Source organism: Antechinus flavipes, chromosome 2 (genome assembly GCF_016432865.1).
Source record: "Antechinus flavipes isolate AdamAnt ecotype Samford, QLD, Australia chromosome 2, AdamAnt_v2, whole genome shotgun sequence".
Taxonomy (NCBI): Eukaryota; Metazoa; Chordata; class Mammalia; order Dasyuromorphia; family Dasyuridae; genus Antechinus; species Antechinus flavipes.
The window spans coordinates 636104695-636248873 of NC_067399.1; the positions used below are offsets into that span (position 1 = coordinate 636104695).

At 37.8% G+C, this 144179-nt stretch overlaps 2 protein-coding genes across 4 annotated transcripts in view; one reads left to right on the plus strand and one right to left on the minus strand.

Annotated features, from left to right (window-relative positions):
• The window catches only part of AP3M1 (adaptor related protein complex 3 subunit mu 1), a 17583-nt gene extending 5469 nt beyond the window's left edge, over window positions 1–12114 (plus strand). For all 3 annotated transcript variants that reach the window (XM_051982070.1, XM_051982071.1, XM_051982072.1), the window contains exons 2-9: window positions 1232–1507; window positions 2123–2294; window positions 5873–6010; window positions 6727–6812; window positions 7207–7340; window positions 8140–8347; window positions 9560–9704; window positions 10108–12114. In XM_051982070.1, coding sequence (XP_051838030.1) covers window positions 1235–1507; window positions 2123–2294; window positions 5873–6010; window positions 6727–6812; window positions 7207–7340; window positions 8140–8347; window positions 9560–9704; window positions 10108–10208 — 1257 coding nt within the window. In that variant the 5' untranslated portion in view covers window positions 1232–1234 and the 3' untranslated portion in view covers window positions 10209–12114. The remainder of the gene's footprint in view (window positions 1–1231; window positions 1508–2122; window positions 2295–5872; window positions 6011–6726; window positions 6813–7206; window positions 7341–8139; window positions 8348–9559; window positions 9705–10107) is intronic.
• Window positions 12115–15099: 2985 nt separating this feature from the next.
• On the minus strand, window positions 15100–119717 carry VCL (vinculin). The gene is given in 23 exon segments (XM_051982069.1): window positions 15100–17445; window positions 18177–18281; window positions 18590–18793; window positions 20793–20993; window positions 23182–23367; window positions 24433–24557; window positions 25607–25909; window positions 27018–27126; window positions 28912–29061; window positions 29926–30054; window positions 31855–32054; window positions 36249–36439; window positions 39794–39969; window positions 40640–40793; window positions 43365–43440; window positions 43443–43511; window positions 45370–45460; window positions 53390–53550; window positions 57687–57809; window positions 59422–59530; window positions 60155–60305; window positions 73992–74062; window positions 119294–119717. Coding segments are annotated over 23 exon segments (3399 nt in total). The 5' UTR covers window positions 119462–119717; the 3' UTR covers window positions 15100–17298.
• Window positions 119718–144179: the final 24462 nt, after the last annotated feature.

Below are 144179 nucleotides of genomic sequence, written 5' to 3' on the forward strand. Positions count from 1 at the left end.
AAGAATTTGGACAAGAGATGGTCCAAAGTCCTTTCCAGCTTGATTCTGTGATTTAGTGTGTGTTGCATCAAATGATTTTATAAAATTTATCTTTCAAATATGTTTTTCATCAAGAATATTTGTTTTAAAGAAATAAAAAAAGTAGAATAATCTTCAGCCAAAGTTTGCACAGATTTTCCAAAAAGAAAAACAAAGTATGAACTATATATCTTTTATTCTTGATAGAAACTCTTGACTGATTAGTTCCTGCATTAAGCCCCCTTATATTTTAGAGCCTCTCTAGTATTTTGACTCCCAAACAGAAATGTGAGACTATTGAAAGTAAGTCTAAGAGACAAATCCTCTCACTGGGGATCAAGAAGAAAATTTTAGCAGGCAGTTTATATTAATATCTTCCATTTACCAAACTTTGATGAAGTCATTTTACCTATTGTTCTTAATGGCTAAATCTTCTAAACTATTAGTTGCAATTATACTTATGTGTTAATGTCCTATGATCACTGAAGTTTTGATTAATCATACTGTTGAGTGTTACTTGATTAACTATGTATACTAGGCATTTCAAGAGATGTCATTGCAAACAAGAAAACTGTTCGGTTCTGCACACATATATTGTATCTAGGATATACTGCAACCCATTCAACATGTAAAGGACTGCTTGCCATCTGGGGGAAGGAGTGGAGGGAGGGAGAGGAAAAATTGGAACAGAAGTGAATGCACGGGATAATGCTGTAAAAAATTACCCTGGCATGCGTTCTATCAATAAAAAGTTATTTTAAAAAAAAAAAGAGAGAGAGAGATGACATTGCAAAATGAATAGAATCAGAGAGTCCATGTTCTATTTCTGAAATATACTCAGTGTCCCCTCAAAAACTGAAGATGATAAGATGCAGAACTAGCCAGTCTTTAGATATAGAATATTTGCCAGCCTTCATTGGTAGAACTTTTCATGGGGAGTTCCTTCTGCAGTGTAATAATAAAGACCAACAAGAACAAAGTGATATTGTTTCAATGTTCAGTAATGCTCAGCTAAATGATTGAATTGTTAGCCCATTCCAAAGACTTCCCTGAGACTCTGGTATTATGTTTCAAGTGTTTTCCAGTGTGGATAATTTGATGTAAAATAATTGGACAAGATACGAATGTATATAATAATGGGATTTTTCAACTAGAAAAAGAAAAATGATTAAATATCATTTAATGAGAAGAATTTTAAACCTTCCTCTTCCAGAACATGATCCACAGTCTGTTCCTAATAAACTGTTCCGGGGACATCTTCCTGGAGAAGCATTGGAAAAGTGTCGTGAGTCAGTCTGTCTGTGACTATTTCTTTGAAGCCCAGGAGAAAGCTGCTGATGTTGAAAATGTGCCACCCGTCATCTCAACGCCTCACCACTACCTCATCAGCATCTATAGAGACAAACTTTTCTTTGTGTCTGTCATCCAGACAGAAGTGCCACCACTCTTTGTCATTGAGTTTCTGCATCGAGTCGCAGATACCTTTCAGGTTGGTTCTTTTAAGGATTTAAAGACACCATGTAAAAATACCTAAGTGTTGGTAGTATTCTTAACCTATTAAGCCTCTGCTCAAGGGCTTAACCCTCTTGTCTATTTAAGGCAGGGGTCCTCAAACTACAGCCCGAAGGCCAGATGAGGCAGCTGAGGACATTTATCCCCCTCACCCAGGGCTATGAAGTTTCTTTATTTAAAGGCCCACAAAACAAAGTTTTTGTTTTTACTATAGTCCAGCCCTCCAAGAGTCTGAGGGACAGTGAACTGGCCCCCTATTTAAAAAGTTTGAGTACCCCTGAATATCAAGTATGTGTGCTTTTTTTTATTCCCACTTCCCACTGCCCCCCTCAAAATCCAGGATAATTATTGTTTATGTGTTAGGCTTTGCTTATATATAAAATGTTACTTCAGTATAGTTTGTGAGATTAAGTGAAAATTATCTGGAAAATACTATTGAAATATTAATAGTGATGAGAACAGTACCAGAATCATAATTAAAGTTGTTTTTCCTGTTTTGTACTTTATATTACATGTTTTAGGATTTGTATTCACTAAAGTATGTTTGTCTAGCAGAAGTAAAAATGAATTTGTTTTTCCTCATATATTTTAGGACTACTTTGGAGAATGTTCAGAGGCTGCAATTAAAGATAATGTGGTCATAGTATATGAGCTCTTAGAAGAAATGTTAGACAATGGATTTCCTTTGGCAACTGAATCTAATATCTTGAAAGAACTGATTAAACCACCCACAATTCTGCGCTCTGTTGTTAATTCCATTACAGGTATGGCAAAATATTCTATTTTATATAATGAAAAGACTATTTTATTAAAAAAAAAAATCCAACTATTAAAAGCTAAGTCTTTTTATCGACAAAAATCATATTTTGGTATATAACAACAAATGTGAATATCTTTTTAGGGACAGTGGTTAATAGTGGTGCTGTATTGACTCAACAGATAGTTTAGTTCAGCATCAAAATAAGATATTCTGGTATTTTTTGAAAATTAGAATGCTTTTAATTCTAGTTTCTTCCAGTATTACAATACTGTTACTGTTTGTACCTTATTATAGTTCTCAGACAGGAATTTGTGTTCATTAAAATAGTTTGCATTTGCTTTCCTTGATACCAAATTATATATATTTATTTAGAACTACTTTGCAGAGACTTCAGAAACTAGATTTAAGGATAACATGGGTCATAATGTCTGACTTCTTAGAAGAAATGTTAGATAATGCATTTCTACCTAGGAAGCATAGCAATTAGGAGATCTGGACCTGGAATCTGGAAGACCTGTGTTTAAATCTTCCCTAGACAATTCACTTAACCTCTTTCTGCCTCAACTGTAAATTGGGAATAGTAACAGCACCTTCCTCTCAGAGAGACTAAATGAAATAATATTTATAAAACAGCATACTGTCTGCACATAGTAGGTTCTAAATATTTCCTTCATGGGTATAAAAAGCAGACATTCTAAGTTCATGAAACCACATTATGTACTCACTATACCAGATTACCAAATGAGCCTATTTATGACATTGTAATACACTATAGTTGGTACTCTGTGTTTTATCTGTTCAAATTATAATAAGGAATGGGTAGGAAAATCATTCTATTCCTGAGATTCCTAATATTGGAAGCTTTTACATCTGATTAGTTTAACTCTTGTTTGTGGGCAAATATTCATTTGGAATATTTTCAAAAGAGTTTTGAAACCTAGGTACCTCTAAAAGGATTTCATTAATCAGCACATGTCATATTGACTATGCTAAACAACTGTGAGAGCCCCTTTTTAAAAAAAAAAAAAAAAGTATTCTTGGCACCCTGAACTAAAATTATTTTTAAAAATCTGGGCCTGACAGTCAACAGATATTTTGCAATAACCCACGGATTTGGGTCAACAAAGGAGTTTAAGGTTTAATCTCTTCCTAAAGGCGTTTCAAATTAATAAGCAAGACATAAAAGACAAGATCTTTTAAAAATACAAAACTGCAATAGGATAAACATGAATAAGAAAAGCATTTGTTATATGCTGCTAAGCTTTATTGTTTGTCCTTTCTTGAAGAGGCCCATGACATGCAAGTGAATTGGATTTAAGGCGGGAGGGGGTTGGGAGGAGGGGGCTGGGCAAGATTCTGCAGAGCCATCTGGGTTTGGTGGCCAGATACAGATGAGGGCAAATGGAAATGGTCCTGGATGGGTCGTATATTTGAATACGTATCCATATCCATTTGTATGTGCATATGTATGTAACATAAACACAAATAAAAATTAAATTAAAAAAGGACTCTGTTACTCTGGTAACAGAATTTTTACTACATGACCAACCTACTTCCTTTCCCTAGAGTAATTTCACTAATTATCATGGAACATATGTATTAATTAGTAAGTTCTGTGATCAGCTTAATACTCTCATTGGCTATTGGAATGTCAATTATTCTGAGATTTTGTTGTTCATTTTTTATAGCATCACTAATTTTATGTAGTATGGGCAGCTAGGTGGCACAGTGGACAAAGAGCCAGGCCAGAGTCAGGAAGACTCATTTTCCTGAATTCAGACACTTAGTAGCTATATGACTGGGCAAGTCACTTTACCCTATTTCCCTCAGTTTTCTCATCTGTGAAATGAACTGTAGAACAAAATAGCAAATCACGCTGTTTCTTTGTCAAGAAAACTCCAAATGGATTCACAGAATCAGATAATAACTGGAATGAGTCAAAACAAACAACTTGGTAGAATGAACAGTTTGGAAATCATTGAAAGGGGTGGGTGGGTGTGGGTGTATTTGTATCTCTGTATTCTATATGTCATCCAGCACCATTTCTGGTGCTTCCTCAGGGAAGGCTGAGAGCTAGTGATTAGTTATGAAGCAAAAAGAGATGATACACAAGGATAGAAGTGGAAAGAAAAGGCATGAACACAAGTGATATAGAGCAAGAACGCTGAAGTGCTTTCTTTGTTCACTGTGAGGCTAAGAAAGAAATTCAGTAGCAAATTACAAATAGTTACATATTGGTTCTTGGATGTCACTTGTTTCCAAGTAACTGAACATTAAGTAATTCATATCAGAAAGGTGTGTTCTGGAGCTTGTTTTGCATAGTAACCCTTTCCTACTATTCTCTACTTATTTCTGGTTTGGCTGATTGACATTAGGTTGGATGTGAATTAGCTAGATTTATTAGCTGTAGCTACAATTTACAGCTCCTGAATATATACAGGAATCGTCACTACTCAAGAGACTACAAATCTTCATAACTTTAAAAAAAAAAAAAAAGAACAGAAAAGAAAGAAAAACATATTTCAAATTCCAAGTTACCTACTGATTAAATGTCACATAGCCAGCAATAACAATACTTCAAACTGTCCAGATTGTTGTTGGGTTTCAGTCATTTCATCATGTCCAACTCTTTCTGACCTCATTTGTGGTGTTCTTGGCAAAGATCCTGGAATGGTTTGCTATTTCCTTTTCCAGCTCATTTGATGAGGAAACTGAGGCAAATTTGCCCAGGGTATATTTGCACAGATATAAGTGTCTGAGACCAGATTTAAAGACCAGGAGTCTTTCCTGCCTCCAGGTCTGGACCGCCCAGCTTGCCAGATCACAAGGACTAAGGGCTTTAAAGCGTGTAAGGCTGAGATTGACTTAGAATGTCTGTTAGTGAAACCACTGATTTCAACTCCCGTTTTGTAGGTGAATTAATTCAGCTGAGGTGATACACTTTGTGGCACAGGGATAGATCCACTCCAGGTCTCTTGATTCCTAATCCTCTTCCCATTCCACCTCACTGTTTCTCTTGAAGGATAGCTGCATTCCCACCCTCCTGTTGTGGGATTTGGGTGGGAAGTAGGGGTGGCAAAAGAATGTTATTCCTTTTTTGACCTTGCCTAGGGGCCTTCCCTGATGGTTTTGGCCTTAATACCAAAGAACCTATTTATCACTTGATTCTCCGTGAAGATACTCTTTATAGAAAGTACTGAAACAACCAGCCCCTTCTTCTGGCCATGGCAGTAGGCTGAAGTTTTGTTTAGCTCCTGGAATCAGGTTAGGGTGCTGTTAACACTCAGGAAGCAGGAGATAAAGTAAAGAAATACAACCTAGTTTGGCAGAGAGCAGAAGACTACACGGCCTGTTTCTGCTCAAAATTCATTCTTGAATGATTTTAATGAATGTTTTTAATAATCATCCTTACCTCCCCTCATTTCTTCCCCAGCTCATAGGTGGGTGCACATACACATACATAACCGAGGATAAACATGGAAATATATATTCTAATAATAGTTTATTGTGAATTAAACTCAAGAAAGTTTTTTGGGTGACCATTTTGTGCAAGTCTTTTTAACTTTCTCCCCTGATTTCCAGGCAGCAGTAATGTTGGGGACACACTCCCCACAGGACAACTTTCCAACATCCCATGGCGTCGTGCAGGTGTGAAATACACAAATAATGAAGCTTATTTTGATGTGATTGAAGAAATAGATGCAATTATAGACAAATCTGGTAAGTGCCTCTGTTGGGAAAATAAAATAGTTTAGAAAAGTGGAATGTAGAGTTGAGCTGCCCCAGGTTACCTGGTACAAGGCATTGCCCCCTATTGTAATGATTTTTTTTAATCCATTCTTATTTTGTTAGAATTTTACTTCTATTTTATTGAACCATTAATTAAAAGCTAATTGAGTGACTACCTTATATCCTTTTTAGCTCTAATATGATCCTATTCCTCCCTATTCTCCCTGGTGTTTCCTGAGATCTCTCTTCTACATTTCTCAGATTATTTTTTTAAGGGTAATTTATTATGATACCTTTATGCGTCATGACTATTGGCTTCATGAGGTGATAGAAGAACTACAGTTCTTCTATCTAGCCCATTCTGTTAAGAGATTGGATTTGAAAAATGATTCCTAATCACTGTTATGTAGAGTATAGAACAGCTCTACAAAATTGTTTGATGTTAAATACAATGATAGGTATGGCATTCTTCAGAAATATTAGACTCCAAGACAAAGTTGGGAAGAGGCCATGGCTTTCAGGAAACCTAGGCATGTAATGGATCTTCTTTTCATTGATCCGTTTATTGAGATGTGAAGCTTTCATGGAGCCTGATACCCAGAAACAGTATCTGCAGTTACTCTACATAGAGTGACATTCCCAGCATAGACCCAAATTCAAAGGATCTTAGCAAAACTGTGCTGTTTAGTCTGTTTCCCTTGCTTTAGGTTCCACAGTCTTTGCAGAAATTCAAGGGGTCATTGATGCTTGCATTAAACTTTCTGGAATGCCTGATCTCTCCCTTTCTTTCATGGTAAGTTTTATTTTCCTTATCCAAAATGGTATCCTTGGCAAGCAGTCCTAATGTACCCAGAATGACCGTGTAAAATGAAAGATAGTGAGAATGGTTCCCTGATCCTGGTCCTGGTCCTGACAGCAGTAATTATAAATGTTACCTCACTGCATAATTCTGGAGCAGCACCTGGTTGCTAGGCCTTTAAAGAAAAGATTCTGGGAATCTTAGAAATAGTTGAAGCTGGCTATGGAGCCCCACAAAATTTTTTTAGTATCATTTCTATTATATAATAATAATTTTGCTTTATTAAAGATATTTGACATTTTGAATTTCTTAAAACTACTAAGATGTGTCCTTGTATTTTCATTTGTAAGAATTCATGAACATAAATATCTTTCTGTTTTTCTTGTAGAACCCAAGGCTTCTAGATGATGTCAGCTTTCACCCCTGCATTCGTTTTAAACGCTGGGAATCAGAAAGAGTCTTGTCATTTATTCCTCCAGATGGAAACTTCAGACTCATTTCCTACCGTGTCAGCTCACAAAAGTATGTTGTTTTAACAGGGATTATATGTATGCTGATTTGCCTGAGTTGAACTCATTTTTGTTTTAAGTCTGCTAGTTGATATTTTGTCTTAAAAGATTCCTTTGACCCATCCCCTTTGAGTAAGCAGGCTGTAAGAAAAAAAAAAAAAATCAGGCAGATGAGTTCATCAAGAGCAAAAGCAAGGGAAGATAGGCCTTTGGAAAAGTCTGTTAATGAGCATCAGCATTTCCAACTGTACAATAGGCAAAGGGAAATCTTGGGTGTTTCCTGGTACCTTAGTGTCCTTTCCCATTCTGTGGACTAAGAGCAGCATGAATGATTCTCTCAGATATCCCCAATGAGACTGTTGTGAACAAACTTCACAGCATTTTTCTCTGTGCCAAGTTTGAGATTAAATATTTTGAGATAAGGTTTATAATTTATTCAGGGATTCCTCCTCTGAAAGTAGCAGAATATACCTGAGAAATATCAGAACAGAGCTGTATTTGCAGGGATTTTCCTGTTCCATTTAGAATTCTAAAGACTAACTATGGAATTGACATGTCTTTCAACTTGGGAGTGAGGGAGAGGTCGGGCTGAATTGTCCCACTTTGCCCTTTACTCTTATTTGGCGTAGCATGATGCCTGGCAAGGCAATACAAGAGCAGTTTGCCATTCTAACAATCCCATTTCATAGATGAGGAAATCGAGGATCTGGGAGTTAACAGTCCTGCAGTGGGTTGCAGAAGAGGGTTTCATACATGTGTGTTCATGTAACTACATAATCCCTTTCCCCCATCCCCTATCTTCACACTTCTAGTTTAGTGGCAATTCCTGTATATGTGAAACACAACATCAGCTTCAAGGAGAACAGCTCTTGCGGTAGATTCGATATTACAATTGGACCAAAGCAGAACATGGGGAAGACTGTTGAAGGCATCACAGTGACTGTTCACATGCCCAAAGTGGTATTGAACATGAATTTAACTCCTACACAAGGCAGCTACACATTTGATCCTGTCACCAAGGTAAGGAGCTCCTCTTAGAATTCAGCCACAGTCAAGAGTAATTGGACAGTCAGTTATTTTCTGTGGGCAGGGTATTTTTCCAAAGTAAATTGTTCATTCATTAAGATGAGTTCTTTTGGCTACAGTGTGATCTGAGAATGCTTCTGTCCACACAAGTTCTAAGCATAAAAGTTTTTGTCTGGATTATTTGGGGGACTTGTAGGAATGCTTGCTTTGTTTATTCTGTGGGGTACTTTTGCTTGAATTTGTAACCAGTTTCAAAGTTGGTAGTATCTATTGATCTGATCATGGGGGTATAACAGAATTATTAACAGAGTGGAGAGAAAACATTGGTCATTGTTAGCAAGCTCCAACTTGAACTTTATTCTTTTACTTGTTGATGAAAACTCACTTAGTAAATGCAAAGGAGAAATAGGAATGTGATTCTGTCCTCTTCCATGAGATTCCTTATAATTTCAGTTTTTCACTAAATGATACTCAGGCTACAACAGCCATCATAACTTAGAAATACAAATAGTCCCCTTTCCAGAAAGATTTAAGGAAACAGATGTACTATTTCTCCTTTAAGGCCAGAGTATACATTGTGCTGTGTGGCTGCTTGGTAAAAAGGGCAGAGGGATAGCCAGGCTTTATCAGGAAGCAAAGCTAGTCATTAGACAGAGTGCCTGGACTATCTGGAACACCATTCAACTCCCCAGATTTCCCACATTCATTAGATTAAAATAATGAATGTGAAAGCAGCACTTATAAAGCATAAAAATCCTCTGGAAACAATAAGATGTATATCTTATTAATCTCTTGTATCAATTTCTGCAGAATGTGCTTTTCTTCCCCTGTAAAATATAAAGCCCCTTTCATGTGAGTAACAGGAAATATAGAAATGATTCACTGTTCTATGTTATTTATGAGGCATCTGGTCCTCTTCAGTAGTTTAGTCATTGAACTGCCAGGCTCAGATAAGAATGAGCTAGGAGGACCTTAAAGCTCACAGATGCCATTTCCCTCATTGTATAGAAGAGTAAAGTAGTCCACAGATCTGAGGACTTCTAGCTGCTTGGGACAGAGCCAGGCCTCGAATCCAGGTTCCCTGAGATGTAGTCCAGGTCGCCATCCCTTGTGTTGTACAGAGGAAGCTTCTGGCAAAATTACTTTTGACCTCAAAACATCTCTCACTGATGCATGACTATTGTACTTTGGTTTTTATTTAATAAGGTGTTGACATGGGATATTGGGAAAATTACCCCCCAGAAGCTCCCAAGTCTTAAAGGATTGGTGAATTTACAGTCTGGAGCCCCGAAACCAGAAGAAAACCCCAGCCTCAACATTCAGTTCAAGATTCAGCAGCTTGCTATTTCAGGTCAGGATATAACATGGAATTATCCTGTGTTTGGGGAAAGGTGAGAGGTGCTGAGATGGCTGTGTCCAGAAAGAATCACAATTCAGTTTTTCTATAAGTTAAAAAGTACACTATAATTTTTCAGGTACCACTGAAAAGCAGCAACCCTCTCTCTTCATCAGCAAGGCAGTTTTTCTTTGGAGGCTTAAGTAAACAAATGATTTCTTGACATCCTTTGTGAATGACTAGTAAATGCCCAACTGGAGCTGCATCATCTTTGTGGAGCAGGGGGCACGTGCAGTTTGTTTAGTTAAACCTCTAAAATTATGATTTGGCATTTATTATGTCTCTGCACATTTTTGCAAGGAGAAACCATGATGTGATAGCTAATTTTCTTTCCCCTCCCTTCTTCCTCTTCACACAGGCTTGAAAGTAAATCGTCTTGACATGTATGGAGAGAAATATAAGCCATTTAAAGGAGTCAAATACATCACAAAAGCTGGAAAATTTCAAGTGAGGACATGAGAAGAGGCCATAAATCCCACAAGATCAGTGTCTGTTTTCCAAGTGTCATTACAATCTGCTGCTTAGTGAGTTAGGTTGCTGTTAGGTACCAGGTGGGTGGGAAATACTCATTATTTACAGCATTTGTATAGAGCACCTTCTCTAAAAAGGTAGCTTAGTGGTTGGAATAGATTTCTTAAGTGGCTTTAAGCTAAGGAACTCTTTTCTAATGACTTAACTGATTTTTAAACTTGTCATTAAGGAATGTTTCGGAACCAACAAGCAAACAGCACTTGTTTCCATGCACAGAATAATTTGGAGGCTACGCTCAACAGAGCAAAGGCAGACAGCGGTCATCCTCGGACCTCCCTGTCTTCCGGCCCTGACCTTGACCAACAGGAGGCAGGAGAATTCCAGGGCAGTAGCCAGACTCTGTTGTCACGTGATAGCTGTAGCCAAATGTTGTCCTCACTGATCTTGATCGTCCCCAAACAGTTTACAGCAGACTGCCTCTTCAAGTGTTTGCCTTACTCAGCTTTTCACTTGTGCCATTAAGCAAGCATGGTAGCAAAGCCCCTTCCCATACAACCCTGGTGGGGAGCACAACTGCTTCATTTTCACAATACTGGGTTTTATATTTTTATAAAGGAAATTTTTATGTAAAGCTCAAAGTTTAATTTCCAGGAACCTTGCTGCAGTAAATGCCACCTGAATTATGGGCCACAGATTCAGCATTTAGCACAGTAGAAATCATTTGTATTAAAGGGGACAGATGCTTTAGTGAGAACACAAGGAAATATTACTTAAAAGCAAGCACAAAATTTTGAGCTTCTGAACTAATGACTAAAAACTAAATGGCAACAGAGAAATCATTGTCAGATTTTTCACTGGTGATATTTCATCATATCTTATCCGAACCGCCCTTTGGTCAGAGTTAACCTTGAATGCCTCATGTCCACGGAAAGCCATGTCCACCACATCAAGTTCTTTCTTAAAAGTACGGAAATTATTATGGAAGAAGTTATACTTTATCATTTATTTAGCATGTTTTGCTGAGATTAAAACCGTCTTTGTGTAATAACACACATGGGTTGATGTGGTTGACATCTCAGACTGCTAAAAGTGATACAATTTTGTCCAACAGATAAGAGTTTGAAAGACCCTACTGTAGTGGTTTTGTTTTATTAAATATGAAGGAAGAGGTTTACAGGGGTTATGGTCTCCCTGCTTGTTTTTCACATGTTGCCAGTCAAACTCACCTTGGATTCTTTCTCCTTTCAGTCCCATCAGGTACAGTCTTTTTAATAGTACTTTTGTCATTCAACAAGTAGGGATAGGAGTTGACTCAAAACTTTCTCCATCATTCAGTAACACATAGCTATTTCCCCTTGTCTTCAGGACTCTTTGGGGACACATCCATTCATATTACCAACCTGACTTTTATTGCCAAAATGCAGATAGCTAGAAAAAGAATTGGCCCACGATTGCTAGTTCAAACTTAACACACCTTTATATTTCATTTAAATTTCTAGGGTGATCACAGTACTGCCAAACCATAATTATCTGCTTGCCATGTCTAAGATTACCTCAATTCAATGGCCTCTTCAAGCTTTTCTGTCCCGTGATCCTTCAGCCCTCTTTCCATCCCTTATCAGAGTCCCAAAACTAGACCCTCTTCTTCCATTGGAATCCTCCATTCCAACATCTTCTGTAACTTGGAACTAGGCATTTTTCTTCCTCTTATGTCTCTTGCATAGAATCCTGTGGTATGCAAGCAGTTTCCTTGCTTCTAGAAGATCCTTCTGCCAGGCTTTTTCCCTGGTAAACTTTTTTTCTTTTATTCAATAATTGTATTATTTCATAGTGGATCTGATTCCTACATATCTTGCCAGCACTGGTTGTGCTGTTAATAAAGAGATGAAAGCAATGAGATGACCTTGGAGACTGATTCTATTGATTGAACTCTCACATGTTCAAGGCTTCAGGGCTGGCTTTGCTCTAAATACGATTACATTTCACATTTATTCTTCAAAGGAGCTGTCAAACTGAACTCACATCTCCTCCTGCCCCATTCTTATTAGCCAATACCAGTTCTGGACATATCAACAGCTATGCATATTACAGCTCCTGAAAACAAGTATCACCTTTCTCAACACAGATATTTGAGTAGCAGAAAGTAATTAAAGCCACTCTTTCCACAAAACAAAGCCCCTGTTCAGAACTTTGTAATAACACTTACATTTCTAAAGTGCCCAGTTCAAACCAAGACCAAAAATATTCCATTTTCTGATATTGTGAAAGAGTGTGTCCTGGGAACAAATCATAAGTTAGCTCTCTATACTTATAAAGTTAACTATAAAATTTATAGTTCTAAAATGACATTTTTTTTCCCTAACAAGGATTTCAACAGATTATACAGCTCTCCAACTTCCCAGAAAGAAGCTGTTGTCCAGGTTGTCTGGCCAGACAGCTCTGATTAGGCTGGCTTAGCAAAGCAACAAAACCACACCTCCAGCCCAAAGAAAATCGAAAGAAGTCCTTTCTACCTTCATTGAGCAGAATTAGTGACATCAAAATGACAGAATTAGAAATGAATGGAAGGTGCCTCCAAGATCTTGTCCAAGCCCCTCACCCAGAGTTTGAAAAAGGCCAGATGCAGGATCATCCTGGAAGTTCACAGTGGAGTGGCTTTCTTCTGCTGATTTAAAAAGAACTGAGAATTTCTCAAAGTAGCCCACCTATCCTAGAGGTTGTCAGAGGGCAGCCCTGCCAAGTCCAGAAGCAATGCATAATGTAGAGGCAAATTGACCTCAGATACTGCAGATTGTGTGGGAATATGCCTCTGGAGGCCAAAAGAGACAGGCTATGGGGGAGGATGGTTTGTACCAAGGGTGTACAGGTGTAGGAAAAATTACAGGAGTGGGAGAGCACAACAAAACATTAAATGGTTAAGCGAGAGGAATAAATAGGATAAAGCCAGAGGTAATATCAAATTTGCAGACAACCTAAAGCTAAAAAGGCTACCTAACACTACCAAAAACATCTTGACAGGCTAGAGTATTGGTCTAAATGTAGTAAAATAAAAGTCAATAGGGATAAATTAATCATTGAGTATAAAAAGTCAGCTTCACAACTACAATGTAAAGGAGGTATGGTTAGCGATTTGAAAGATCTGGGCAAGTATGATTGGCATCCCCAAAAAGAAAAGCAATTAGGGCTTCATTAATCAAGAAACAGTTAACTACCAGGAAAAAGGTGAGGACCCTGTGGTATTTGGTCCCTGCCATGGCTGCGGTGTCCTGTGCTCCTGCAGTTTTTCTCAGAGCATCCATTTAAGGATGCCTGGACCAGCTCAAGTCTATTTTTCCTGGAGGAGGGCAGGAGGGACAAGAAGAGACGATGACTGCCTGAGTCCCTGAGAGCTAGGGCAGGTCAGGGATCCTCGAAGGCAGGTAGTAGGTGCCAGGTATAGCCAACAACCACCTCCCCCAGATCTTGATGGAGACAGTCATACCCTTGGATGCTAACGGAAACAGCCCAAGAATCAACCCAAGAAATTCAGGAGACCAGTGTCTCCCCCGTCCCCAAACCACTAGCCCTACTTCCCTGGCCCCACAGCCAACAACAAGGAGAGTCTGGCCATACAGAAGGCAGTCCCCTTCATACAGCACCAACCCCAACAAACTCTGGAGGCCAAAAGAGACAGGCTATGGGGGAGGATGGTTTGTACCAAGGGTGTACAGGTGTAGGATATTCCCACACAATCTGCAGTATCTGAGGTCAATTTGCCTCTACATTATGCATTGCTTCTGGACTTGGCAGGGCTGCCCTCTGACAACCTCTAGGATAGGTGGGCTACTTTGAGAATTGAGAAATTGAGAAAGCAATGGGCAGGTGGCGTAAGAGCCCAAGGAATGGCAGCCAGTCCAAGATCTCACATAGGTCCTGCTTCCAGCCCAGCTCCACAACTAATGTAGAAGCAAATCCTCTCACTATATCCAACTGCCACCTACAAAGCAGGCAAGACAGTGATGTGCCAGGCAGGAAAAACAGCAGGCTCAAGAACTGTCTTGAGCACCTCCCCTGTAGATCATGATAGAAGATGGTCCAGGGCTATGAAGTCAAAGCCTTGGAAGTATATTGCTCCCCAGACCACCAGTGGCTCCTCTTTCAGGAAGGAGCCAGGTGATCCCTTGTGGGATGCTACAGAAGCGGGAGTCCCTTTGAGATATGAGTTGGACTAGATGTGTTTCCTTCCAACTCCCTGAAATCCTAGGTATGATGATTATTTCTGATTCATGGAAAACCATGTGTAACACGCAGTTTGGAAAGCTGATTCACATCTCATTCTCTTCATTTAAATCCTAGGAGTTGAATAGTACAAATATTACTCTCCCTGTTTTGTTTTACAAATAAAATAGGCTCCAACTGACCTTTGTTCACAGTTCGTAAGACAGAACTGAAGCTCTAAATCCAGATCCTCTGGAAGGAATTCAGAAGTCTTTTGCATGGAACCCGAGCCAACTGTCCATACAAACCCCTTGTAAAAACTAGCAAAAGAGTAGGATTCCAAACCACCAAGACATTTAAGTAGACTGGCTTTGCCGATTTCCCCCTGTTGCCAATCTCCATCATCTCCATTAATAATACTTTAGGATTCTAACAAATTCAAGAACTGTCCTTTTTAATCTACCAACTACCTTTTTTATGCTGGGTACTATGTATGAAATGATTATTTTTTAGCTCCAACCCTTGTTTGACATGCTGCTAGTTCCTAGACATATTGTGATAAATAAATTCAGATCTATTCCTACAATATTAATACTTAATAGATCAACTGAATATATCTCCCCAAATGTTTGACCGGAAAATAACTGCTGCTAAAATAATAATACACCATCTATTCAATCAGTTATTTATATAAATGCATTTTATTTATTTTTAAGAGAACAAAAGAGGTGGCAGAAAATATTTGCATATAACAAATCCTACTTTATAAACAGACATTTTAGTGGTAACATTTTTAACCAATGTTCAGGGGATGTTTTTGAATCTACATCACCAAATTTGGAACACTGGTGGTGAGAAAATCCCAACCGGCATAAAGTGTATTGCAGTGTAGCTAGAACCCTGCAACTGAAATGGCAAACATGATTTCTCCTATTTTCTTTAAGCAATCTTTAATAAAAACAAAAGGTGATCTTTGGCATAGATTCATTTTTAAAGGCATTAATATTGCATTTATGTCACATAAGCAACTAAAGAAATTATGGAAATGAACTAGATAAATGACTTGAGGTCTCGATTCTTAAGATTCTATTATTATCAATCGATCGATCAATAAACATTTATTAAGCGCCTACTATGTGCCAGGCACTGTGCTAAGAATACTAAGTACTCTTAGGACCTCAAGAACATTCACCATTAGTTAAAAAGCAAAAAGAGGAAGCCTAAATGTACAGGACTAACTTAAGACTGATTTTACACATTCAATATTGGATCCAACCCAAGTGAAGAAAAACCAAGGGTTAAAGCTCTCAGTCAGTCCTTTTCACCATCAGATTTTCTGTCATGTACCAGACAGGTGTTTCGAGTACTCAGCAGGGATCCCAGCAAACAAATTACATGAGTAATAAATGAAATGTTACCCACTTAGCTCCTTTCTTCAAACCACAGAGCAAGGTGGGGAGGGAGAAGGGGCTGACTCTTCATTCACACACTCACTCTCGCTATCTTCTCTGCCCTGCACTGAAGGCACCGCTTGAAGACTTATTTCAGGTTTAGTCAGAGCAGTAATTTAAGTGTCTGTCTGAGACTCGCCTCGATAATTCGTGGTCAGCCTCCTTTACTGCCAGACCAGAAAACTCTCTAGTCTGTGAGTTCTTCTCTCCTCAAGCTGGAACTGCCCCAGCAAGAGATGGCCCTCTTTTAGTAGTGAGGCAAATGACAACTGTCAGACTGGGGCTGAGTTAGAAAAGAAGGATATTTCAAAGTTCCAGAAACAAAGAAGCACCTAAATATCCTCCAGATCCATCAAGGAGGGAGAAAAATTAGTGGAAGGAATAGGATCAGGCCAAGCACTCAAATGCAGCATTTCATTAAGGCCTCAGCAAAGTCCTCCGGAGGACACGTGGCAAAGCATGCACTGTCTGGGGATGCCCACAGTGGACGACGCCCTGGCCGCTCTGCTCCCCCGACAGCAGAGACAGGAGCACCAGGACACACAGTGTTTAGTTGGGGAAACCCTACCCGAGCAAGTGAGTGGGCAGGCCGAGGCAAAAGCCCTGTGGGCTCCAAGGGCTTCCCTGGATAGCTGGGTCACTTAAGAGCATGATTCATACCATCACACGTGATTCAACGATTTACTTAGAAGAGAAAGAAATCTTCAGGTTTGTGCTTTTGGAAACTAGCCAAGGAAAGGTGGAGGAAGAAGGTAATGATAGTAAGGCCATCCACCTGGGGCACTGCAGGGGCCCAGCTTTCCCTCCTGCAGCAGAGCAAGCCCACATCCGAGGGGCCTGGAGCTCTGCAGAAGGCAGAACAAGAGCACCTTTAGGGCAGAAAATGGTCACCAGCAGTGTACAGAGCAGCAAACACATTGTCGGAGGCAGAGAGACGACTTCCTTCTTGGGGGCAGCCTGCTCAGCCCCGCAGCTCAGAGGGGAGAGCAAGTGAGTGAGGTACAGGGGTGGGGGGTGGGGGGCAGTTAGGGAAAGGTTCCTATCCAGAGACTGTCCAGGCAGGATGCAAGGGTAGTGTTCCATATGTGAATTCTGAGCTTATGTAAATAAAGTCCATGAGCCAAAGTCCTACTAGTTATAGGGAGGAGAGTGCATGAGGGTATTTGAGCAGAGAATACAGACATTTTCTAGGGAGAGACATTACATACAGACTCCCAAAGCAAAGGAGAATATCAATATGTTCTACCACGGAAAGACCAAATGCAGATACCAGCCCTTTCTGGAGGAAACAGGCTGGGGTGTGACCCTCACCCCCCGGAAGCAGCCAGGGCCTCGGACCACAGTCATTCCTGCTTAGAGGAGTCTGTGAGCCAGCGGTGGGGGTCCTGGGGTGGGAGGAGAACTGGGAGGGGTGGCAGCTGTGCTTGGAGCTACTGGTACCAGGGAGTTTTTCGAACCCAGCGCAAAGTGAAACCGGCATCTGTTCGAATCTTAATTGAAGCTGCTTCCGCTTCTCTGACGGTCTCCTTTACAGACTGCATCAGATTCTGGGCATTGTGAACCAGCATTTCTGTGGCCTGGAGGAAAAGAGACATTCTTTAATCAAGGGATACCTCTAGAGACACAGAGGCAGGCTAGCAACACAGTCCCAAGGTGTTGGAGGTGGAGATAGAGACCGGGGGCCTCACCCTGGGGCAAGGAGGCTGGTAGGGCCTGTTCCCCTGAAGCGTGGCCTCCATTCCCAGGGCTCCCCAATGCTAGCTTTAGTGGGGTTAGCTTTTTCCGACCTCCATAACCCAAGTGACCAGCATCCCCCGCCCGCCCAGACATCATCACTGCTGCCCTCCCTCTCACCACACATTAGGGGAACTCTCAGGACACCAGTAAGTCCTACGGAAGAAAGAGCCAAGACTGGCTCCAAGCCGTTTAATGAAGGCCCTTTTCTGAGCTGAGGAGCACTTGGGACTTCTCATGATCTGCCTTCCAGGACACATGAAAACCGAATTATAAGATATCTTCCCACTAAGACCATGAACTCCTTGATGACCAAGGCTCCATGCCTTCCTGTCTCCAGCACACCCAGCCCAAGGCTTAGTCAGACACCAAGCTGTCACTGCATGAGGTCCCGTGATGTAGTAATTTCTGAACATCCTTTTCCATATTAACTCCCTCACTCCCGGTCTGGGGTGGAAGCCAGAGCCGGCCCACCACTAAGCCTAGCCTCCCTGGTAGCAAAATGGCAACAGTCCGGCGCTGTCGCAGCAAAGCTCCCGGCGGCAGCTCCGAGGGAAGCCCACGTCACGCTCACCTGCTCCGACTCCTCGTCGCTGATGTTGGTTCGGCCCAGCATGGTGGCTTTGACAGTGGACAGGATTTTGAGCTGGGTGCTGATGGTTGGAATTCTCTCACACACCTGAAGAGAAAAAAGGACCACAGGCTTGAACTGTTCGGTGGGCAGCCATACTTAAAAGGAATGAGTGTAACGACAGCTCAGGACTATTCCTACGCCCTGATAACCCAACAGCAGAGGTTTTTGTCTTCTGAAATCAGAGACTCTTGTTATTACAAACTATAATGCAGAAGAGCCCAAGCTCCCCTCCCATGTCCCCTTACTCTGGGACACTTTCCATTAATGAGAAATGGGCTTCTTTTCCCCCCTTGTTTGATAAGCTCGTCCCCTCTCCACCCTGCTGGTCTCTCTCCTCTCCCCAGGCCTCTCACCTGTAAGAGATTGGTTCGGATCCGCTTGTCGGTGCACTGCTTCGCCACCTCCTTGGCCAGCCGCGTCACCTCGTCCGAGGCCTTGGCGATGTCCTTCGCGCACTGGATAAGCGCCCGCTTGGTGCCGCTGCCGCCTCTCACCAGCCGGGACATCTCGGCCATCAGCAAGGCCATCCGCTTGGCTGCTGCAATGATGTCGTTGCCCTAAGGAGAAGCACAAGCACTGAGTCGAGCGGGCGGCTGCAGGACCCGGGAAGGAGAGCGGAGGACTGGAGGAGAGACGAGTGGCCCGGGGACCAGGAGGAGAGCCACATGCACACCCCTGGGGAAATGGACCAACGAGATGAGTGAGAGTCCTCTCCCAGCAGCAGCAATGAGAGGAACCAGCTCGGCAGCTGAAAGAGAGTCCTGGGGGTGAGTGCAGTGCAAGGTCGCCCCTGGAGGTGGTGAGCAGGCACATCAGCATCCAGGTTAATCACACCAAGGAAAGAGCGGCTGATTACCCTGGGGCAAGGAGGAAGCAGGAGGGGAAAACTACTGAGCAGGGCCTCAAGCTCTATCAGCACCCCCCCACCCCCCCAGCCTGCACTGTGGACCCTCTCTTAGAGACACACTCTCCTTGAAGTGCCAGAAGTCGTCCTAAAACCTGAAAGAACTCTGCACCTTCAATGGAGGGCACCCTGTAGCAGGGAGAGGATCGCCTCCTGAACAGAGAATTACATCCCTCACCCCACCGCCTCCCATCTTTCTTGCCAGTTCGTGTCTTCAGGAGGTCAATAATCAATCCTACAATTCCTTCACAAAAGAAAAACTCAAGCTGAACAAAATCAGATGGGAAACTCATCAGGAAGGCCAAATACACGAAGGAGTGAGAGTTAAACAGGTCTTGAAATGACCTGAAAGATCACCTGCCATCTGCCCAAAAAGAAGCTACCCCACCCCCTCCACTCAACACGCAAAGGGATTCTTTAAAATCCAGTGGGACCCCAGAATAGGAAAAGGCTGGATTTCACTCAGGCATTCATTAAATGCTTTTAGATCCTCCTTAGCGATGCCCATAAATAATAGAACAGTGAAATGGAAAGGCTAACACTGAAAACCTCCTTTTAAAATGCCATGGTCTAATAATTTTCCCCTCAGTCTTCAAATTGGGTTTTTTGTACCCAAGTCGTGTCACTCCAGGGTCCTACCAGAGGAAGTACGATGTAAGAGGTCACAAGTGTTACTGACCAACCTAATCATCTAAGCTAGAAAGGGGGCCGCTTTAGACACATGACAGTGGCTAAAGAGAGTGTGCATATGCGGGGATGTGCACACACAGACACACAGACAGACAGACACACACACACACACACACACACACACACACACACACAGAAAAGATGGATTCTACACCAGGGCAATGTACCCAACAAGCACCAGAGGGCCCAACCATGATCATGTTAGCATTTTATGACTTTGGTTAGGAAATGGTGCAGCCACATGTTAGTTATCACACCCAAACACCTTGCGCCTTAAAGCAAAACAGTTCCAAAGGAAAGAAAACAAAACCAGTTGGTGAGCAGTATCTCGGATGCAGATTTACAGGGAGTCCCCCAGGTCCAAGGTTCTTCTGCTTCGGCCCTTCCCGTGGAGTGATCCACGGGCGGCCTCCACTCAAGGCCAGTATTTGCAATACAGCCAAGTGCCAGGCAGCAGACTCTGCCATACAAAGCCATTCCTGGTCCAGATTCACTCTGATCTCTGAGCCATTGATGAAAAGAGCAGAGGCACAAAGCACAAGATTTGGTCTAGTAATTTTTTCAAGAGTCCACAATGGCTCCTAATTGGAAACTCATTGAGAGAGTAGCCCATGGCTTTGCAAGTAGTTATAAAAGGCTAACTAGTGCTATAAAGTCAGCAGGGTAAAAAAATGACAAAAACAGGAGAAAGGAAGCCTTTCAAAAGTGACCCAATCTTTCCCCTTAGTCTCTCCCCAGCCCACCCCCCAGCACAAATGCAGCTTCATTAATCTGGCTCTGACAGACCTAAGAAACTTGTGAAGCCACTCTCAGTTCTGACAATGAGGTGCAAGACAGACAGATGACCACCCCATCCAGACTCCTGGGGCTCTTGCAGATCACAGGTGATGCAATGTGTCAGTGCTGAACATGGCCGGATGCAATTGGAGCGATCCCCCACTGGGAGGGACATCAATCAGTACCTTACTAGACCACTTGGTTGCTTCTCGATGTAAAGACTGAGCAGCGGCCAGAATGGGCTGGTTAACCGGCTGATTGGTCGGCATTAACAGCAGCTCAGGCTCATAATCATCTTCATTGTCAGAGGGGAGAGGAAACCCAACCTCATCAGCAACAGCCGCCTCAGCTACATCTACACCTTTCTCCGAGGCTTCTTTACCCGGCTTTTCGGGTAGCAGGAAGGATGAGAAACAGGGACAGAGTTAGTATAAGCAAGAGGACTTAAGAGACCAGGGTGAAACAGAGCCTCAGCGGGTTTAGTGACCAAACTTCCACCAAGTTGGAAAGAAAATAATATCAGAATCTCCCGGGGATGAATCAAAGAAATTGATGGAAAGGAAGTATTTCCACAGCCAACCCTATAAAACCATGCAAAAGGGAAAGACTTAAAAAAAATAAAATAAAAGTAGTTAAAGAAACAATACTGTCTTTTAGATACTTATTGCCAGAATTAAGTGGACCAAAAGGAATGACAGTCCATCCCGAGGGACAAACAATAGCAACCACTCAAAAACGACACTGGAGGAAGGAAAAGCGTACAGCCAAAAGGCTAAGATCAGTTAGCAAGTTGCTCCAAGCAGAAGCAAATGACCCCACAGACGGGTCATATGGACACCGTTCTACAGCCCAGATCAGGAAGAGGCACAGGTCAGCTCAGCGGCTGCCAGCCATGGATTGCTGTTCCCTTCAGGAATAAAGAGACAAGTTAACAGAAGCCCAGAATACAAAGAATACACACATCAGACAGCACTAAATATCCAATCCTGATGGGCAAAAAGGCAGAAAGGGAAACAAACTGGCACGTATATGTAGAGTGCTGTTCAATGGAGCCCATCCAGCAGCAAGTCCCTGGACTTCTCCCCCCTCACTCCATCCCAAGTGGGCTTCTATGGACTGCTAAGTGCCTCACTCAAGTCACACCAGAGGAGAATTTCTCTCTAAATACATCCAGTACTACTATTTGTTCTTTCTCTAGAACAGAAAGTTTAGGTGAAACTTAAATTGTTCTTGTTCAAAACAGATACATCACTCTTTCCACACCTTGTCTAGCTAGTTCACAGATAAAGCAACACATGAGTTTGACAATGGGCTACAGGAGTTTAGTTCCCAGCAGGGACCTCAGAAGAATTCAAAAAAATGGCGAAGATCCTAGCTTGTAGTAACTCCAAATTAGAATAAGCACTAACCAAAATAGTAATAGGATATCTGGGAAAAGTTGTAGGCTACAAAGGACAACCAAGGGGAAAAAAGGAAAGGAATCATTTTCAGATGAAAGCACTGACATAATGAATCAAATCTATATGACTGGTGCTCAGAGGACCTGTTCCTGAGTTAAGAATCACATCTATCCTTTTTCCCATCTATCCAGTAATCCATATGGCCTAATCACATGCACCACTCCTAGGGTTCTTCAAAGTGAACTATTCTTGCTTTCTAAACCTCTGACAATAGTCAGAACTGGGGATACCAGGTGATCAGAGTAGAGAAAGCCTGCTCCAACAATGATATCATCTCTAGGGGCATAGGAGAACAGTTAGCAAAAGAACAAAATCACTTTCTCAGCCTGGGGAAGGATAAGCTGAAGGGCCTAGGACAACTTAAGAATTAAAAAATATTCCTGAGAGGGAAGTATGTGAAAAGTAGTAAAAAATGAAAAACCTTAATGTTTGCCACTGGATTAGAAATGCATTTCACAGTAAGCCAGAAATAATACCTTGTTTTCATATTCAAAGAATTGACTCGGTTTTCACAATTTTGGGAAACAAGTAAGAATTAATAACTGGATAGTAAGAACCTCATAAAACTTGAATTTCCACATTTTGTGTGACCCTCAAGTTGATTGACTGATATATGAAAGAAGCTTGAAAAGAAAGCACCCAAGAAGTTTCATCCACCCAATGACTAGAACACCAAAGAAAATGGAACCAACTTAATAGTAACATAAGAGCCCATAAAATAGATTCATATTGCTAATAATTAGCAAAAGTGAATCCAAACATATTCTATACACATGAGGAAAATAATACTATAAATATTTGATTTCTGAAGTAACTAATTTATCTAGTATCAAGGCAAATGTCTTCTCAAGGAGACGAGTCAAATTACATGCAATCTATTCTTCAGCTCCAGATCATGAAAAAGAAATTAACCACCACCAAAACCTTTCAAATTTACTCAGCATATTTGGCCACATCTAACACTGTAAGAACCAGAGAGAAAAAAATAACTATGCAAACCAAGATGACAAAATGCTGATCCTTTTTATGATGTTCTGAAGCCTGGCTCTTTATCCTTACAGAGAAAGTACTTTTCTAACAGGAAAATTATCTGGAAAGGGCTTTCAACACTTACCTTGCTGGACCATTTTCGAGCTTCATCGTGGAGTTGCCTGGCAGCCATCATCATTGGCTGGTTAATCACCTCCCCGGCCTTCTGCTCAGGAAACTCTTCATCCTTCTCCTCTGGTGGAGGGGGCCTGGGTGGTGGAACCTCACCCTCAGGCAGAGGAGGTTTGGGAGGAGCAAGCTCATCTGTCAGCTAGACCAGAGACAATCACTCTGTTATAACTGCAGCCCCAAGGGAGAGCATTCTCCTTTCTCTCATTCCATCAGCTGGCTAAATAATCTCCCTTACCACCAAAAGAAAAAAGCACTCCACAAACACCGTTCACACTCACATCCATACATGGGACCATTTCGTACCTGCCCGTATAACCACCCATGCTGAGCCATTCATACACAAAGATGAAGCACTACCTGTTTCAGCCTGACTAAAGGCAAATTTTCTTCCACATTTTTCTTCACAAAAACCCCTGATCATTTTAGTTCAGCTTGGTTCAATAAAAGCCAGCACCAAAATCACTGATATAAGGATGTTCCCTTGAGTTGTCCAGTAGCAAGAACACCAGACTACTGAATTGCAGGGCCAGCCACATCCCTAAGGGAGCTACATAAATAAGTGCCCTCATCCCCCTGGATTTCACAAGAAAATGAGAAAGCTGGACAGGATGACCCTATACATTTGTTCTGCTCTACAAATGTATGACTGTAGGATAATCAGGTTTTTGGAGGAGCTATCACCTAGGAATACTTTTCTCTCACAGTTATTGCTGACAAAAGCTTCACTGGAAGGATACACATGGTTTATGTCTGGAGACTCGCTGCCAACGAATGAGTTTAGTCTAGCCTGATGTGACCTTTGTCAATTTACAAAATTATATTTTATTTCAAAATTAAATGCAGGGATTGTTCAGGGACCAAATTATCATTTTTGTATGACTGGGCCAAACCTAAGTAGATGATTTTTCTGAAAATGCTTTTCAGAATTTATGTATCCAAAAATAATCATTTTACTTATTACTTTATCTTACTTGAAAAGTTATTGCCTACTCAACTACTACCCATCTACGAGGGAAATCCTACATATTTTCAACCACCACCAGTCCCAAATCTGCTGCTAACTGCACTTTATGCAAAAAGAAAGCTCCTGCGCCAGTCACTCGGACTCCAGATCACACAGTCTCACAGCACACACATTCCCTGCCTTCCCCACAATCCTGATCTCTCTGCACTGACCCCGGTTCCTAACACTGGACATACTTACCCGGAGCTGTTCAAGATCTGGGGGAGGCGGAGGGAAGTCCGGCTCCTGAGGCTGGAAGGCTTCTCTGACCTTGGCCACAGCTCCCAGAATCCGATATCCTGAGTCCAGGAAGCTTTTCTGCAGGCCTAGAGACAACAAGCATCCTTACCTTCCAAACAAGTGGGTCAGCAACCTGGGCTTCTCAGCCTATCTACCAAAGAGGAACTGGTTTGTGTTACCAAAAAAACTGATTGCGGAGCACCCCTAATGACACTGGGATTAGGGACATGTGACGTCTGATTCTCGTTGGTCAGATGTGCCCTAGAACCTTTCTCACCTTTCGCTCTCTCTCTCTCTCTCTCTCTCTGCTCTACTTAGCTGCTGGCGTGCCACTTCTCCTGAGATGCCCTGGCCATACTCAGAAGTGAGAACCAGCCTTGGATGGGACAAGGGCTCGGGAAAGTAGGGGGGCTTGTGTACCAATCCCCGCCTCTTTTCCAGATATTAACCAGACTTGTTTACTGGTCATGCCTGACTAGACCATAAATGTTGCTCTCAGAATAACCCAGATAGACCTAGGCCATAATTCTAATTATGAATTTTTAAATTTTTAAAATTCATTTAGTAGTGCAGAAGGTACAATTACAAAATCCAATTTAAGGAAAAGTCACATGATTTGATGTCATGAAAATGACACCTGTGAGCACAAAGGACAATCATTATGCATCTCTGGGGAAAGTCATCTTTTATAAGACTTAAAGTCTGCCAGGTTACTCAATGAAAAGGAGTACAAAGGAGATGAAAACATTTTACTAGATAAGGAGAGTAGAAGAAATCAAATCAGTTACATAAGGTAAAGATTGGCAAATGAAATTTTTATTTATGGATCTACTGGAGATAAAATGTTGTCAAAGTTAATAATGATTGCAGAGTACTAGGAGCTACTTAAATTTGAAGGCATTCTATATTTTGAGAGTAGTGAGAACATTTTTCAATTCCATGAGAAAAGATGACCTGGGAAGGGTAAAAAGTACATGATCCTTGATACTGGACCAAGAAAGCACAATCTTTTATTTTCAAAGTGAATCTGTAACTTTTATGATATTAAGTCTGAGTTAAATAGTAATTAGCTCCAATCTAAGAATACCTGAAATTAATAAATGAAATGAGATGAGATGAATCCTTTATTGCTTACCAGGATCAGAAATGTTTCCAGCTACAGCTTTTGCATCCATCACCATGGGAGAAATGGTTTTGCTCAGTTCATCAGAAGCAGCCTTCACAGCCTCCCGGAATTTGGGGTCCTCTGAGTTTTCCACCTCCCGTTTGGCTACTAACAGGATCCTATTGGCTCGTCGAGCAATGCTGGTTGCTCCAGCAACGAGCATCTGAGGTTGGATATTAGCCATAGCTACTTTACACTTGTCAAGGTCTTTCTTAATAGCTTCCTCAGAAGCATCCAGCAGAGATTTGGTATCTATGGCTTCATCCACCAGTCCTGCCGGAGAAAGGGAAATGACATGGAGATTCTGCTCTCCCAAGAATAGAAGATCCCAAGTCTTATGGGTCACACCAATTTTTGCTGAAGTTTCAGCTCTCAGAACTCTCTCGTTCCCCTGAAGTCTTCCCAACCATCAAAAGCTTCCAGGTGAATACAGCCTTTGAAAAGGGCAGTGTGTGCCAATCCGCACTGACTTACAGTTTTTAGAAAAGCACTTGTCGATGGCCTCTGAGTCTCCATGGTGGCAGCCAAAACGTGCTGCTCTCCAGAAGCAGCAAGGGATGCATCTGAGCCTCTTACCACAACACCTTCACACTAGCTGCTAATAGCACAGTCTCTCTGTCCTTCTCACTTCCCAGCCATCTGTTGCTTCTTGGCAGCTGTCCCTGCCCAAGAGGAGCCATGGCAAGTGCTCCAATATCCCTGGGAGCCTGCTTCTTGTTTCTGTTACCTTGATTGCAACACCTTACGAGTTCTGCTTTCATCTCTGGCTACTGGGGGACCCAAGGCTTTCATGCCCACCTCTCCTCCTTTCTCTCCTCTCCCTCCCTCAGCTCAGAATGAAGAAGACTAGGAGGTGCCACTTCAATTGGGCCGGCTCAGGTTGTGACTGGTCAGTAAAACAAAATAAAAACCCAATAACCCCACTAGCGAGCAGATGAAACACTGAGATGGGTTGTACTAAATTGTTGCTATTGTAATTCCGTGAAACCTGAATCCCTTGAAAATGACAGGAGCGCTCAATGGAGCCACAAACTGCTCCCTCACATCCACTGACACCAGATCCGGGCTGAAGGCAAGCAGGGACACTATTCAAAGAGAAGACAGAAGCCTCCACAATGGACATCGCACCGTCAGGGCAGCCTGAAGGCAACAGCGCCTCAAAGGGCCTCTCTTCAGCCCCAGTTGGGAGCTTTGAATGAGGGGTGGCTGCTCAGCGGCTCTGGGCACAGCCAAGCTGAGGGCCCCGCACATGACTCCCTGCTGCTCCAGTTACAGCTGGGACACTTTTCCATTTCTGCTCAGGTTTCCAAAAGCTCACCCTCCTCCTTAGAAACTCTAGGGGACAGAGGAAAGGGCAGCCGCCACTTTCCCCAAGCTTTACCTGTCATTTTTTCGACATTATCAATCCATTGGTTCTTCATGGTTTCAAAATGTTCATAAGCAGCTTGATTCCCAGGATTTCTCAGTAAGATGCGAGCAGCCGAGACGACCTACCAACAGTAAAGCACGTTTTAGGCTCAAGCAATTGCCATGCCCAGAAACAAACCGAAGGCTACATAGCTTTACACTTTGCACAATAGAACCAAAACCTATGCACTGAGGAGAAACAACACTCATGGTTTATTTCAAACTTTTTTCCTTGTGTATACACACATTTCTACTTTACAGTCAGGCCCTAAAACTCTTGCTTTATACCAACAACTATAACGTGATTCTTGGGATAGGTTCTGGTCAATTACATAATACAAACCCCTTGAAAAGAAAAGGAAAAAGGAGAAAACTGATCCCCACTGAAATTTCAGGAGGAAGTCAGATTGCCCTCAATCATGTGTCTGATGAAAGGCACTATTCACACAAAGAAGTTGCTGGGAACTGATTTATGAAATGAACTGCTAACAAGATGTAACTTTCATTTTTCAATTTTATAGTGAGCAACTATAATCAAGAGTAGGAAAATGATCTATATTGTAGGGAAGTTCCACTCTTAAACACAGAGACAAATTTTTCTTTTCCAAATGTTCAAAAGAGCTAGAAGTAAACACAAGGTGGCAGTTTGGGACCAGGGGAGGAGGGATTAACCCTATTAAAAGGTTAAGATAGCTATTTACAAGCAGTTAGTGAGTGTACTGATCCCCTCAGTACAGTCTAAAACAAATATTCAAGACTCTGGTTTGGGGTGTGAAGGACTTTGTCTATTCCTTTTTCCCCTAAGCTTGCTAATTAAACCTTCTGACTTCTCTGGTTCTGTCTATGACATGATTAATCCATCAGGCTCCGTGGCAGAGACCTTATATTATCTTTGGAACTCTTTCTGCTTTCACTCTCATAGCTAGTAACTAGTCCTAGGAACTCTACCACTATACTAATTTGCCCTCAAATGTTCCCCTCCTCTGTCCTTGGCTGCTGCCATCACCCTAAGCCAGTATCTCATTATCACTTGCCTAGATGATTGTAGTCTCTCCTTTCCCTGTCCCTGAGATCCAGCTTTCTCCCTGTTAGTCTGATCTTCATCAAGCACAGAACAAATCATGTTTTTGCTCATCTGTGTCCTAATTCTGCTTACAGAGGGAAGATCAAACTCTTCCATTTGGTATTATGTTCCATTGAGTCTTAAACTCTTCTACTCCAAGAAGACACTTATATTTTGACCCTTTTATTTTCCTACTTCCAACAATTGGTTTACATAGTTCCTACATCAGAATGTTAATGCTGCTTACTCTCTGGCTGAATGCTTCTCTGTGCTTTAAATCTCAACTCCAGATATTTCCCACAGTCTCTTATTCAATACCTCATTAAAGGAATTTTTTATGTAAAAATTAACAATAGATGCTTGCTGATTATTGGCATCATTTATGCCTTATCTCCCACTAAACATGTTTTATGCTCAAGCAATTGCCTGAGGGTAGGGTAAGTTACCTGCATGCCATAGGTATTTATATTTTGCAGAAGTGACTTGAATTTGGTAGAATGTGAAAAAGCTCAGACCTTAAAAAAAATCTCCTTGAACTGAGACACTAAATCAAATCAACTCATGGTTCACAGATACATTTTAAGACTTTAATTCTTATCTGACTTGTTGTGTCTTCTCTAATTTTCCCCAAAGGATGAACAGTAAAGTATTACTAAAAAGGCAAGTGAATGTATGGAATACAGATTAATTTTCAGAAGGCCAACTTAATGGGTTTATACGAGGAAAAAAAGGGAAACAAGGAGACATTAAAGATTCTGAAGACTCCTCACAGACTGAATTTTTCAGTGAGTGACTCAAGCCAAACCTGGGGTGTGAGTTCCCTCGCCGTCTTCACTGATGCTTGAATGCCCTCCACAGTTGATTTATTAGCCGTCCCAACAGCCGCTGCCTTCTCTGCAGTCGCTCCCAGCCTTCCAGAATGGTTTTCAAAATTAGCTGCCCTTTCATCAAACACCTATGGAGAAAAGACTTTCTGACCCTTTGTTTCTTTAGCCCTATAAGGAGTCATTCCCAATGTAAAGTCCAGGAGAGCTGCTAAGCTTTGACGAACAAGATTCAAGGGCCAGACTTAAAGTTAATACCCACCCTACTCATTCCTTTGACTCAAACAAGTTTGGTCACATGTATTTACATGCACACACACACACACACATACGTGCACATACATATTCACAGATACACATTCACACCCTTCCATATTCACAGACACACATTATGGGTAAGATACTGATCCATAAACAGCTCTAGCCTCAGAAAGCCTATAAGTCAACTATCTAGCTCCATTCTCATGACAGTGCCCCATACTTCTTCCACAGATCCTTTTACTTAAAACTTTTGGCCTTGATTTTTCATGGAATCACACAATATTAGAGCTTAAAACCCTTATAAATCTCATGCAGGCCAATCTCATCATTTTATACAGGGAGTTTGCCCAAGATCACACAAAAGAGGGTAGGGTCTTCCTAGACTTTGGAAGAATCTAAAGTGATTTTCCTAGTAGATTCAGGACAGAAGAGAAATCATAAGTAAAGCAGAGAAGTAAAAAAACAAAAAAATGAGTATTGCCATATAATTCTTCCAAGTCCATCACCAAGACAAGGACATGCAAACATCCCTTTCCACACCTTCGTCCCAACTTCCACTTTTGCTTGCTCACGAATGCTCTTGAATGTGCATGTTAACCTCAGGGCACCTATTAGAAAGTGTTAGATGAGAAGGAAATGATCTGAAAACACAATTTCCCATTAGGCCTTCATTCCTTCGAGCTCTCACAGAACTAGCTCCTAACAAGGACAGAGAAAGCCATAGTCATACTCACCTCATCCCTGTTTGGTGCATCTGGGGGTGCAGTGGCTGCCACTGCCAACAGCTTGATGGGTGTTGTGGTATCACTAAAAACATCCGACACTTCCTGGGTCATGGCCTCTTGCATCTTTGTTTTCAGATCCTTAAAAACATTTATTTTCCAAATGAAAATAGCCCATAAATGTCCAACTGTAAGCATGTGTGTCCAACCCAAGATTCCTATACCACTCGTCCAACACAAAGGATACTTAAAAAACATGGCTCCCAACCTGTTGAAAATGACAGCCTAATAAAGCATAATGAGATGGGTTCCTAGAAGTGAACAGAAGAGCCTTATTTAACCCCTTCTAATTTGGAAGCTCACTGCAGCTCTTAACTGTATTTCCTCCAAAGTTACCAATGACTCATTAACTGCCAAAGTCAATGGTCTTAAAGAAAAAAATCCACATCCTTCTTAACCTTCCTATAACATCTGACACTGCTGACAACCCTCCAAGAGCCCTCACTCAATCTGTGAGACTGCACTCTCTCCCACCGACTTGGCTGTTGCTTCTCAGTCTTCCTTGCTAAGTCATCATCAATGGCCGCCCTTTCCAATGATGGCGTATCCAAGACGCTATCTTGGGTCTTCTTTTCTTCCCTTTCTACTGACAGTCTTAGGGATCTCCTCAACTCCCACGACAGCTATCTATGCAGAAGACTCTCAAGTCTATATATCCAGCTCAGGTCTTTTCACAGAGCTCCAGTTCCATCACCAATAGCCTATCAGAAATTTATGTTACACAAGTATTTGAAACAAAAGATCCCTCTCCCCCGCCTCCCCTTAACTCCCTTTCTTTCCAATCTCCTCTTAGTCTAGGTTAACACCATTCTTTCAATCATCAATCCCCCAGGTTCACAATCCCGGAGTTACTTCAATTCCTCACCCTGCCAGGTCTCACCAGCTCTTGCTGGGTCCATATTCACATCACCAGCAATCTGTCAACCTTCCCTCCACTGACAGGACCACCACCACTTCTGGCTGGGACCACTGCGATGGCCTTCTAACTGGTCTCCATGCTTCAAGTTTCTGCTTCCTCCAACCTGTCCTCTATAGAACTGCCAAAGTGCCATGCTAAAGCAAAGGTCTGACCACGTAATTCTGCTCAAAGACCTCCCTGTTGCTTCTAGGACCTAAAACAAATTCCACTGTTTGACAGTGAGAGCTCTTCCCAATCTGGCTCCAACCCACACGTCCAGAAAAACCTTTATCCATATGCAGATCTGTATCTATCTAAATATATCAATGTTCATAGACATATATCAACAGCTACCACTTGCCTTTATTCACCCTTTAGTCCAGTTAAGCTGGTTTTCTTTCTGTCCCTCACATACCAGGTCACTTCCCATCTCCATGTCTCTGCTCAGAGTAGGTTTCATCACGGAATGTACTCCTGCTCATCCCTGCTCAAAGAATCCCTCCTTTTCTTCAAAGCTCAGCTCAAGCCTCACCTCCTACAGAAGGCTTTTGCTGATCTTCCCATCTATTAAGGCTTACGTTCCCCCATACACATAAAAAATTATTTTAGATTTTCCTCAGTAGAAAGTAAGGTTTGGGATGCTAAGCAAGTTACTTGAGAGCCATGTTGTTCTTATTTTAGTAGCCCCAGTACCTAGGAGAGGGTCTCCCCAGAATATGTGCTTAATAATTGCTTATTCATTGACTGATCCTATCATTTCTTATAATTATCATTCTTATTTCAGTACCACCGTTTCCAAATTTCTTGCCACAGAAAGAATTTTCTGTTAGCTACAAATTTTTTATACTGGGCCATGGTCTTTTTACATCAAATACCAAAAACCATATACAATTAAATTCTATACATTACAAAATACCTACTTTTTTAGGTATCTTACTTTTTTACTATTATTTTTTAATAGAGTATTTAATCGTAAGATTTACCTTTAAGGAATCCTGTAGCTGGGAAGCAAGAGCCCTTGCCTGAGGACTCTCCCCTTCCCCTCTAGCAGCTAGGTCTGCCAGCTGGGCCGTTAGCTGGTCCACTCGGTCACATTTTGCAAGAAGATCTTGGCGATAAGGCCCCATCATAACATTAGCAAGACGATGACCTTCAGCCACAAGTCCCCGGATCGCAGCCTGACCTGGACCAAAAAAGAAGCAAATTTTCCTTTACACATGTCAAAAGCAGGTAGAGTTCAAGTGTAGCTGTAGGAAGGAAGCCCAATAAAATGTTTTTTCATTACTATCCTCAACAAGAGTTATATGTTCAAAGTAACATTGATGTTGCTCAGTAGAGTTGGGCTTCCTATTACAGTCTGAGCTTCTCAGAGGTGCCATTCCTATCCTCTAAGGCATTACCCCTAGATCTTTCCCCCATGGTCTCTCCTCTTTTCCCATTCTTTTCTTTTTTCTCTTCCAATCCTCCGTGTTTCTATTGAGGAGGTATTGCCCTCTTAGTTATCCAAGTTTATATCAGTCATCCCTGACCCTTTCCTATCTGCCATTTCTACTTTCAATCCTTCAGTTATCAAGCCTTATAGTTCCTAACCTTCATAATATCTCTTGCATGTATTTCTTTCTTTCTACTAATACAGTCCCCATATTACCTGAATTATTTAAATAATATCCTATTTAGTTTTTCTCCTTCTAAACTGCTCTCTCCAATACATTCTTTAAAGAACTGCCCAAGTAATATTCCTAAGACCGAAGTGTCATCTTATCACTCTTCTGCTCAAATGTCTTCTTTCAATCACTCCCCAATGTGTCTCCGGGAGAAGACTCAAGCTCCTCAGCCTGCTATTTAGGCCCTCCCTACCTACTTTTCCAGCCCAGCATCACTCATTTTTACACATTCTTCTTCCCAACAAAAATGAACAAGCTTTCCCTCTGTTCGACAACCAATTCCTTGCTTAGATAAATTTCTATAAATCAGTTTTTCCACGTGTGGAATGCACTGTTTCATCATATCGGCCTCTTAGGCGAGTGCTACCTCTTCCCCCATGACTTTCCTGAGCACCATCTTCTCCCCAGTTATTAAGGCTATCTCCTACCTCAAATTACTTATATGGACATATAGTCAAAGAGATATTTCCCAGGAGCAGGTTAGATCTTTGAGAGGAGGGGCTATTTCTTTGTATCTCTAGTAACTTGCTTAGCATCCTAAACACAGCAGTTGTTTAATATGTTGGGTTGGATTAAACTTAATAAAATGATAAGATTCTTTTCTTCTGTTGCTTTGAGAAAATTCAGTCACTCTTAGATATACTCTCCTTGTCTTTGCCCAGATTTTTTTTTTTAAATTTTATAATAACTTTTTATTGACAGAATCCATACCAGGGTAATTTTTTTACAACATTATCCCTTGCACTTGCTTCTGTTCCGATTTTTCCCCTCCCTCCCTCCATCCCCTCCCCTAAATGGCAATCAGTCCTATATATGTTGGATATGTTGCAGTATATCCTAGATACAATATATGTTTGCAGAACCGAACACTTCTCTTGTTGCACAGGGAGAATTGGATTCAGAAGGTAAAAATAACCCGGGAAGAAAAACAAAAATGCAAATAGTTCACATTCATTTCCCAGTGTTCTTTCTTTGGATGTAGTTGCTTCTGTCCATCATTTATCAATTGAAACTGAGTTAGAGCTTCTCTTTGTCAAAGAAATCCACTTCCATCAGAATACATCCTCATACAATATCGTTGTTGAAGTGTATAATGATCTCCTGGTTCTGCTCATTTCACTTAGCATCAGTTCATGTAAGTCTCCCCAGGCCTCTCTGTATTCATCCTGCTGGTCATTTCTTACAGAACAGTAATATTCCATAACATTCATATACCACAATTTACCCAGCCATTCTCCAATTGATGGGCATCCATTCAATTTCCAGTTTCTAGCCACTACAAACAGGGCTGCCACAAACATTTTGTTTGCCCAGATTCTTCTCTTTCATCTGCATTTATTCTACCCAAATCCTTTTGTCCAACAGGATTATATCTCAGCCCTCATCATTTCTTTTGCCATTCTGTGCTTTTATTAAATTTTTTCTGCTTTTACTGGTTTCTTTAGCTGGGTCCAATTCTTTATTTCATTTCTTCCTCTAGTTCCTTCAGAGTATTGTTATAATCTCATTTATTGCACTTAGAAAAAATTCTCCTTAGTTACTACTTGAAGCTACTATGATTCCAGAGCAGCTTCTACTAGTCTCCATTCCTTTTTCTTATAACCTCTGCTTTGCTTATTCTATCTAGAATCAAGTATTCTTTGCATTCTTGACATCTGTAATGTTGTGACACGATAACATTGTAATACATTCACGTACTACAGTTTGTTCAGCCATTTCCCAATTACTAGATATATGAGATGTTTCCAAGTTTTTGGATGGTATGATTAATGCAGTGATTTTTGTAAAGAGCCTGCCTATAAATGGGATCATTGAGGCCAAGAGTTTCAGAAGTATTATTGAATACTTTTCATCATGTTTTACAAAACAATTCACAAATTCATAAATCTTCAAAAGTTGATAGTTTGCCTATTTTGCTGCTTGTTGCAATAGCAATGAATTTTATTAACTATCTTTCCGATTTAAAGGTTATATGGTGGTTTCTCAGAAATCTTTTATGTTTTTCTGATTACAAAAGTTTGAACAATCTTTCAGATGGATATGAATAATTCATGTTTATTTTTCTAAAGAATCACCTGGTTTATATCTTTTAACTACTTATATCTACTGAATAAAGATCTTTTTCTTATACTATGTGACAATTCCTTGTGGATTTTTAAAAAATTTTAGATTTTTATGAAAAATGTTTATGGCTAATTCCCACCCCCACCCCCACCCCAATCTTTCTAGCTACATTGCTTTCTATTGTGCAAAAATACAATTTTTAGGTAATGAAACCGTAGATAACAAATGTGTTTTTCCCTTGGTGAATAGGAAAGAAATTCTACTTCAATAAAGCTATCTTTCCATTTTCTTCTTTTTAATGAGTTAAAATAAAAGACTTACAACATTTATCCATTTGGTAGACATGTCAATATCTGGCATGAGTTGTGATTATAATTCCATTTTTTTTTTTGCCATATTTCTAGCCAATTTTCCCAATACTTCTTGTTTTTTAAAAAGCAAAATTTCCAAGAGCAACAAACCACAACTGAGCCCATTAGGGTTTATAACCCAGAAAGGCTAAATCAGAAGGGTGATGATAGAACATTCTGGTCTTCAGCAACATACAAGCTCAGTTAGCAAGCAAAATTAGTTACCACAGATATCTGACAATCTGACAGTGGCTTCCTCTTCCAAGTAGCCACATCCCAGAAATGAGTTTCAGGAAGACCGTGCTCACTTGCACATGCACACTCTCTCTTTTTCTCTCTCTCCATTTTATGGCTCTTTTGTATTATTTTGCAATATTGGCCTTATAGATCCTAATACATTTTATGTTTCTGATTTTATTTTTGGATTATTTTGTACCTATGATCCACTTTATTATTTTTGTTTTTCTCCAGCATCAGACAGTTTAGATAATTATTATTTTATATGATGATCTTAGATGAGGCAGGATCAGAGATCCCTTTCTTCTTTTTTCCCCATTATTCTCCTTTGCAGTGTTATCTATTTATTCCTCTGTGAAAATGTTGTCATTTATAGGAAGTGGTAGAGTGGAAAAAAAGCAGCTTTAGAACAAAAACATAAAGTATGTGAACAAAGCAATAAACTTGGGAGAAAATACATAAAAGATAAAGTGTTCAGGTGGGACTATGGAAGCAAACAAGGATGTTTTCATTACTATCTTTTTAAAGTTAATATATGCCTTTAAAACTGTAAATGAGACAAACTTATGGAAATATATATTGCTATCTAAGGAAGTGAATATTTTTGTGTTTACTATTTAGAATAATTTTTTTTTAAACTTTTAAAAATCTGATAGTTTTGCTACTTTGACCTTGTAATTACTGTTTTTAAGGGAGATACTGAACAGGTCTTCTTCTGTTTAACTTCTTACTGCTACTTCCTGGAAGTCCAAAAACCTGCTTTGTATTTACCAAAATTATGCCTAACAGGAAGCTGTGCAAAGATACAGAGAAGATAGTAAATAGATAAAAAGCAGAATGCTCAGAACAGGGGATCAAAAATTCAAAATGGCAATTTGGAGATGAGCAGTGCTGTGATGACCAAATAATTAATCCTGAAATCCTCAAGCCAAATTTTAATGACACTGATCAAAGTTATTGCAAAAACCTCTAGAAAGACAAATGGTACCAGAATGTTGGTTAAAGTGGGCTTGTTATGATTTAATATAATGGAGTAAAAACAAAATCTACTCAACACCTTACCTACACCCCTATCGTCCACAGTGGGATTATCAATCCACCTCTGAGCTTGCTCAATCTTGCCTTCCAGATGGACAGCTGCTTTGGCAGGTCTACTATTGGCCACAGCTCTGTTGGTTTTGGTCTGCAGGTTCTGCAGGGCTGTAGCAATTTGCTTTGCCAAAGCCCGAGCCTCAGGAGAGTCTCCTTTCCCCCTAAAGATAAAAGAACAGCTGCTGAAGTAATAAATTAAGCCAAAAAACCATTCTTGAACATAGTTAAAATAATACATATATTATTGTCCCCTAAAATCAGGGGGGGTTCCCAAGAAGACTGAGAAATAAAATTCATTCTTACCATCATGGGCATCAGATAGGCCAAGACATTAAACTGTTTACACACAACCCCAGACCACTACTTAGAAAACTGCAATATGGGAATAAAAGAATATTTATAAGACAGTTAAAAGCAGATAATTATTCATGAGGCTTCTTGACTAATGACTTAACTTCATTACAAATAACTTAGTTTCGAATTACATTTGAAGATTCTGATGCACTCTGTTGCTGGTTTCTGTCCTTCGTTGTTGGAGGACCAAATGACATGACCGTGTTAGAGTGTATCCAACTGGCCAATCAGACCAATACAAGCTCCGGATATTCTGTCACAGGTCGAACACAAATAGTCCCCATGAACATTTAGGGGCTTCTCTAACTTTGCACATCTCTTATTTCTTCAAGGCTAATTCAATTCTGTTAGCCTTTATACAGCACAGCACCTTCTCTGATGAGGGCATGCCATGCTGGGCAGTCTGTATCAATGTCTCCCATGTCACACAATCAATCCTAAAGTTCTTAAGAGAGACCTTGAGAGTAAGAAAGAAACAATTTCTGCAATCGTTGTCCTCTCTGCATGATGCCTTAAAAACCTAGAGGTAGAGGGTTGGCTAAAGGCCCTGTTAAGATCAGTCACTAAGACTTATTCCATAGCTTTCTTCACTGGAAGCCTAGAAAATACTTAAGTTATTCATTTTTCTCTCAGAAACCCTCCAAATCGGCTCCTAAGTATTTGGCTGTATTTGTATTCTCAGCTTTCAGTGGAGAAGGACTACACATAAATGATCATAAAGAGATGACATACTCTCACCAACATTACCTTTAATGCTACCTGCAGCAGCAAATATTTAATGAATGACCCCTATATATAAGAAATTATGCTGAGCACTTAGAGGAGATAAGTCTTTACCTTCAAAGGAACTTCTAATCTAGTGGAAGACAAAGAATATAAACATAAAAAATAAGTAACACTGCAGTATAATCTGTTAAGTGTCACAATAGAGTACATAGAGTGATAGCTTTGTGAATTTTTGTGAATACAAAAGAGGAAGAGAATCCAGGGGGCTGATGGGATGCTATTTGAATTCAGCCTTCAGAGTGAAGATGTCTCTAAATGGCCAGAAAGTGAGAAGGACATTTCAGGCAGGGGAAAGCAGAGAAAGTGTGCACATGATGAGCAGAGGTGTAAAGTACATTCTGTAAAGGAATACTGGGATATAAAGCTGATCCACATCAGATCCCAGAGGGTAAAACAAAAACAGAACACCACACTGTGCTGTATGTAACCACGTGTGCTTACATTATGGCAGTCAAAGCTGACAACCTCCAAGTGATGGCATTAATACGGAGAACTTTTGTTTTTAAGTCGGGGATGGAGAAGCCACATTGCACAGCAGATCAAAGACCTGGGTTAAGTCTTGTCCGGACAAAAGGTATTGCCTCCAGCACTGATATGAAGCTACAGGTCAAGTCAAACCAGAAAAAAGAGAAGCAAAACAAAATACAAGCGAACAACAACAAAAAGAATGAGAATGCTGTGTTGTGCTCCACACTCATTCCCTATAGTCCTCTCTCTGGGTGCAAATAGCTCTTTTCATCACAAGATCACTGGAACTGGCCTCAAAATGATGATTTTTTAAAGAAGGAAAATTACAATTGCTGAAGTGGTACCGGAAAACAGGCACATCAGTGCACCACTGGGGGAGCTGTGAACTCATCCAGTCATTCTGGAAAGTAATTCCAACCAGGCCCCAAAACATCAAACTCCACATATCCTTTGTTTGACTCAGTTATAACATCTCTAGCCCTATACTCCAAAGACTTCAAAGAAATAAGAGGTAACCCATTTGTATAAAAATATTTATCAGCTCTTGGTGGTATCAAAGAACTAAAAACAAAGTACTCACATATTAAGGAATAGCTAGAAAAATTATCATCTATGAATGTAATGAAATATGTAAAAAATGATGAAAAGAATAATTTTAGAGAAACCTGAATTGATGTACAGTGAAATGAGAACAGGTGAACAATTCATACAAAAAACAATAACATTTTAAGAACAAAATAACTCTGAAAAACTTGAACACTATTCAAAGCAAAGACCAACTACCATTCCAGAGGACTTCTTGATAAGACTTGGGAATGGATTTAAGAGGCAGAATTACTAGACACAGTCAATGTGGGAAACCATTTGATTAACTATGCCTGTTTCTTTTAAGGGCTTTTAAAATTTTATTTCCTCAACTTGGTGGGGAGACATTGAATAGGGAAGAAAGGCTAACAGCCAAAAAACTAAAACCAAACCAAACCAAAAAAACAAACAAACAAACCCAGAAAGAAAGCAAGGAATATTTTATTATTTTTTGTTATAAGAAGGAAAAGCAGCTTTGAAAGCTACAGATTGAATTTATTAGAATTAAAGTATATGCACTAGAGATCTGCAGTTTCATGTAAAAATGCTTTCTGTTTGAGTAGGAATGGACAAAATGATGTTTGTTAAGGTCAGTCAAAAAATGAATTATATAAAAGGAAGAGAACTTGCCTAAGAATCAGCTGTCCTGAGTTCTAAAGGCAGGCCACAGTTCCACTCTATGGCTAAGTTAACTGTGACCCAGGGTCTGGCCCCTTACAAAGTGGGAGTGGTGATGATAATAACAGAAGCTGACACAAAGTGCTTTATCTTTAGTCAGATTTGGAGGCAATGGAGATTTTTGAGACCATCAAATCCAGTATTTTCATTTTACAGATGAGGAAACTGAAGCTCAGAAAAGGAAGTGACTTCTGCAGGATCACACAGCTAAGAAGTATCTGAGCTGGGAGAAAAGAATGGGTCTTTCTGCATATAAGTCCACCTCTCTACCTCTTAGCCTTAGAACAGAGAACAATTTGATCACTTCCCAGAGCTCCTGAGAGGAGCAAATGAAATAAAACTGCCCCTACCCTGTTAAAGTTACTGCATGGGGTCTTCACTTACCAAAGAATAAATAACAGAAGGGTAGAGCCGCATGTATGTAATCATTACAACCATTTTCCCAAGGTGTTTTGCTAAACTGTTTATAGGATCTGGGGATATTTGCATATAATTTTACTTTGTTAATTGAGTAATTGGTTTGGAAAGATGAAAACTTAAGAAGATTAATTTGAACAATTGAAGTTCAAATTAGTTTTGAAAAAGCTTGGCATACATGTTAATTAAATGTTAAATTCTTTCTCAAATGAAAAATCATTACTTACTGTCTCCGTAGATCTGACAACTTAGAAGTCAGAGCAGAGATTTCTCCAAGAGAACGCAAAATGTCATCTCTTTCCTTAGGATCATCACATAACTCTGCAATTTTCCGAGCTTCAGCCAAAGCACCTCGAATCTGTTCTTCTCCTTCAGGGCCCCCATTTGGATCTGCAAGCCAATTCTTCATATAAAGAAATGGCAAAAAACCAAAACCAAAAACCAACAAATGAATGAATGAATGACACTGATAGTGAACTATTGAACGAATCTCAAGAACTAATTATTGCACCTTTCTTGCAAAGCTACTGGACCTATTTCCATAAGATTACAAGCATAGTCATTTTTTTAAAGACTGACCAGTTTTTACACAATGTTACAAGGATACTCAGAGAGAATAAAGTATTTCCACAAGAGGTAACATGACTTTGGGTCAGTTGAACCTGATTAAATTTGAAGTCACATAAATTTTACATTCCCTATTAAGTGCTTCTTTAAAATTCACTTACTCTGAACAAATAGAGATTTAGTTCCTGGAATGAAAGATCAGGCATCTCCTCTATTCAACATCAAAACTGTATTCCTTCTGTACCCATTACAGTGCTTAATGGCAACTGTTCAAAATAACAATCCTGATTTTAAAATATCAAAGCATTAGTGTAAAGCTGTGTGCTTCTCAAAGTGAAGCCTCAGAATCTAAGAATCAGTTAATGGACAGGAACACACCCGTCAGCTGTGACTGACAAGAACAACCATTCCCTCGTGATTGTCTCTGTTGAAAAGAGAAGGGACAACCTCGGGTGTTTGCGGAGCGCATGTCCATGCCCGCCCCCACCTCAAAGCACCATTCCCACCTGGGCAGCATCAATCTTCTTGGCGATGCTTTGTTTTGAATTTGTCATGGCCTCCAGTTTGCGCGCTGCATTCTCCACCTTTGCTGTGAGCATGTCCAGGCCCTGGGCCACCTGCTGGGCTTTCTGCATGGCCATGGGTGCAGCTCCTTGTCCCCTATTCCAGAGAGACATATGCTGTTAGTGGGCCCCCGCAAATACGCAGGAGCAAAATGTTCCATCCAACAGGAAAGTACAAATCCGCTTGGTTCATGTATTTGTATCGTTTCCCTTGTTCAACAAATCTGGGAGAGCACACAGGCATCTGCTTTCTCTGCTGATTTTAAGAATACATCATCAGTTCGGCCTTGAGGCAAAACTACTTGGAAAAAATTGGGGCTGCAAAGGAATAACCTCAAGAGACCCTGAAACATTAGGAAATAATTTCTCTTGGTGATTTTTTTTTTTTTTTGCTGAGGCAATTGGGGTTAAATGACTTGCCCAGGGTCACACAGCTAGGAAGTGTTAAGTGTCTGAAATTAGATTTGAACTCAGGTCCTCCTGACTTCAGGGCTGATGCTCTATCCATTGCACCATCCATTGCTGCCCCCACTCTTGGTGATTTTTACATAAACTACCCTAAACTCCAAAGAAAATGTGTTCCACTGGTCTTTGTTACCAGAGCAGCACATCCTTGAGCAATGTCTACTTTCAAATATTATTAGCAAGTGTACATTTCCAGAGTCCCTCAGTTTTCTGATATATAGAATAGCTGATAGTTTCATTTAGAAATCTCCACTTTCTGGTTCTATGCAACCTATTCATGCCAAACAAGTCCAACAGGAGACACAGAGTTAAAGAAACCTGAGCATGTCTGTGAGAAACACTGAACAGATTTTAGGCTATTCCACTAAGATTAGCTGCCTCCTAAAGAACCAATTACTCAACCTTTATTTTCTCCCAACTCAGGGGTGCTCCTGTCATAGGAACTCACATTTATTTTTCAATCATACAGTGAAATGCCCAAAGACCTCTCACTCATTTCAATAAGGCCAGGACAAAGAATAGTCAGAAGAACTATCATCCTGCTTCAGATGTTTGGTTGATACAGTCTCATCTTCTACAACAAGATGTTTTCACTTCACAATTTAGTATGAATCTGTTATTCAGGAAATGATCAAACCTTTTTTAGAACCTTTCTATATTCTGTTGTATTAGTTTCTAAGTGGTGTGTCCTAAACATTATTCACTATGTAAAACAGTACTTTTTTTTCCATTCAAATCTTGAGGATGTATAAGATTTGTTCTAGTATTCCAAGATTTGGGAAATGGTCTTTATAATGTAAAATTCAATCCTTCAAATCAGTCTTCTTAAGTTTTCATCTTTCTAAATTAAAGAACCTTGATATTTTCAGTTTTCCTCCTCTGATAGTTATTAGATCACTTGATATTCGTAGTCTCTCTCTGTTTATTGAGAAAAAGCAAAATATACATTTAACCACAAAAAAAAAAAAGTATCTTTGAGAATTTCACATCAAAATCTTCTTTTAGGGAGATGAAAGGCCCGTGAAGATCAGATATTAGCAAAAAGAAAGAAAGGGGAGACCATAATTCTTCCAGCCCTCTTCAGCAATTTTCAGGACTGAAAAAAGGACTTGCTTTTGTCTTTTCTACAAAATTCCATTTAAATTTATGATACATAAGTAATTTTTTAAGGACCTGATAAGATTTATGAGGTTACATTTTTGTTCTATGTCCTTTATTCCTTTTAAGACACAGAACAACTGGTTCTAGTGTATAAATGAAATAGGCAATGTCTTGTGATGGCTATATTTCCATTACATAGGATGGGCCCTATGCCCCGTTTGGGGGGTGAAGGGAGAGCATTCTACATTGTCTTTCATGACACTCTGATAACAAAATTAGTGCTTAAACTTGCCCTACACTAGAGGCCTTCACCCTAAGCTACTGCCTGATGAATGAAAATGTCTTCTAAGGAGAATCTATCCTTACTTTAGTAGCTATATATTCCCTTGGATGTGATCCACAACAGAACTGCTTAATATCCAAGTTTATACTTTTTTTTCTTAAATGCCAAGAGTTATAGAGATACAGAAAGGGACAGGCACACAATCAAAAGAAAACTGACAAGATGTGATTGAGAAAAGTGTCTGAGAATCAATGAATTAAAAAATGCCAACCCAGGTCACCAAGGCACTGGTTTAGAAAGAAACTATCAGGGAAGTAATTCTAATGTCATTTCTCTTCATGGTTCCTTTCCTTTTTTATTAGAAATCTCACAACTCCCATTCCCTGGCTTTTACAGTTTTTCCTTTTTATGAAAGTTCTTTTAAATCTACATCCAGAAACAGAAAAAGTCCTAACAAATGTCAATTCACTTTCAAGATGCATTCAGAGGTCAAGAAGTCAGAGCTGCGTATTAACTTCATTACAGAACACTGATAGGCTAAGATACTTTTTTTACGCAAGAAGGTCAGCTACAATCACATTAACTTTAAAGTATGTACATTCTAAGACAACTGTTTTAACTATGGAATGTGTCTACAAGGTACAAGAGAGCCAGCACACATTGGTTAAGAGCTAATGTGTTAACTGGTCTATAGAAAGTTATCTCTTTCTAATAAGCAATCTTGCTGAAATCCACTTTACCTCTAACTATGCTGAAAAGCCTGAAACTGAACAAGGCGTCCTCCATGAAGCTTCTCACTGAAAGCAGATAAAGGCTTACCTGGCTCGATGTTCAGCCACCTGGTCGGTCATCTGCCCTAACATTTTGCAGGTTCCCAAGATCTCCCTGCGTTCTTCCCCGCACAGAGTTCACCAACTTTGCCAGCTTCATCCAAGATCTGCCTGATGGCTTGCTCTCCAGCATCACCTATAGACAATTACAATATATTCAGTATATATGTGTTGATGTCATGAGTCACTTCATTCACTCAAGAGACAAAAATGTTGCTTGTATTTTTAAACATTGACATAGGGGATGGAGAACAATCAGTCTAATAGTGAATAGGGAATGGTATCTTTGTACTACAGAAATTCCTGCAAGGAGTTCTTAGAATTAAACACATTTAGAGATATAAAAAAGCCTGTACTAATGATATGGTATTGATATGATAATATCAAAGTAATGACTTAACCATTTAAACCTCCTTTATAAATATTGGTTTAAGGAATCTGTCAAATCCAGCTCAATGGCTTTATAGAAAATAGAACTAGCTCTTCCTAATTCTCACTGACATCAACTACTCTGTTTAAGAACTTTGTTGACATACTAGAATTCTTATTTCACTCTCACCACAGGAAAGCTAGATGAGGTCTTTTAAACCAAACTAATTACCTCTTTGTTCAGGGAACCAACAAGTGTAAAAAGTCCTGCTCTACAGTCTTTTCTATGTCTGAGAGGTGGAATGATCTATTCCCTAAAAGGAATAGGTTTAAAAAAAAAAAAAAAGGGAGGAATGGGAGAACTGGGTGGAAAAGCTAATGGGATTTCAATATTTTGTTTGAAGAAGTCACATTTCATTTTTCTGGAATCGTCAGGCAATCAGATGCTCTGAATAAATTAATCCCCCAGATAATTGAAGCAACAAAAGTATTTACTGGAACATTTTCTAAAATACACATTTCCCTGCCTCAGTAAACAGAGTATATCGAATATTTTCTTCATGACTCCATGGCATCATCATAAACATAAATTACATTACTGAACTATATAACACAATGATACCCTCAGAAGCTCTTTGGATCTGTAGGGTAGTTTGCTCTTACATCAGAAATATCACACTATTGGGCCTGTCTAGCTGGCATATCTCCTGTTTCCTTGCTCAATGGCTGCCATCCCGCGCTTGCTTCTAAGAGTCCCTTCATCCTCTTATTTGGCTATCCATCCAGGAAGACTAAAAGTTGTTGGGGAATAAGATTATCAAATCAGTAATCTTAATTTTATAAACAATACAAATTCAGTCAACAGACTCGGGCATAAGACTGGTTAGATGTCATTCCTGTGGTAGAGGGTACGTGGACTGATTCTCTCTGGATCAGGATCTGTGAGGGAAACTGAAAAAGGATAAAACTCAGCCTCAGGTGAATGAGAGACAGCCAGTCTCAGGGGAGAGAACCCTGAGCTGCCGCCCACTCGCCCCTCACTGGCCGGCCACACCTAAGAGGACAATTCATTGGGGGGATGGGTAGAGGGGGGACGGACTGGGGGACGGACAGGGCGGGACCGTCCTGGACTCTCGCGGCATCTCCGGACCACGTTCTCGCGGACGGAGACCACCAGTTTAGGGCTTCCAAAACGCCCAGACTCCGGAGTACCGGCCTCATTAGGCGCCGCGGCTGTCACTGGGGAACCAGCCCGGGAAGGTGGACAGCCACTGGCTTGCGTGGAATGGCTCTTTCAGACCCAGCTGCTCTCCTGCCAGGCATCTGGAGGAGCCAGAGCTCAGGTACTTCAAGACTTAGAAAGCACTTTACAGTTATCATCAAAAGCCCACTGGGAGGTTGAGGAAATAGAGCCCCCAGGCGGTGTCTGAGGCAGGATCTGAACTCAGCTCTTCCTGGCCCCAGGCCAGGAGTTGTAGTCGCTGCGCCCCCTAGCTGCCAGAGTGCTACACAGCACACTCTCTATCTCAGTGGGAAGTCTCCGACTGAATGTCTGAGTCTGAGAACTCTTTTTTAAACCCAGGGGCGCCAAAGGCACAACTCCCCCCCCCTCCCCCCAGTCTTACCTGGTGCGGCAGTGGGATCCCGGAGCCAGCCTTTAGCCTGATTCAGTTTAGAATCGATGGAGGCCAAGGCTCTCTTCATCGCCTCAGTGTCCTTGAAAGAGAAATCCTAGTCATTTTCTTGCCAAAATTGGGCCAGCACAATCCACAGCAGACAGAGGCAGCGGGAACAGAACACAGCAAGGAGCCTCCTGCATTAGCGCTACTCTTTAGGAGATACTGTCACACGACAACTCTGACTTCAGTCCTCAAAATGCAGCATCCTTTGCATGCAAACCTTCTGTTAATTACATTCCATTTCCTACTGCCCTTATTGCTAAACTCCCCGGAGCCCAAAGAATTCTCGGTTCCATGTCAAAAAGAGAAGGAGCTGACACAGTCCTCATTAACAGTCTTTCTGCCCAACATAGTCATCTTGGACCGGCCTCGGGGTGGAAGCCCTTCCACTCACAGGGAGACTCAATAATATGTTGGATCAAGGACACTTACTTGTCCTTTATATTTTGCCTTTCGAAATACATCAAAACTGACAATAATCCTTCACTGTGCTTTAGTGAAACCACAAGAACTCTGAATGAAGATTAAATGTATTAATTGCACAGTTTATTTAGAATTCTACAAAAGAAAATGCTGAACCATAGTGGAAAGTAATTGTAGAAGAATGTAAGAGAAAGGGTATTCAAGATCCATTTTTTTTTTTACATATCTCTCCTTGTCTCCACATCCTCTAACCCCCATCTACCACTGGTTCCTTATCCCTCACCCCAAGAATGGGAAAGAATAAAATGGGTTTCAATTTACTGATCAAAACTAGAATTCACATTACATAATAAGAGTATTACATGTACAGTGGAGTAGGGCAAAATGCCGGGACTAATCAATAAGAGTCAAGATCCAAACCAGTATAATTTACTAGTTATGTACTTCTGGTCAAGTGACAACTTCTATTTGCCTCAGTTTCTTCAACTATTAATTTGGAATAATAGCACTGAGCTCCCAGGATTGTTGAGGATTAAATGAGATAATAATTGTGAAGCACTTAGCTCATAGAATGCTAGGTAAAATTAATTGATAATAATTATTAATGATTCTCAGACATAGACATATGTCTGGATCAGAGACATATGGCAGGATTTGAAGTAAGTCTTCCATGTTAGTGTCTAATGGCCTGGATACTGTACCTCAGCTAAAATCTAATGAATAGAAGGAGTACCCACACAGACATGATCAGCGATGCCTAAAGTATTGAAATAATATCCATCTGTGTGGGAACTGTTAGGTTGAATGTACAAATATTTGACTTTTTTAAAAAACCAATTATAACAACAACTTCACCTCATTTCATAAGAATATTGACAAATCACCTTTTAAAGCTACCATCAGTACCTCTAAAAGCATTGTTCCCCATTTAAGATCCACCTTCTTTTCTGTAGGAGGCCTGCCTATCAGAGCTCCATAAGAGCAACCAAGGAGTCTTTGACACTCCAGAGAAATGTGAAAAGTCCTCAATCATATGTGTGCTTTCCCTGTTCCTGAGGTTCTCACCACACGGGGGCACTGTCCAACAGAGGCCATCATGCCATACAGTATCCTGTCTGAGCCTGCAGCCAGACTCTGTCCATCTCAATTAGGCACAGGGGATCAGCACCTCAGCAGGCTTTTCCAAATTAACAGCTCAAGCCCACTATCCCCAAACAGTGTGCCCTCCTCCTACATTACACAACATAAGGGGTAAACTTACTTCTCCCTGTAATCATCCCTAGAAAAGTCTCACTTATTAAGGACTGATTGCAGAGGACAAAATTGTCTAAACTGGTAATATCACAAGTGAATTAAACAATTTTTAAAATAGCCATTACATTACCCCAACAAATTCAATTGGGCAGAAATCTAAGGTTGAATAGAGACTTACTTAACAGACTAATTAGTAATTAATTACTATATTACTGGGAAGTAAATAAATGCTAGTAAAATGCTTTAAACCTTGTTTTATTAAATAATTTAAATGTCAGTCTTTTAATCTTGTTTTGACCATTCATTCATACAGCAAGCTCTCTCTTTCATTTCTAGTAAAAAGGTAAACTGTATCTCAATTCTGTAATAAATTCATGATCTAAGGAGCATTTGTGGTAGTGATATGAGCTACTTTGAAAGTCCTTTCTTTCCAGATTGGGAATACAGAAGGCAGTGAAAAGAGCACAACCTACTGGTTGGAAGAGGTCTTCGTCTTAATTTACCATGTAATCATTCAGTAGTGGCCTCAGTTTCCCCATCATAAAAAAAGAGGGTTGGCTTAAACCATCCCTAAAATTCCTTCACAGCTAAGTGGCTCAAGAGACAGCACTCTGGGCCTCAAACACTTACTAGCTGTGTGATCCTGGGCAAGTCACTTAGTCCCACTTGCTTTAATCCCCTGGAGAAGGAAATGGCAAACCACTCCAGTACCTTTGCCAAGAAAACCTCATAGACAGTATTGATGTGCTATGGTCTGTGGGGTCATGAAAAGTTGGGCACAGCTATTGAACCACAAAGGTTGTTTCCAGCTCAGAAATTCAACTGTTCCGACTTTATTAAAGGCAAATATAAGCCAATTAATAAAGTTCCCTTTATAAAACTTACCTACTTGGCAAAATGTCTGCCTCACAGAAGCCAAGTGAGGTAGGTAATGAAATGTGGAAGAAAATAAAAAGTTAAAATAACTATCATACTCATTTTCCAGATGAGGAAACTGAGGCCCACAAAATATCAATGACTTGCTTCCAGCTCCTAATCATGGCAAGACTGGGATTTGAGCTAAGTCTCTCGATTTTTCCACCACCAACAGTTTCACAACAGTCTATTTGGAAACTACTCTCCCTAGAGAAGGGGAGTGCTGTAAATGTAAAAACACATTTATTCACTAAAATAAATATATATATTCAGGAAGAAACCTATGGGTATTTAAATATATTTGTGAACTTGAAACAACATTTTGAAAATTAAGTCAATTATTCAGTGCCCAATCTCACAGGATATCATATATTATATTCTACATTGAAGGTCTCTAGGCCATCAGGACTTAGGGATATGTATATTTTTAGGAATAAAGGGCAGGAAATTCTTGGAGCTTACATTGATTATTGTGTAGTCAACAACAATTTTCTATAGGGCAGATTTCAGCTTCAAATATACTTACATAAGAACATTGCCTTGAATTATTCATCTCTAAAAGTCAAATTTCCATCACCTCATCATCAATGACCTAGATAAATGACTATTTTCTGTAGCCATTGTTTTTAAAAAATAAAAACTGAACCCCAAAGGAACAACTAGAGAGCTATTTAGGCCCACTTTTCTTCCTAATAAAGTAGGATAGTGAATGTGTTGGGAGAAGAAAAGGAAGAATGTGTATAGTCATGAAATGAGTAATTTAAAACTGAGTGGGAGAGATGGCAGCATCAAGATGTTCAAATTAAGGGACTTGTTTTTCCTCACATAAATATGTGGCAAATTTGGAAGGAGATTACTTTGAAGCTGAGAATTTCACTTAGTTAACAAAGCTTCTAAAGGGGCAGATGTTTGGAGATTACATAGTTTTCACCACAGTTATTTGAAAAGAACAAACTTTCAAAAATTAATTTCTATGAAAAATAAAAGTTTCTATAGATCTTGATATTTTAATCTCCCAAGAACCCCCAAGTTCCATTTATAGTGTATTACAGTGTGACATTTGTTACAGTAGCATTGCATATAGTTATATTTAGAGATAATATAAAAATTCAGATACAGTGGAAGAAAAGCAATATTAGAAGAGGATAATTATTATATGGCCTCAAGAAGGTGGATCTGGGTACAAGCTAGCTGGATCTCTAATTAAGTAAAGTAAAAAGCTACACCTGCATCCAATTACTTTCCACCTACATCTTTCAGCTTCCTGTCAGTACCTTCTCAAAGGAAAGCTGAAATAAAGTGGGAAATGAAGGGTCCCTTCAGCAGGTTTTTCTTCCCTTTATCAAAATTCCTTACATGAATATAGAAGACGTATTAAAAAAAAGGAAAGTCTGTGGTGATTTGGCATTGTTCCCACTTAGCAAAAGATAGAAAACATAAACAAATCTTTTCAAATACCTTTCCAATGGCAATGAAATTGACTTTCAGCACAGCACTATTTTTAAATAGAAATGCCTTCACCCAAAAGAACAAAGACAGAGACAGTACTGGGATCCCCAAGGTGCCTGACAATTTGACAAAGGGGCAAAAGGAGAATGCCCTGTTGCCACTCTACCTCCCCATGCCACCTACTACCATCCACCTTAGCCCTGAACCAATAACTCCCATTCAGCTTTACTCAAAAAAAAAAAAAAATCAGACTTAAAAAAAGAAAGAGACTTGATGAAAAGAATATTCTTATGCTAGAACAAACTATTTCAATAGTCAACATGTAAATAATAAGTCCTTAAAATTAGATGTTCAGAGTTCATTCAGATCTGTGGGAGGAAAGCTAATTTTTCTAACATGAACCATTTCTCTTCTTTTAGTGATAAAATACAACAAATCAAGTGGATCGTTAACCCAAATTCCTACTAGCAAATCTTCCATAATATTACATTTCTAATAAAAAATACTCAATAGTTTGTAGAAATCTGGCCCTCGGATCTTTCTCTTCAACAAGGATAAGCCTTCCAGAGACACAGTTTGTAGGTGATATTTCTACTTTTGGTAACATGCAGTGAAGCCTGGCAGGACCTCTGGCTTCATCATCACTTTTAGTCACTATATGACAAAGTATTGCAGCAGAAGATTCTACATAACTGCCACAAGAGTCTTGAGGAAGTAAGCCCTACAGAAGAAACAACCTGTGGGGGTGAGCACTCCTGGGTATGGAGCGCCTGCCTCTTCTTTCCCAATCCCAACATGAGTTAAACTGATCACAATGATGACTGACAGCGCTCAGATGGCTCCTTATGAACATGCACTCCCCTCAGTGCAGGGAGACTTCAAAGAGCAGGATTCAACTAGTGTTCCTACAATTTTACTAACTACAGTGTTCAACAAGAAGCTATCAATAAACAAACGCTAGAATTTCAGAGTGACTGATCACTTTTAGTAAAGCTGATAGTATAAGCTAGGGAAATCATTTGAAAATTCTTAGCATGATCGCTGGAATTCAGATTCAAAGGCACAATGAGTAACCTTAGTAGTCCCCCTAAAAGTGGATTTATCAGACAAGACATACTTTTACCTTCAATCATTTTTTCCACTTTCTGGAGAAACCATCAATGTCCGGGAAAAGCTTACACTAATGGAGAAGCAGGCAATATGTTTGGCAAGAGAAAGTTAATTATTTTTTGTCTGGGAGGAAAAACGAGAGATACCAAATGTACTAAATGTGCATTTATTATTCACCACTTTCTACTTAAAAGAACTACATCAAGGTGAAAAATACTGTTAAAAATGACTACAGATAATTTTTGTCCTCGATCATTTTTTATCATTCCACCACACTTAGCTTTGGCAATTTCAATGATTTTTTCCATGTCAACATAAGGTCAGACCATCATTATGCATGGGCAATGTGTTATTCCTTTCTCTTATTAGTTAGAAAAAAAGGAAAGCTAGAAATTGAAAGATCAGCTTCCTCCTACCATATCTGCTACCTATAAGAAGCAAAGAAGAATTAACAATGAGGAATAATAGAGGGACAGAGCTTGGGTATATCAAGAATAGTTAGATTCCTCCTTGAGTAGAGAGATACAGGATGTTCACAGTTCAATTAAAGTTTGGAAATAACCATTCTTTGATATTATTGCAATTACCATTAAGTTTTGAAGCCCAGGGCTAATACTAAAAATAGAGCTTTATATCCTCATCTGATAATCACCAGTTAGATTCTTCAAAACATAAATTCATTAAGTCTCTACAACTATTTCAATGGAGACAACTCTGGGTATAGGATTTTTACTCAGCAGTATTCCAACCCTAAGTCATAGGAAATTGCCTTAAATTAAGTGACTTGTCCAAGATCACTCAGCAAATAAGTCTGAGTTGACATCTGAAGCCAGGATTGCTGATTCCATGCCCAGTATTCTAAATCCTCAACCATGCTACTTCTAGTATCCATTAATCACTTTTTAAAACTCTGAAGACAGACCTTGAACAAAGCAACAATCCAGACCTTCCAGATGAGAATAATGGGGGAGGAATTAAAAGAAAGAAGTAGCATATATGACCAAGGGGAATGTTTTCCTTCCACAATCCCCAGATCAGGGAAATGTCACCCTGCTCTCCCAAACAGGCCTGTACTCTCAGAACGAATGAGCCCAAATAGGAAGTTGGAACCTTCTCCAAACACGTCCACCAAACCCAGAAAGTGATTGGCCACAGTGACGCTTTGTTTTTTAAGTAAGTGACTTGAAATGAACACACAGATTAGAACTGCCTAATTTTCACAGCCTCGAGATCCTCATTAAATGGCATTTAAAAGCATACTCGAGCACAGTGTCACACACACTGGCACACGGAAGGGGGCACTGCACACAGCCAGCACAAGACACAAACCCTTAGACATGCTTTTTTCTCTTTTAGCCAAAAAAAAAAGTGCAAAATAGACTAGATGGCAGGAGAAAGCTTACCTTCTAAACGTGAGAAAAGAATAAAACAAACACAAGAACAAAAACAAAAGGCAGAAAGAAGTCATAACAGCGAAGTCAGAGTGGTGAAGTACTTCGTTAAACAATCTAATTAAGACTTGTGCAAACACCTCCCTTGACAAATCTTCAGGTAAAATTAGACTTGTCTGTTCAGTTTCATGCAGCCAACCACCAAACAGGGGTGGGAATGGGGGGCAGGAGGGTGGAGAACAGCAGCAATCCATTTCAGACCCTTGCTTAGCAGAGGAAAGAACTGGAACCAATAGAATAAAGATCAGAAATTCCACCTAGGAATCGAGCCATATCTCAATTCAGTTCTGCTACTGGGGAGCTACAGCAAAGCTTCTGAAACTGTGATTCATGACCCCATATAGGGGGTGGAGGTCGCAAAATTATGTTTTATTATCAGGAAATGTTTGACTTGTATGTTTATTTTATATGCCTACATATACAAAATTATGTAAAAATTTCATGGGTGAAAAGGGGTGATGAATGGAAAAAGTTTAAGAAGCCTTGGGCTATGAAGACCCTAGTCAAAAGCGTCTGTTATGCAGTAAGCGTTGGGAAGAAGACCCTGGGAGTGCAAAGTGCTACTCCCCAGTCCAGATGCTTCTGTTATAGTCACTACAAGAAAAAAAGGGACAATCTGCAGCCCAAGGCCACAGTGGCCAGAGACAGAAACAAACCTATTTACAGCCAAAGAAACAGGCTGAAAACAAGAGGAAAAAAAGACAACTCTGGGAAACTTCTAAAATTAGAGTTTGTATGAAAATAAATTCCCCAGTTGGGTTTTAAGTCTTTTCTTCTAGGATCAAAGGATATGTGCCAAAATTTTTCCATTATTATCTCAAGATCAAAAGTGAGTGAAGGAAAGTTTTCCATGAGACTTCTGAATGGGATGAATTCTGATATAACTTATTATACTGGTTCAAATAAAAGCTGGACTTTCCCCACAAATCTAGCTTCCATAAAGCCCCAGTGAGGCTATCATTAAGCTTTCTTTCAGTGCATGTAAAAAGTTATACATTCAAAGTTGACCTTTACCCACACCAGCATGGTGACTTCCCAGCAGTAAGAGCTACCAGTAAAAAGAGGTATAAAAACCACTGCCAAGATGATTCCTTCATCCATCCTTCCCTAAAGGAGGTACCCATTCTCCCATCCAAGACACCAGAGAGTCCTGACCTGAAGTCTTGAGGTAAATGGAACATTCTATCTTGGTCAACAAAAAATACCTGGTCCCCGAAGCCAAAAAGTTACTTAAAGAGCTTAATATATCTTGTGCTACACATGAAAATACTTCAAGATTATAAATAAGAAATTACAAATGAAGTAACCCTCCCTCTCTTGTTACTCAGGACTGGTTCACAGTTTTCTCTCAAATTCCTACTTACCTTGCTAGCCCAAGCATCTTCATCCCAGGAAGTAAGCTGTAACACTCGGATGATCTCATTAATCTCTGCACTCATCTTTTCCACTGTAAAGTTGCGGTTTTTCAAAGCTTCTTCAATACCTTGGTTCTTTGAATTTTTAGTAGTTACAAAAATCTTCATAGCTGTTAAAAACACACTAGAAGTTAGGAAATTATGTTTGAAAGTCAAGTTCATTGTATAAGATTAACTTCACCATGTACAAAAGACACTAAACATATGCAATCATCAGTTGGAAAGGGAGTACAAGTAGGGTAAATGAAAATTTCTAGCCCAGAAATCCCTCATCACAGGAAGACTACGCTATAATCACTTATAAATTAAGGAAATAATTCAGTATATACAACCCTAAAACTCAGTCAATTAGTACTCAGGCCACCTCAGAGAGCCAGAGGACCCCAACTAAAATTTAGCTTCAAATAGAATGAAGAAGGAGATGAGGTAGCAGAGATCATAAATTTAGGATCTCTCCTCCATTTCCTATTTCTGGCTTCCTCAACTACCTTAAGAACAATAAAACCCAAAAAATAATGCAGAATAATAGGGTAAACAAAATTTATCCCACAAGAACTTTATTATTTTAAAATAAAAAAAAATAACAATTAGTACTCCATTATAATAATAACAGAAAGCATCTTTCCTCAAACCCCTGTGCCAGGTTTCTACTGTGAAAACTTTTAGAACGAGATGTAATCAGACTCAGAAACTATTTGGGACAACCCATATCTAACCAAGAGCCTCTACCTCTACAGCCTTTGCTTAAAAAGCCCACTAATTAGGGGGGAATCTCACCATCTCCTACAGGAGCTCAATTCATTCTCAGAGAGCTCTCAATATTAGCAAGTTTTTTGGCCTTACAAATTAAGCCTAAACTGAGTCCTTGGCAACTTCTACCTTCTGCTCTTTTGGGCCAAGCAAAACAATTTTATTTCCTCTTCCACAGCAGCTCATCAAAAATCTTAAAAATCATTACTATTTCCCCCTAGACAAGTGTTATCTTCTCCAGTCTATACACATCCTTGTTCCTCTATGCCCAAAGGACTTTGATCCAGCAGAGTTATTAATGGGCTTGTATCCCAAAGAAATCATACAAAAGGGGAAAGGATCTACATGGCAAGGATGTTCGTAGCCGTCCTTTTTGTAGTGGCAAAAAAATTGGAAACTGGGTAGATGCCCATCAGTTGGAGAATGGCTGAATAAGTTATGGTATATTAATGTTATAAAATATTATTGTTCTATAAGAAATGATAAAGAGGCCGATTTCAGAAAAGCATGGAAAGATTTTGATGAGCTGATGCTGAGTGAATTGAAAGAATCAGAACTTTGTACATAGTAATAGCAAAATTATGTGAAGATCAACTATGATAGACTTAGTTCTTAGCAATACAGTGATACAAAACAATTACAATAGACTTGGGATTGAAAATGTCATGTGCATTGAGAAGGAGAACTTTGGAGACTGAATGCAGAGTGATGGATATTATTTTCACTTTTCTTGTACAATTGTGCAAGGGTTTCATAATCCTCTTTTCTATGAATCCATATGGCCTCCAGTTAAACCTCCCATGATCATCTTTTCCTTCACACCAGAATCTTCCCTTTGGACATCCTGAAAAGTTACTTCTTGGAAGGTAGCACAGTGATACAATGAAAACAGTCCTAGACTTAAAGTTCAGGTCTCAGTGTGGCCATTTATTACTGAAATGACCTTGGATATGTGACTTAACCTCTCCTAGACCTCATTTATCTCATTTGTAAAATGAGAGGGTAGAAGAAATGGTTTTCATGTCCTTTCCAGCTCTAAATCTATACTTCTATGATCTCTTCTGAGTGAATGACTTCCATGTAGAATTGTAATCTGTGGGACTCTGTTTATACAATGATCTCTTTGAATACTTTCAATATCTAAGGGGTATGACATATAACTCCTGGTTTTCCTTTTGCAGTTTATAATGAACATTAATACAGAATGATCTCTTTCTTCCAAGATTGTTGTTGATGATGATGAGAAAAAAAATCTTCAAATTTTCCTTTGTTAGTTTCTATACTCCATGTCCAGATGATCTAGTTTGCTCCAATAACAATATCATTTCCATTTCTGTCTCTTTTAGCCTCATCTCACCCTGCTCTGGTTCTTTGTAATCCTGACAATGTTAACACCATTTTTCACAACTTTGCTTTAGGTCCTTCTCTTCCTCCATTTCTCCCTCTCTGAGGGTCTCTTCTTCAATTCAAGCCCTTTTCTCTGAGTCCTTTGGTTCTTCCTTAAGTCACCTGCTCAACTTCTTCTCCTCTTTCTCTTCTCAAATCTCTTCTCTTTTCCCCAAATTAGATCACAATTCCAAAGCCCTTCAGATCATTTTACTGCATTTTGTTCAACAAAGCAAGCCACTGATTTTGAATTTCTAGGATCTACCTCAATAAGGAGGCTGACCTAGCTGGAAGTTTTATATTAAATCTGTTTTGAATCTAGCCTAGGAACAAATGTTTTCAATAGATGTGGATTAACTCCACATTTAAAATAATTTTTTGCAAAAAAGAGTGTCACTGAAGTGTCATTAAAATCAACCCACTCCATATAGAGTAAATGACAAGACGCTGTGCCTCCTTTTCTTGGCCAGGTGAGAACATTTCTGTAGAAACTATCAGTCTATCAAAGACATTTTAAGCACTGTGAAAAATTCTTGATCAATTTAGAAGTCCTGCAAAGGTCAATGGATCAAGTGAAATTATGCCACACAGGAGTGTGTTCAGATTGTTTTGAGAAGACTGGTTATATCCTGTGTTTTTTTATTTTTAAAATAAATAGGAAGGCAATTTGAAACTCAGGGTATCTGAGCATCTGGCACTAAGCTAGGAGTGGGAAGCTCTCCAGCCAGGTCATTGTAGAAGGAACTGATTGGAGGGAGAGGTTCAGAACAGAGGATAAATCTCCCCTCATCTCAACCCCTGATTTTTTTCACCCTGCCCCACTTTGACCAAAGAGAGTCTTCATGATCCTAGAGGACCCAAGATCAGTATCCTGTCAGTGAATGCCAATATCATCTGAATCAAGAGTTGAGGAAAGACTGCTTCACAGTCCTACAAGGAGTCCAACAAGGAAGCTTTATCACACCTCCTGGGAGTTGCATGACTCATGTACTCCCATGTAAGAGGTAGAAAAGGACTTACAGAAGTAATTGCCCTTCACCCCTTTTAATACTCCTAGATTAAGAATAGATAAGAAAAAGTCATGCAAGCTTGACTCAACCTGCCAGTGCAAATATGAGTCTGGACAGTGATTATCCGGAGCACATGCTACAGAAACTTTTTTTTTTTAATGTACAAAGAAAACAGAAGGAAAGCCAAAAGAAGACATAGACAAGTGGGAGAGAAACATACATGCTGAATTTAAAGGATTTAAAGAATTTAAAAGATTTAAAGGAAAAAGAAAGCAGCATTTGATTTCATAAGAGATGCACTGGGGCAGCTAAGTGGCTTGAGTTCAAATCTGATCTCAGACACTTACTAGGTGCATGACCCAGGGCAAATCACTTAACCCCAATTATTTCAACTAGGAAAGAATGAGAGAGACAGAGATTATATACAATGTTTTTCAGTTCTATTGTGTATATGGGTATTACTTTTATTTATAAATTCAGAATTTTTTTAATTGGAAAATTTTTAAAATGAGAATTTATTTTTTAAATTGGAATAATTAGCATATATAACTCAATAAGTTTTTGATCTAGCTCTCTAATAAAACTGTATGAAAAATTCAAGAAGGAAAGATATTAAGCTGTAAACTGAGCCTAGAGTATCTGATATTTACTAGTTAATCTGGGAGATATCACCTGCCTGAGGCAGAATTTTTAGGGAGGGTAGGAAAATATAGCAGGACCAAAGAATAAGGGAAATGCATGGCAATAGTTGGGGGTGGGGGGTGGGAAGAGGGAGGTATAGGAGAAAACCAGCAGCCAACAAAATCTATATATACTAGTAGTCAACTGATTCTCCAATTAGTGGCCAAATGAATCTCCATACATACTAGTAGCCAAACAATCTATAGCCACTTGGCTGGAAATAACATCTAATTACGTAAAATCAATCATTCCTTGTTTTTGTACAAATGGACAGATGAGAAAACTGTAAGTAATGTAAGTAATATGCAGTTAAAAGAGAAATCTAAAATCCATCATACACATACACAAAAAAGAATGAACTTAAGGGTTCAGATCATACACTTAACATCTACTCTAATGAAAATATAGAAAGTAAATACCTGAAATGAGGACTGGCAATAACTCTTTCACAGTGTTCATTGAATTCACCAACATCACTCTGTGTTCCTGGTGAGTCAATTCCTGTTGCCTTTCATCAATCATTTTGGCCATTTTTGTCATTCCTAGCTCATAAAAAACAAACCATATGTTATGAGTAATAGTAAGAATCCTAAATTCATATTATTGGTTCAGGTAACAATGAGAATCAGACAATCTCTCTACAGGTACAGATACATGTACATATGTATGAACATAATTAAATATTGTGTAAATATAAACATAATATACAAACACATAAATACTACAAACACCAACTCAATATAAGAAAATTTTTGTACATTAAAGAATTTAGAATATCCTTTAAAGCTTGATGTATATAAGTTTAGCTACTTTAAGGTCTAGGTAGGAATTTTGTACTAATATGGTCCCAGAAATAGTTATTAAATACTTAAATAATAATATCAATGTGGGCCCTATAGAGTACTTATAGTTAAAAGTTGGATATACCCAGTCCACATGATGCATTGTGGGTATAACTCTGTCCATACTATTTTAGAATATCACAACAATCTAATATCAAACAATACTTGGAAGCTTACATAAAGGTATTAAGAATTAAATAATAACACCAGGAGACTCCTAGTATCTTTTCATCTGTATGCTAACATTTTACATTCTGGTGGCATAAGTCCAAAGAATGCCTTGATTCTCTAAATTACTAAGAAACTTAAAGAAAGTTATGTCTGCCGGGATCTCTTCCAGGATGATTCAAATTAAAAGTACTTTTTATGATAATCTATCATAGACACAAATTTCCATAATTACAACACTTTAACTTCAATGTAACATTGTTAACAAGCATATTCAGTCTAGAATATATCTATCTGCACAAAGGGAAGTTTAGTTATTTAGGTCTCAAAAGGACTCATTACATCATGACATGAATCCCAAGAGCAAAGTTATGCTGAAAAGACAATGTTTGTAGACAATGTCACATAGTCATCTCCAGTTTTCAAGATTTGGAGTTTGTGATGTAAATGAATGGTTCTATATAACGGAACTGACCTCAGCAGGCAGGGTCTCTCCTCTAGACTATAATCACTGTCATTAAGTAAAACTGCATTCATATTATGAGTTTTTAATCTGTAATTTTAAAGTAATTTCCTCCTCCTTGGCTTGATTATTACTCTAAAATTAAAATTTTATTTGTATAAGGAATTTTTTTTTTTTTAACAAAGACAACCACAATATAAAATCTCATTAGATTATTCAATCTTGGGCTACCAAAAATCCATTGGTGGTAGGAGGCCTCATTAGTAAGCTTAGAATCATGAAGGGAAAGGGGCCAGCTGGCAAACAATGAAGGAATGCTGTGTAATGTAGAGTGAGAGGTCAAAATTCAGGGTGGCCTGCAGCATTACAGCAATGGAAAACTATTTCCTACATTCTCAGGCTACATTTGCCATATCTGGCTTAATGTAACTTCACCAAACAGGAACAGGACTTAAAAAATATATATTTAACATTTATACACAGTGAACCATCTTTAACGATGCTATCATCAAAACAGGAAGATATGGAAACCCAGGAGAATACAAATGCATTTCAACTATCGCAACCATTGCTTTCTACTTTTTTACATTTTCACATTCTTCACAAATAGGTTGAGAAGGAAGGAAAGAGCTCTATCTTCTCAATCAGAGATAATGTGGAGAAAATTATTTGAGTTCAAACCTGGTCCCAAATTCTTAGTGTAAGTGACCAGATCCTCCATTGTCTCAACAACTTCTGCTACTGTGAGATACTCCAAAATGCCTTTGCACACACGGATAATTTTGCGAACCTAAAAAGAACCACAGAATGTTCAGAAATCGACCTAATTCAATGTGAACTTGGACACAGATTTGCAAAATTCCAAATAAGGGGTCATTGAGTTTTCACTTGAAAATTCTAAAGCGGGCAATGAATTACCTCTCAAGTGCATGTTTAGATACCTGGAACTATAAGGAAGTTTCAGCAACATACATAGCAAACCTATATGCCTTTCTTAAACATCTTTCTTTAAAGAAATTTCAGTATGTTCATTTAAGCAAAGAAATAGTAGGTTAAACAGGTGAAGATATTAATATGGAGATATTAACATTTCATCACCATGGTAAATAAATCTAATTTCCCTAACAAGGAAGCCAATAACATTAAGATCAAGCTTGGAGTGGGTATGTATAATTGGCTCATTTTCACAGCACCTCAGAAAGTGGGTGACAAACATAATCCTGGCTTTGTTAGAAAATCAGAAGTCAAAAACAAAAGGGATCTGCCCCTCCCTCATTACCTAATTAGGGGAGCTGGGAAGAGGATCTAAGCAATTCTAATTGGGGTACTGAGTCCTGGCTATGGAGAGTCATAATTCACCCTTTCTGTTAGCAAGGAAGAACACATGCAACGTTCTCAAGAATAAGATACCCACCTCAGCCTCATCAAAGGTGAGGAGCAAGTCAGATGTCCCAGAAAGTATACCCCTTGACCCATCAATCAGATAATCTCGTGCTGGCACAGAGTAAGGATCTGCCTGAAGCATCTGGGCTGCCTGGACAAGCTTGGTGCAAGCATTTTCAACCCTGTATATAGAAAAATGGTACTTAATAATACTCTCTGACTGGCTACTTCAAGAGGAAGAACATGTGCAAATGCAAAATCATTCATTCTTTAATGTATACTCAAAAAAAAAAGTTCAACAGTCAAATCTTTGCTCTTTTATTCATTCAACTAATATTTACTCATGTGCCATATATTATGGCATACTGCTGTGCTAAGACCTGGTTCAATTAGTGTTACTTAACTGCAAAAAAAAAAAAAAATGAAATCAACAAACTGAATTTTCAGTTTTGTTTTTATACCCCTACATACATACAACATGGTTAAGATATAGCACAAATGAGTCATGTCCTTGTAATGACCAAGAGTTTTTAAATAAGGAAATTTGAAGGAGGTGATCAAAACATAGTGATATTTAATATTTATATGTAGGAAGAAAAAAATAAGTGTAGCTACTAAGGGGAAAGTAAGAGGTTAGAACCATAAATTTCTAACTAATCTACTAAATGGACATTTTAGAAAAGTCCTTTATGTCTGCCTTATTAATGCAACTATTATTATCATGAGTAGCTAAACAAGTTAGGCAAAATATACAAATAATAGAGAACAAAAACAAGTTAATTCAACTGAGGAATTCAAAACATTTTAACTGAAAATCAATTTTTTGGTATTCTTTTATTTAACATAACTGTCTTTATGTAAAGTCAGTGTGCATATTCTTTTATTTCTGCTTTTTTTTTCCTCTGCATCATTTCACACCAATCTTCCCACATTTCTTTGATTTTCTAATTTTCATCACTTGGTATGGAAAAATAATATTACTTTATATCAGAATCCCATAATAGCTCAATTAAAAGCACAAACTGGGGAAGGGTCTTGGCAAGACTGGAACAAAGGAGGATAGAATAAGGGATAATGTTGGAAGGATTTGAGGTAAAAAATTGGGGAAAAGAAGCTCATAAGTGACAGTTTATTTTCTGTCCAATTATATTATGATATCATTAAAATATTTATAAAAGACAAAAGGACTACTGAGAAGAATGCTATAAAAACCCAACTCCATGGAAGTCAAATATCAGCAAGCACATAAGGTATTCATATTTTGGGACCTCTTCTCTACAAAGATTCTGTCAGGGTACACACTTATGTTTTTACACTACCACACCAATCATGATTACTCATCTAAATAGTGCTTTGAATTAAAAGTAAGGCTAATTTGGAACTATGCCCAAAGGGCCATAAAACTGCATACCCTTTGATCCAGAAATACCATTACTAGATTTATATCTCAAAAACATCCCCCAAAAGGGAAAAGGAACCAAATATACAAAAATATTATAGAACCTCTTTTTGTGACGAGAAAAAATTGGAAATTGAGGGGATGCCCATCAACTGGGGAGTGGCTAAATAAGTTATGGTATATGAACATAATAGAATACTATTGTTTCATAAGAAAAGCAAGCAGATTTCAGAAAAATATGGAAAGATTTACATGACCTGATGCTACGTGAATTGAGCAGAGCCAGAACATTGTACACAGTAACAACATTGTGAGATGATCAACTATGATAGACTTGGCTCTTCTCAGCAAAGACGTGAGATAGAAAATGTCATTCACGTCCAGAGAAAGAACTATGTCGTCTGAAATCAGATTAAATTCACTACTTTTTTCTTTCTTGTGGTTTTTCCCTTATATTTTGATTCTTCTTTCACAACATGACTAATGTGGAAACTTGTTTAACATGATTGTATATGTATAATCTATATCAGATTGTTTGCTATCTTGGATAAGGGGATAAGGGGAAAGAGGAAGAAAAATTTGGAACTCAAAATAGTACAAAACTGAATATTGAAAACTATCTTCACATATAATTGGAAAAAAATAAGTACCCTCCAAAAAGAAGAAAATTCTAGAAAGAAAGAAAGCAAGAAAGAACACTAATTAAAAGCTAGGGAATTAAATTAAATTACAGTACAAAAGAGAAGAGAGGAAAGAAAAAGAAAAGAAGAAATAGGTATAAGAGAACACTTCTTGCTGAAATTACTCTGATTACTTCCCCTATAGCAGAACTATTCTTGACAAAACTGTGAAGTGAATGAAAACTGTCTTGGGAGCCTCCCTACCTCTTCTTTTAGAATACTCTTTTCACTTGTAGCCTTCTCCTCCCTGCTCTGGAAACAAAAGTTTCCATTCTCTTTTTTATCAAAACCTGAGTCCAAGTTTTGAAAAGGATCCGATAAATTCATTCATACAAAAATATCTATCTGTAACTTAACTAAGAAGGAGTAATGTGTCATCCTTTCAAGTACTGGGAATGGAGTTCAGATGGATTTTGAGACCTTCATACCTCGTAAGCAGATCTTTAAATCTTTCCACTCATGAGTGGCCCCCTATTTATTAGCCTGTTCTTACTCAGAAAGATCCTATAACCACAGGATCACAGAACTGAATTGGAAGAAACTTTAGAGATCATCTATTTCGATATATTCATTTTACAAATAAGGAAAGTGAGACTCAAACATTGTACCCAGTTTTTACAGGCAGTAAAAAATAGAATCCAAATAGGAACCAAACCCTGGGACTCAAGAGCCAGAATTCTTTACACTGTATCAATCTTTACTTCATATGTGATTCTTAATCAATCGATGAGCATTAATTAAGCATCTTCTAAGGCAATGGGTTTATAGAGACAGAAATGAAACTGTTTCTGCCATCCATGAGATCATATTCTTTCAAGGGAATTGTTACTAAAAAATATGCCCCCCAAAATTACAATGTAACTTAGAAGAGAAAACCACCAGCAGTTTAGAGGAACGAGAAAGCTTTCATGGAAATCGTGGCACTGAAGCTGAGTTTGAGGGAAGAAAAAAAAAAACTGAAAACACACCAAGGGATTCTAAAAAGTTGATATGGAGAGAAAACTTTTCCCACATGGTAGATAACCAGTGAAAATCACATAGAAAAAAGAGAGTTGTTTCTTGCATGGGGAACAGCAGGAAGGTCAGTTTAGTGGCAATGAAAAGTACATGAAGGGGAATCATTGACAATAAAGTCAGAGATGTAGACAGGAGCTAAGTTGAAAAAGGATTTCAAGAGGTAAGTGGATACCAGTGACATTCATAGGGAAGCAACATGGTCAGATCTGTGCTTTAGCAGATGAATAGAGAATATCTTATGAAGGGAAAAGATGAGGCAGGGAGACTAATTATGCCTACCTTAAATTTAAAGAAAATAAATAATACTGATAAATATCTTTTCCTTATTAAAGCCTTTTCTTTTCAAAACATATGCATGGATAATTTTTCAACACTGACCCTTATAAAAGCTTGTATACCAAATTTTTCCCACCCTTTCCCCTAGATGGCAAGTAATCCAATATATGTTAAACATGTGCAATTCTTCTATACATATTTCTACAATTATATTGATAAATAGCTTAAATAAAAAAATCTAAAGTTAGGAGTTTGAACATAAAATTATATTCTCTCATTGAGAAGCAGCACAAAATTTGAAAAATCACTGGTGTTTAAATCAATCTGAGTTCTAAATATTATACTAAGTGTCAGACCCAGGATATGACCCTTAACCTCACAGAATCTTGGTTTCTACAGTTGTAAAATGGGGATAACAGTACTTCTATTTTCTAGCTCAGAGGTGTCAAACTCAAGGCCCAGGGCAAAAGCAGCTTGTGAGTGACCCAGACAGTTAAATTTTAACTGGAAAATGACTAACAAAATTAAAGTTGTTATCTGTCTTTCCTTTTTGAAGAGACCAATGACATCATGGATGATGTCTTGACTTGTATATGAATTTGATTTAAGTGAGACAGATCTGGGAAAAGTCATCAGTCTCATTTTTCTTCCCAAATCATCAAAGTCCAGTGGGGAGGACAAGAATCAAGACAAAACTAAACATACAATATAATGTTAATATGGTTTTCTAAGTCAATATGCTGTTGAAAGAAATATTTATGAACAGTTTAATGACCTCTTTTCTATTTGAATTTGAGACCCCTGATCTAGCTCATAGGACTGCTGTGAACAAATAATATATAAATTACTTCTCATCCTCTGGCACTGTATTCTTTCCATTTAGTATTTCTTATTTTAAAAGAAATATTTAAATCATTCTGTTAGTATCCATAGTACCAATCAACATACTTGACTCCAGAAGAAGATATTATTTCTGAGAAAGGTCAAAGATCCTGGCCTATTAGTCATCTGGAAATCTGAGCTAGAGCCACCCCCACAGTTGTGATTCATAGAAGTAGTGGCTGGCAAGTTAGTCTCTAATACATTTAAAATTTATAGAAATGAGGCACCCATGTATTTGGGAACATGGTGAGTGTACACTAGATAGGCTCTGAGTGAGTTCACCACGTAGCAAGTATATAACACGATCAACAGGACAGAGAGCAACAGTAAAACAAATAAAACACAATGTCCCAGCCTGCTTGCTCTCAAATTTAAAAGATACCACTGGCTTCCTCAGTGAATAGCTTCCTGATCTATTCAAGCTGTATGGTACACTGCAAAGAGACCTTCTCATTCTATGAATGTCAAACAGTGATAGTGGAAAGACCTGTATGTGTACACTTAGAAATAGAATTAAAAAACCAGTGAGTCATACTGAAAGCATCCCAAACCACATAAGGGCACAACTCATTCCTCCTTGCCAAGGCATGTATGTGGTGATAGAGACCTAATAAAAAACAAAATCAAAATTCACCAAAAAAAAAAAAAAAAAAAAAAAAAAAACACCCACCAAAAAGCAAAACCCAAAATGCTAATTGATTTATTTTAAATTGGTGAATATAAAGGATCTAGTTTAGAAGTCTATTTAAGGTAAGGAAAGCACAGGAAGGGCAGGAAACAATGTTTCTAAGGAGAGAGTCACTAAATGGTAAATTATTGGACTATATCAATCTATGAAACAAAACACAAAATGAGTTTCCATCTTTTGTGACCCCCTTCAGTGTTAGAAGAGAGGAGACAGAAGGTGCTAAGAATCACACCATTTTTAGACTATGAATGAACGTTTGCTTGCTTTACTGAGGGAGCTCTCAATGTGAAATCCCAATCTAGTGACTAACCTACCTACTAGTGAAGGAAATGAATTCTATCAATTTTGATATTTTAACTATTAATGAAACCCAGAATATAAAAGAAAGCTGCAGTTAAATGGAAGGAGGACCAAACAAAGAAACTGGCAAAAATGATTTTCTTGAGCTTCCACAGACAATAGAACACAGGAAGCACTTGATCATCACATAGTACAAGATTCCAGATAACAGCAAAAAAGGCCAGCATGAAGATAATTGTAGCTCCTGCACAAACATCTTTTGCAAAGGCTAGAGAAATAATTCTAGAAAGAACTTCATCCTAACCTCCAAAATTAAATCACAATGTTTTTGAATAATCAATTACTTCATTGCAAAGAGAAAAGTTGAAAAATATATTTGATGAAAGTATAGTTCAGGAGTAAAAAAAAAAAGAGAGAGAGAGAGTGGCAAAAGACCTGTAGTCTATATAGAAATCTCCTTCCCATATTCTTAAAATGCTCACTTAAATAAAGTTGAGGAATAAGGAAAAGGAAGAGCTGGAACACACTGGACTCAATGAATAAATCACAAAAAAAAAAAAAAAAAACAAGTCAATCTTATTCTAATATACAAGAAATGACTAGCTGATATTGTGATATAACTCAATAGTTATAATAAAAGACAAAACAACCTAGAAACTGCTTTAACCAGGGAAGACATTTGATCTTGATAAGCTCAAAGAGATGGCAACAAAAAGAAATGCCAGTCTATAGTATAAACTCATCTGCAAAATCAGTAGATAAAATACTGGATTTAATCAAAAAACCTATATTCAAATTCTAGCTCTGCCATTTAAAACTGAGTGAGCATAAGATTGTCACTGAGCTTGTCAGTGTCTCAGTTTGCTCATCTGCAAAATGAAAACAATGGACCAGCCACAAAATCTACCTTAAAGAGTTATGAAGATGAAAATGGTGTGTATATATATCCTATGTAGCTATATATACATATATGTATATTACATATGTATGCACATGCACACGCTCATGTACACACATACACACAGTGTTTTGCCAACTGTTATCAAATAAGCCATTATCATGAAGTAACGTTTTTGTCTTAAATACATATGGCTCTTTATAGTTTTTATATTTAGAGAATTATGTGGTCATTTGTATCTTTTTGCAAATACTCTGAGATCTGGAGAATAATCTCTATTCTTCACTTAATTTTGCATGTGCAGAAACAATCCAAGAATTTCAAAACTCTCAAATAAGTTGCTAAATGATCTGATAGGTGAGGCAGCAGAGCCTCCTGGGAAAAACCCTGGCTTGAGCACAGAGAAGCAGGACCTGCATCTGGTTCTGGGTCCTTACCAAAATGGGTGATCTTGCACAAGCCCCATCGTCTCTCTGGGTTTCATTTTCTGCATTTGTAAAAGAAAGGGGATGGATGTGATTTCTGCTGGTCCCTTCTGACTCTAAATACCATCATCATCATTCTTTGAAAATATTTAAGGAAAAAGTCAACAATGATCTGCAAGATCAGTAGTGTTGAAAGCAGAGAGGTGGATCTACGTGACTTCAAATCATCTACATCAGAAATGTCAAACATGTGGCCAAATACTCCCAACTGCAGCCTGGACTGTATTAAAATGTAACTTGGCAATATTGAATAAAAAATAAAACTATGTTAGAATACAGATAATGTTAATATGCAGTTTTCTAAGGCAATATGCCGCCAGCAGAGGCCCTGACTTGTGGTTTAGTGGTCCTATTTCTATTTGAGTTTGACACCACTGTTCTACATGATCCAAGAGATTTTTTTTTTTATTAAAGCTGCTTTTTATTTTTCAAAACATATGCATGGACAATTCTTCAACATTAGCCCTTGCAAAACCTTGTATTCCAATTTTCCTTCCTTTCCCTGATGCCCTCCCCTAGGGGGCAAGTAGTCCAATATATGTTAAACAAGGTAGAAATGTTAAATCCAATATATGCATACATAATTATACAATTATTGTGCTGCACAAGAAAAATCAAATCAAATCTGTTAAAAAAAGAGAGAGAGAGAGAGAGAGAGAGAGAGAGAGAAGCAAAATAAAATGCAAGCAAACAAAAAAAAGTGAAAATACTATGTTATGAACCACATTCAATTCCCACAGTCCTCTCTCAGATGTAGATAGCGCTCTTCAGCACTGAACAATTGAAACTGGTTTGAATCATCTCATTGTTGAAGAGAGCCAAGTCCATCAGAATTGATCATTGTATAATATTGATGTTATTGTGTATAATGATCTCCTGGTTTTGCTCATTTCACTTAGCATCAGTTCATGTAAACAAGAGATAAGATTTTAACTACCCTAGGCTACAGAACTTTAAATATATCAATACATTTCAATGGCTTGATGAACAAGGACTTGGCCATTTATTCTCAACACAACAATGGGTTTTGTGGATTCTTGTGTAGGTTTTCCCATAGAGCCTCCATTGAAAATTTACGCAACATTCTGGAGGCTTTCCTCTATATCCTTTTAAGTTACATAGGAACCAATTTTCTCCAACTTTTCTTTTTTTGCATTATCAACCAAATGATGAGTTTAAAAGTCTTCCTCCAAATCCTTCTGCATTTCATAGGAATCAACTGTCTCTAGGGTTTTTTTGCTCTAGAAACTCAATTAATAAGTTTAAAAATTGTCACCAAAGTTTCTTTTTTAAAATGAAGGGTAAAAGAAATAAGCCAGGAATGATTTCAACATCAAGTTGCTTAGACATGTTCTCCAAGTTGTAAAGATTACTCAGAGTTCACCAGAGGGAAGATCCTGTTTAAAATTTCACAAATTGTTTGATTTGGGGAAGTTTGTGAAAAGCAATGGCATCCAACTGGGCTCAAAGTGGAAAGCTCAAAGGTGAGCTATTTAAAGCCGGAAAGCTTGCTCCAGGTCAAAAAATGCAGAGAAGCAGCTGTCAAACATGAATGAATATTTAAGAAAAACTTGGCCATAAATATTTGAGAACAGTATCTTTTATTATGCCAGTAACAGAAAAGGTCATAGATTCACATAAAACACACACACACACACACACACACACACGCACACACGCACACACACACACACACATGCACTTCTTTCTGTACACAGTTAAGTTCCAGTGCTTATGGCAGCCATGATAATGAATTCTAAATAAAGATACTCCCTTGTCTTTTATAAAAACCTACAAGAGAATTTTAAAATGTGAATTTTGCTGCAAACAATTTCAAGTATTTAGGGGATTTGTTTATTCATTGAGAACCTATGATTTCATTGAAAGAAGAAAAAGATAATTACAGGAGCTGAAGACTTAAGAAATATAAAAACTGGCTATTATTTCAAGTCCAATTAAAGCCAAAACAAGTATGCTTACAAGGTTCTCTTAACAAGAGATTAAGAATGGATGTATTATAGTTCAAGATTTTTGTGTTAAGATATAAACAAAAACTAAAATCTGAAATAGGCCTGTCACCTGGAAATGTGATCAATGTATGGCATCATTCAATAATAACATACTACATAAATGTAAACATTCAGTAATATTCTTTATCAAACCAGCAGAACAATCCAAGGCAGAATGGACTCAAACTGTTTAAGAGGAATAGCAAGGCTAAAAATGAAAGCATTTTACAGTCTAAAATAGTAATATAATTTGCTAGACAAACAGTATTTTGAGCTGGATCTACTGCATTTTAATAGGAGTGGTATTTCAGGCCCAGAGAATAACATGAGCAAAGGTGGAGAAGTAAAAGGCATGCTTGGGGAAGAACAAATCTGTGAAAGAAAGTAGTTGGAAATAAACTGGAACTGCAAGTTCCAACTAGAGGCAAGGCAGGAAGCTACTTGGGCCCAACACACAAGGGGGTGTGGGATTCTTCCTCAGATTATTTTTACTTTTAATGCCACAAAACCTTTTTCTGTGTGGCATTTAATTTATGATAGTCAAAGTATTTATTTTACAATAAGGTAAGTTGCATAGATAGGGCAATGCGAAATTTCAAAGCCTTCAGTGGAAAAACAAAGAGGGAGCACAATAGTAAAGTCTTATCTGAGACACACAAATGGTGGATCTGGTGGAAGCCAAACTGGAAAATCTTGAAAGCCGAACTACTTATACTTTATTCTACAGTTAATGGAAGCCATTGAACAGATCTGAATATGGAGTACTTCGATTGTAACTCTTTGTTACACTGGCAGAGATGTGCAAGGTGGATGGATGGATGGAAGGATGGAGGGAGAAGGAACAAAAAGCCAGATTGAGAGAGGAAAACCTGAACAAACAAACAAACCATGACAACTGGAATGAAAAGAAAAGTGAAAAAAGATGTGAAAGAAATTACAGATAGAATTAATAAGACTTGATTACTGGTTATATCAAGGGAATATAAGGCAATTCAGCAGATGGGAAGATGGGAGGAGGTCCATGAAGGCAGAATCAAAGGAAAAAGGTAAAAAGAGGTGAAAGATATGATAGACAGACCCATAGATAGATTTCTGCTTGATACCCTCAGGATTGTCGATAGTAACTGGCAAAGATGACAAAGAAAAAAGAAAAATGACAAATAATGGAAGGGTTGTGGGGAAACAAGAAAATTAATGCACTATAAGAGCAATAAGTTGATCTAGCCATTCTGAAAAGCAATTTGAAACTACATCCAAATAGAAAGCAAACTGCTCAATACCCGTTGATCTAGCAATACCAGTACTAGGTCCATGTCAAAAAGGGACCAAAGAAAGAAAAAAAGACCCCTTTTTGTACAACAACAATTATGTAACAGCTTTTTCCATGGAAACTAAAGGGTTGCTCTCCTGTTGGGAAATGGATAAATAATGATATGTAAGAAGATATAATTTAATTATAAGAATTTATGAAACAAGTAATATCAGAGGAAACTGGGGAAAATGTCTATATAAACTGATGTAGAATGAAGTGAACACAACCGGAAGGATAATTTTTAAAACTTTAAAATTTTGAAAAATAACAATGATAAACCATAACTCCAGGAGGCAAGCCTACTCACCTCTTGCTAGAAATGTGACAGATTTAAAATGAAGAATAAGCCACACATTTTTTGGATATGGCCAATGTGTATTTTGTTTTGCTGAACTATATTCATTATGAAAGTTTTCTTTTTCTTTCTTTCGTTCTTGCTTTTTTTTTTGGTTTGGCGGGAAGCTGGTAGAAAAAGATAATAAATTCTTATAAAAATTACAAGAGCTGATGACAGCTTTTGTCTGAATAAGAGCTTTAGCAGAATCTATTAATTACTGATCTAATGCAGCTGAACAAGCTAGAGCCATACTCTGAAAAAAAAAAAAAACTATTAAAAAAACTAAAACAACTTTGCTAGTGAGGCCCAATGCAAACAGTTTACTAAGACAGGTCTTAGTAAAGATTGCAGTTTATAGAAGTCAGACCTGTGCCTTACAGTGCCTTATTTATTAGCAATTAAGTGAAAGATGCAATGGAGAGGGAAGGGACTAAGGGTAGAAAAACCAATTGGGAGTCTCTCACAAAATACTAGAGGGAAGTTTATAACAATCTGACCAATGGCGGCAGACACAAGGGAACTAAAGAGCAATATTATGGAAGTAGAATTGAAAAGACTTACAACTATTTGGATGTTGGGAGAAGGGGTGCCAAAGGCCAGGAAAAGAGTCAAGAAGGCTGTCCATCAGAATGACTTAAGAGAATGGTAGTGCTCCTAAAAGAGGTCAAGAAGTCTGGAGGAAAGATGGGGGTAGGGCAAAAGAGAATGTGTTCTGGTTTTGACATGTTAAGCTTGAGATGACTATAGAATATCAAGCAAAACAGTCCAATATGCAAAATATGTAGATAAGGAGAGAGAGCAGGAAGATCAGATGATGACTGAACCAATGAGATTTGATGGGATCATCAAGAAGAGAATGCAGAAAGAAAACAGTAGAGAAACTAAGAGTATCACTGAAGAAGAGATGATGATTCAGTAAAGGAAAGTAAAAAGAAGCAGAGCACTCAGAAAAGAGGGCCAAGAAAAAGCCATTGGGGAGGAAGAGGAAACGCCAATGAGCAAGTTACAAAGTATTTATTAAGTGTTTACAATGTGCCAGGCACAATGTTAAGGACTGGGAATACAAAGAAAGGAAAAATAATTCCTGAGTTCAAGGAGCTTCCATTCTAATAGGGAGAGAAGTCAAGAAGGATGAGACCTTTGGTTCGGCAATCAAGAGATTATTTCTAACCTTGAAGAGCATTGTTTTAGCTTATCATTTGCCTAATAAGCAAGAAAGTTGAGGTAGTGGTACTTATTATCTCCATTTGTTCACCTCTCCTAACAACCCTCTGCAAACTGGTTTCTGACCTCATTCCAAATTACCAATGATCTCTTAATTTCCAAATCCAATGGTCTCATCTTCCCAGCCCTCTCTGCTGCACTGGGCACCTGATCATGTCTCTTCCTCCAGTCTGTCCCCTTATTATGGATGTACTTAAGGTCTCTGCCCTGGGCCATCTCTTTTCTCTCTCCACTCTCTCAATGACTTCGTCAGCTCTTCTAGATTGACACATCATCTACTTGCAGATAAAACCCAGAGAAGTGAGCAGCAGTGCAATGTGGCAGATGAAGAGCTAGCTTCCAAGCCAGGAACATTTGGGTTCAAGTCTTATCTCTGACCTATGAATTTAGGTTAAATCTATTTTTTCTAAAGTAAGAGAATAATAGTCATAGTTTGGAGTCTAATTTTAAGATACAAGTATATCTTTCAGGGTTTCTTTGCATCCATCTCTCTCTCTCTCTCTCTCTCTCTCTCTCTCTCTCTCAATTAACAAGGATTTACCTTCTCTCCTCCCAAACTCCCCCTCCTAAAAAAAATTAAAAACAAAACCATTTCAACAATTAGCAAAAGAAAATCCCACAATAGTCATGTTCAAAAATTGCGTCTCATTCTGCATCTTGAGTCCTTCACTTCTTTGTCAGGAGGTCAGTAGCATTCTTCATCATCAACATCTTCTTTATGACCAGTCCCCTGGAATTATGGTTTCAGTGTTTTGCATATACATGGCTCATCATTGCACTGATCAAAGTTCTTAACTCTTTCTAAGTTGTTATTCTTTACACTTGCTATTGCAATTGCACACATTGTTCCTGGGGTTCTGCTCACTTCACTCTGCATCAGTTCATACATGACTTTCCAGGTCTCTGAAACAATCCCTTCTATTATTTCTCTGGCATATATATATATATACACATCTGACAGCCTCAAAGGGATACTTTCATGTCCAGTCTTTGCGATCATTACCATTTTCCTGGAGGTATTTATTAGGTTGGAAATAACACAGTAAGCTTTCAATGCCATCTGAAATTTTTAACTCAATGAATGATACAGAGACACACATACTTAAGGATTTTGCAGAGCATTTTTAGGGTACAAAACAATTTTAAAACTCTGCAAAAAGGTCTGCAAATGGTCAATGACCCTGGACATGCAGTTTACTGAAGAGTTTCTTCATTTGTAATATTTTGGTCAAAAAATGCAAGTCTCTTACACAAGTTTTTGCTATATAAATAAAAACATGTTCATTGTGAGGTAAGATAAAAAGGCAGACTGATGCAAGATGAATTATATCTTCTTCATGAAGCTTTCTCTGATCTTCCACCTTGCTCCCTTCCAAGCCAAAAGTAAGCCATTCCCCTTACTTTCATCTTTTATTACACTTCCAACTTCTCCTGTGGGAAAATCACATTCTGCTTTGTATTGTGACTCTGAACATTATCTTTCCCACTAGATCATAAACTCCTTGAGAAGAACTATCTTATTCATCTTTACCTCCTCCAGGACCCCCTCTCCCCCCCAGGACCAATCAATACTTGTTCAGCTGAATTAAATTGTACAATATATTAGATTTCAAGAGTCATTTTTTTTAATACTAAGCTGTCAGTACAGCACATTAAAAAAAAATGGAATCACAGAATTTTAGAACACAAGAGTTCTCTTAAGAAAGACCAACTAAGGAACTTCAAAGATACGTCAAAAGAATTCAGTGAAAACCAAAAATTAAGAATAAAACTTTTTGCAAAAATGAAATAGCCTGAGTATGATATAGCAGAAGCATCCATTCAAGATAAAAAATAAAATGAAATTCCAACTTATTATCAAAAAATTATACATTATCTCCTCAGCCCATGGAAATTAGGACTAAAGTCCAGAATGTAGAAGATGATACATACATTCTTGATTTTAAGTCCTAACTCCAATGGGACAATAGAAAATCTGAATGCTACAAACTAGAGTCAAAGGGTAAATTTAACCAACATAAAGCTCTCATGCAGTCTCCAAAGCTTCAGTCAGTTTTGCTAGTTATGTCTAAAACAAAGCAGACTTTCTGCAAAAGCATTTATTGTAGGATTCATGTTCACTCAAGACGCCAAGTGGGATTTTGGAAGTGTCGGATATGAAAAGCAAAACTCAGAGATAATTATGAATGGTAAAAATGTTAATGACGGAAATCAAACCTGAGAATCAAAAGGAGACGTTATGACTCCTATTTTTGACACAACACTGACTAATGGGAATTTTTACCTCCCAAGAATGCCATGAATAAAGCTTCTTAGTAAAAAGTATTTATTTACCCCATAGTAGAATTTTGATTCACTCACTTAATAAATGCTGGTGGCATGTCTCTCTTTAAAATTTGATCCTCAGTTGTCTGAACAGTCTCCTTTCCAACCTAAAAGAGGGGAAGAATGATAATTAACTCTTTAGCTCTAGAATTCTAAATGCTCAGAAAATCTGACTATCACATACATATTCCATGTGCAACATAAACATTTCTATCATCAAAATGTCTCTTGACTCAAATAAAACTTCTACAAAATTGGTTAAATTTGTTAAACCTCCTCATAAAAGCAATTCCCATATAAACTTGACAGGGAAGTGGGGGAAGAAGAGGGAAGGGCATAATAAGCAATGATACCATCATTTCTTTGGTTAACTATATGGAACATTTAAGTCCAATAAGCAAATATCATAATGTGCCTCTAAATTAGTGAGTCAATGATATTCAATAATGTTTCTTGATTAGTCACATTAACCAAATTTTTATACGGATATTTAATTTTAAAATTATGCTGTTATTCCTTATAAGCTAAGTACAACTACCAAACAAGATGACAACATGAATTTTAAAGCCACTGATTCCATAAACAATAAATCCAGATAATAACACAAACTATTAGAAATCACAATAACCCAACTACGTTATGTATTAAACATATGATATCTAGAAGTTCACTATTCAAGAATATAATGACATAATATCCATGTAGGATTTGGATTCTACACCTTATTATAAAGCACTGTACAATAATAATAAAATATTACAAAACATAAATATCTTAATAAATAATCGAGTTAAAACATACCTAATGTAAAGTAAAACAATTTTTTTAAATGCAGATTTACGTTATTTTTAATCCCTGAACCAAATATTCCTTAAATCTGCCATTTAAACTAAATGGCCTAGTAAGGACTTTAAAGAGAAAAACAAAAGAAAGAAAAGAAACAGAAAATGTTTAACTATGAAAGCATTCATTTTAAAAACATCTTAAAATCACAATCAACAATTTTAGGGCACCAGAAGTAAATTAATGTAAATTAATGAATCCAAACCGTTCTCTTTTAAGTTAACTGCTCAGGAATTTGGAACTATGCTCAAAAAGTTATCAAACTGTGTATACCCTTTCATCCAGCAGTGTTTCTACTGGGTTTATACCCCAAAGAGATACTAAAGAAGGGAAAGGGACCTGTATGTGCCAAAATCTTTGTGGCAGCTCTGTTTGTAGTGGCTAGAAGTTGGAAAATGAATGGATGCCCATCAATTGGAGAATGGTTGAGTAAATTGTGGTATATGAAAGTTATGGAATATTATTGTTCTGTAAGGAATGACCAGCAGGATGACTACAGAGAGGACGAGACTTACATGAACTGATGCTAAGTGAAATGAGCAGAACCAGGAGATCATTATATACCTCAACAACGATGCTGTTTAAGGATATATTCTGATGGAAGTAGATCTCTTCGAAAAAAAGAGCTAATTCAGTTCCAATTGATCAAGGATGGCCAGAAGCAGCTACACCCAAAGAAAGAACACTGGGAAATGAATATAAACTGCTTGCATTTTTGTTTTTCTTCCCGGGTGATTTCTATCTTCTGAATCAATTCTCCCTGTGCAACAAGAAAACTGTTCGGTTCTGCACACATATATTGTATCTAGGATATACTGTAACCTAGTCAACATGTAAAGGACTGCTTGCCATCTGAGGGAGGGGATAGAGGGAGGGAGGGGAAAAATCGGAACAGAAGTGAGCGCAAGGGATAATGTTGTAAAAAATTACCCTGGCATGGGTTCTGTCAACAAAAAGTTATTTAAAAAAAAAAAAAAAGTTAACTGCTCAGGAATAGATGGGGAAAACACATATATTCCACTGTGTAATATCCATTGCTTCTATATACAATAGAGCTTTTGTGTCACAATAAAAGCCTTTCAAGTCAACAGCTGGTTCTCCAGAGTTGCCCAGACCAAAAGATGACACAATATTTCCCAATGTATTGTTCACTCTATTTTGTTGAAATAAACCACTCAAGAAGACGAGGGCATTGACTTCATACACAAGGTACACACAACTAGACCAATCACTGATTAAACATAAGCAGAGTAAATCAAGAAAGACCTGTATATATATATAATCCTTTACATGAAAGAATACAGATATAGATATATATGAATATATATATACATATATCACAAATTCCTCCCAAAATAGTCACTCAAATATTTGTTGACCTATTAAAAAAGTGATAAAACTCAAATATAAGAAAGATTAAAATTTTAACAAATTATAAAAGAATTGAAAAGCAAAATGGTCTAGTGGGAAGGGGGCAGACTTGGAAGTCAAGACTTGAGATCATATTGTGCCTCTGAATCACTGGTTATGTGACCAGGAACACCCAATCAATTCTCTAAAATTGAATGTTATAGACAAGCTGCCCATTCAATGTAAGCTTCCAGGTTAGGAATTCCCTATAGTAATGAACTCACAGGTATGGACTTTAAAAAAAAAAAAAAAAGAAAGAAAGAAAGAAAGAAAGAAAAGAAAAGGAAAAAAAAAACTAACATTGAAATAAATTCTTTTACAAGTTTTCCAAAGGGCTACTGGCCCAACATGAGGAAGAAATGCATGATTTGATGGATCCATTATTACAGTGGAATCGGTGCTCCCTCTACTAGGGCACATCTCCATTTTTCCATGCTCTCTCATCCTATGTGATTCTTATCCATGTTTTCTCATAAATCCTCCATGGAGAAGCTAGCTGACCACCTTGTTCTTCCAATACTACTTACCCATGTACGCCTTGGGGTATCCATTATGCTCTCTCTCATTCTCACTGACCAATCTGCCTTCTTTTTCAGGTCTGATTTTCAGTATTCAACAGTGTGATTTCTCACACAGATTATTGTTGATATATTTCAGCCTACTCAAGCACAGGTATCTTCCCATTATCCTTTACCTATCTGTAATTTTTAATTCCTGATTATTATAGTATATAGTTCCTTCATGGAGTTGCTGTAAGGAAAATCCTTTTAAAAATTTAAAGCACTATACAAATGTGAATTATTATTATGATACTTTTACTTTATTATTTATCTATCTTTGGGAATGGAGTATAGTGGGAAAGAAGAAAGAATAAAGACTTATATTTTGAGATTATTTTACTTAGAGTACTTATTTAGAAGGCTATTTAAAAAACAAGTTAAGTGCTAAACACTAAATTTGAGATAAATATTGTAGAATCCATTAGTACCTAATAAGTCTAAGAATGTCTAAGATAAAAAAGAGCACTCTGTCTATTCTTAATGGATTTGGTCTAGTGGTACATTAAATATAATGAATGAAACTATCAAACACTACATTTTAAATGGGAATATTTTGAGGAGGAGAATGTTTTATTAGGACAGGAGTTTGGTACAAGCGAAGGAAGAAAAATAAATCCTGTGAGTCCTAAATCTGCATTCTATAATAAAACTCTAAAATCTTAAAATGGGAAATCATAAAATAGTGTGTCTAATTTAAGCAAACACAATATTGTTTTAGGTAAACCAACTTTCTGTTTCATTTTCTTCTATACTAAAATGATTCTATTCTTCCCCCAAAAAAATCAATTTCTCTCTCTTTCCCTCTCTCCCTCCCTCTCCATTTCCAGCATTTATAAACTTTCTATTTGGCCCTCAGATGGAAATCAAGCCTATCAAATGTAGTTACTCAAGAGAACCAGGAAGGAGACATGAAGACCATCAAGTTTATGCTCCCAGTTTCAACAAGGACAAATCTAAAGAAATTTGAAGTTAGTATATTGGCAACTCATTCCACTTGAGACAATTTAGACTATTAGGAAATTATTCTTGATTTCTAACTGGCATTGTCCCTCTCAGTATGTTTTAAAATTTTTTTCTTAATAATCAGTCTAAAGTAGAAATGTAAAAAAGTGATGTCTGTGCAAATGCCCTTGGGATGCTCATTCCTCTTCTTTTGACTTAAAAGTTTTAAATGATGCCAAACCCTTTAATTTTTCCTTTTTTTTTTTTTTTATTTTAATCTAGAGATGTACATCTGTGATTTTGTTGGTTCAGGAAACTGTTAATGAAACTCTCTCAACCAATTCAGATTAACAACTCTTGTTTCATAAAGTGTCAAAGTGATGCCTGAATAGAGAAGCTTGCCCAGGCCATGCAGCATGTATTAAGAGGTAAAACAAGAACCCAGGTCTTTCTGCTCCAACTCCAGCTCTCTCTCTACTATCCCACTGCTATCTTGCAATATTTCCTGACCTATTTTTTAACTCTCTATTCAACTTTGTCATATTTTTTATGATTTTTTTCTTTAGTTATTTTTATTTCAACTTTTCAATTAACAATCAGTCAGTCAATCTTGAGTAAGTGCCTTCTCCATCCTAAGTACTCTGCCAAGCATTTGGGTTACAAAGAGGCAAAAAACAGTCCTACTTTCACAGGGCTGACAATCTAATAGGAAATAAAAAGTATTTATCTTCTCTTCTTCCTTCTCTCTCCAGCCTCAATATAAAAGAAAAACAAAAACTTTGAGAATAATCCTAATAAGTGACTTGTACATAAGGCAAAGCCTACTAATCATAGGCCTTATCCCTCAAAATCTCAGTAATACTTCAGTAATAATACACAATAAAAAGTACCTACTTGCACTGGGATTTCTAGCCCATTTGGGTACCATCTTTGGCCATGAGTTTTTGTCATGGGCTTCATTCTTATAGTTTTCATTCTATGAATGTCTAGACATCTCTACCACCATTCCTTCTATACTGTATAATGTGATGACCAAGTTAGCACTCTGGATACCTTAGAATCAGCCAGAGTCAGGATAAGCAGAAGTCCTTGGTCTTTAGAAGTAGGATTGAATCTCCGTGACCTTCCTTCTTCATCTCCCGCCCAGAAGTGACCCTGGCTAGTACCTCCTACAATTTTCCAAACGTATGCTAATAGAGTATTGTCCAATCAGTAGATGGCCTTAAATGCTTGGTTGTCTGACCTCAGTGTATGAACTCAAGAGTTTCAGCCCTTTACAATATAAGGCTTTAGCTTGACATTAGCTACTCACACTCTTTTTTCTCACCCTCCTTTCTCTTTCTAGCCATATGACATTGGCCATGGCTTTTCTAATCACAGCCTCTACCTCAAAAACTCCCAGTCATCCTCCAAAAAAAACCTGTGAATCTCCCCAATCCAGTCACCCAAAAATGTCACCTGTGAGTAGAAAATTTATAGCATTCGTTTACTTTGATTGCTTTGGTAAAGAACAAAACAAACAAAAAAGTAAAAACTTATTATACTTTCCTAGTTACTTATTTTCTCAATATTTACTTATTTTGGTTATTATTCTATACCATTAACATGTATTATTTGCTATAAAACTATAAATTCTGCTTTATTACCACATTTTATATGCATTATTACTTTCTAAACTTTTGTGAGTAGTCTTTATTCAGGAAACCAATGCATAAACCCTGGACTAAAGTATGGGGAGGGTGACCTGCCTGAGATGACAGTGACGCAATGACAACTCCCTACCTCTGATATCCTGACTCCCAGACCAGGGTACCATCACCAACGCTGCTTCTGTTGATTCCTAAGTTTATCCTACGTGTGATCAAAAAGACCTTTTTGAATATACCTGAAATTTGAAGTAGTAATTGCAAGAGTCAGAGTTGTCAAGGAAGTGTTTACTGGATAGAAATTTATCCATTTATAAGATAATGTATGTGATTGGCTAACTTGCTTCAAGAACCAGCAATCTAAGAAATATAGATCTTGTCTAATAAATAAAGCTCCAAGTCTCAAAGAAGCAAGTTTAGAAGATCTACAAAACAGTCTAGAAGACCTGTTACTGACTGGCAAAAAAAGGTGTCTTAAGACACCCAAAGTGGGACTTCATCCTTCTAATCCAATTGGTTATTAGCAGTGAGGAAACATATCATATGCCCATTCGAAAACTATCAAAACAGATACTATTTCTATAGCACCCTTCTTTTCCAAACAAAAATGGTTGCATGGCAAACAACTAAAAGAAATTCATTCTCTGAATATTCTGTTTTAATCCTGATAACTAAATTAACAAGCATAGGGCATCATAGTTGACAAGTGGGAAAAATATTTTATTAGATAAGTATCATAAGGTATTGGAGGAAATATGATTTGTAATATGAAATAGCGGTCTATGGTGAAATAGGTCTGCAGTAATTCTCACAAATATTATCACTGTGCAGGCCTCCAGATCAAGTCCTTGAGTTGCTTAAATTAAATTTTATTATGTACTATTCCTGAAGAGTATTTCATTTCCACTATATCCTTCCTCCCTTCATTCATTCATTTAACAAGTAAATAATTAGGAATGTCTAAAAATGGCTTCTCTGATTTGTTAATTTCCTCATCTGAAAATTGAAACTACACTAAGTGATTGAAAAGGTCCCTTCCAGGGCTATGAATCTGTGACCCAAAAATCCACTTAGAAGAGTGGATAACCTAAAGAGCTTTCGATTGAAATGTTAATCCCATATTCAGTTATAACTTACTTCCTGTATATTTCCTCTGTATCCTGTCATTATGTAAATCAACTACAAATTGGATATTTAATTCTTCAACTTTAAAATAGAGATAAAAAGCATTTTCATTCCCACAGGCAGAAGGGCCTAGGAGCTAAGAAGGAAATGGGCCCATGAGAAAAAAGGAAATAAGCTAGATTTATAATAACATAAGTTCTGATCAAGGGAAACAATAGAGACATCATAATAAGTAAAAAGAAATCTTTTATGAAGGATTCAATCAATTGTAATGCAAATGTGCATTTAAATTTTGCTCTAGTGCCAAGAGAAATCTGGCATTACTGGTTCTGCACACTTCTAAATAAAAAATACATTGTTGTGGCTTCTTCCTTTTCTCCAAAGAACTGCCTTCATGATTCCTGAAATCTAAAAAAGTGATTAATGTAGGAAACAAAGATGTCTATAGCTTGCAGAGTTCCTTTTGGTGCTGGTAAAGAATTGTTTAAAATGGCCAGAAGGTGATTAAGAGGTTTGGAGGCATCTTGGCAAGAACCCAGTTTCTCTGGCTTGGCTGAGTAGTTCATTTAAATCTTTTTTGTTCAAGATGTGACTTTAGGTCAAAATCCAGTGTGAGAGGCCTTTTGTCTTCCATGGCTGTTATCACTTCTCCCAACACAATCCTTACCTCTAACTATTGAATTTGATTCAGTAATAAAAGAGTGACTTGGTTTCTTTCCAACAAACAGAGTCTGGCAATATTTAAGCCTCTGCCCAGAGTTAAAAAAAAAAAAAAAAGCTAATGTAGATGTCTTCCTAAGTCAGAGAATATAGAAAACAGTAACACAAAATGCATTAGTGGCAGCTCAAATTACAGACCTGCACAATAATGATTATCATCAGAAAAGTACACAAACAAAATGAGCTATGATGAGCAAAAAAGATACAGCAAGGTCAGGAGGCAGGAGGGGATGCCTAGAGTTTTTTCTACTGGGAGCCTTCTTGACATAATCAGATGACAGAATTGGATTCTATCCACAAGCCTTCAATCTCTTTTGGTTATTCTGGCACTACCCACCAAGCACAATCACTACCAAGTTATAAGTCCATCAGAGTCTGGCTACAGGAACCTGCAAATCACCTTGTCTGTTTTGGGCTCAAGAATTATACATCAAAAACTGAATGAGTCAATTACAGACAATTACAATGATCAATGAAACCTCTGGCCCTAAATCAAATACTCTAAAAAACAAACTGTTCCGTATGTAGCAGAGATTGATTTGAGAATAGGAATGCATGCTTTTTTCATGTATGAAGATGGTACTACTCCCCATCAGCAACAGAACTAGCACTTGAGTTATCAGCCAGCAGCGGTGATGTAACAGATTGATTTTCTCCACCTCTATTTTCCCTGGGCCGTCTCTGCTCCCAGAGCATACATTTACAAGGCAGCTGGCCAGATTTAGGTGTGAAGAATGTGACCATGGAAAGTGCAAAGCTAACTAAGTGGCCTACAAAAGACTGAACCAACCATGGCCTCATTAATTCCCTGCTATGGTCTCTCATTACATAAACTAACAGCAAATAGCATGGATTAAATTTAAGCTAATGATTCCCAAGCCTTCTAGAAATAACGACTTATAATTTTGACTATCATCAGAATTCAATACAAAAAGCCTTTTATCTTCTGTGGTTGACAGTATTTCTAATACAATCCTCTCCTCTATTTTTTCAGATTTGATTTAATAAGGAAGAGTGATTTAGTTTTTTTCCAACAAAGATCTGTATTCTAGTTCTGACTCCATATCTCATTATCTATCTCTAAGAACCTTATTTTCCTCATTTATAAAATTAGAAAATTGGGTGATAGAATTCTTATATAATTTTAACCTAACAACCTATGATTCTAAAACCTGAAATATTGTCTCTCATTCTCACATGACAAGACAGATTGCTGAGCTATCAGTCTCATACATTTATCATCTACCATCAGCTTTAAGCTCTCCAAAAGAATCAGTTTGTGATTATTGCCAATAGAATGTAAAAACCAACCAGATTCTTACAACACCATGAAAGCCTAAAGGCTACTACTGCTCCTCTGGGTCAGTATCACTTAACATCCTAAGTTTACTGAAGAGCTGTGGAGTGGGACAGGAAGAAGAGAATGGAATTAATCATCAGGAACCCAAGTCCCCTCTGTACCCGAGGATGCAGAGTCCTTTGTCAGAAAGGATCATCACCCATAGCGACATGGAGATGGCTACTCTCTCTCTGGCTCCTTGCTGGATGAGTCCTCTTAATTGTGGGACCTGTGGCAGAGATGAGGGACCAGAAGGGTCAGAAGGAGAGACTTATCAGATTCTGAGAACTGTGGGAATGGCTTTGCTCCCTCTTTTGGACACTCTGCTATGGACTTCCAGTGAGAGGGAGAGAAAAGAGTTCTCTTGAGCACATATGGTGATGATAGCTCGTAGCCCAAATCCAGGTGAACAGGAAGATGTGCCTGCCTAGAGAAGGCCAAATCCCTGGCCACCTGCTTCTCCTTTTTTGGTCCCTTCCCTAAGCAGAGGTCAGCAATAAGCAACCCTGAAAAAATGGACCTTTCCAAGCCTGACAGCTTCTTTGTTAGATGAAGGGTTCCTGAATCAGGTGCCAGCTTCCCGGGCAGGGGGTGAATAAAGAGAGGGGGTGTAAATCTCCACAACAACACTCTTCTCATAAGAACACAAGCAATGCCCTAGCTGCCAGGCCTTGTGACTTGCTTGGCAGATGAAACCTGGTGGATGCAAAATCTCTACTCAGTCATCCCACAAACTCATCCTTTTCCAATAGGAGCATAAGGGCCAGGAGTTATTTCGGTGTTTTGTATAATCTGTAGTTATTTCTGTGTACCCCAAATTTGATATGATTTCTATGGAGAGGAAATAAAACAGCTAACTTAAATCTGTTCTTTGGAGAAGAGCACAGACAAGAGCCATACCTACACTTCGAGAGATTTTCTCTGAATTTCCTAGGGCCATCAGCAGAGCCAGATCCCTGACAGTGGGAGTCAAGAGGATTCAAATGTATTAAAGAAACTTTGGAATCATCTAGCTCAGCTTCCTTCTTTGACAGAAGGTCAGAGAATTTTTGCTTTAAACTTCAGGGAAGGGAAGGGGAACAAAAAAAATGAATAAGCATTTATAGAGCACCTACTATGTGCTAGTGAACTGTGCTAAGTGCTTTACAAACAGTATCTCATCTGATCCCCAGAACCTGGCAAGGTGGATGCTCTTACTATCCCCATTTTACAGCTGAAGAAACTAAAATAAACTGGAATTAAATGGTCTGCCCAGGGCCACACGGCTAGGAAGTGAATGAGGTCATATCTGAACTTGGATCCTCATGGTTCCAGACCCACGGCACTATCCACTGGACAGCCCACCTAGGAGTATCAAATGCTTGTTAAGGCCACCAGTTAAGTGGTTTTTTCCCACACTAAAACTAAATCTGTCTCTACAACTTCTGCCTATAAGAGATCAATGGGACAACTCTTAAATTAAAGGCAGCCAGAACATGTTCTTTCTTGCCACACTCTTTAAATCTTCTTTTCTCCAACCTAAACATCTCCAGTTTCATCATGTGGTTTTCATGTGGCCCGAAGGGAAGACCCTTCACCACGCACTCTTTGTTCTTCTTCCTAAAAGATGATTTCCAGAACAGAACAAAGTATTCCAGATGGGTAAGATAATATTTGAAAAGCAGCCCAGACCTCACCAGGATCATGAGCTACTTCCCCACAGGACCAAAGAATCATAATTATGGAGTGAGAAAGACCCTGAAGGGTCACCCTAGAGCCATGGGATGGGCACAATCAGCCCATAGGCATTCATTCACTTTCCCAGCTGCCCTTCAATCACATTTTTCACTATAACCCAGCAGCTGGTGCTGCTGCCTAAACGAACCTACACTGTCTTGACTAAATTCCACAAACTAAACTAAAAGGTGAGTAAGACACTATGTTAAACCTCCATTAAACTTCATCTCAGATTCAGCTCAATAAGCACTTATGAAATATCCCTATGCCCAACATCATGCTAGGCCCTGGAAATACAAAGATGGAAATAGTCCCCAGTCTCAAGGCAAGCTTATTAATTTAGCCTTCAGGATTTTTTTGAACTCTGCTGATCCAGAGTGATAACTTTTCTTCCCATCTTCAAGTCATCTGTAAAGTAGATAAGCATGCCATCTTAAGATTACATAACTCAATTAATAAAAATGGTAAACAGCAAAGGGCTACAGATCACTAGTAACTCTGTGCTAAAGATTACTTTCCAGACTGACTTCAAATCATTAATGACTCTTCCCATGAACCAATTCCAAATCTGCCCAACTAGACTATCTTCTAGTCCACATCTCTTCATCTTTTCCAGAAGAATCCAATGACTTTGTCAAATGCTTTGCTAAGATCTAATTAAATGTTACTTGCAACAGTGATGTCTGACTCGAACAGAAAACAGTGCCATTGAATACACATACATACACACATGGGAATTCATTATATTCAATTGTATTTTTATTTATTTTGTTAAATATTTCCTGATTACACTTTAATTTGATTGATATGCATTCTTCTTGGGGGCTACAATCTGTGTCCTATAGCTCTGATCTATAGCATTGCCCTGATGGAAAAGGTAATTAGAAAAGCAAATAAGGGGAGTCTGGCAGGACTTGTTTATGATACTATGCTAGCTGTTTGTAATGAGCACTTTTTCTAGATGTCACTAACCCAAGCTACTAGAATTTTTTTTTTTTTTTTGGGTTTAAGAATCAATGTCATTCTATGTGCAAAAATGTTTGTGGCAACCCTTTTCATAGTGGATAGAAACTGGAAATTGAATGGATGCCCATCAATTGGAGAATGGCTGAATAAATTGTATTACATGAATGTTTTGGAATATTATTGCTCTGTAAGAAATGACCAGCAGGATGATTTCAGAAAGGCCTGAAGAGACTTACATGAACTGATGCTGAGTGAAATGAGCAGAGCCAGGAGATCATTGTACACTTCAACAACAATACTATATGAAGATCAATTCTGACGGTAGTGGTTCTCTTCAACAATGAGAGGATCCAAATTAGTTCCAATTGATCAGTAATGAACAGAACCAGCTACACCCAGCAAAAGAACACTGGGAAAAGAGTGTGGACCACAATATAGCATTTACACTTTTCTGTTGTTTGCTTGCTTTTTGTTTTTCTTCCCAGGTTATTTTTACCTTCTTTCTAAATCCAATTTTTCTTGTGCAACAAGATAACTAAAAGTCTGTGTGTGTGTATATGTATATGTATATATATATATGTATATATATATATATACACACATATATGTATATATGTACACATACACACACACTTATACAGTAATCTATCTATCTGTCTAGAATTTAACATATACTTTAACATATTTAACATCTAAGGGAGGGAGTGGAGGGAAGGAGGGAAAAAGTTGGAACAGAAGTTTTTGCAAGGGCCAATGTTGAAAACTTACCTATGCATATGTTTTGTCAATAAAAATCTCTCTCTCTCTCTCTCTCTCTCTCTCTCTCTCTCTCTCTCTCTCTCTATATATATATATATATATATATATATATATATATATATAAAAAAGAATCAATGTCATGTTGATTGCCCTATGATTTATAGACTCTAGTTTCATGGTACAATGAAAAAGAAGCCGGAGGACCTAGATTCAAATTCTGCTTCTTTTCCTTGCTACTGGTGTGCCTTTGGACAAGCCACTTCACCTCCTTGGGCCTTTATTTCTTTAAAAAATGAAGGGGCTGAACTAGAAGGCTTTTAATGTCTAACTTTAAATCTACAATCCCCCTTTTTAAAAAAATCAGGACATTTGGCCTTTTGCAATTCTGAGGTATCTCCCCTGTTGTTTACCATCTTTCAGAGCTCACTGACTGTAACAGCTCAGTCATCACATCTGCTATATCCAAGGATGTGGTTCATTTAAGTCAGGTGCTTTGAACTCACCAAAGAAAAGGAAAGTGAGTCTTTTACAAATCTCCTTATTTATCCAGGGTACAAACTCCCTAGACCACTAGGTAGTATAGGGAACAGAATGTAGAACCTGAAGTCAGGAAAACTCATTTTCCTGAGTTCAAATCTGGCCTCAAATACTAGCTGTGTGAACCTGGGCAAGTCACTTAACCCTGTTTACCTCAGTTTCCTCAACTATCAAATGAGCAGAAAAAGGAAATGACAAATCAGTCCAATATCTTTGGCCAAGAAAACTCCCATCTGAGGTCACAAACAGTGAAACATGACTGAAACAACTGAACAATGAAGCCCAAAGGTTGAGCAGGCTGCCTTTCTCTATCATCAAGTACAGCATCATCTCCTGGTTCCATATTGACACTGTTTATAGCTGAAGAATCAAGTGCCAAAATTTATGAAATTCACATGAGGAAAATGTCTTCAGAAGCATTCCAAAATCAAGGGCAAGGCTCTGGGCTTCTGGCAGGAACTTGTCAAAAGTATCTAACTAAATACTTAAAACAAGTTCCCTCTGCCACTCGCTTGGAAGTTGAAATAAATTGTGTTTAGACAGCCTACAAATAAGTTGATGAACTGTTACAAAACAGCCCATCTTACAGAAATTCTTGAAATTGGACCTTAATAGGAATCTTACAGTGAAGAACCAGATTTCATTAAGGATGTGAAGCTTGAAACTTAGCAAGGAAATTAACACTGGTGTTTTTAAACTTGCGGAAGATACATATGAAACTGATATGTTATAGTTGAATACATTATTAGAACTAAATGATTCTCTGAAACCTCAAAGCTAAAATACAAATATGAAACTCAAAAATATAAAGAGAAGAATGAAAAATGGAGAATTTACATCTGCATTCAGTTAAGTATATAGATTTTAGGTGATTCTGAAGGCAAAATCTGACTTGATACTAGATAATGTTCAATATGATTTGATTTGGAATGCATGTTTCCTTCAAAGCAGATCAACTTCAGAAAGAGAGAATGATCTACTTTAGTATAAAGTTGATGTCATGAGTCATTAAAATAAACTACCTTATTAAACCCTATAACTCTATATCATTCAATGATGATTACAAGTTATTTTAGTTGAACACATGACATTTACATTTTTTGGTAACATCCTATAAAAGGTCTTAATTAATCTGTTCAACTTAAGTGTTCCTCAAATATTATCCTAGGAAATAAGATTTTCATCAATGTCAGGATAACAAAGAATAACAAACAGGATATGTGGAATAATTCATATAGTCTCTATCTAGCCCCTTTAAAAAAAATCCACATTGCATGCAGTGATTCAAGGCAATTCCAATAGGCTTAGGATGGAAAATTCCATCCACATCCAGAGAGAGAACTATGGCGATTGAAACATAATATTTTTACTTTTTTGGCCTGCCTTTTCTTTCTTTCTTGTGTTTTTTCCCTTTTGGCTTGATTTTTCTCGCATAACATGACAAATATGGAAATATATTTAAAAGAATTGCACATATTTAACCTATATCAGAGGTTGCTTACTGTTTTGGGGAAGGGGGATAAGGGAGAGAGGGAGAAAAATATGGAATACAAAGTCTTACAGAAATGAATGTTGAAAACTATCTTTATATGTTTTTTGGAAAAATAAAATACTATTGAAATTTTTTAAATTAAAATTTCTGCTCAAGAAGCAAATGCTAATATTATAGTAGAGCTTTTATAAAAGGATTACTATTGGATATGAAACAAGCTTTCAATTTGGAGTTTTACATTCTTTTAAAGGAATACAGATGGGGTATGTTATCCCATATTAATGTTGCTATACCAAAAAACAACCTAAGGCAACTGAAGTGGATGTTATTTTCCTGAATTCAAATAAAGGATAACTTAAAAACTTACTGATTCTGTGAAGAGAACATAAGGTCTTCAAAAATAAGAAATGTTTCATTTGTGGTTTTATACCACCAGCACCCAAGACATAATAACGATCAATAAATGTTTGCTGATTGACTGTTAATGAAGATGAGCCTTGAGTGGAAAATCTTAGGACAGGGGTGAGAGAGTTACAAATGGTTCATTAGAGCAATGTGCAACTTAACTTCTGAAATGACTACAATAAAGCTAAATGAAAGTGTGTAAAGTGCTCTACAAAACATCCAGCGCTATTTAAATACTGGCTATTAAGCAGGTCAAATATCCCTTTAAAGAAAATGTTGCCTTTAATGATAAGCTAAAGGACATGTTTTACAGTCAAACTCTTTTATTATTCTCAAATAGTTAATTCATTAAAGAATTTCTTTTCCAATTCATTAATATCTACTTCTTGTTAGAGAAGAAATGGAATAAAGTATACTAGTTTAAAGGAATTTGTTTTTTGAAACACAACAATAAAATAAATAAGTAGCAAAGGAAGGCCTCAGATCTTCTGACATCAACTACAATGCTCTATTATACCAAGCTCAGCAAAAATGTCTGTGTAATGTGAGTTGAACTGGAGCTCTGAAGTCTCTTATCCATAAGTCAATCAACTTGACACAAGAAGGCAGAACATATGTCCGTTTCAAATACAAGTACGATGGGGAAAAAAAATTAACTGCCTGAGGAGATCAAATTCCTATTTAATTTAACTCATGTTACTAATTTTAGAAACACCTTAATTGCTAATTAGAGGCTATTCAGTGCCATTCTGACAATATGGTAAATAATCTTGGCTCCAGGCTTTAACAAGTAGCCTGCTCTATTGCTTAGGTCCATGCCAATAAAAATACATAACTAGTACCGGTTTCCTGATTCACGACAGTCTGTCATGAAATTAGGTCCTGTTATATTACATCAACATGTCAATGGCTCCAGGCCACATTTTCTCCTATACTCCCATACCTACTCTCCCCCAAAAAATGCTCCTGGAAATACTTTAAATGTTTACATGTTTCCTTCTGTATAAAAATCATTAATCACAGAATTAGAGATTTAGGATGACCCTTCACAGACTATTCCTCAGAAAATAAAGATTTCTGTTAAACTAATGCTAAGTCAAGAATATGGCTTTTAATTATCCTGTTTAGAAAGAAGAGGAAGATGAGAACAATTTTTAAGACCTTTACTGTTTCCTTTTCAACTAGTGCATGCACAAATGCATTGTGTCTACCACTAGACTGAAAGCAGACCCACTTCTAAACCTGATGGAAAGTGAAATCAGAGAACAGCTGCGACATTTATAGCCTAAATCAGCAGAGAGATACAAATAAAGAGCAAGCCCAGCCAAAACAACTTGTGTCTGAGTCCGACACTGACTAAACAGTATCACTGCTTTATAGTGAAATAGTCTGAGTATTAAACTCAGCCTTAACCTAAAAGGAGAAGAAACAATGGGGAGGGGGGGGAAGAGTTTCCCCTTCTATTTCACTTATTATCAAAAATATCAAGGATCAAAGATTGAAGGATGGACAGATACTACCAACTACAGCTCAATGCATTAGTGAAGGCCAACAAATGATCAATTCTCAGCTAGGCAAAAGGAAAAACACTTAGCCAAAACTCACAATCCATTAAAGCCTTTAGTAAGCGAAAAATTTTGAAAAGGCTAATACCAGCAAAACACTTATTCACCAGGCTAAATTCCTTTTTATCTTTACTCCAGATGGTTAATTATCTCAAGAGAGGCGATATAACTAGTTCACATATGGAAAAACTTTCCTAAGATGGGAACTCAGATGAAGGATACAACAATGGAGAATCCTTGGAGACTCATAAAGAATATAAAATTTCATTGTCAGTGGCTGCTTCATAAGTTTTAAGTTCAAACCCATTCTTTAACACATGCTTTTCTATGAATCCCTTTCAATAAGAAGAGTATTTAGAGTTTTTGTTGGGTTTTTTATAATCACATAATTAAGCAACCTTCATTAGAAAATACAAGTATATTCTCTCCTTAAGACTTGGGTATTTTCCCGGATACTGGGCAAATGTAAAGAAATGCAATTATGCATATCAAATTGAAGAGAGAAACAGAATATAACATAGAAAAAACTGGGAAATGGAATTCAATTTCTCTGACAAATTGTAGCATATGAATATAATGGAATATTCCTGTGGTGTGAGAAATGATGTGTGTGATGAATACAAAGCAGCAAAGAACTCTATGAACTGATGCAGAGAAAAGTGAGCAGAGCCAAGAAAACAATATACACAGTAATTACAACAACATAAAAATAGAGACTGACAGGCCAAACCAAACCAAAACAAAAGTAAATGTAATAAGATTAAAAAGATCTAGCAGGACTCAAATGAAGAGGTATAAAAGACACTCCCCTAGCCAATTCATTAGTGGAGGTGGGGAGTCCACAGGTGCTACACGTTGCAATATTTTTAGATCTTTCTACTGTACTGAGCAGCTGTGCTGAATTTTTTTCCATTCTCAAAATATATTACCTGACAGAGGGAGAAGAAGGATACTTGGGATAACTATGATGATTGTAAGAAACAAGACAATATGAACAAAAACTTGTTTTAAAAAAATTTAAAAGGGACAAGAAAAATCTATAGGGAAAAATTAACACTTAATAACCACATAAAAAGCTGTTCAAATTATCTAATAGTCAGAAAAATGCAAAAACAACCTCAAAATATCACTTTCATACACAAAAATAGAAATGCAAGATAAACTCTATGTTTGGCAGGGGCTATAGAAAAAAGGGCCATGTTATTTTTGGTGGGGGTTGCAGACTGGTGCAAATAGTTTAAAGAATACGCTAATATATAACAATATTATTATAATAAGACTTATAAAAGTGAATTTTCTCTGACCCAGATATTCTATTACTAGGATTATATCTGAAAAATATCACTTAGGGGAAAAAAAGAACTTATGTATACAAAACCAGATGCAATCATGTAAGCTATAAGACTGGACCCAAAGAAAGAGGAGAAAGGAATGGAAATCTACCTAAAAGAAGCCCAAAGCATCCGTATGCCCCTTACTTCTGCTACATGTTAGCTATCTTCCATGACAGTCCTCTTCCATGAGACAATGTGATGTCAATCATCAGTTAGCTGTGCTCTGCTTACTCACAACAAATAAAAGAGCAATGACCATGTTTTACTTATGAGCAATTTGCTTCTCCAAGAGGAGAAAAAACAGCATTCAAACATTTGGAAGTGATATCAATTTAATGTATGCACATGCTTTTGAGAGCTGTGAAAGCTGATCATTGGCACATCCAAGTCTGTAAAACTGAATCCCAAAACCTAAGAATGAGAATCTTCAATAGATGGTGAGAAACTATAAAGAGCTGCAATGTGATCAATGAGCGCTCAGTAACCACGGGACTGCAGGCAAGGCCCCTCAAGAGTCTCAGTCCCAGTCTCTTCATTTGTAAAAAGAAAATTATGATATTTGCACTATTTATGCCATCGGGCTGTTTGGAAGAGAAATGAAATGATGTTGATGAAAGCACAGTGTGATCATAAACTGATATGCAAACATAAACTACCATTTTATTCTAGCTATACAGCCTACTTCTCTATAGATTGTCAAGAAAATCCAGCAAGGCAGCCAGGTACTGGGGGGGGAGGGGAGGAAGGGAGGAGGGAGAGAGACGAGAGAGAGACACACACACACACACAGAGAGAGAGACAGAGACAGAGAGACAGAGAGAGAGAGAGAGAGAGAGAGAGAGAGAGAGAGAGAGAGAGAGAGAGAGATGGCCTCAGGGCCAGGAATCCCTAGACACAAGGGCTACCTATGACATTGGCCTAATATTGGCTATGTGATTGGATACATCCCTTGTCAGTGCCCAAAGCGTTCCTTAAGATTATAAATTGTAAAGAGTACCAGTAAATGGAATTTTCTTACATGGGAATTCCTTATGCCTAAAATATTCATAGATCTTTTCCTTATCCTTTGACAGGCTTCAAATTAAATCTATAAAACAATCTAATTACTATAAGGAAAAAAAAAAAAAAAAGCCAAGGCTTCTACAGTAAATCCTCTCTTGCTTTATTATAAAAGCATGCGCAAGAATTGCACAAAATCTAAAAGGTGTGATTATGCTGCTATAGTGTTTAAAAAAGATAAAAATAATGTCACCATTTTAATAAAAGGATGGTCACTTGGCCTCTGTCTCTTAAACAATAGAAAGTCACCTGGAGCAAGCTCAAGGCTTTTATGTCCACTGGAAGAGAGGTGTTTCCAAGGATGGCAATCAACTCTGACTGGTTAATAATTAATGAAAATGGATATTACAATGAGGGGCTGCACCCAAATTTTGATTATATTATTTACTTCTAAATCATTCCCAGCTTTGAACAGTCTATTCAAAAAATTTATCCCCATGCAAACTTGAGGAGAGCACAATGGTTTCCCTACCTCGGAGGGATCTGGACTGAGGAGAAGGTTGGCTCAATTTTCAAAGACTAAGGTCTTGAAATGAGGATAAAAGAAAAAGGGGGAAATATGAATTTCCCTAAATCACTGGTTATTAATAATCATTTCTCTCATTGTGATCTCTGCCAGTGACATAAGCATTCAAATCAGTGAGATGGCAGATCCTTCAAGGCACTAACAATTTAACATAGGACAGAAAAAAATATCATTCATAATAGTGACAAAAATACTGTTATAACACAAAAGAGAAATATATAAATATAAATATATATAAAGACAATGTCTAAATGACCAACAGAATTAAAGAATTGAAATCACGGGACTTTTAGAATTGGAAAGGAACATGGAGATCATCTAGTTCTTATTTTGTTGATAAAGAATGGAGATAGAGCTAAACTCAGGTTTTCCAAATTCAAATTTGATTCATTCTCTCTCTCTGTCTGTCTCTCTTTCTCTCTCTGTCTCTCTGTGTATCTCTCTCTCTCTCTCTCTCTCTCTCTCTCTCTCTCTCTCTCTCTCTCTCTCTCTCTCTCTCTCTTCTCTCTAAGATTTTATACTTTGGGGGCAGCTAGATGGCACACATTGGTCCTGGAGTCAGGAGGATCTGAGTTCAAATGCAGCCTCAGACACTTAAAAATTTCCTAGCCACGTGATCCTGAGCAAGTTACTTAACCACAACTGCGTCGCAAAAAAAAAAAAAAAAAACACCTCAAATTCTACTTTGGCCATAAGTGTCAATACATTAAGTGTTGATCACCCCCAGATGTCCTATTCCATGGGTACCTGCTCCATGGATCATTCAGATACTGCTGAGAAAGACTCTGGACTCAGGTTCAGAATCCCACAGTTAAAAGAAACAGAAGGTCATCTGGTTCAACATCTAGACAAGAATTTCTGTTATAAAATCCCAGGCAATTAGCCATCTAACTTTCACTTAAAGATCTGATGTTAAGGGGAATTGACTATTTCCTGAGGCAGCCCAAGTCACTGTTGGAAAGCTCTAAGTATTAGAAATCTTTTCCTTAAATTGAGCCAAAATTGGTTCTTGCAATTTCCACCTACTGCTTAAGTTTGGCTTTCTGGGAGCCAAGATGAACAAATCTAATCCCTCTTCCATGACAACTCTTCAAATACTTAAAGATAGTCAGCATTTCTCCCTTAAATATCTTCTCCAAGTTAAATATCCATCCCTAGTTCTCGCAACTGATCATGTGGCAAGTCTCCAATCCCTTCTTCAAACTGGTCATTCTCTCTTGGACATGTTCCAATGTGACAATGGTCTAACTAAAATGTGACACCTAAAATGAACACAATACCCCACATCTTACAGAACCAAAGCAGAGGACCATCCTCACTCTGGACATTGGGTCTATTTCAATGCCATCTAAGTTCACATTAGCTTTTTGGGGCTGCCATGTCACAATGTTGATCACTACTCAGCCTGTGTCTCTACATGATCCTTAGTTCTTTTCTAAGAACCCAGACATGTCTTACACATTAGGCACTTGATTTTTGTGAAGCTAAGTGCAGCACAGTGGATAGAGTGAAATCCAGAGAGAATCCACAGAGGCCAGAGTTCAAATCTGGTCTCAAATATTTACTAGTTGTGTGAGACTCCAGACAAGTCTACCTCAGTTTCTTCCCCTGTAAAATGAACAAACCAATTCAATATCTTTGCCAAGAGAACGCCACATGGCATCACAAAGTCAGACATGATTCAAACAACTGAATAACCACAAAATAGATTTTACCCTTAGCTCTTAATTAATAGATGTGATCCATTTATGTAGCCTATTGACTCTTTTTTAGATTGTGATTCTATTGTCCAATATAGTTCTCAAACCCACCTTCATGCCATTCGTTGAACTGATAAAATATGCCAGTCATTTCTTCGTCTACATCACTGACAAAAACATTGATCAGAATAGAGTCCTGTAGTACTTTCCTTTGGGATTATATCAATCAACATTCCTTGGGTTCAAATGTCCAATCAATCTTGACTTCACTGAAATATAGCCCAGAATTTGACATCTACACTTTCTCTCTTCATTTGATTCACAATATCAAGTTCCTTGCTAAATGCCAGTTTTGCCAAAGTATTCGATAGTTCTGTGTTAATCTGTCACAATCCATTAAGCCTACAAAACTGTACAATGTTTCCTGTAAGTAAATTTCCTAACAGTGGAAAAGATTTGAAACACTGTAATAACTAAAGAAGGATATGAAATTTCTATCCTACCGGTTTAAACAGAGTCCAGTCTAAATGCAAAAGGACATATTAAACTATTTCTCATAATCCCATCTATGTTTATAATTTACAAGTGAAATTTTATTATCACTAATGATGTAAACAAAATGTAGAAAATGTAGAATAAACTTTGGGTTAGCTCCATTTTTCTCTAACTAAAAATTTAATTTGAAATTTTCAACTATAGTACAGTGTTAAATTATTCATGCTAACAGAAAAGGCAGAGAATAATTTTCATATGAATAATACATTTCTGGATTATTTAAGTTTTGAAATAAAGACAGTTCACACACTTATACTCTTTAATCACTTTAGTGCCCAGTACAATTCAACAAGTAGCCTTTAAAAAGGACAGTGTAGATAATCAAGAGTTGACTATAGTTTAAATTATTCAATTTTACTGATGTAAATATTGGCACCACAAGTACAAATACCACTTACTGTTAGCCAACAGTCTTGAGAGTGAGTGGAACCAAATGTGGCCAATCTGATGATGAGCTTCTTTGAGCTTCACCAAGCAGTCTGGAAATCCTCAGACCACAGACAAGATACAACCTTTGATAATCAACTTCTTCTGTAAGATGGAGATAAAAAGCTAGGTCGTGCCTCACAAAACTATTGCAAGAATTAAATAATATAACCTATGGTACTATAAAAATGAATATTATTATCATCAACAGCTAGGCTGGTCCTCAGACAACCAATAAATGTAGTTCGTCAGTCACCAAAGAGATTAAATTACTCAGGTATTTCCTAAGGATATACAGTTAGTGGATTTAAAACAAGGACCCGATTGTTATCTAGGTAGGAACTTACCTTAAGTCTAAAAGACCACTTCCTGCCCTTGAATCCTATAGCTATGGGTAGCCCCAAGATGGCCCTTTTTCTCTTAGAGACTGACTGTATCCAGTCCAGTAAGCTGATTAAACAAAGAAAATCAACTTCATCTATGATTCCTATTTACCACTCTCTAGCTATGCTTTTATATAACCCCAAAGAGGGATTGTTTTACTGAGAACATAGGCAACAGAGAAACTATTTAAAAGAAATTAACTCCATATTCAACAAAGTATATATAGCAGCACTTTTTGTGTTATCAAAAAAATGGAAACAAAGCAGATGTCCATCAATTGGAGAATGGCTAAACAAATGGTGGCACTTGACCATGACATAATATCACCAGGCTATACAAAATGACAAGCATGGATCAACTTTCATTAATTAATGCAAAGTAAAATAAGCAGAGCCAGGAAAATACCCAATTATTACTACAACAAAGTACAGGTAGGTCCAATTTAGTGCAAACAATGAATCCTGTTAAGTGGTTGCATTATTCCAATTCATATTGTGCATTTCCATTGGGCTGGAACTCATTACCATATTTTACATAATGTAAATAGACAAAAACAACCACAAATCAAAACCTAATGTTGCAAATTTGTAAAGAACAGAACAACAAGCTTAGTCTCCAAGAAGACATATAAGAAATGACATCTCCTCCCTCCCTCCCCGTCTCCCTCCTCCCTCCCTCCCTCCCCCTCTTTCTCTCCCCCCCCCTCATATCTTTGCAGAAATTGGGTTCATGGTGGCAAACATTATAATATCTGATTTTTCCAACATATTCATCAGCTTCACTTAATCTTTTTCTCTTCCTTTCTTTTCTTCAAAATTCTTTTTCTTAAGAGATAAGTCTCTGGAAGGGAAGAAGAATTCAAAGAGAAATCTAGGCAATATAAGAACAAGTGATATTAACAAAACCTTATTTTTAAAAACAAAAAGGCAAAGGATAGTAATGGGGAAAGTTTTGCATCATTTACTCTTCAGCTAACCAGGCAGATTGGGGACTGGGAGAGCTCAAGAATATCTTCCATATCTACTCCAATAAGATTTACTTTGTATAAGTTTCTCTTTAATATCTTCTAGAACTAAGCTTTATTCACACATTACTTTAATTATACATTCTCCTAACACCAGCTCTGGACTGGGGAGGGGGTATAAGACAAGGACGACTGAAATAGAAATAAGAAAAAAAAAAAAAGGTTCCCAGAAATATATAGGAAAATGACAACAATTTACCACAGCCATATTTATATTTCAATTAGGAGAAGAAATGAAGATTGTTTTAGAAAGTCAGATGCCTGGACTCTCCCTTACAAATCTAGAATACAGGACTTGGAGCTCGAAGAGACCTTTGATGTCATCTAGGAAATGGATTCTTAACCTCTTTTTGGGTCACAGACCCTCTGGCAGAGTCTCATGAAGCCTATGGATACCTTTTCAGAATAATGTTAAATGCATAGAATAAAATACATAAGGTTGCAAAGGAAGTTAGTTCCATTGGAATAAAGATGCCTCTCTTTTTTTTTTCATCCAAGTTCATGCAATCTGGTCATAGACCTTTGATAGATTATTTTACAAATGCAGAAATTGAGGCATAGAGAAAAGAAGTAACTGTCCCCAAGGATGCCGACACAGTGCCAGAGGTAGCAGAGACTGTAAAAAGCATCACACTTTCCACTATCTCACTGCTGCCACCTATTTAGCCCTATCTCTATCCTGATGGGAAAAGAGAAAAAAGGTCAAGAAAAATAAGGACATAAAAGAAAATATTTGTAGACCTGTTTTGTCTCTTCCATCTTCTTCATTAAAAAAGTATTTGAGGGATTTCACCATTCCTGGAACTTCTAGGACCTAATGCCCTAGTTCATCAAGAATCAAGCATAATTTACCCAATGTTTTTGACTGACTAAAGAAAGAATGAGAATAGGGCTTTTCTGGAGCATGGGAAGGCCAGGTCTCCACACAGTGTGGCAAGAAGAGCATTAGAGATATCCAGAAAACAGTCAGCTAACACTAGGATTCTGGAGGGCAAGAGAACAGAGCATAAAACAAAGTGAGAAGGTTTCCAGAATTCATAATTGTACCTAACCCAGGCCCCTTCTCCAAAAGTCCAAGCCAGGTGCCATTTCAATTTTAAAATCCATGCAAATAAAAAATCAGTGTGCTATCAAAGGCTTTGGTTCTGATTCTGCTGTTTCCTACCAGTTTTATCCTGGGCAAGTCATCATGTTTCTGGGCCTCTATTTCAACATTTGCACAATGAAAGATGTGATTTAGGATGTATCGAAGTTCCCCTGATAGTTCTAAATCAATGACAATTCTTGGTTTCATCTTTCTTGGCTCCCCCAAATCCCTACAATTATAGATTGGAGCTGACTGACAAACATCCTCAGGAAGGGTCAAATGACAATGGGGTAGTTTCTAGTCGTTCACAGATAGACCGTAGGAAAATAATTTTGACAGAAATTTCAGATGAAGCAGAGGCACGAATTTACATCTGGCCTCAAACATTTACTAGCTATATGGCCCTGGACAAGTCATTTCACCCAGTTTGCCTCACTTTTCTCATCTGTAAGATGAGCTGGAAAAAACGACTCCAGTATCGCTGAAAGAAAACTCCAAAAGGGGTCAAAAAGACTTGAACACAACCAAATAATAAAGGAACAAACAGGCCTTTTCCTTACACTGTAAAATGGAATCCTATATGTGGGGCAAGTAAACACTGGGCTAAGAAAGGGGAAAGAAGAGTTGATGGCCTTTAAAGCTAGGTCTCAAAGACTTAGATTCAAATCCCATCATCTGACAATAACAGATTTCAGTGAAGCATGTCGCCATTTCTCAGTCTCAATGGTTTCAAAGTATGATCCAGGGATCTTGGGTGCTCCTGAGACCTTTCACGGGGTCTGAAAAATCAAAACTATTTTCATAAAAATATAAAGATGCTTCCATTTCTAATACCATAAAGATCAAGAGATATAATCCAGCTAAACAAAAGCTTTTTCTAGGGGTCTTCAACAATTTTTAAGAGTGTAAAATTAAAGAATCTTGAGATTAAAAACTTTGAGCTGCTGATCTGTATTTTATATTGTATATTACAGAGAATTGCCTTCAGTGAAATCAGATTGTCTACAGGCTACCTAGCAACACAAAGACAAAAAACAAATCAGTCTCAGCTCTCAAGAATTATTATACAGGGATGAAGATAGCATTCACACATTTCAGTATTACACAAGCTAATTCCTAAAAGAAAAACACTAACAATCAGATGGGTCAGAAAAGATTTCAAGAAGAGACTGAGAGCTGAGCCTCAAAGGAAGATAAAGATTCTAAAATGAGAAGGATCCATGAAATGCAAAGGGAATGAAGAGATGGAGAAATGGTGTGTTGAGTTCCAGAGCCCAACTAATTTGGCTGAAATTTACAATAATTCAATTCAGCAAGTATTAAGTGCCCATTATGTCCCAAAGCAATGACCAAATACTAGCAATTAGAAATACAGCCTCTTTCCTGAGGGATGGAAGACTACTGGGAGAGACAATAATAGTTACACAGAGAATTAAATACTAAGTAATTTCAGAAGCCAGAGAGAGAACTTGCCACTAGGCATACAAGGTTAAGGAAAAGCCTTATATGGGAGGTGAGCTTTAGAGGGAGTCAGGAATTCCATAAGATGTAAATGGAGGAAAGAGAACATTTTAAGAAAGGAGAACAGCCCTGAGCAAAATCATTGAATTCAAAGTTTCTGAAGAATGGTAAAAGGAACACTGATCAGTTATTTTGGAAATATGAATCCAAGGACTTAGTCTTCCAATATCTCTGTTAAGTAAAATGAATTCACTTAAAATCAATTTCTTAATATCCATTACATGGTATTTATGCTTCTGCTGAAGACACATAAAAGACACTGGCTATTTTTGACCATGCCCCCCCCCCCTTTTTTTTTAACCTTGGAAGTTTTCAGTAGCCATTCCAAATGAGCAAAAAATATTTATCTGAAGACAGAGAGGTCAGTGCCTTCTCTGGCAGCAGCACATATACTAAAATTAGAAACATGTATCATTCCTTAGAATTTGAAAATCCTAAGCTGATGAGTTAGAATATATACCTAACATTTTCTGTCTTGCCAGATTACTACTGTTAGAAGAAATCGAGGGGTTTGTAAATTGCCACTAGGATATTGCAATTCTAAAGAGTGTTTGGATACAGAAATCAAGTGTAAGGTTAGTCTACCACCTAAAAGAGAAGGTAGACAGGTTAGAGGAATACTTCTTCATTCTTCAGATTAGGGAAAATTCCTTGTAGTATTCTTTGTTTTAAAAATGGGAGGAGCAGAGGGGTATTGACCTATATCAGGAGGTTGGAGGATGAAACAAAAATGTAACATTGAAGAGGAAAGGAAAGAAGAGGAAGCATTAAACATTTGGAGAGAGAAATGGAAACAAGGACGCTCCTCCCAATGGGGAAAGAACTAGAACTTCAGGGAAAGAAGCAACTGCCTGTGTTCCAAGGAATAATATTATGGATTCACAGATACCCTCAAGAGAAAAATTATTCAGGAAGGGCCAGAGGAAAGAGAGCAGCAGGGGTCAGTATATGTGCTGAACAGCAAGCTTGCTATCCATTCCCTTAATAATAATACAGAGAATGGCTGTCTATCTTCCAGGGACACCTCTCCAGAATCTGACAAACTCAAGAACTACTATCCATTTCTCGTGATTCAAATGATATTTCAAGAAGGAATCAAGTCAGAGTTCCTAGAATAACAAAGGCTGAAAAAGAGGAATTTAAACAATCAAAGATCTATCTCAACTGATGCAGTTCAGATGCAGCGACAATATTCTGATGTAGAATAAAATAAGCAAAACATATTCGATTACTTCATCATAAAATTGAAACACATTTATAGGAAACCAAACTCTGTAAACTACCATTTTCAAGAACAAATATTATACATGTCCTTCTGCTGAGCAGAGATGAGAATTATGGGCAGTATATTTTGTATATTATGGGCAACTAGATGGTAGAACAGACATCAGGCCTGGAGTCATGGAGAGCCAAGTTCAAGTCCATACTTACTAGCTCTATGACCCTGGGGAAGTCACTTCATCTCTCTTTTTGCTGCAGTTTCTTCATCTGTAAAATGGGGATAACAGCACCTATCTCTCAGGGTTATTGTGAGATCGGATAACAGTAAATCATTTAGTACAGTGCCTGGCATACAGTAAGCAATCATCAGTAAATATTTATTAAGCTCCCACTACATATCAAATACTGTGCTAAGTGCCAGGGTCTCAAAAAGAAGCAAAGGACAGTCCCTACCCTCAAGATGCTTACATGGAGCAACATGCAAACAAATAAATACAAAGCAAGCTTTATACAGAAAAGATGGGAAATGATTAGCAAGAGGAAGCCCTAGAATTAAGATGGCTTCTACTCATAGTGATTCAAATATTTTAAGAAGTAATCAACTCTGAAAAAGAAGAATTTAAAGAAACAATGAAAGATCTATCTAGCCAATTACACTGCTTGAAACAGTTATCTTAGATCACTGTCTGCCTCAGTTTCCTCAGCTATAGGGATAATAACAGCACCTCCCTTGGAGTTGTTATGAGGATTATCTGTCTAACACATAGTAAGCGCCACATAAAGGCTAATTATTTGATTTTTATTGGATTCCATGGGCTAACATTCTTCCGGGATGTCAGCCCAAGATATGAGAAGCTCTCATAAATGAAATTCTGAGGACTCAAGGAGAAACAGTTCTGAATAGGAAGAACAGGGGAAGCTAGGCCAATAGACAAATATGGATACACTTGTATTTTAACCATTATAATAAAATGAAAGGAAAGGTAAGTAAGTACTGAAGATGAACACAAAAGTATAGCATAGTTCTAATACAGCCAGAGTCAGGATCATTAAAACTACAGTTGCTGAGTCATGTTAAAAAAAAAAAAAAAAAAAAGGCAGTTTAGTTCTATTAGACAAAAGAAGACCAAATAAGGGAAAGATAGGACCACTGCTTGAGATGAACAGCCTTGTGATAATAAATGAGAGAACAAAAGCAGAATTCACCTCATTTTGTTTCTTTTTTCTCTTTCAGAGAGAATGATCTTTGAACCTGAAAAGACACATATGACTTAGGGAGATAATAAGAAAACACCTAATTTCCCAGAGGAGTTCATGTAATCAGACCCAAACATTCATCTCAGGGAAATAAAAGAATTGAGTGAATTTTACTACTAAACCACTACCAGTGATTTCTGAAAGAAATGATGACAGGAGAGGGGCAAGAGGAATTAAGAAGGAAAATAGGTCTAACTCTCAAAAATAGGGAGGAAAGTGAAGTATTTGTACCAGAAGCTGGTGAATTCAATTTTGATTCATGGGGGGCAAAAAAGTCTTAATATTAAAGAGATAGCAGCAGTCACTAAGAGCTAGCTTAGCTTCCAGACCAAGCCAAGCCTGTCTAGTCCCATTTGTTCTCTTAACATTTACAAGATGGGCTGATCAGAAGAATGACCAAAGGTTTACCTAGATTTATCGAAGTTTTTTTTTCCCAATTTTTAAAAACATTTTTATTTAAAGTTTTGAATAACAATGCTCAAAGGGCTATAAAACTATGCATGCCCATTGATCCAGCAGTCTCACTACCAGTCTGTATTCCAATAAGATCATAAAAGAGAGAAAAGGACTCACCTGTGAAAAATTATTTGTAGCAGCCTTTTTTACAGTGGCAAGGAATTGGAAATTAAGTAGTGCCCATCAGTTAGGGAACAGCTTAATAAGTTATGTTTTATAAGCATAATGGAATATTATTGTTCTTTAAGAAATGATGAGCAGATTGATTTCAGGAAAGTCTGGAAAGACATGAACTGATGCTGAGTGAAGTCAACAGAACAAGACAATATTGTATATAAAGTAACAAATGTGTGTGTGTGTGTGATGATCATCTGTGAAGGACTTCATGTAGTGATTCAAGGTGATACCAAAAGTCTTGGGATGAAAAATGCCATCCACATCCAGAGAGAACTATGGAGACTGACTATGGATTGAAGCATAGTATTTTCACTTTTTATTGTTTCTTTTCTTTCTCATGTTTTTTTCCCTTTTGATCTGATTTTTCTTAAACCACATGACAAATACGGAAATATGTCTAAAAGAAGTGAACATATTTGACCTATATCAAATTACTTATTGTCTTGGGGAGGGAGGAAGTAAGGGAGAAGGGAGAAAAATCTAAAATATGTGAAGTCTTGCAAAAACAAATGTTGAAAACTATCTTTAAAAAAAAATAAAATAAAATAAAAAGATAAAAAAAAATAAAAAAAGAAAACTATCTTTACATGTACTTGGAAAATAAAATACTGTTGAAAAAAAATTTTTAAGTACTTCAAGAAAAAATATAAAGTTTTGAGTTCCAAATTCTATCTCCTTTCCCTCCTCTATAAGAGTAAGCAATTAGATAGATATAATTATATATGTTCAATTATGTAAAATATTTCCACATTAGTCATTTTGAACAAGATTCAAATTTAAAAAACCAAAAAAATGAAAAAGAGCATGCTTCTGTCTGTATTTAATTAATATCGTTTCTTTCTCTGGAGACTAATAGTATCCTTCATCATTAATCCTTTGGGATTATCTTGGATCAGTGTATATTGCCAAGAACAGCTAAGTCACTCACAGTTCATCAATTGATAATGCTATTATGTACAATGTTCTATTGGTTCTGTTCATTTCACTTTGCATCAGTTCTACTCATTATGTCTTACAGCACAATAATATTTCATTATAATTGTACACTACAGCTTATTGAGCCATTCCCCAGTTAATAGACATTCCTTTAATTTCCAATTCTTAGCCACTATAAAAAGAGCTGCTATCATTCTTCCCCTTCTTCTTCTTTTTTTTTTTTTTTTTTTTTTTTTTTTTTTTTTTTTTTTTGGTGAGGGGGGCGGGGAGGGAATGTCTTTGGGATAAAGACTTAGCAGTAGTACCGTTAGATAAAAAGATATATCGTTTTATAGCTGTTTGGGCAGAATTCCATATTGCTCTCCAGAATGATTGGATTAGTTCCCAATTCCTTAGCTGGTATCCCAGTTTTGCCATATCCCCTCCACTATGCAACATTTTCCTTTTTTGTCATATTAGTCATTTTGATAGAAGTGAGATAGTATGACAGAGTTCTATTAATTTTTAGTAAAGCTTTTCACAAAGCCTCTCATGGTAGCTTCATAGAGGAAAAAAGCAAGTGATATAGTTTAAGTAGTTAAATAGCTTAAGTATATGTATTCAGAATAGCATGACCGGAAGAATCCAGAGTTAGCAAAGAATTAATGTCAACTGGAAAGATGGATGGAAGCGTGCCTCAGGAACCTTCCCTTTGCTCTGTACCATTTAACAATCTGTCACTAAACTTGGATAAATGAATAATTGGGATGCTTATACAATTTGCAGAAGGTACAGAGCTATAAAGGATAGCTAACACTGGCATATCACACAATCAGTATATGACAGACTTAAAAAAAAATACAAGGAGAAACTGGCTTCAGTCCTGGGTAACACTTTTAAGGAAGGACTGTAATAAATTGGAGAACATCTAAAAAAGGGCAACCAGAATGTCAAAGGGACTTGACACCATGTCATCTGAGGATCCCTCCAAAGAACTTGGAGATGTTTCACTTCAGGGAAAAAAAGATCTTAATGAGGAAATACAACAGCTATCTTGATGTTTGTAACTTGAACTCAGAAGAACAAAAAACAATGAGTCACCATCACATAGAGGCACATTTGTGCTTGAAAGACAAATTGTCTTAGATGTATCTAAAGATGGCAAGGGCTATCTTGGGAGCTGGTAGATTCCTCGAACTGGAGACTCTTGAAGCAAAGGGCTGATGGTAGGGAATTGTAGAAAGAATTCTTGCTCCAGTGAAGGCTGAATTAGATGACCTCAGAGGTCATTTCTAATTTTCTGATTTTCTAATTCCATGAACCTATAAATAGATACCAAGAAGACAAGGTTCTAGGGAGTCCAATATAAACTAAGGAGAAATACCAAATTTTCTGGAAGAATTTGCACCACCTAGAGCTAACTTTTTTCTAACACAGTAGGGTCCCACCTTATGTGGAGATTAAGTCCTAGGTAAGTAGGAGAAAATTCTGTGTAGTACAATTGACTCTTTAAGATCCCTTAAATCAGGAATGTGGAACCTCATTTGTTAAGGCAACCACAAGGGATGATGAGCTGAAAACTAGGTACAACAACCTCCCACTGCTTGAGTTCTGTAAGTTGATGATTTTGTATGACCCACAAATAATGTTATAAATGGCCGTTAGCAGAAAAAGATTCCCCATTCCTGCCTTAAATCATCTATCAGATAAAGGCTCTTTAAATAGCTGCAGCTGGAAAAAGGTGAAGAGTGCTTTAAAAGACAATAATCTGTATAAATGTGAAATATTTGCTATGAAAACAACTGAAGGAGTGAATCTGGAATTCAAAGTTGAAAAAAGAATGTAAGAATTGGTTTCATGTTAAAAAAAAAAATTAAGGGGGCAGTTAGGTGGCACAGTACCAGCTCTGAAGTCAGGAGGAACTGAATTCAAATCTAGTCTCAGAACTTAACACTTCCTAGCTGTGTGACCCTGGACAAGTCACTTAACCCTAACTGCCTCAGCAAAAAATAAAATAAAATTGTTTCATGTGTAACTGGGAAAAATAAAATATTAAATACATTTTTTTTAAAAATTGAAGATAAATTTTAAGTCACTAATCCAGAGAAAGGCAGGAACCATATCTTCTATTCAAATAGATAAATATTTTCAAAACAGGTCAAGTCCGATGATTAAGGGGGAAAAATATTCTTCAAAGAGTTTCATTAAAGTGTGGTTTCCAGTAGAGGATGATTATATCATGACACAACGGTTCCTTTTCTTGCTTCTCTATAAGGAAAGAGGGGAAGTAAAGATATCAAAGGGAACAAAGAGGAATCTTTTTAGATCAGTTGTTCTTATACTTTTGTTCTTAGTATCTTTATACTATTAAAAATTGAGGATCTGTCCAAAAAGTTGTTTATATGAGTTATATTTAATTTTGAATTTGCAGATCTAGTGAAAGGATTTCAGAGACCCTCCAGAATTCTCTGGACCACTGTTCTAGATGATCAGGAATTCTGATCTGGGAAGGCCAGCTAAGGTCAAGGCTCTCATTAACTCCCACAGCCTACAGATAATGATGAGATTGATCAAATGGTAAAGAAATTAGAGAATCGCACTCAACTCCAAGGACTGACAAATTCTCATCTTCCATCTCATGATTATTCTAGTGTATATTCTCACTGAACAAAATGCAAGAAAAGTTCTCTTCTTCCTTTCCCTTTTCTGCCTTCTCTCTCTGTGTGTTACATGAGTGTATGTGTCTCCATTGTAACTTGCTACCTTACCTCACTTGAAATTATCCATTCCTTCCTCTATCCATTCGCCACTTTAAAGCACTTAGGCACCTAGGAGCTCAGAGGACAGAGTGTTGTATTTGGAGTCAGGAAGACCTGAGTTCAGATCCAGTCTCAGATACTCATTAGCTGGGTACCCTAGATAAGTCACTTCCATTTGTCTTCATATACCAGATAAGAAATGGTAAACCATTTCATAGCTTTGGCAAGAAATCTCCTAAAGAGGTCACAAAGAGTCAGACATAAGCGAACAGCAAAATCAGAACTTTTTTCTGACTTGTTTTCCAAATATTCTTCATTCAGGATACTCTTCAGATGTAGCCACAGTAGTATTTGCCACAATTTGACTACATTTTGAATTTTACCCTGAATTTTATATAACCAAAAAGTTGTAGATATGACTTATAAATAAGTGTTCAATAAGATGTCAAATACTTCTATACTTTTTACTTCCTCATTTTGACATAACACATAATTTTGTACAGGTAACACTTATAGTTTCATATTTTAATTGATCTACTTTTAAGATGCTGGACTCCCTATTGATCCTTGTGTTAGACATGAGTCTATAATATGAAGCAGAAATAAATTACATTTAAGATTAGTTAAAATGGGACAGCTAGGTGGTACAGTGAATAGAGCATCAGCCCTGAAGTCAGGAGGACCTGAGTTCAAATCTGGTCTCAAACACTTAACACTTCCTAGCTGGGTAACCCTGGGCAAGTCGCTTAACCCCAATTGCCTCAGCAAAAAAAGAAAAAAATTACTTAAAATCTTAAGCCTGCCTCAACCCCAGCCCCACAACCTAGAAAAAAAAAATCACCTTTTTTTTCCCCTTCACAGGCTTTTGGGGAGAATTATTTCTTACAACTGCTCCAAAAGAAGGAGTCACTAAGTAACAATTTTATGAAATTAATTTACTGTGAAAAACCAGCACTCCAATGGGGTTACACTGTTCCTAGCATGGACAGTCTCCACTGGTCCATGAAGAAAAGGAGTAATGCTAAAAAGGCTGAATGGTGTTTTTTTACACTGTGATCCCACAGCATATGTCACTTCACTGAAAATTTTCTCTGGCAATCTGCTTTACTGAATAAAAGTTAAAAAACCTGGCTTAGGCATATGAAAAATGTTTGAAGAAACATTAGATATTTGAGCTGAAAAAGGGACGATCTGGGAGGAACAGTGTAATTATATTCAACTATTGGATGAGCTGTGTCTCAAATGAACTAGAGAATATATTATAGTGATCCAACAGGCAGAATTATAACCAGTGGGTAAGTCTTTGTCAAATTATGGTTCAAGTTTCCTAACAATCAGAGCTAGGCAACAACAGGAGATCATTTCATCAGTGCTTCACAAAGGCAAGATTGTAGAGGGAGGGATGATAGTCAGGTGAATCCTTCTAATGCATAGTTAGTTGGACTTCATGATTAAATGACCACATTGGACAATTTTAGTTAAGTTAAATAATATATCCCTGGATAGGAGATCATCCTTTCATTGGTACAGGGAATTCCCAGGTGAGCAAATTCCCTCCACCAACGTGGGTTAGCTCCTTTTTCTGTCTGAAAGAGTTGCCTAGTACAGTGATATCACAATGACATTCTCTATGTTCTGCTATATTTGCATTTGCTTTGTTAAATATTTCCCATTTACATTTTAATTTGGTTTGGGGGGGCTTGCCTATTGTGTTTAATAATTCTGGTCTCCAGAAGAGTCTGGATAAGTGACTAAAGTTACAATTAAACAAATATATTTCATTTCATTTTAAAACAAGAGACAGTGGGGAAAGCCACATGAACTAGCAGATAGGAGGCCTGGATCTGTCTTGACTCCTTGACTAATTAAAATGGCTAATTTCTGGCAAATTACTTAAATCTTCTGATTTACATTATTAAAATGTAGATGAAAATGAGAGAGATCAAAAATTCATTTTTTAAAATACTGTCTTTGGCTAAGACTACCTGAAATATCCATTACAGAGTCCAACCTTCCAGTGAAAGAGTTCCCTCAAATGAAAGGGGAGGCTAGTAATGAAGGAAAGCCAGAGAACAGAGGTCCTCCGTTTTTAGAAATGATGTAGCCCATCTCCCCTCTTCCATGTAAATCTTATTCATAAGAACAACTGACGTTTACTTCAAGAGGATACAGCTTTGACTTGGATTATGGCAGCTGGGCATAGTAAACACCAGGGCAGAGTTTAGACACTTTCCCACTGAGTCATTCAGTGGAAAACTACAATGGTGAAAAATCCTCAATGCAGCTGACTATGAATTCCATTCCCTGCAACTCGATGATATTTATAAAATATTTAAGTTCTAAGATTTTTTCCTCCTTTCCACTGCCCTGCAGGTCACACTTTGTCAGTTTGCAATTGCTACAGACGATTGGGGGCACATTTAAAACTTTTAAAGTCTAAAAAAAACAAAATGAAAGGATTTCATTGAAAGAAATGTTTTCTACATAGCAGGAGTTTAGTAAAACTAATGACTATGGAACTTTCCCCCCTTTGTAGAATATTAAGAATGGACATTAGAATCTCAGAATCTTTGAGCTGGGAAAACCTCAAAGATATTTCATGCAATAACCTCATTCTGATTACAAGGAAACAAACCCAGAGAGGTCAAGTGCTTTGCTGGAGATGATTAGAATCGAGATTGTGGAAGAGCTGAAACTAAAAATCAGATTTATAGCAAAAGGTAACCAGGTGGTGCAATGAAAAGAGTGCTGGGCCTAGAGTCAAGAAGTCCCAAGTTCAAATCCAATCTCAGTCATTCACTAGCTATTCGACTATAAGCTTAACCTGTCTGCCTCATCTTCCCAATCTATAAAATGGGGATAATAACAGTCTCTAGCTCCAAGGTTATCATAAGGACAAAATTATATTTGTAAACCACTTTGTGAATCACTTTTGTGAATAGTATAAAAACATTATATAAATGCTATTATGACCATCTTTTTTCTATTATTCTCTACTATCAATATTTGAAAGCCATAGCAGGAGAGTAAACATTCTAAGGTATGCTACTGTAATCTTTGATAAATAATTCCAAATCTATACTCAATTATATAATGGCTAGTTATTTGACCATAGACAGCTAGATGGCTAAGTGGATAAAGCACCAAGCCTGGGGTCAGAAAGGCCTAAATTCAAATCTAGCCTAAGACATTTACTGGCCATATGACTCTGGACAAGTCACTAACCCAGTTTGACTCAGTTTCCTGCTCTGTAAAATGAACTGGAGAAAGAAATGACAAATCATCCTATTATCTTTGCCGAGTAAACTCTACCTATGGTCATAGAAGAATCAGACATGATTGAAACTACTCCATAACAACAAAACTACTTGACTGAGTAGCTCAGAAACATGGTGCAGATGGTCCAGAAACTTCAGCCAAATTTTTTTTATGTTGGCCCAAGTGTCCTATTAGCATACATTATTCGTTATGGTTTGCAGCTTCAGAATGTAAGGGTGTTATTATTGTAATCATAACTGACCAGATTCCAAAATATTTCTACTTTAAATAGCCAGATAACTTATCTGAGAAAGTGCACACCCAGAATTTTTCAGTCTGGTATTTCTGGGAAAGTCAACCTATTCCATGAAGTAATCTCCAAATAACTGAAAATGAAGTGACAATTTGTTCCCAGTTTCAACTGGTCAAGATCTAAGCACTCATTTGGATCCTCAAGAATGAAGGACAAACACTATCACCAACTATTTCTATTAAGAGATACTATCCATTGCACTAGCTTATGGTTACTCAAGATGGATTGGATTGATAACATGTCTATCTTAGACCAGAAAAATGGGTTAGGAGCTCTAGGAGAACCTAGATGTGTCTTTAATTCACTCTGTATGGAAGTAACCCATTGGTGTTTCACTCAGGTACAGCACTGGCTCTCCAGCATGCAGCATAAAAATAACCTCAATGTGGAGCAACGGCCTACACATGGGTTTCTCCATTCTTCTTTGTCAATTCCTGACCAAGTCAATGAAATAGTTTTGGTTTGGAGGCTTTCTTTTTTTTTTTAATTTATTTATTAATATTTTATTTTATTTTATAATAATTTTATATTGACAGAATCCATGCCAGGGTAATTTTTTTACAACATTATCCCTTGCACTCGTTTCTGTTCTGATTTTTCCCCTCCCTCCCTTCACCCCCTCCCCTAGATGGCAAGCAGTCCTATATATGTTAGATATGTTGCAGTATATCCTAGATACAATATATGTCTGCAGAACTGAACAGTTCTCTTGTTGCACAGGGAGAATTGGATTCAGAAGGTAAAAATAACCTGGGAAGAAAAATTAAAATGCAGATAGTTCGCATTCGTTTCCCAGTGTTCTTTCTTTGGGTGTAGCTGCTTCTGTCCATCATTTATCAATTGAAGTTCAGTTAGGTCTCTTTGTCAAAGAAATCCACTTCCATCAGAATATATCCTCATACAATATCGTTGTCGAAGTGTATAATGATCTCCTGGTTCTGCTCATTTCACTTAGCATCAGTTCATGTAAATCTCTCCAAGACTCTCTGTAGTCATCCTGCTGGTCATTTCTTACAGAACAATAATATTCCATAACATTCATATACCACAATTTACCCAGCCATTCTCCAATTGATGGGCATCCATTCAATTTCCAGTTTCTAGCCTCTATAAACAGAGATGCCACAAACATTTTGGCACATACAGGTCCCTTTCCCTTCTTTAGTATCTCTTTGGGATATAAGCCCAATAAAAACATTGCTGAATCAAAGATTATGCACAATTTGATAACTTTTTGGGCATAATTCCAGATTGCTCTCCAGAATGGTTGGATTCATTCACAACTCCCCCAACAATGCATCAGTGTCCCAAGTTTTCCCACATCCCCTCCAATATTCATCATTATTTTTTCCTGTCATCTTAGCCAATCTGACAGGTGTGTAGTGATATCTCAGAGCTGTCTTAATTTGAATTTCTCTGATCAATAATGATTTGGAACACTCATATGAGTGGTAATAGTTTCAATTTCATCCTCTGAAAAATTGTCTGTTCATATCAATTATCATTGATCATTGACCATTTATCAATTGGAGAATGGCTTGATTTCTTATAAATTTGAGTCAGTTTGGAGGCTTTCTTTTTTGAGATTCTAAATGGAAAAAGGTTGGTGTGTGTTAATGGTTTGTGTGTGTATATTTATTTTCATACTTATAAACTTTATGATTGGAAGTCCAAAGGGAAAGGAAAGTAATATTCTATCTGCTCTCACAGTAAACTCACATCCTGAGAATGGCTACTACTAAGTTAAAACAGTGCCAATGAGGGCAAAAAGTTAAGGCCTATTCACCATAGCTTTACTAAGAGAGTAACTCCACATCCAGATTCTCTTCATCCAAACACAAGTCCAGTTAAGAATATATGATGGTTATCACTCTTAGAAAAATAACACATGCCCTCCTAACAGAAGATGAATATTGCTATTTGAAATGTATACAAGTTATATACTACACTTGACTGAGTTTTTAAAAGTTTTATAAATATACTATTTTGAAGGATCTTGAGAGAAGATTGGATGAGATAATTTCAGATGAAGAAACTAACAGCACTGGAGAAGAAATGCCTTACCCAAGGGCATAAAGCAGTATAGGAAAGAAATGAACCTATTAGTCATTCCACATCTAGTTCTCTTTTCACTCTTAGCTTTAATTGTCTTCTAAAACTGTAAAGAAGAAAGCAATAGCCTTTCTTTGCCTTCCCACTCTCAATGGAATAGACATGCTCTATTCCAATGACCATTTGCACTGAAAACAACCAAAGGAAAGGCAATTCTGATAAAGTTTTTGCATCCCTGTATGAGCAAGAGTTGCTTGGCACACCCAAGAGTCCTAGTGATTGGAAGATACAGACTTAAAACAAAGTAGCTCTTTCCTCCTCAACCTCCTTTTTAAAAAAGGCATCTGAGTTAATGTTCTCATGCTGTACTTTTTGCCTGCCTACGATGAAGGATTGGAACTAAATGCCAAGTGAATTTCCTAACAGTGGATGTAGGTTGGTTGAACACGAGGATGGACTGGCAAGAAAATTTGTGCTATCTTTCTCTCTAAAGATCTTTCTGCAAGAGAGGCACAGTGGAATAATGGGAAGAAGGCTCCATTGCTCATCAGGCTAGATCTGAATCTGAATCCCACCCTAACTAGTTGTTTGATCATGAAAAAGTCAGTTTCCTCAACTGAAAAAAAGGATATATTATCCTTTGTGGAGAGAATCCAATTAACAGATTTATATTAACAAACCACAAGGGGTCCAAAAGGTTTATTACAAAGAAATTGCCATTATGATGTAAGGAGAGAATTCTCTCTGTATGAGTACGTGTATATATGCAAACATAAACTACTATATAAATGTTAGCTAGTATGATTACTATAGTTTGTGGGGACCCTTACCTAAATGTTGATCAAAGCTTCTTAAAGTGAGGGTTGCAGTCCAATATGGGGTCATGCAACTGAATATAGAGGGTCACAAAATTATGATTTATTATCAGTAAATGTTTAACTTATATATCTATTTTACATACTTATATACCCAGGATGACATAAAATTTTTTAAGGATGAGAAGAGGTTGCGAGTGAAAAAAGTTTAAAGACCCCTGGCCTAAATGACTTTTCCAGGTTCCTTCCTGCCCCTAAACTTGGCTTCTGAGTAGATGTTAATATGCTAGGGACAAACCTGGGTACACAGCCAGCTCAAACCCTGTATTTGCTTTAACATTACTGAGTCTTTTAAATTGCTTTAATATTAATGAGAGCTTGTCACACAGAAATTCATGCCACTATCATTCTCTTGACAGAGATTAATGAACAAGTTTGGCCACGTTTGGCTAGAATACCCTAGCTGTATAAAAACCCAATCTTTCTATTTATCTCCTGACACAAAATTCAAAGAATCCAAGATCTTTATTAAGAGTTATTCATTAGTCGTATCAAAACAGGTTGACTTCCCAAATGTTTTTTTTTTTTAATCAAAACTTGACTCACATTTCTTTACACTTAAAAGAGACATTACTAAGTAAGATGTGAAATCCTGCATTTTCAAATACTCTCCAGTTGTTAATTTAGCAAGTGGCCCTCAGAATCAGAATGAAATGGAGATGAAGAACTCCAAATGGCCCCTCTTTTTAATCCTCAATATTGGGCAGCCAACCCTCAACCATTGGGTGTATGTGTGTGTGTGTGTGTGTGTGTGTGTTTATATCAACCCTGATCAAATCCAAAATCTTTTAGTTGTGCTACAATGTGGTTGCAGAATGTTTGGGCTCTAAAAGGTTTAGTGTAAAAAAAAATTGCCATGTTGATTTAAGGGGGAAAGACATATATGGGTACATGTATACAAGCGACAACACTAATGCGACATGTTGGCAACAGCTTTGCCTCCTCCAGCTTACTGGCTCTGTTCCATAGCACCAAGCTTTTCATCTTTTCAAAACTGTGCTTCCTAGCTCCCTGGGGTATTTCATACAACAAAAAGGGGACTTTGTGAAAAAATGTCAAGTAAGTGATTTTTTCCTACAACAATATGAATTTGTGATATCAAAAATACAAGAAATCATTCTTGGGACTGAAAATAGACTTCATTTATTCTTTTGTACCAGAGTTTTCCCAATTCCTATTTTTGCTAGGGGCAAGCAATTTACAGCTGGGGCATAAGGTAAAGGTTCTGTGGATATTAAGAGTCCACAATTATTCTGGGCCCAAATTCATTTGAGAAATGCCCATCTATGAAATAGCTTTAAGAGAGCATAGCACTATAATTGTGTAAAATCAATATGAACAAACTTTTAAATTCACATTTGATGAAAACTTTTAAATGAACCTAATTCTCACAAGTATCCACATAAATGAATTTTGGCTAGAAGAATGTAGGAAACACATCTAGTTCTAACATCTCTCTTGGCCGTGAGCCAAATGTTTCCAAGTGAAACTTCCCTGGATTGTAAAGTTATAACACATCTAACAAAAGTGTTACAAAGTTTTAAAAGGCATCAAATTCAGCAACCAAATATCGCTTAAGATGTCTGTGTGGAAAGGAAAAAAGGGAGAGAGGGAGGGAGGGAAGGAGGAAGAAAGAAGAACAAATGGAAGGAAGGAAGGGAGGGAGAGAGGGCAAGAGCAAGAGAAGGAGAGAAGAAAGGGAGGGAGAGAAGAAAGCAAAGAGGGAAAGAAAGGAGGAAGAGAAGGCAAAAAGGGAAGAAGCAAGGAAGGGAGGGAGGAACAAACAGGGAAGGAAGGAAGTAATGGAAGGAAAGAGGAAGGGAAGGAGGGAAGAAGCAAGGAGGGAAGGGAGGGAGGAATAAATAGAGGGAGGGAGGAAAATAAGGACTAAGGAAGGAAAGGAGGGAAGAGAGGGGAGGAAAGAAGGAAACCCTTATGTACAAAGGAAAATGCTTATAACATAGAATACTACATTAGTATAATTCCTTTCATATATACCTCACCAAAACTTGACTCAACAGGTAAACCAGTCATAATCAGAACAATAATAAATATGATTAAACTAGCAATATATTTTTTCACTTCAAATCCATTAAAAAAAAAAAACCTCATAACTTTGGAATGGGCATAAATTTCCATATTTCCTCATTAAGAAAACAAACCTTAAAAACTAAAATAACTTCGGATTTTACAAGCAGTAAGAAAGCGACTTGGCTTTTCTTATCAATGAGCATTCTTTCCCTAAAGGTCTTAAGGAAATGTAGCTATTTATTCCAGAGTGTTTGTTTTATTAGAAAACTAGATATTTTGGGTGTGGTTCAAAAGTTATAATCGGAAGAGAAAAGTAAATAAAATTAAAATGTTATGGTTCTAGAGAGAGGGGTAATTAAAACCTATTATCAGATACCGGGATGTAAAGTAAAATGTCTAAAACTAATGAAAACCATACACAATTTGGAGTCCGAATGGAATGGAATGGAAATCTCAAGGCTAAGTAGAAAAGCAAGATAGTCCCTGCCCTCAGGGAACCTGACCCTCTCAGTTTACTCAAGGGCCTTGGAGAAGTCACTTGTATTCCCAGAGCCTTCCTTAGCTGTAGCTTGGGAGAAGCACTGCAATAAGATTTAGAGGACCAGGATTCAAACCCACTTACTATCTGTGGTCTTAAGGAAAAAGTTACCTGGCCTCTCTGGGCCTCAGTTTCTTAATCTATCAAATGAAGTAGATGACTGGTTTGAAATTTAAGGTCCAATGACTTAGAATCAACAAGGCTGAAGTAACAATAACAATGAACATTTATACTGCAATTACTCTGTGCCAAGCAATGTGCTAAGTACATTAAAATTATTATTCCATTTGATTCTCACAACAACCCTGGAAAGTAGTACTATTATTATTCCCACTTTACAGATGAGTTCTGAAGTGAGTGGTTCAGGATTTGAGACTGGATTTGAACTCAGGGTGTTCCATACTTCAGACAGAGTTTTTACCCACAGCACCACTTAGCTGCCACTGAAGGCCTCATCTAGCTCAAAATGATCAAAATTATGGAACAAAACTGTCAAAACAGAGATTAATGGCTAAGAGTTCCCTCCCTTCCCCCCAGGAAAAGGAAAAAAAAAATGTAACATAGTAGTAAATTATCAACTGAACTCTCTGACTGTAGACATTGCTGCCCCTCCCTATGTGTCTGCAGCCATTCTTTGTGCCCAATCTTCTCTAAACATTCTTACCTCCCCCAGCTATTTTTTACTGCTCCATTAGAAATACTATTGAAATTAAAACTGCACAGGGATTGAGGAAAAAGACAAGAAAATAAATATTCCTCCTCCACCTCTTCCCAGAGCATTGGAGTAAAGAATCAAAGAGAAATAACAAGAGGCCTCCTCAAGCAGAATCACAACAAAAGATACATCCTTTACTATGTGACTTATTTTTTAAATAGACATACCAGAAGCTTAAATATACGAGCACTAATTCAGTTAGAGGACTCTGTATCCTTTGAGAGTGGATGTGATTTCTATAAACAGCCAAAAAGTCTTTTAAATCCAATTCTGGTTAATTAGCAGAGTGATCAAGCTAAGTTATGTCCTTTGGGATAAAAAAAAAAAAATTGGTTTAACTATAAAAGAATGAGACTAATTTTTTATATGGTTCTTAAGTTGATTCAAAGACAATTAAAAATAAAAAAACCCAAAAATTTTTTGCAGCATTTACATATTTATACTCCCAAAGTGAATTCTTAACAACAACAAAAAGAAAAAGCACCATTTGCATAAGGGAGCTGTGGTGTATTTGAGTTTTTAAAAAGCTGGCTGTGGAATCAGGAGGAACTGAGTTCAAATCCAGCCTCAGACCCTTTAATATCTGTGTGAATCTCACCAAGTCAATCTTGTTTGCCTCAGTTTTTTCATCTATAAAATAAGGCTGAGAAAGAAATGTCAAACCACTCAGCATCTTTGCCAAAAATTAAAAAAACCCACATGAGATCACAAAGAATAGGATGTGACTGAAATGACTGAATAACCACAAGGAACAAGTCTCACTACTTTTTAAGTAATCATCTGCATTTCATTCCTTAAAAACCTTAAGTATTCCTCCTCCCCATTCAAATCACCAAATCTTGCTAATTCTTCCTCAACATCTTATGATCCAATCCCTTCCATTTCCCCATCACTATCCTTATTTAGACCCTCATAGTGTCAGTCTCCTTACAAAACTTCTAGAGGGGTCCTCCCTGCCTCTTCATTCTGTAATTAAATACTCATTGAACTCCTACCATGTGCAAGGCATGGCAGAGGTGCTGAGGGAAAGACAAATTTGCATAAAGTACACACAGTCCCTTCCATCCAAAAGTTTATAATCCAACCTGGGAAGATAGGTCATGTACAGAAATACATGGTTAAGAGTGGAAGAACACCTAGAGATCCTCTACTCTCTCTCTATATACATTACTGTAATGTAAATGGCTAAAAATTATAGGCTTACAGAAGCACTTATGCTCATTATCTGACCTTCGCCTAACACCAAGCAATTCAATGTTTGCAAACTCCTAGACACTTTAACTTTCACATGAGATTTTTTTCTAAGTGGTTTTACCACAGCTAAATTTGGAACTTATTTAACTCTATTGCAAATAACTTACTTTAACACTATATATTCTAAAATAATACACTCTTTTTAGCTAGTTTACATTCTTTCACACTATTGCAAAATGTAGCCCTGGAATAATGAAATGTATCAATTTAAACTTAGCTATCCTATAAAATTCCAGTAACTACCCAAGAATGAATTCATTTGTGTCCTTAAATTATAATCAATATTGCCTCCATGAAGTATACATATAACCATAAAGCTAAGTAGTTTGTTTAAAAAAAAAAAAATGCTGCGACTCATTTTCTCCATATACTAAGAGTTTATGGCCTAAATAAGATCTTTATCTCGGGAACTCTGGCTAAATACACATATGGAACTATTTAAGGCTTTCGATTTTGTTATGTAGAATGGTTTAAATTCAGGGATCACTACTGAACTGCCTTGCATGTAGTAGGGACTTAATATTTGCTGACCTGATTAGACAGAGGAGGATATCCAACAGCTAAAAAGACAGTACTGCTCTAACTAAACCAGCATCAGGGACTATGGGGTAGTCTTGTCACACTGTAGCTAAGTATCCCCCCAATAGATAAGTAACCAAAGTCCCACCCAGGTCCCAGGATTCTTCTGCATTTGTAGGACTGTTCACAAACATATCCCTCTATAGAGGGGCTTATTGATTTTTGTCCAGATTGGGTTTTCAAAGGAGGCAACAGCTCAAGCTTCCCTTTCTGGCCCAAAAGAAACACCAAAGTACGAAACTGGCTATGGAACCCTGGTCCTATCAGTCACTAGTGCTAGTGTGTCATCCAGTCGACAGTTCTCCCCCTTCTCTCTCTAAGTGGGCTCAGCCTTTCACAGTGATTACTTTGGGAATTAGTCATAGCATCTGGAAAAAACAAATCGCTATTTAGGAGGGTGGGCTATCCCCATCCCCCATCCAGAAAGGCTGCTAGAACCCAAGGGACCCCTCCTTCCTGCTCTCAGGGCTCCAGCTGGTCATCCCCACAGGCCTTTCCAGGCAGCTCCATCTTGCTTCCTGCCAGGAGGAGGAGGAGGAACAGTGGGAGGGACCCGAGTCTGGGAAAGGCCAGTGGGGGGAGGAAGCGGTGTGACAGCAGGTAAAAGGGAACCTGCACAAGAAGGTTTAAAATACAATGGGAGGAAGAATCTCGGAACCGGGACTGACTTCCATACTCAGCACTGACTCAATACTGACTGGGACCTGCATATGCCCAAAGTGGGGAGAGAGGTGAAACTGGCTCAGGGATGTTGGGGGAAGGGGAGGAGGAGAAAGAGGGAGAGAAGAGAAGCGGAAAGGGGAGAAGCGGGGAGAGAAGAAAAAGGGAAGAAGACCGAAGGAAAGGGGGATTGAGGGAAGGGGGTAAACGGAGGGGAGAGAAAGAGGAGGGAAAGAGAGGAGGGGAAAGGAAGAAGGGGGAAGGGAAAAGTGGGGAGGAAGGGGGAGAGGAGAAAGGGAGGGAGAGAAGGGCGAGCCTGGAGTGAAAGGAGAAGCAGTGAAGTCCAGGCATGGGCCGGGAGGATGGCTTAGCATAAAGGGGAAAGTGAGGCAGGCAGGACAAAGGTCCGGAAAAACGGGCGGTCCTGCCGAGATGGGTGCAGTGCGGCCATGGGGCCTCCAGGGAAGTTTGGGGGGGCAGTATGGAAGCGGGGGTCGGGTAGGGGCCCGGGAGGGAGAGGTCGGGGCGCGATCGCGGCGGAGGCGGCTGGGCAGGGCAGGGGGCCGAGGACGGGCCGGGGTCTCGGCGCTGCGGGGCACGAAAGGGGATTCCCGTTCCCTCCCTCCCCGTCTCTCACCCGGACGAGGTTGCTGACGGCCGCCTGCACGGCGGCCACGGGCGCGGTGAGGTCCGGGATGGCTTTGCCGTCCACCTCGCCCTCCTCGTGCATGATCACCAGGTGCGAGATCTGCTGCGCCACCGGCTCCAGGATGCTCTCGATCGTGCGCGTGTGGAACACCGGCATGGTGGCTGCGAACGGGGCGGCGAGCCGCGGACTAGGGGCGACGGAGACCGGCCGGCGAGGAGCCACAGAGCGAGGCAGGAGCGCTGCGGGAAGCTACGAGCTAGGCTGCGACTGCCGACTCGGGGCTTCCCTCGGCGTAACCGACCTCGAGGCCGCCCCGCCCCCGGCGTCACCGCGCCCAATCGCCACTCCGCTCAGACCGGGGTGGCCGCTCTCATTGGACCTCCTCCAAGCAACTCCGCCCTCCCTCCCGCCGCGGCCGCGACCGCAGCCCCGGTCCTCGGCCCCGCCCCGCCCCCATTCCCGAGGGCGGGGCCGAGGATTGGGGCTGCGCCGCAGGGATTGAGGCCGGATTCCCGAGCTCCGGCGAGGGGGCGCGCCTTATAAGGGCATAGTGGGAGCGGAGCGCCCAAGGAGACTGTTGGCCCCGCCCCTAGGGGTCCCGCCCCCGCCCCCCTCCCTACAAGGAGCGCTAAGGAGCTGCAGCAGCTCCAGCCCCGGGAGCTTTTCCGCGCTGCGACTACGCCCTCTCCCACTATGTGGAGTCCATACCGCCCGGTCCTCCCCGTAGACGCGGGTCACAACTTGCAAATCTGTAAAATATGGTCACTGGTCGATTGGTGGGGTGCACAGAATGCTGGACCTGGAGTCTGGGGGACTCCTGGGTTTGAATGCCCCCTCAGATCCCCTCCCCTTTTAAACCTGTGACCAGTCACTTGCCTCAGTTTCTTTGCCTGTAAAACAGGGAGAATACCTGCAGTAAAAATCAGCTCGTGTTGTAGTGGACGGAGTTCGGAATACTTAAATACGCTTATTACCTGAGTAAAGCACTTAACCTCCACCTGCCTCAGTTTCTTCCTCTATAAATGGGGTAATAATAACACTTATCTCTCAGGCTTGTTGGGAGAATCAAATGAGTTAATACGCATAAAGCATTTTTAACCCTTTAACTGTCAAATATTAATATTTAAAGCCTCTTCTAACTCTAATGACCTCAAACTAAACATGGCAAAAGGAGCTTCCCATCTCCCTTTACTTTTCCCGTTCACTCAGGCTTCTCCATCACAATGGACAGGACTCATCCACTCGATTATTCCCGTATGAATGATGAAGTCACACTCTTGGGTGTCGATAGTTCGTTTTTAGAAGACCCTGCAAGAATCAAGAATGCTCTCTCTGCAAACAATTTGCAGTTCTATAGGAAATCCCTTCTCGAGCCCGACTCTGAGATGGACACCTTCCATGACCTGAGTGAGCACAGATGTCCTTGTGTTTTGTCCTGGTCCCTCTCGACATTAATCACTGGAAAGAAAGTGATGACACCAAATTATCTCCGTTGCTACATGTAAGGAATACCTGCAGTAACAACACTTTATAAAAATGTGATATGTAGACTGCTGTAGTAATGGACAGTATTTGAAATCAGAGTAATCAAGCTGAAGTCTTGTCTCTCTGTACTTTTTACTTTTTTGATCTTGGACTTAAGATCTGCTTTCGCATTCAAAACATAAACAAGTTGAATCAGATACTTCTAACGTCCCTCCCAACTCTAAATCTAAATCTATAGTTATGTAAAAAATGAATCTTATGCAAAAGCCTCCCCATTCTCTTATTAAAGGGATTTTCATAGAAATAGGGAAGTGGGCACATGGGAAAGAGGTACTGATATTCTCCCACCTGTTTACATGAGCATCTTTTGGCAAGCTTCTTTTTTCAAAAATGGAAGCAGACGTTGAACCAAAGTCTCTTCTAAACTTCTCCCTAAGGAGCTCTGGTATTGCCACCCCCCTCCCCTCTCCCCTGACAGTTTGTGGTTGTGCAATTGAATGTCATGCCAGATATATTTCTGGCATACAGATATCTGTATGCCGGATATACTTCCAGGGACTCCTCCACAACCTGTCAACATAAACACCTCTAGCCATGGGAGCACATTTCTTGCCCCTCTTAGGTAAACCTCCAACATACAAAAGTATTTTCTCTCTCCCCAGGCCATCAGATTTCCTTTTTCTGACAACCTTCCCCATCTCAAAGGGCTTTTCTCCCCACTGGCAAACGCTGACACATTCTCCCCTTTCCCCACCCTAGGAAACCACACCATTTGCCCGGGGTGTGGCTACAAGAGTAACCACTTCCCCTTCCACTTTAAAGACAATTTTTAACCTGAGAGACGAGGTCAACTTTGCTCTTCTTCTAATCTTATGCCTCCTTTTACTAAGTGGAGTTTTCTTGCGCCTTCTATGAAAATAATTTGTAACTACAACTATACATTTTGACGTGCCTTTATGATCCTTTAAAATAGATAAGGAAGAAAAACGTTCAGAGTTTGATGTCCTGGAAATGTTGGTGGTTCCTTTTTCATTTCAACAGAGAATAAACACTTCGTGATTTCTTAATTCCCACAGGTTCATCCTAAGAGGTCAGATGAACTTCTTAATCTTCCCTGACCATTTTAAGAATGACTTTGGAGATCCCCGATTGAGTTAGAAGAAAGGAAAATTTTAAAACAGATTAGTCTCCTACATTTTTCTAAGGCTCTTGACCCTATCAACAATTACCAGACCAGTGAGTAATAGCTTAAGGTCAAACTGAGAGAAACTAAGTTAAATAAATTGCATAATTAATATATTAATTGAATCATTATTTTTATTAATACAATTAATTGCAGATAAATAGTCAAAGATATGAATAGACAATTTTCAGATGAAAAAATTAAAGCCATTTCTAGGCATATGAAAAATGCATGCATGAATGAAAAAAATTTGTTAGAGAAATGAAAATCCTATGCTCAAAAAATTATCAAACTGTGCATACCCTTTGATCCAGCAGTGTTTCTACTGGGCTTATACCCTAAAGAGATACTAAAGAAGGGAAAGGGACCTGTATGTGCCAAAATGTTGGTGGCAGCCCTGTTTGTAGTGACTAGAAGCTGGAAAATAAATGGATGCCCATCAATTGGAGAATGGTTGAGTAAATTGTGGTATATGAATGTTATGGAATATTATTGTTCTGTAAGAAATGACCAGCAGGATGAATACAGAAAGGACTGGCGAGACTTACATGAACTGATGCTAAGTGAAATGAGCAGAACCAGGAGATCATTATATACCTCAACAATGATACTATTTGAGGATGTATTCTGATGGAAGTGGATCTCTTTGATAAAGAGAGCTAATTCAGTTTCAGTTGATCAAGGATGGACAGAAGCAGCTACACTGGGAAGAAAGAATACTGGGAAATGAATATAAATTGCTTGCAATTCTGTTTTTCTTCTCGGGTTATTTATACCTTATGAATCCAATTCTCCCTGTGCAACAAGAGAAGTTCGGTTCTGCACACATATATTGTACTTAGGATACACTGTAACCTATTTACCATATAAAGGACTGCTTGTCATCTGAGGGAAGGGATAAAGGGAGGGAGGGGAAAAATCGGAACAGAAGTGAGTGCAAGGGATAATGCTGTAAAAAAAAAAATTATCCTGGCATGGGTTCTGTCAATAAAAAGTTTAAGAAAAGAGAGAGAAATGAAAATCAATATAACTCTGAGGTACCACTTCACACCTCTCAGCTGGGCTCAGATGGTAGGAAAAAATAATGATAAATATTGAGAAGGGCTATGGGAAAACTGGGACACTAATACATTGTTAGTGGAGTTGTGAACTGATTCAACCATTCTGGACAGCAATTTGGAACTATGCCCAAAGGGTTATAAACTATGTATACTCTGATCCAGTAGTGTCTCTCCTGGATTTGTATTCCAAAAATAACATAAAAAGGAGAAAGAGACCCACATGTGCAAAGATGTTTATAGCAGCTCCTTCTATGGTAGCAAGGAACTGGAAATTGAGTGGATACTCATCAGTTGGGGAATAGCTGAATAAGTTATAGTATATAAATATAATGCAATATTATTGTTCTGTAAGAAACAATCAGCAGACTGTTTTCAGAAAGGCCTAGAAAGACTTACATGAACTGATGGTAAATGAAGTGAATAGTACCAAGAGAACACTGTATACAACAACAAGATTATGTGATGATCAACTGTAATGGACTTGACTCTTTCCAACAATGAAGTGATTCAGGCCCATTCCAATAGACTTGGGATGGAGAAAATCTCTGCATCCAGAGAGAGGACCATGGGGACTAAATGTGGATCAGAACATAGTATTTTCACCATTTTTGTTGTTATTTGCTTGCTTGTTTTTTTTTCTTTCTCATTTTTTTCCTTTTTGATCTGATTTTTCTTATGCAGCATGATAAATGTGGAAATATGCTTAGAAGAACTGCACATGTTTAACCTATGCTGTCTAGAAAAGAGAAAAGGTGGGAAGGAAGAAAGAAAAATTGGGAACACAAAGTTTTACAAAGGTGAATGTTGAAAACAATCTTTGTATGTATTTTGAAAAATAAAAAGTTATTTTAAAATTTAAAAATACAATTAATTGAATGATCAATAAATTAATTGCAGTTTAAATACATTTTGATCTGATAAAACTTTGATATGCTATTCCTTCTTCCCTTCCCTCCTAGACAACATTTTCAATATAATATTGGTCTTAAATGTGAAATTCTAATGAGGAAATAATGTTGGAATTTCAAGCCCTTTGGCAGAACAAGAGAAATATTTTAATGGGCTTGGAGTCTTTTATTTTCCCCAAATCATATCCCTTGAGTTGGTGGCTGCCTCATCCATCAGTGAATAAAATCAAAGCTGCTTCCAATAATCATAAGGAAGAAAAATAACAGAATGTTCATTAGATGAGATTCTCAAGGCTGGGGTCTGAGTTCTGGGCATGATTAGGGAAAAGTTGCTCAATAAAAATAATACTTGCTTACAATTGTATAAATTTTTCACATTTTACAAATTGTCTTCACAAACATTACCTCCTTTCAGTCTAACACTGCCTTAGCATGCATAGGGGACTCAATAAATGTTTTGTCAAAATATATTAACTATCACAACAACCTGGGGAAGTTAGGCAAGATGACTATTTTCATTATCTCCATTTCACAGATAAAGAAAATGAGACTTGCTAAATGTTCCAGCAAATGTTAGAGAAACAAGAGAGACAAGTTAAGAAGGGAAGAAATAGTATTGTCTTGTGGAGAAAGATCTCTTCAGTTCTAACCCTATGATTCTGTGTTCCTGCAAAAGCCTGTTATAGCCAGCATATTTATGAAGGGAAAAAACAGCCAAAATGCTGATATTGATCCTTATTCCAGCCCTTAAACTACCAGAAAAATAGAATCACTGGGAGCAAAAAAAAAAAAAACAAATAAAAGGTAAGGATTTGGAGGGAAGTGAACCAAGTGGCTATCGTCATCTGAAGCACCCAGGGTGCCTGTTCTTGCATTTTGCTGTAAATTCTTTCCTCTGGAAAAGTATTTAGGGACAGGTCAATTCTCCGAGAGCCTCCTCAGCTGTGGATCATAACATGTGAAGTAGTTGCAAAGCAGCCTTTGCTGACAGAGGGGTTGCAGACTGAGAATGAGATAAATTGGAGGCAGAGGGAAGAGGAGGAAGGTCAGACAAGTCACCGGCCTCTCAGTCAGAGAGGTCAGAGAAACAACAATGGCCTCTCAGTCTTCTTGTGTTATCCTCTCACAAGAGGAGATCCATTCTGCAGGTCTGGGTTGGATCTCCAGCAGCCACTGTCAGGTGGCTCCTGTGTATTTCAACAAAAAAGGAAACCAGTAAATCACTTCCCATCTATCCAAGAGACAGCTAGGTGCTATAGTGGGTAGAGAGTGCTGGGCTTGGGACTTGAGTTCAAAGTTGGTTTCAGATACTTACTTGTTAAGCACCATGCCTAGGTGAAGGGACAGGTCAATTCTCTGAGAGCCTCCACAACTATGAATCATAACACTCGAAGGACTTGCAAAGCAACCTTTACTTATGAAGATGTTCCTTGTGCATTGGGAATGAAACAAATTGGAGGCAAGAGGGAAGAGGGGAGAGGTCAGACAAGGCAACTGCCTCTCAGTCTCCTTCTATTATCATCATCCTCTCATATGAAGAGATCCATTCTACAGGCCTGAGTTAGACCTCCAACAGCTACTGGTAGGTGGCTCCTATATCACAACACTTAATAGTTTTGTGATGCTGATCAAGTCACTATCTGCCTCAATTTCCTCAACTGCAAAATGGTGGTCATAATAGCACCTACCTCTCTGGAAGGATCAAATCAGATGATATTTGTAAAGCACTTAGCACACTGCCTGGAATAAATATAGCAGAAGCTTCATGAATGCATGTTTCCTTCCATTTGAGTTCTTTTAAAATAAATTATGAATCATTTATCTTGTATATGGCTTGTTTGTATTTTTTTTGTTTTCATGTTGTCTATCCCCTTAGAGTGTAAGGTTCTTGGGGGATTGTCTTTGCCTCTTTTTGTTTCCCCAGGATTTAGCACAGTACCTGGCACTTAGTAGATATTTAATACAAGTTTATTGACTGAATTTGTAAAAAGTCTAGGCATACGTAACACGCTAGGGCTGGGGTTCATAGAGCAAAAGAATCTTTGGATAACTACCAGTTGGTATATGGATTTATAGAGGCAGCAAGGTGGAATAGTGGATAGAAGGCTGGGACTGAAGTCAGGAAAACTCTTCTTCCTGGGTTCAAATCTGCCTTGAGACACTTATAAACTTTGAGAGCCTGAGCAAGTCACTCAATCCTATTTGCCTCCATTCCTTATCTGTAAAATGAGTTGGAGAAGGAAATGGCAAACCACTCCAGTATCTCTGCCAAGAAGCCCCAAATTTGGTCAAGAAGATACAACTGAAAAACAACAACATGAATTTTTTTTCCCAACATGAACTTAGATGGGAAAAAGCTATCTTTATTTCAAAATAATTAGTTTCCTTTTTAATTCAATGTATTTTATTTCTGCATTTTAAAAAATCACTCTGAGAAAAGTCTATAGGTTTCATCAAACCATCAAAAGTTGCATATCCTATCGTTAACTTTTAAAAGAAAAGTATTCACTTATTTGGTTTTTTTTTTCTCATTTTCTTGGTTTTTTTCTGGTTATACATGTATATTAACTTTTTAAATATACATTTCTTTATGAATCATGTTGGGTGAAAAAAATCAGAACAAAAGGGAAAAACCATGAGAGAGAAAAAAGAGGAACAGACATGTGTTGATTTATAGTCAATGTCCACAGTACTCTTTCTGGATGCAGATGGCGTTTCCTATCTTAAATTCATTGAGATTGCCCTGGGTCACTGAACCATTCAGAAGAACCATGTCTTTCATAGTTGATCAGTGTACAGCCTTGCTGTTATCATGCATAATATATTCCGGTTCTGCTTGTTTCACTCAGCATCAATTCATGTAAATCTTTCCAGGCTTTTCTAAAATCATCTTGCTCATCGATTTTTTATACAACAATAATATTCCATTACTTTAACATATCGTAACTTATTCAACCATTCCCCAACTAATAGGCCTTTATTAATTTTCCAATTCTTTGCCACAACAAAAAGAGCTGCTACAAATGTTTTTGCACATGTGGGTCCTTTTCCCTCCTTTATGATTTCCTTGGGATGCAGCCATACATTTTGTTTTAGCTCAACAGTTACTTCCCAACAAGTATCTAAATAAAGATCCTTACAAAGTACATCTCTCTCTCTCTCTCTCTCTCTCTCTCTCTCTCTCTCTCTCTCTCTCTCTCTCTCACACACACACACACACACACACACACACACACACACACACACACACACATTCCATAGTTTGCCTATCATTATCAGAAAGAAGGGATATATCCTTTAACTTTTGTCACTAACATAATTATGTTTATAAGTACAGAAGAATATATTACCCTTAAGGTTGATTTATATCATTATAGGCATTGTGTATGTCATGTGTGGCTCTACTCCCTTCATTCTTTATCATGTCATATAAGTCTTCCAATATTATTCTGAATTCATCATATTTTTTCTTTCCTTGTGGCACAATAATATTCCACTCCATTAACAATTTATTCTGACATTTCCCAATGGTTGAGTGTATGCTTTGTTTTTAGTTTTTTGTCTTTATTCAGGACCCTTTGAAGTAACTTCTTGCTTTAGAAGAGTGTTGTTGTTCAGTTCTGTTCCCCTCTCTCATGATCCCATCTGGGGTTTTTTGGGCAAAGATTCTGGAGTGGTTTGCCTTTTTCTTCTCCAGTTCATTTTACAGATGAGGAACTGAGGCAAAAAAGGTTAAGTGATTTGCACAGACACAAAGCTAAAAAGTATTTAAGGCCAGATTTGAAATCAGGTTTTCCCATGTATACATATATTGTATTTAACTTATACTTTAACATATTTAACATGTTTTGGTCAACTGGCCATCTGGGAGAAGGGGTGGGGTTAGGAGGGGAAAAGTTGGAACAAAAGATTTTGCAATTGTCAATGCTGAAAAATTACCCATGCATATATCTTGTAAATAAAAAGCTATAATAAAAGAAGAAGAAGAAGAAGAAGAAGAAGAAGAAGAAGAAGAAGAAGAAGAAGAAGAAGAAGAAGAAGAAGAAGAAGAAGAAGAAGAAGAAGAAGAAGAAGAAGAAGAAGAAGAGAAGAAGAAGAAGAAGAAGAAGAAGAAGAAGAAGAAGAGAAGAAGAAGAAGAAGAAAAGAAGAAGAAGAAGAAGAAGAAGAAGAAGAAGAAGAAGAAGAAGAAGAAGAAGAAGAAGAAGAAGAAGAAGAAAAGAAATCAGGTCTTCCTCACTCCAAACCAGCATTTGATCCACTGAAATATCTAGCTAATTCAGAAAGAGTGCTGCTAGGGGCCGATTAATATATGACACAGGGAGAGAAATTAGCCTAGATACACTAACTCCCAAGTCCAGAGTTCTTTCTATTGAACTATACATTATGATTTACTCATCTTTATGTAAGCAAAGGACTAAGATCCCCATCCCTCCAAAGACTCTGGGCTCATAGAGATCAAGGCTAGTTTTGGGAACTGACCTAGGAAGGATCATTTTCTCTCTTTGGCATATATAGTTTAGGTATAGCTCAGGTCAAGATTTCCCCAGACTAGGTAAAAGAAGTCCCCAGCTCCCATACAAGCACTCAAGGTAACAAATGAAAACCATGTATGGGATAGCTTTTATTTTATTCTGCTATAAATGTAGAAGACAGAAAGGACTTACAGAAGCTCATAAATAGATTTGTGTGTATGTGTGTGTGTGTATTAGCAAACAACTAAGGGAAACTAGGTGGCACAGTTGATAAAGCATCAAGTCTGGAGTCAAAAAAGACCTGAGTCTTAGACACTAACTATGTGACCATGGGCAAATCACTGCACCCTGTTTGCCTTAGTTTTCTCATCTGTAAAATGAGCTGGAAAAGGAAATGTCAAACCACTTCAGTATCTTTGACAAGAAAACTCCAAAAGGGGTCACTAAAAGTTGGAGAAATAGCATAGTTTCTCATTGAACCTTCACTGTGTGAATTGTTATTGGGAGGTAAAAAAAAAAGTTTTGGGCTTCCTTAGATCACAAGTCTCCATTCTGACTTCAGAAGGTTATGTTAATTACCCTCTTTTTTCTCCAAGGATAATGTTCAGGAATGAATGTTGATGATCCTCAAATTTCTCTATTGATGGCAAGGTTCAGAAAATATAGTCAATCCTCTCTTTTTTCCCCAAGATGTCCTTGCCAACAAATTTACCACTTGGCCAAACATATAAGCACATATTTGCTTCTGCAGTGTATTTCTACAGGAATTCAAGTCTGTTTTTGACCATGTTCAGAAAGCTGTGGATAAACATGGGACTCCCATGGGCTCCTGCCACAAGGCAATATTTACTGGTTCCTGGGAATGAGATATAGTGTACATGTGCAGTCTCTCTGACTCCAGGCCCTGGAAGTGCTCTGTTATACTGCAATTCATCCTCTGAGGAGGGAAAAGTCAGATGGCAAATGGGCTGGGAGTAGTATTTTGTTCTCTTTTATAGTTATATATTTTTCTATATTTCATAGAGGGAAATTGATTAAGGGAACCCCCAGATTAAATACAGATTACCATCCTTTAGAGCCCAAACTCTTAAACTATGGTTTAAGATCCCATGTAGGATCTTGTAACTAAATGTGGGAATCATAAAATTATTTATTAGCAGCATGTGTGTGTGTGTGTATATATGTATATATCTGGGATCATGTAAAAATTTCTTGGGGTAGCAAATAGAAAAAAGTTTAAGAAACCTTGCCTTAGAGAAATTATTATATATATATATATATATGATATATAGCCAAAAGTTTCATTAATCTTGAGGGACTTCTGTAGAGAAGTGATGGCCAGGAGAGACTGATGGGAAATCATAATTGAGGACTCTTTGGGTCCATTCTAGATCTTGGGGAATTTGGAGCAGTCTGATGACCTAGAAGGCTATTGTTCCCCTGACAGCTGTAAACACAGGCCATGAAGATGAGTTGTTAACTTGATGCAAGTGGAAGATAGATAAGCTGAAACCAACTAGAGGAAGAAACAGTCTATCAGGCCAAAAGAGCAAATTATAACTATTGAGATGACTTGAGACCAGTTCATAACTCTATTCACCACTCTCTGTCTCTGGAGTGGGGAGCCATTTTCATTTATTTGCCCAACTAACAGTCTCTTCCTGTTTTTCTTCTCATGTAGGAGTGTGACTGAGAGAAAGTCACTTTTCTCCCCTTCTTGGCGCCCAACCAAAGCATCCAAGCCTGCAGTATGCAAGTTTTATTCATTTAATTGCTGATTTTCATTTCTATACTATTTGCACTAATTATTAAAAATTTGATGGCCAGTGATCATCAGTCTTATTTGTTATGAATGAGTAAAGCAGGATTTAAAAGGTAGAATTTTAGCCAAAAAGGAAAAGAGATATTTGCTTCAACTCAAGCTAATGTAGGAGCAAAATCAATTAAGAGAAAGTATAGCTTAATCATTTTCGAGAACATGTATGTATAAATATACTTACGTGACATAACCTTGGACTTTTCCCTTTTGAACCTGGAAAGACAGAGACTGAGAAAAAAAAGACAAAAAGCTATTTGGAGTAGGCAAGGGAATGTAATTGGTGTAGTTTTCTATCTGAGGGGATCTTGCCATGGAGACAATTATGGCTTGAAGTCATTGCAAATCTTGCTTGGTATTGAACTTGAATGTAATCAAGGTTTGCTGTCACTACTACTACACTTTGCAGGCAATGAGTTCCCTTGGCAAATACATATATATCCAAAACTCCAGTTCTTATGGGTCCAATCTCACTCAATATCAGATAAAGGTAGGGAATTTGGTTTGTGCTCAATGGTTTCTAAGTTCTTTCCAATTATAATAAGGAATCATAGAGTAACAGTCTCTTATCCTATCATACATATCTATACCCCTGTGTTTTCAGATTAAAAATAGTTATTTCTTGCATGTCTTGGCGGTTAGCACCCCTATGATCTGGAAAATCGAGACAAAAATTTTGGCCTTCCCTTCATACTAGAGAAGTCTGAATTTTTTCCTTTTCTTTTATCGATTTTTTTCAGTATCTTATTGTAAAATTTAGGTTGATATACAATACCATACACAAATTTTATGTATTTCTGAGTTTTAAAACTTTTTCCTGTGTCTTCTGCTGGTCATTATGTGTCATCTGCATCTTTCACAAAACTCCCAAGAAATTCCCATTTAATGTGGATATATAGAAACTTCAATGGGGAAAGTCTCAATGTGGAAGGGATAACTGTAATACTTATGTGGATAGTGTGGATTTTCTATTACTCTATAGGACAGTTGTTAAGGACCATGCCTAAGTGAAAGGGCAGGTCAATTCTCCGAGATTCCCCACAGCTGTGAATCATAGAAGGAGCTGCAAAGCAGCCTTTAGTAATGCAGATGGTCCTTGTAGATTGAGAATGAAATAAATTGGAGGCAAGAGGGAAGAGGAGAGAGGTCAGACAACGCTACTGCCTTTCAGTGGAGAGGTCAGAGAACAGCAACTGCCTCTCACTCTCCTTGTGTCATCATCATCATCCTCTCACATGAAGAATCCATTCTACAGGTCTAAGTTAGACCTCTACGAGCCACTGGCTCCCATATCACAACAGTTATTCCTTATTTAACCAAAATTCACTTAACCCAATTCTCTGAACTTAAAGAATTCATGAATCATTTTAAAGAGCAGCACCTTAGGGTAATTTGGGGGCATGTATTGTCATCTCAAGCCTGCCAAGTTATCCTGTTTCTACCATCTACTAGTGTGTTGTTTATACTATAAACTATTGTTACACCCAAACTTTGTCTAACATCTGTCAACTCAGCAGTTTGCCAAACTCCACAGACACCATTTAGATGTGCTAATAGCAACTAATGAAAACATCGGTAATCTGTCCAATAAACATACCATTAGTTTGAAAACAGAAGCACAATCTAGGTTAACACAGGTACAATGCACTAGTTTGTTCTTCATTGTCAGACAACAACATGTCTTAATAGACTCTGGGACAGATTTTCATTGCTAAACAAAGGTTTTGGTCTAAAGTGCTATTATTCCTATCTCAAGGACAAGTGAATCAAATTGAAAAGGTGTCTTTGGGCAATAGTATCTGAAAAGGAACTAGGAGGTTCAAGTTCTGTGATAAGCAGGGGATGAGGGGAGGAGGGGGAGAGGAGAAAGGGGAGGAAAGAGAAAGAGAGACAGAAAGAGAGAGACAGAGAGACAGACAGAGACAGAGAAAGACAGAAGAGAGAAGGAAAGGGAGAGGGAAAGGGAGAAAGAGAAGGAGAGGGAGAGAGAGGAAGAGAAGGAAGAAGAGGGAGGAAGGGAAAAAGGAAAAAGGAGGAGAGAGGGGGAAAGGGAGAGAAGAAGCGAGAGGGAGGGGAGAGGGTTATTACATTGTATTCATTAAAGTATTAAGAGTCCAGAAGGTCTAACTTCAAATCCTGACCTTGGGCAACTCATGTAACCTCTCCCACCCTGTTTCCTCATCTGTAAAATGGGAATAATAGGACCTATTTCATAGAATCAAGGATTAAATGAGATACACTATATAATATTTCACATTGTTGTTGTTTTAGCCTCTCATTCATGCTAGCCATAACTTCACTGTTTTGGTCACCTTAGTCTTGAAAACCTCTAGTTCTCCAGCTTGATTTCCTTCACCATTTAGAAGATAGGGAACACTGAAAAAGAAAGGGGGAGGGAAAGTTCTCTAGAATGATTTATATCAGCTCAAAATCAACTTTAAAAAAGAGAAATACTGCTTCTATTTATGTCAACTCCACTTCCAATATTAGGTGCTCCTACTTTCAATTTTTACATTTTTTACTTTATGAATTACTTGGAGAAGAGGATGACAAGTGATACTATGGAGAGAGTGCTGGATTTGGAGTTCGATGACCTAGACTGGAATCCTAGATGTTACTTTTAAACCATGGGATAGGGAGGGAATGAGGAAGAAATAAGTCGATTCTCTCTGGGCCTCACTTTCCCTTCTGGGAGTGTATGAACAATATGATGTCTAAATTCCCTTCCAGTTCTAAATCTATAATCCTATTATAATTATTGCAAATAATAGGAGTGTTTCTCTTTTAAGATTTTTATTGATGCATTTTGTTTTTATATCATCTAAATTTCTCCCAGTATTTTTCCCTTCTCCCACAGAGCCAGGCATAAATTATGCCATAGAATAAAAAATATTTTTATTTAAAAAAAAGGAAGAAAAGGAATATATAGAAAGAGTCTGGAAATATATGTAGGTGAGCACTACATATATTGTAGTGCTGGACTTTCAGTACTACAAAGGAGTTGGAGGAATATCTTCTCATATCTCTTGTTTAAGACTATGCCTGTGCTTTGTAAATAGTGGGAATTACACAGTTTTTACACTATTTACTTTCAATTATTGTGTAGTGGTTTTTGTATTTACATTGTTGTAGTCATTGTGTATCTTGTTTTGCTGTCTTTCCTTATTTTATTCTGCAACAATTTCTTTCTTTCCATGCTTCTCTGTATTCCTTATATTCATCATTTCTGATAGCACGGTAAAAGTCCATTGCCTTTATGTCATAATTTATTTAGCCACTCCTCAATCTATAAGCATCTATTTTGTTTCAAGTTCTTGACTACAAGTTCACTGCAAAAAATGTTGCTTTAACTATTATGATGTATCATTATCCTTCTTGGGAAAGAACCCCTTAGTGGAATTCCTGAATGTATATATAAAAGTGTGTGTGTGTATACAAAGACACAGGGGACATTTCTAGACTTATTTGTATTATGTTGCTCCATGTACTTTATATGTCAGCCAAACTGTATTCATTGTATATATATTTCTATAATGTATCTATATATCTTGGATGCCAAATTTTTTTCTGAGAAATTTGATACAAAGTTTTTCTCTTATTCAACTACTTCCCTTCTTATCTCAAATGCATTCACTTTATGCAAACCTTTTTTAATTTCTTGTAATCAAAGTTCTATATTCTAGCTTTTTAAATTTATTTCTATCCCTAGTGTGGTCAAGAAAGCCTTATGAAGAAAGCCATCTATACCCAGAGAGAGGACAGTGGGAACTGAATGGGGACCACAGCATAGTATTTTCACTTTTTATTGTTGTTTGCTTGCATTTTGTTTGCTCATTTTTTCCTTTTTTTTCTGATTTTTCTTGTGCAACATGACAATTGTGGAAATATGTATAGAGGAATTGCACCTATTTAACATATATTGGCCAATTGGGGGAGGGGAGGGTGGAAGAAAGGGAAAAATTAAAACAGAGTTTTGTATGCATGAATGTCAAAAATTATCCATGTATATATTTTGAAAATAATAAGCTTTAATTTAAATATATATATATATATATATCTTATTGGACATTGAAGAAATGGCTATGAATTGGGGGAATGGCCAAATAAGTTGTTGAATATGGTTGTGATGGAATACTACTGTGCTTTAAGAAATGATGAACAGGATGGTCTCAGAAAAAACATGGAAAAAACTTACATGAACTGATGCAAAGTGAAATGAACAGAATCAGGAGAACATTGTACACAATGATAGAAATATTGTATGGTGATCTACTATGAATAACTTAGCTATTCTCAGCAATACGATGATCTAAGACAATTCTGAAATACTTACAATGAAAAGCTATCCATCTCCAGAGAAATATATTTTGAAAGAGAAAGAGCACACATAACTAGGGAGGTCACAAAGCATATCCTTGACAAAAGTAGATCTTGACAACCAAGTTGAACCTTAAAGAAAACGAAGGATTCTAAAAGAAAAAGGTGAAAAGAGACCAAATTTCTTTTTAAAAAATTTTTATTATAGCTTTTTATTTACACGATATATGCATGGGTAATTTTTCAGCATCGACAGTTGCAAAACCTTTTGTTCCAATTTTTCCCCTCCTTCCCTCCCACCTCCTCCCCCAGATGGCAGGTAGACCAATACATGTCCATAGTTATTTTGCTGCACAAGAAGAATTGGACTTTGAAATAGTGTACAATTAACCTGTGAAGGAAATCAAAAATACAGGCGAACAAAAATAGAAGGATTGGGAATTCTATGTAATGGTTCACACTCATTTCCCAGAGTTCTTTTGTTGGGTGTAGCTGGTTCAATTCATTACTGAAGAGACCATATTTCAAGAGAAAAAAAAAAAAGGCAGCCTATGGACATAGAGATCAGAAATGGAATGCTTAAATCTGGAAGTAGGTCAGTTTGGCTGACTACAGACGTAGAGCAGCATAAGACAAATAAATCTAGAAATAACTCATATGTTTTTGTACAGTCTAGAATGTACTTCCTTTTCATTTTTATCTCTTTGAAATTCTAATTCCTAGGGCACGTAGGTAGCATAGTGGCTAGAGCACCAGCCCTGAAGTCAGGAGGACCTGAGTTCAAATCTAATCTCAGATACTTAATACTTTCTAGTTGTGTGACCCTGGGCAAGTCACTTAACTCCAATTGCCTCAGCAAAAAGAAAAGAAAAGAAAAGAAATTCTAATTCCTTATGAAGCTCAGTTTAATTGTTACCTCCTTCAAGAAGCCTTTCCTAATTTCTCTAGTTATTAATACTTTTATCACTTTTTAATCACTGTTAATGCTAATACCACTCTCTCAACCTGAGGCTCCTTGTCCCCAGAGGTATGGCTGCAACTTAATCTCTTACATTTCTTGAGGTAATCCTGAGGAGCTAAGCATATGTATTTACTGAACCCCCACCAGTACACTCCTCACTAACAATCAACTAGTAGCCTCAATTAAGTTTTTAAAAAGGTACTAATATAATAAGAACAGTTAATACAAAACTACTCAAGTTTTGAGGCAGTTTGGGGCATCACATTTTCTCACAAACTAAGAATTCATGGCAGTGAGACACACTTGCAAAAAACACACATAACAAAAGAGTAACTCATAAATTCTGCCCTAAAAGTTCCTTTCTCACAAAACTGTTTGGTCATTCTGCAACCCAAGGATGAAATGGGAATACTGGGGAGTAGGGGAAAAGAAAGGAGTTGCCTCCTGGGTAGACTATGTGAATTCTCTTTTGAACATTGTTGTTGATATATACATTGCTTTTCCCCTATACTTAACTCCTCTTTCAGCTGTTTACTGATAGATGAGGCTATTTATAGAGGAGGGACCCTCTTATTCATCACAGCCACAAATATGTGGCTATTCCCTGTGGAGTTTTATTATTCTCTTCCAAATGGAGAGAAATTCTAAACCTTAAACCTACACAAAAGCAGGAGATGCCTTAGTCTTATTACAATAATAATGAATTCCTAAAAGGGGAAAAATCATTCTAGAACATCATCTTTTCTACAGAGGCTTGGAACCTAATAGTAAATAGCTTACAGAACCAAAGTCTGACTTGCTAAAAATCTCATTTGGGAAGAACATATGGAACTGGAAAATAGCTTTGCTTGTGCTCTTTGCCACTTAATGAATGGCCTGTTCTATCTGGTTAAAGTAGCTATTTGCTGTATGTGTTCATAGTTGCCAACTGAAGTCTCTGTTTAGAATGATTTAAAATCATTAAGAAGAAAAAACAACTATCCTACCACCGACCAATTCCCTTTTCTCCTTTTCATAAAGGTATTGTTATATTTTAAAATATTATAAAATAATTAATTTAAAAAGTCAAATATGGATCAAGATAAAATGGATGAAAGCTTTCCTTTAAAAAAAAATGCTATAGATCTTAATTTTTCTCTCCCAAGAATGGCCAGCAAGTGATATTACAGTCATTTCTTGTGGTTATTCAAACATGTTTTCTCTATTTGTTGTCATAAATTGTATTTGGATCTCCAACTCAGTGCTTTGGCAGCAATACTTTGCTGACTTTTAAAATGTCTAGTACTACTTGAAATAAATGGATGAGTTTTGGTAATAAGGTTCTTTTAGTATCATAAGTTAACATTTACCTGACACTGAGCAAAGAATGTAGTTGTAGCACCTGGGGACTGTCCTCATTTGTGCATCCCTGGAAAGTTCTCCCAGATTTTAGCAATCTTGTGGGAAAGCATCTTCTAGAAACCATAGCTTGTAAGCCCCTCCTTAACTTATTAACTTTTAATTAATAATGTTATATTTTATATAATTTATATATATCATATATATAATATTATATATATAATCATTAAAGTTAATAATTAGCTTTAAATACTATATCATCTATTAGACACATTAAGCCAAAAACAAAGATAATTCATCATGTAACATGATGCCATGCACACAGTAAAAACTTCATAAATGTTTGTGGATTTGTTTGTTAATGTAGCATAGCAGAATAAAGGGAATGAACAAGTCCCATCCCCATGTATACAATATACAGAGAAAGTATACTTTTCCAAAAATTAGCATGCCATTGATGGAGGAAGGAGGAACATAGTCATCATAGGATCAGAAATTGTAAGCTAGAAGGGACTTTAGAGGCTATGAAATCTACCACCTCTCAGTTTAGATGAGAAAACTGAGGCTGAGAGAGGTTAAGAGACTTGCCTAATTTCACACAACTAGTAAGTATCTGAAGCAACATTTCAACTTTGGTCTCCCTGATTCTAAACCCTACTGCATATCTATTTAACTCTAAGGAAATAGTATATAGAATACACATAGAGGGGTAGTCAAGTAAGAAACACATATGACTAGGGCAAACACATGGCCAAGGCAACTTGTACCTCCAGGGAAGTGGCCCCCGTTGCATTTTGGTCAAAGAAAATAAAGCTACTTGCTGTTGAGCTGGCATTTTTTGCTAACCTATTCTCTCTGCTGCCCTGTTCTCTGCTGGTTACTTCCACTGAGCTGCTGTCTGCTACTATCTGATGATCTTCAGTTGCTCTCTGCTGCTCTCTGCTGGATTTCATCTGTTTATTTATTGCTATTTAGCAACCGAATAGCTATCATTTGATTTTTTTCTGATAGATATTCTAGATAGTTACACTGAGCCAGAGAAACCTTTGCTGTGGTTCAGTGGTTTCAGCTGTGTACAATCTCCATGACACCATTTGGAGTTTGTTTGTTTGTGGGTTTTTTGGCAAAGATAGAATGGGTTGCTATCCTTCTGCAGCTCAGTCTTACAAATGAGGAAGTGAGGCAAACAGGATTAAGTGACTGGTCCAGGTTCACACACCTAGTAAATATCTGAGGGCAGATTTGAACCCAGGTTGATGAGTCTTCCTGATTCCATTCCTAACCCTCCATCCAAGAAGATTGGTTCTTTAAACATCTCTTACTCCTGTCACTGCCCACATGGTCTTCCAGTCTAAAATCTTATCTTAGCTATTGTCCAAAATTACTTGTAACTCCTATTGTGAGTCTGAAGCTTGAGTCCTTTTCAAGACTTCCTGGGAACTTCACTTAGTAAAATTGCAAAGAAACTGGATAGCATTCTAGAGTGTGGGCATTCTTAACAACTTGTTTGCCATGTAAATCAACTTTGGGAGTGAAGCTAAAAAAGAACCAGATGAGGGTGGTGGAGCTGGCAACATTGCCCTACAGCAATAAAATCACTGCACTCCTACATAGTTATTCAAATCTGATGGACTTTTGACCCTCATTCTGGGTGCATATCAATTTAAGTTCATTATATTTAAATTGGTATTGTAGTGATAATCCATCAAATCACTGTTAAAGTGACACAACAGCAATTTGCTGTCTGAATTTTCAGAGCCATGTTTGCCAAAGGACCTGGCATTATCAACACATTAGTCTAAATAAAGTGTACTGTTATCATTTTTCATTTCAACAAATTGACAAATTTTTCAGACAAGATTTTAGAACATGGTGACAGTGTTATTTTTTTTTTCAGGCTTTGTTCTTGAAACAAATGCTGACATTTAAAAAAAACAACAACAATAACTTCTCAGCTCTTCCTTAAATTAATTTGCCCTCCTTATTTTATTGATCATTCTCTGCTTAGGAAGTTCAGTCTTTGGGATAAAACAATTATATACCTATTTTTGAATGGTGGAGGGGGTGTGAAGGTCCGAGTTTGTTCCCTAGAGGCCTCAGAATCAGCTGGAGTCAGGATAAGCAAAAGTCTTTAGGGAGAGAAGTGAAGGGGATGGACAAGACTGCCACAAGCTCTCCACAACTTCCCTTCTCTTCCTCCACCTCCAAAGTGACTCTGGCTCATCTCACTCCACTCCCTAATCCCTCCTTACAATTCTCTTAACCCTAAGCATTGAGCTAGCATTAACTGTGAGAAGAGAAATTCCAAACATGCTAATAGTTATTGTCCAATAGGTAATTAGCTTTAAGTGCTTGGTTGTCTGATTCAAGTGCACCTATTCAGAGTTTCAGCCCTCTACAGAGCGGGGGAAAACAGCACACTGTATTTGGAGTCCAGATCTTAGTCTGAGTTTCATCTCTACTACTTATTACAACCTTAAGCTCTCCTGTGACCTCTAATGTCACATATCCCCTACTTCTTAGACATGTCAAACTGGATGTTCGTTAGACATCTTAACCCAACATATCCAAAACTAGATTCATTATCTTCCCTCCTCCTCCTTCTTTCTCCCTAACTTCCCAATACTGCCAAGAATATTATTATCCTATGATGGTATACTGTTATGGGCCAGAACTCTGAAACAAGGATTCTTACATGATGTTAAGTCAGTGGAATTGATGAGACAATGGTTATCTAGTTTAGCATGGTACTTAATAGTTCTCTAAGTTCAGTATGATTGATTTAATTTTACAACAAATAATGGTTTCCTAGTGATATAATAATTGGTTTATACTCAATGTAGAACATATAAGCTGGGAGCTCAAGCTCTCGGGCTGAAGGAGAGAGAGATTCATTTCCATCTTCATCAGCCTTGTGGTGTCTGGCCTGTCCTCCTGCATTTTCTGCACTGAAACCAAGTACCCTCTGAAGGCCACGAGAAAGCTAACTGAGCACCAGGAGAAGGAGACAATAAAGACTTTGGACTTTAGCACCTGGCTATTCTTGTGGTAATTAATCTACTGAAAAGAAGGCTGCCCTAAAAACCCCCAGAAAAACCGAACCAAGTATACTTAGTGAATCCTAGAGAATCAATTTTAAAAATTCCAGAAACAATTAACAACTTAAAGTTGCAGGATATAAAATAAATCCACTTAAATCATTAGCATTTCTATATGTTACCAATAAAATCCAGGAGCAAGACATACAAAGATAAATATGTTTAAAATAACTGTAGATAATATAAAATATTTTGGAGTCTACCCGCCAATACAAAGGCAGGACCTATATGAGCACAATTACACAACACTTTTCAGACAATAAATTAGATCTAAACAATTCAATGAATATCAAGTGCTCATGAGGAGGCTAAGCTAATATAATAAAAATGAAAAAAAAGACAATTATGCTGAAATTAATCTACTTATTCAGTGTTATATTTATCAAATTGCTAAGAAATTATTTTATAGAGCTAGAAAAATTAATAACAAAATGTCAAGAATTTCAAGGAGATTAATGAAAAAATGTAAATGAAGGTGGCCTACTTCTACCAGACATGAAACTACACTACAAAGCAACAGCCATGAAAACCATTTGGAACTGGCTAAGAAGCAGAAAAAATAGTGGATCAGTAGAATAGGTTAGATTCATAAGTCACAATAGTTAATGACTATATTAATCTAGTGTTTGATAAATCCAAAGACTATAAATTCTGAGATAAGAACTCATTATTTGATAAAAATTTGTGGGAATACTGGAAACTGTCATGGCAGAAACTAGGTATTGAGCAATACCTAGCGTCTTAAACCAAGAGAAGGTCAAAATGGGTTCATATTTAGACATAAAAGGTGATACTATAAGCAAATCTGTGAAGAAGGGAAGAATTTATGGCTAAAGAAGAACTAGAAAACATTATGAAATACCAAATGGATAATTTTGATTGTATGAAGTTAAAAGGTTTTTGCATAAACAAAACCAATGCAGCCAAGATTAGAAGGGAAGCAGAAAACTGAGGGAAATTTTTTACATCCAATGTTTCTGATAATGGCCTCATTTCTAAAATATATAGAGAATTGACTCAAAATTATAAGAATACAAGCCATTCCTCAATTGATAAATGGTCAAAAGATATGAACAGACAATTTTCAGATGAAGAAATTAAAGCCATTTGTAGTCATATGAAACAAATGCTCTAAATCATTATTGATTAGAGGAATACAAATTAAGAGAACTCTGAGATACCACGTCATACGTCTCAAACTGGTTAATATGACAGGAAAACATAATGATAAATATTGAAGGGAGTGTAGGAAAACTGGAATGTTAATACAATGTTGGTAGAATTATGAACTGATCCAGCCATTCTAAGGAGCAATGTGGAACTATTCCCCAAAAGCTATCAAATTGCATACCTTTTGATCCAGCAATATCTTTACTGGGTCTGCATCCCAAAGATTGTATAAAAGAGAAAAGAACCCATCTGTGCAAAAGTGTTTGTGGCCGCCCTTTTTGTAGTGGCAAGGAATTGGAAACTGAGTAGATGCCCATCAGTTGGGAAATGACTAAATAGGTTATGGTATATGAAGGTAATGGAATATTGTTGTTCTATAAGAAGTGATGAGCAGGCTGATTTCAGAAAAGGCTGGAAAGACTTATATGAACTGATGCTAAGTGAAGTAAGTAGAACAAAAGAATATTATATGCAGCAATAACAAAATTATGTGATGATCAACTGTAATGGCTCTTTTCAATAATGAGGTGATTCAAGGCAATTGCAATAGACTTGCAATAGAGCCATTTGCATCCAGAGAGATAGACTGAATGTGGATAGTATTTTCATCTTTTAAAAAATTTGTTGTTGTTTGTTTGCTTGTTTCTTTTCTCTTTTGATCTGATTTTTCTTGTGCAGCATGATGAATATGGAAATATGTTGGAAGAATTGCAATGTTTAAGCTATATTGGATTGCTTGCTTTTGGGGGGAGGGAGAAAAGGAGAGAAGGAGAAAATTTTGGAACACAGGGTTTTGCAGTGGTGAATGTTGAGGAATGTTGCATGTATTTAGAAAAATAGAGAGTTATTATTTTTAAAAAGTAAATTATGTTAAAGGTATAAAAAAATACCATTATCCCCTTTTCAGGAAAACTTGGGAAGACTTAAATGAACTCATATACAGTTAAATGAGCAGAACCAGGAAAACATTGCACAAAGTAATCGCAGCATTATAAGAATAATCATCTGTGAAAGATTTAGCTACTTTGATCAAGACAATAGTCCAAGATAATTCCTAAAGACCTATGATGAAAGATGCTATCTACCTCCAGAGAACTGATGAAATTGAAATATAGTTGAAGTATACTTTTAAAATTTTTCATTTTTATTGTAATATTTTGTTTGCATTTTTCTGCAACATGGCTAATATGTAGTATTGTAGTATTTTATATGACCCCACATAGATAATTGAAATCAAATTGCTAGCCTTATCAAGGAATGGGGAGTGGCAGAAGGAAGACAGAGAATTTGAAACTCAAAATTTTAAAAAATGATTATTTTAAAAATGTACATGTAATTGGCAAATATTTAATCATAAATTTTAAATTTTTTTAAAAGAATATTTTCCATTCTCCTTATCCCCCAGGCTCACAACTCTCTCTTCTTTTATATCTAATCAGTTGCTAAGTCTTGTTTCTACCTCCATGCCAATATCTGTCAAATATATCCTTTTCCTCCCACACTGCAATCACCCTGGTTCAGATCTTCATCACCTCACACCTGGATTATTGCAATAGACCACCAAAAGTCTCTTTCCACTTCACTCCAATCTCCACTCAACTGTCATATTGATCTTTCTATATGAATCTGGCCAAATCATATCCCTACTCAATAAACCCCAGTGGCTCTCCATTAGTATTACTTCCAGGATCAAATATAAAATGCTCTATTTAGCTTTTCAAATTCTCTTTAATCCAATGACACTGTCCTCCTTGCTACAGAGCAAGACCCTGCATCTCCAGATTCTCAGTGTTTTCACTGACTATCTCCAAGCTTAGGATAATTTCTTTCCTTATTTCCTCCCCTCTACCTCCTAACTTACCTGGCTTCTTTCAAATGTAGCTACAATCTTACTTTCTGAAAGAAGTTTTTTCTGATTCTCATTAATCTTAATGCCTTCTTGAATTTATGGCCAAAGAAGAACTTGAGTGCATTATTAAATGCAAAATGGATAGTTTTGATGATATTAAGTTAAAAAGGTTTTGAACACAAAACCAATGCAGACAAATTAGAAGGGAAGTAATGAACTGAGGAAAAAAAAACCTTTACATTCAAGAGTTCTGATAAAGGACTCGTTTCTAAACTATATAAAGAATTGACTCAAATTTATAAGAATTCAAGTCATTCTCCAATTGATAAATGGTCAAAGGATACCAACAGGCAATTTTCAGATGAAGAAATTAAAACCATTTCTAATTACATGAAAAGGAGCTCTAAATGATTATTGATCAGAGAAATGCAAATTAAGACAACTCTAAGATATCAATACACACCTCTCAGATTGGCTAAAATGACAAAAAAAGATAATGACAAATGTTGGAGAGGATATAGAAAAACTGGGATATTGATATATTGTTGGTGGAATTGTGAAATGATCCAACCATTCTGGAGAACAATTTGGAATTACTCTCAAAGAATTATCAAACTGTTTATACCTTTTGATCTAGCGTTGTTTCTAGTGGGTTTGTATCATAAAGAGACCATAAAGGAGGGAAAGAAACCCACATGTGCAAAAATGTTTGTGGCAGCCCTTTTTGGGTGGCAAGAAACTGGAAACTGAATGGATGCCCAGAAGTTAGAGAATGGCTGAATAAATTATGGTATATGAATGTGATAGAATATTATTGTTCTGTAAGAAATGACCAGCAGGATGATTTCAGAGAGTCCTGGAGAGACTTACATGAACTGATGCTAAGTGAAATGAGCAGAACCAGGAGATCATTATACACAGCAATAGTAAGATTATATGATGATCAATTCTGATGAACATGGCTCTTGTCAACAATGAAATGATTCAGATTAGTTCCAATGGTTTTGTGATGAAGAAAGGCATTTGCAACCAGAGAGGGGTCAGTGGGAACTGAATGTGGACCTCAACATAGTATTTTCACTCTTTTTATTGTTGTTTGCTTGCATTTTGTTTTCTTTCTCATTTTTTTCCCTTTTTGATCTGATTTTTCTTATGCAGCATGATATCTGTAGAAATATGTATAGAGGAATCATACATGTTTAGCATATATTAGAT